This window comes from Nycticebus coucang, chromosome 5 (genome assembly GCF_027406575.1).
Source record: "Nycticebus coucang isolate mNycCou1 chromosome 5, mNycCou1.pri, whole genome shotgun sequence".
Classification (NCBI taxonomy): domain Eukaryota; kingdom Metazoa; phylum Chordata; class Mammalia; order Primates; family Lorisidae; genus Nycticebus; species Nycticebus coucang.
In genome coordinates, this window is record NC_069784.1 from 94738004 (window position 1) to 94882182 (window position 144179).

The 144179-nt window shown below is 38.4% G+C and overlaps 2 protein-coding genes, 2 non-coding genes and 1 pseudogene across 6 annotated transcripts; 3 read left to right on the top strand and 2 right to left on the bottom strand.

Annotated features, from left to right (window-relative positions):
- The first annotated feature begins 505 nt into the window (after positions 1–505).
- Positions 506–15000, top strand: LOC128585829 (nephrocan-like). The gene is made up of 3 exons (XM_053591163.1): positions 506–694; positions 6631–7532; positions 14553–15000. The coding sequence occupies exons 1-3, from the start codon at positions 506–508 to the stop codon at positions 14998–15000; spliced, it is 1539 nt and encodes a 512-aa protein (XP_053447138.1).
- Positions 15001–35627: 20627 nt separating this feature from the next.
- On the top strand, positions 35628–112698 carry NUS1 (NUS1 dehydrodolichyl diphosphate synthase subunit). Of its 3 annotated transcripts, XM_053591165.1 has the most exons (7): positions 35628–36239; positions 51251–51376; positions 52000–52149; positions 60502–60601; positions 111814–111922; positions 112322–112384; positions 112515–112698. In XM_053591165.1, the coding sequence occupies exons 1-7, from the start codon at positions 35825–35827 to the stop codon at positions 112644–112646; spliced, it is 1095 nt and encodes a 364-aa protein (XP_053447140.1). In that variant the 5' UTR covers positions 35628–35824; the 3' UTR covers positions 112647–112698. The 3 variants fall into 3 exon arrangements, with proteins under 3 accessions (XP_053447140.1, XP_053447142.1, XP_053447141.1); XM_053591166.1 differs by lacking the exon at positions 112322–112384 and having other exon boundaries at positions 35648–36239; XM_053591167.1 differs by lacking the exons at positions 111814–111922; positions 112322–112384; positions 112515–112698 and adding an exon at positions 62831–65658.
- LOC128586949 (U6 spliceosomal RNA) lies at positions 45959–46065 on the bottom strand. Its single transcript, XR_008380403.1, has one exon. It is a non-coding gene; the product is annotated as a U6 spliceosomal RNA (small nuclear RNA).
- Positions 91598–91701, bottom strand: LOC128586951 (U6 spliceosomal RNA). The gene has a single exon (XR_008380404.1). It is a non-coding gene; the product is annotated as a U6 spliceosomal RNA (small nuclear RNA).
- A 12307-nt stretch (positions 112699–125005) lies between the features above and the next one.
- On the top strand, positions 125006–125496 carry LOC128585833 (40S ribosomal protein S10-like; annotated as a pseudogene).
- The last annotated feature ends 18683 nt before the right edge of the window (positions 125497–144179 follow it).

Below are 144179 nucleotides of genomic sequence, written 5' to 3' on the forward strand. Positions count from 1 at the left end.
TTTCCTTTAGCAATAAAACATTACTGAAACAACCATAATAAACAGAAAACCTACTTATTTTCCCTTCCACTTAATGTGAGAAGAAAACACCTGCATGTTTCAGTCCTGCAAAAATGGTTTTAATACAGGGTCACAGAAAATTCAAAGGTTTTATGGCCCACTATAAAACAGCTCTTTGTCTTTTCCCACTAATTCCCTAGTGTCACATTTAACAAAACAAGGAAACCACAGATAATACAGGTGTTTGCAGATTAGCCTTCCAGGCCATAAATAACAGAGTTTTGCTCACCTACAAATATTAAGGCAGCTTATCAATGTTTAAGCCCTTTCTTCTTTGTAATGAGTTGCTAACATTTTAACCCAGGCAAATTGGGAATTTTTTCTTTCCTGTCGCCTTACATTGACAGAGTACACATTCATAAGATTCTATTATCAGATTTCATGGTATAAAGAGCGAGACATCACCTAAACACCTGTCTGCTACCTGAGCCCCCTGTTTTGGAAGATGCGTCTGCTTTATGTTTTCCTCGTTTTGCTGCCTCTTAGCAATGGTTTCCATCCTAATTGTCCTGGACGGTGTAGCTGTGATTCTGCGCAGTTGGTGCAATGCTACAGACTGATGGAGGTACCATCAGGCATTCCTTCCACCACCAAGAAGCTCTACATTAGCCACAGCAAAATTCAACACCTCCAGGTAATTATGTCTTCCTGCACTCAAGTTGCTGCATTCTTATTGTGGGAGATAGGGTGGGATTGTTAAACTTACTTTAAATAATCATAGCTTAAAAGAGCTAGTTATCAAGTAGTGTAATTGCACCATCTCTCCTCTTGCTCTTTACTGGTGAGATGCGCAGAAGCTTCTGGATGTTTATTTTTAGGGAAGCAGAAAAGAAAGTCAGAATCTATAGTTAAGGATATTTTTATTTTTATGAAAAAATTTAGAAAACTATGTTGTTGCAGAGTGGCTCTTGCTTAAACAAGAAGCATACCTTGCCACTTTATGTCCCCAGAATTAAGAATATTCCTCTCAGGGTAAAAAGTAGTTTTACTTATGCCATAGAGGGCAGAAGATACTTAGAGCATCATAAGACTACCAAAATGAACCTAGCATATCAGAATAATTCATACGCACTTTATCTGCCAGCCAGGGGGAAACCTGTACAGAGGAAGTGCATGTGTTTTGTTTCGCTGCGTTAACTGCAGACCTCATTCAACATGCTCTTAAATATTCCTTTTATTTTTATGCTCACCTACACAGAGGGGACTGGAGTGAGTGCTATAGAGTTGTCTGACTTTCATAACTTGAAGGAAAATTCAAGTTATATTATCTTTGGTATGTTCCACACCTTTATTTTGAAATAAAGTTATATTCAAGTTATATTATCTTTGGTATATTCGATACCTTTATTTCGAAACACATCGAGGAACTAACATTCTCATTCTAATTTTCTCACTAACTTGACATCCATGTTAGGCAAGTTGTTAAAAAGTCTGTAGGCTTCCCTTTTTACTTTCATGAAATGACAACGAAAGCTGGATGAGATAGACAATTCCAGGCCCTTTCTTGATGGAAAATTAGATGCCTCTCTCATTTTCCCTTCACTGTTCACTGCTTCTGTCTTAATAGATTCAAATTCCAAGCTAAGAACATGCTAGCTTCAGAAAGGCAGCAGGTGAACGTACCTTTCCTTCAAATAGCGACATTCTGTCCCTTCATCTGGTTAAGAAATGTCCATTTAGGTGTGACATAAACCCAGAGTTTAAAATATGTGGTCTGGTATTTATATCCAGGCTCACTAAGCACAGTTGTCTTGTCTCCATCTGTTTACTTTCTTCTTCAAACTCTGCAGTGCCTAATGCCAGATAGCAAGTCTGACCCTGCTAGGTCTGAGCATTCAAGCAAGACACTCGGTTAAAGGGTCAGACGCTTCAATATTTGCTCTGGGGACGTGAGAGGCCTAGTGAGCTGGAGTGTCAACTAATCCTAGTATTGATCTTACACTGCTACTTTGTAGTCAATAAGAGAAAATTATACCTCTTATCAAATTTAGTTATTAAATGAGTTAATTTGTCATTGGTTTAGGTGCACTGCACAGCGCTATTGCCGTTTCCTTGACTTTAACCTAGTTAATTGTCTCTTGAAAGGACAGTTCCTAACAGGAAGGTGATGAAAGACAGGAACTGTTTTGCCAAGGAGCTAAAAAGTTTTGGCCAATAATACTTTTCTTTTAAAAAAACTGGTTTTAAACAACCATGTTGCATTTATACTGGGTGAATACAATGTATACTTTGCTTATTTGGTTTGAATCAATAGAATCAAGTGCCTATATTTAAAGAAAAAAATGCCTTAAAATGGATCCTTAGATTAATAGTAATAAAAATTACACATAACAATATAAATATGTATTAATGAACATAATATATGCCACAATTTAAAATGTTTATATTACTTGTTCATATATTGTGTTTGGGACTGTGAATGCTGGGTTTGAGGCTGAAAATAAAAGATGAAAAATTCACAGTTCCTACCCTCCAGAAAAGAGGGTCCTTTTGTATTTATCTGTAAAAAGTCCCACTTCTTTGAGGATCGTGCCAGGCGACTGTAAGACTCTTTGCTCCTACGTTATAGTCTTCCTCTCCATCCTAAGTCCTGCAACTTGTTTGGGGATATGACTCCCCCATGGTCATATCATAGTCTCACACTTCCTTGAGCTCATAAAAAAACAACTACCTTTATTTCCACTTTACCTCAATTATCTTTATCATATCTTTTAGTTATGTAAGAATCGTGTATCATAATACTTAGTGTCACCTGGAACTTCTTCAGTGAGAAAATCTTGAATATGGATCATCATCTCCTTTCCTTTCAGCTACCATACTTCATCCTTATCTCTCCACCTCATGAAGACTTCAAACCCTGGACTAACTCATGTTCTCCCAGGGGATCAGTTTATGTAATCTCTACCTTCTTTCCCTACCGTTTCCCTCTCTGTGTCTCACAATTAACTATGTCAACACCTGTCCAGCAAAGCCTCAGTATTAAATGAGGGGGATAACTTTCCTTTGTTTCTCCCATACCTGGACAGCTGGGCGCTGGTGGACAAGATCACAGAACTGGATGATTTGGAACCACCACTCCAAGTCTCCAACCTCATCCGGGTCTGCAATGTTACCCATCTATTCTGTCACATCTTCTTGGTCAGGTTCTCCCTCACTCCCTCAGCATCTCCCAAAACTCAAACATCATTTTACAAACTCCCAGCTGGCTTGGTTCACATGGGCCTCAAACTGTCACGTTGCACACTTGTCAGTGTTCGTGCATTTGACTGATAAGGAGCCTGAGAAGGGGATGCGGCTCGCTCTCTGCTACAGGACTGAAACCAGAAACAAACTGGAAAGCCTCTCATGGGGAAGCCCGCAGGAGCTATCAATGCCCTACTTCCCCTTCCCCTGCCTTGCTTTTTAAGCAACATTGGAAGAAGCTGCCGGAAGCCCCAAGGTATCTCTAGGGCAAAAGCACCTCTTTCCACACCCCTTAACCACACCTCTGCTTAGGACACGGAAATGGAAAAACACATCTGGCAGAATTGTTTTTTCCCTTTGTCAGCTCTGTAAACCCATCTGAAAAGCTGAAAATCAGCAGGAGTTTTCCTCACTCTATTTTCTTTAGCTAAATAGATGTGATAGCAGTAAGGTTAAAAATACAGGGTGTCCATAAAGTGCTTTGACTATTTTAAATTGCACACGAAATTTATGGACACACTGAGGTATGATGAAGGTGGGATGGTAGCCTGCCTTTTCTCCTTGCTAGAAGGATGTACTTGGACAGTATGTCACCTTTTTGAGCCTTAGTTCCTTTTTGAAAAGGCACTAATCATGCTTGTGCATAGGGCTTTGCAAAGATTAAACATAGTCAATACAGAGGAAATGGTAGCCATTTTAATTAATAGTAATCAAATGTAGAAAAAAGAAAATGCTTTCAGTTCTTAATAAAGGAAAATAGCTATCCATTGGATTCAGTTAAGAGTATGAAGTTTATTCATGATTTATCTCAGTCTGTACACATTGTAAATAGAATTCAAGACAAATTAAGGCTGGGTGTCATGGCTCATACCTGTAATCCTAGCACTTTGGGAGGCCAAGGTGGGAGGATCACTTGAGCCCAGGAGCTGGAGGCTGCAGTGAGTTATTATGACACCATGGCACTCTAGCCTGGACAATGGAGAGAGACCCTGTCTCAAAAACAAAAACAAACAAAAAACCCTGCAAACAAACAAAATGACAAATACATGGGTGCACATTATACATGGGAGCATATTATACATAGCAAAATACAGTATCTATAATAAATATGTGATGCAAAATCAACTGACTTTATAAAAGGGCACAACTGCATAATTAAGTTAAATATTTAGAAACTGAAGGTGGTAAGATACATAAAATTATACACTAATAATTACAGCTTAATTGAATTCTAAAGCAGGTTGAATATTTTGTGAAGATTTATAGATCCATATGGATGATTACATTATTGAGAAAGAGTGGTGGGTATCAGTGGGAAGGTTGGCAGACACGTGGAGAGATAGGAGAATTTGCAAAACATGAAGAAAGTATGTCAGCTCACAATTTAGAATTACCTAAATTCTAGGAGAAGAGTAGCATCAGGTCTGAGATGTATGTATGAATGAACTCTTTGCTCTACAGAGATAGAGGGAGACACATGTATACTTTTTTTACATAAATTGTTTTATTGGTGAAGTGCAAACTGGGGATAGGGAACAGGTAGGCTCATTTCCAAAACATTATATAGTTGGAAATATTTCTCAGATAAGTGCATCCTAGTGATAGCAGACTCTAGGGCATTTAAAATTTTTTATTTTTATTTTTTCTACAAATGTCTGATTTAATAAGGACTTGTTTATTTTGAGAGAAAAAAAAAGATCCCAAATATGAAGCTGTTCACAAAAATGACCCACAGTATTAACTTTAGAAAACAAATCTTGTGGCTCAATGAGTAGGGCGCTGGCCCCATATGCCAAGGGTGGCCGGTTCAAACCCAGCCCAGGCTGAACTGCAACCAAAAAATAGCTGGGCGTTGTGGTGGGCGCCTGTAGTCCCAGCTGTTCGGGAGGCTGAGGCAGGAGAATCGCAGAAGCCCAAGAGCTAGAGGTTGCTGTGAGTCCTGTGACATCATGGCACCCTACTGAAGGCAGTAAAGTGAGACCCTGTCTCTACAAAAAGCAAACAAACAAAAAAAAAACACAAAGACTATTATACTAATTATACACTTAAGACTATTATACTAATTATTTTTCTGCCAATTCTTATTCACAAAAATACATTGTTGCATTTGTGTTGAACTGTGTCATCTTAGCTCTCTCACGTGGTGTACAACACACCTAATTCTAACTCAAAGCTGCTCTCGGGTGCCACTTTCACTAAAGGAGATCGCCTTTGCAGCTAGGGGAGCAACTACTGAACTCATGTACGAATGGAAAGAACTATACTCCCTGCATAACAAGAGATTATTTTGGAGACAGCTAAACTATACATCCTTTTTATAAAGTCAAAAAGAAGTTAGAATTAAAAGCAAAACATTACAGGGTAAGACTTAACAAAAGTACTAGGAGTGTCAAAGCAAGTGAAAATTGGACAGGGTGCAGATGACTCTTAAGCACATAGGGGAGATTAGAAATCGTATCCCATTATTTCTTTACCTAGGCACTTGTTTAGATCAAAAATTTTACCAGTCCTTTCCCCATCCTTGTCCTTCCCAGGTGCAAAATGTTTTACTTTTAAAGCTTTTTGAAAAGTGCAAACATTTTTTAAAAGGTAATTCATAACTTTAAAAATCCAGACAATGCAAAATGTAGCTACATAAGGAAAATCCCTTGTAATCTTGCCCCCTAGAGTTAGAACTGAAAGATTACCAGTGTTTCAATTTTTGGTTATTATTATACGATGATACAACAAAGAACATCCTAGTGAGTGAATTGCTGTACAATTTGTAAGCACTTTGCCTAGAAGTGAATTTTCTGGGTCAGAGAATATGCAGTAAAAGTTGGCGATTATTATATATTCATCAAGTGTGTGAAAGTAGGCCGGGTGCTGTGGCTCATGCCTGTAATTCTAGCACTCTGAAGGCCAAGGAGGGAGGTTTGCTTGCCCTCAGGAGTTTAAGACCAGCCTGAGCAAGGCAAGACCCTGCCCATCTCCAGTAAAACAGAAAAATTAGCCAGGCATTAAGACGAGCACCTGTAGTCCCACCTACTTAGGAAGCTGAGGCATGAAGATTGCTTGAGCCCAAGGGTCAGGTTGCTGTGAGCTATGATGACACCACTGCACTCAACCCCAGAGAGACAGAGTGAAACTCTGTCTCAAAAAAAAAAAAAAAAAGTGTGTGTGAAAGTGCTTAGAGTATATTTGGTATCTTACACTGGTGACAGCAATCATAAACAAAAATAGTCAGGACTTGGGTTTCAATCTTTTTCAAGAGATAATTTTAAATAGAACCTGAGGGGAAATCTGAAGTATCATTAGTATTTTAATGATAATGTATATGGTATTTTTTCCACAGCAATCTTAATTTATTGCTTTTCTTTTTCTCACCTGCCCCGACCTTTTTCGTAGCTCTCTCACTTCACCAGAGTGCTGGCTCTAGAAGATTTTATTCTTCTGGCCAGTGGAACTGAGTCAGTAGAAAATGATGCCTTTAAAACTATGAGTACCTTGAAGACCTTGGAACTCTGGAAAAATAAGTTAAGACGAATCCCCGGTGCTCTCCCAGCCAGTCTCGAAGTGTTAAATCTAAATGATAATTCAATAACAGTCCTACATGGATCAGATTTTGAAGGACTGAAGAAACTAAAAGTCCTTGAACTTAAAAACAACCTGATCTCTTCGCTCTCTCCCAGCATGTTCTCCCCCCTGGTCAGTTTGCAAAGTTTAATGTTGGATGGCAACAACATGGAGTCTGTAGCTGGGCCCCTGACACTTCCCCATCTGAAACACATGAGCATGGAGAATAATAAGCTGGATCTTATACCGGATAACTTCTTTAATTCTCTACAGTCTTTGCAATTTCTCAGTTTCAGTGGTAATTTTCTCACTAAAATTCCTATTAATCTACCCAAATCCTTGCTATCTTTAAAGATGGAGAGAAACCAGCTTAAGGTGGTAAGTTTTCGAGATATGAAACACTTGGAGAATCTTTCTCACCTTTACCTGTCAGAAAACTTACTCTCTTCCATTGATGGGGCACAGCTCCTTGCCAATTTAACCACACTCGAGTTATCCCAAAACCGGCTTCCGATGTTGCCCCTGAGACTACCATCCAGGTTACAAAAACTTGACTGTAGCAACAATCTGATTCAGAGAGTTACAGCACAAGACTTCCAAGACCTCAGAGACTTGAAGCATTTGTTCCTAGACAACAACATTGTCAGCTGGTTCGAAGCTGGAGCCCTTGAGAGGTCTTCTCAACTCTCCAACCTGGCCCTGGAGCAGAATCTGCTGTTGTCCATACCGCTAAGGTAAGTGCGGGTTGTTATTATAACTACCATAAAAATTGTCCCAAGATTGAGACAATGAAGAAATTATACAAGCAAGAAAATTAGAGCACACATAAATGATATGACCAGGTATATAAAGAGTATAGGGATAAAAGTTTTAAACAAGAGTTTTGGAATCTGCAGCCCTCAAACAGAGCTCTCTGCTAACTCAATTTATCTTGCCTGTGGGATGAGACACTAGCAGGTGATGTCTATATTAACAAACATAGTATGAAGACACTGTAAAAAGTACATCTTGGTTTCTAAATATGCAGATGGCCTAGGTACCCAATAAGCAAATGAGGCATGAGCTTAGCCGCTAGCAGGCCAAGGACACTGGGCAAAATGAAGGGGAAAATACAGTAAGGCATTTGTATTTTAAAAGCATTGAAGTAGTAATTTTGGAGGAAAACTTACAGCTTTACAATGTAATATTTTATTTATTTTGGATTACTTATTGAAGGTGCCTCAGATTCTTCTCAGTGCTGTGAGTTTTAAAGGGCTTCAGAGATGGCTGTGTTCACTTGTCTGTGTGAGTATCCTGTGTCTCTGTCTGTATGAGATGGTGAGTCTATGTTGGTCTGACCTTCTGTTTTTGACTGCCACTCCAGTTCTCTCTCTCTCTCTCTCACACATTCTGACAATTACTCTTTCCAAATATCCTTCTCTCTATGCCCAGCCCACTGTACCTATTCCCCCCTAACTACTCATAATCTATAACTTAATGTACGTTTATTTCTTATCTACATTTTAAAGTACCAAATGGTAGATGAAACACTATTATTCTCTTTAAGGAGATGGTATATTATTTATTATGCGTGTCTGTAAATGGAGTCTTTTTCCTTTCAGCACTTCTTGCCCTATTACAATTACCAAATTTCTCATGATTAATATATCTACTTCTGGCTTCTGGAAAATCCTATCATACTCTATTTGTCTAAGCTTATTGTTTGTTACAATAATTTTTTATCAATGGGAAACAGAAGAATTTTCTTTGATATGTACAGATGTTCTTTATTTTCTAGTTAAAAGGGATTTTTTTCATTATATAGTATAATAACTGTACACAGTCACCAAAATCAAAAAGTGATTTTTCTGACATAAATCAGTATTTTAAATGTACATGCTGAAGGTGATTTGAAAGTAATTTTTAATACATAAGCAGATATAATTAATTTAATTTAAAAAATCTGTTTTCAGCACTTAGACTTGCCATATGCCAGGTACTTTACCAGGCACTTGGGATATGTAAATGTAATAAAAGAGATAAAACTTCCTGTACTATGCAGCTTTAATTCTAGCAGGGGAAAAGTGATGATAAACATCATACCCGAGAAAAATATATAATCTTTAGACTGTGTTAGGTGTTATAGTTAACAAAAAGAGGCATGATTACCAGGTTCAAGAGCATGGAGGGTAGAGTGGCTAGCTGCAGTTTTAAATACAGTAAACATGAAACCCATGAAAAGGTAAGCTTTGAGCAAAGACTTAAAGGAGGTGAAGGATTTAACTATGATAATATTTTCAAGAAAACATTTTCTAGACCGAAGAACAGACCATATAAAGGCCTTTAGGCAAGAAGAACATGCCTGAAGTGTTTCAAGACTTTAATCCTTGTTACTTAAATAACTTCTCCATGTTGCAAGCCTTGTAATCTATTACTGAACACCCCTATTCCATGAAGAAAAAAACAGTGTATAAAACAAAAACTTATAAAACAAGTTAGTGAGTGACTATATCATATAAGGATATGATGTAGGTTATGACAGCCACAGACACAATTGTGAATTCAGTGGACTTTTCCACTAATGTGACTTTTATAAAGCATTTGTTGAAATAATCTTGCTAGGTTTGTTGAGTGAAACGTTGATTATTTGCTCCTGCCAGAGTATTTGTGTACAGGTGACTACAGAAAGCACAATGTTTTTACCCCCTGGAATGTATAATGGAATTGCAAGCATGAGCCAGCTAGCCATAGTTATCAAATCTAGCTTCACATTATAATTATCTGCAGAAATAGAAAAACGCACACTCATGCCCAGGCCTCATTTCAAGCTAATTACATGGGATGCCCCAGGGTTGGGGCCCAGGTATCAGCATTTTTGAGAAGCTTCCCAGATTAATTGAATGTGAGAATACTGGGTAAAGGCAAGGCAAATAATACAGGGTGGGAGTAGACTTTTCCTATGAGGCTTAACTTATGCAACACATCATCTGCTCTGTTGAAATACTTGGCCAGTTCTGACAGCAAAGCTCTTGTCATTTTTAAGTATTTCTTTTTTGTACTAGAAAGTGGAAATGACCCAGAAAAGTTTCTCTGGTTTTCCTCTGATAAAGAATTAAAACCTATCTATCTATTCTTTACATTTGGATTTTTAAACTTTTCATTATGAGCTTTAAAATGTATACCTTTTTATGTGCATGTTTCTTATTCATACATAATATCTACACTATAAAATTTAGTTTTCTATAAAAACACTGTGAACACAGGCAACATGCTCCTATCACGAATGGAATCTCCACAATTCCCTTCTTTCTCTTGTACATCTTTTGTATACTTCATCAAGAGAATAATGTATATGGTTTTAGGTACACATATATTCAATACTTATTACATCTGCCTTGTTACACTAAAGAGTTAGAAAATAATTCCTAACATTTATTAAGTGCTTACTAAGATCAACAGTTAACTTAGATATATTCATGATTCCTTATTACTCCACACAACAATCCTATGAAGGTAGGTACATTGTTTTACCTACCTTGTTTTACAGACTAGGACATTAAGGCTTAGAGGTATTCAGAAACTTGGTCAAAGTCATATCATCATTAAATGGTGGAATTAGGATGTAAGCACAGCAGTCTAAGTCCGGAGCCAGGGAACGTTAGCCTCTGCAAGATTCTGCCTTTGCGATTTATTCTATAGGGTGCCATACATAGGAAACATTAACAAACTCATACAGTATATTACATTTAATATTTTTAATATTTTTACATCAACACATAGAGAAATATTTTGTAAAATTTTGTAATGAATATTTTATAAATAAATGTATATTTAACTATAATTTTCCATTTTCCCTATGAAGTCAGTTTGTGAACTCATTCTGAATAAAGTGCTGCACACCTCACTGCTGAATATCAATCACTGTGGTCACCTTCTAGTGTTCCCCTTGGCCATCTGATGACCAGATGATACGCAGCAATCAAGACTTTTTCTAGGATGAGTTCACAAACTTGATCGTCAGAACTCATATGATGACAACTCTGATGGCCATTCCAGAAAAAGAGTTCCAAGATTGCTTGAAGAGTACACTAGGCCCTGGCATTAGCACATAGTCTCCCAAGGGGAGTACCTTGAAAGTGATCATAGTGATATTCAGCAATGATGTATATAGCACTTTTTCTAGAATGAGTTTGTGAACTTAATTTTTCTACCTTGTATGTATGGTGGGTGACCTTTGGAACATCCTGTATTGTCAATCAAACACTATACTGCTTAGAACATTAGAAGGCTTAAAAGCTAGGCCTCCCTCGTTTCTGCTTTATATTTCACCAGTCTGCAGTTTAGTGAACAAATATAAGTTAGATCATCTCTTCTTTATCTACTCTGGATAATTCAAATCCAGAATAGCTTTCTACAGCCTAATGCAGTTAGCATCTCATCTGACATGCAAGGGCCATCTACTGGCAAAATGAGCTATACTATACCCTTTTTACTTTAATCGGTGATAACCATTCAAAGAACATGGTAGCATTTCTTGAAACATATTTGGGTTAAAACCAGGGCTACCCTTTTATATAAATCAGACACATAAAGACAAGTTATATCCAAATCATATCAGGGACTGACAAAAGGGCACAAAACTAGGATAATTAGTGATTTCTCTTACCATGTCATTAGGTTTTAACTTCCACAGAAAAAAGAAAGGAAAAAACCAAAAGGTATACCTAAGAACAGGCACAATTTTTAGATCCTCAGCCCAGAACTGAATAACTATACTTGTTTAGAAGAAAAATACTTTTTGTTCATTTTCATTAGCTAATATTTGCTATGTGACTTCTGTGTACTGAACACTTTCAACCACAGGGTGGAAAATCAGAAGATTTAAGAAGTGAAAGCAATTACCTGAGGTCACATACTGGTAAATAGAACAGCCCAAGAATGCAAGATTTGCTGACTTTTCAGTTACACTATGAAACCTCTCCCTGGTTAGGCTCTGTCGTCCTCTGCAACGGGAACTGAGTCTTGCTTGCTGCTACACAGTCTATTAATAGCCGGGTGGAGAAGGGGACTATACATAAGAGATTTTCTGTATACTGTTTAGAAATTCACCTTAGATAAGCTGGTAGATGCATAAAATTATATTTTCTTGGAGACTAACTTCAAATTGAATTTAATTATTAAGCTGTTAAAATGTATGAAGTGATTTTTCCTAGTAAATTATCTACTTTGTTAGGTAAATTTTACCCTATCTAAGAAGAAGACACTTTAAATGGTTCATGCTTTAAAATACTCAAAAAGTACAAGTACTCATGTATTGTTGCCAATCTTTTGCTCTTATAGGTGTAATAACACCATTAGAAAAGCCACATGTTGGTATTGGGAGAGTCATACCAGGGTTATGTCTAAAAGTGGGATTGCTGGGCTAAAGGGACACATACTGTTAGTTTGTTAGGGGGCTTTGCTAAATTCTCCCAGACAGGGGCGGTGCCAATGTATCCCACTAGTAATGTATGAGAACATCTGTTTTTCACAGCTTTGCCCACAGAATGAATTGCCAGGGCTTTGGATTTTTACTGATCTGATATGGGAGAAATAGCATCTCTATGTAATTTTTTTTTAATTTCTGTATTCTGAGTAAGATTAAAAGCTTAAAGGTTCTTTTCATGCTTTTTGACCACTGTTTTATTTTCAAATCTTTTCTTCTTAATTTTTAAGGGCTCTTTATGTCTTAGAAAGTTTAGCTCTTTATGATAGAAGATTCAGATACTCTATGTCCCCACAGTTTATTATTTGTCTTTTGACTTTGCATACGTTTTTTGCCAAACACAATTTCTTCTTTTATTGTTTTCTAAAATAGTTGATATATCAATCTTCTACAGCTTCTGGACTTTTGAGTCATATTTAAAAAAACTTTTACAGGCCGGGCACAATGGCTCACGCCTGTAATCCTACCACTCTGAGAGGCCACGGCAGGTGGATTGACTGAGTTCACCGGTTTGAGACCAGTCTGAGCAAGAGCAAGAAACCATCTCTAAAAACGGCCAGGAGTTATGGCGGGCACCTGTAGTCTTAACTACTCAGGAGGCTGAGGCAAGAGAATCGCTTGAGTCCAAGAGTGGAAGGTTGCTGTGAACTATGATACCCCAGCACTCTAAGTGAGACTCTGCCTTGAAAAGAAAAAAAAAAAAACCAGCGGTGCCTATGGCTCAAAGGAGTAGGGCGCTGGCCCCCTATACTGGAGATGGTGGGTTCAAACCCAGCCCCAGCCAAAAAAAAAAAAAAAACAAAAACAAAAAACCCACAACTTTTTCATGGAATTAGTATTTTAAAAACTATTCAAAAACCTCATTTTTATAATCACATAAAATAGTTCACTTTTCCTATTAGTTAGGTCAAAAAGCATGATATTATTAAAATTTTATACAACTTATCAAAATATTTCCAAAATGGTACCAATATATGTTCCTACCAACAGTTGTTACTCCCCTCAGCAGTGGTAAGTTCTAAAATTTAAAACCAAACATGTAATCCCAGCACTCTGGGAGACGGAGGTGGGTAGATTGCCTGAGCTCACAGGTTCAAGACCAGCTTGACCTACAGCGAGACCCTACCTCTAAAAATAGCTGGGTGTTGGGCGGTGCCTGTGGCTCAGTGAGTAGGGCGCCGGCCCCATATGCCGAGGGTGGCGGGTTCAAACCCAGCCCCGGCCAAACTGCAACAAAAAAAAAAATAGCCAGGTGCTGTGGCGGGCACCTGTAGTCCCAGCTACTCAGGAGACTGAGGCAAGAGAATCGCTTAAGCCCAGGAGCTGGAGGTTGCTGTGAGCTGTGTGATGCCACGGCACTCTACCAAGGGCCATAAAGTGAGACTCTGTCTCTACAAAAAAAAAAAAAAAAAGAAAAAAAAATAGCTGGGTGTTGTGGTAGGCACCTATAATTCCAGCTACTCGGGATCCTTGAGCCCACGAGTCTGAGGTTGCTGTGAGCTGTGACACCACAGCACTCTACTCAAGGCAACAAAGTGAGACTCTGTCTCAAAAAAGTAAGTAAATAAATAAAACCAAACATGTTTTAATTCGATACATTAAAACATTCCATTATTTTTTCATTTGCTTTTATATTCCTGAAGAACACTTTTTCATATTTTCATCTCAATCCGTGAAGTACTGATTTTTCTTTTTCTTTATTATTAAAGAAATAGGATCTTACTCTGTTGTCCAGGCTGGAGAGCTAGCAGTAGTATGATCATAGCTCAATGCAGCCTTGAACTCCTGGGCTCAAGTGATCCTCCTGCCTCAGCTTCCTAAATAGCTGGGACAACAAGCATGTGCCATCATGACCAACTAATGTTTTATTATTTTTTATCTTGCTATATGGCCTAGACTGAGTTTAAACTCCTGGCCCCAAATGATCCTCCTGCCTTGACCTCCCAAAGTGCTGGGATTATAGGCATGAGCCACCGTGCCCAGCATAGTGTTTTTCTTATCAATTTGAGTGACTAATAACATTTCACAAGAAAAAAATTAAAGAGCTTTATGAATAGGAACCAGAAAAATCAGAAGGTTAGAAAATAAGGCTTATAAGAAAGAGTTAAAGACCTAAAGACTAAGATTGAGATTTGTGCTTCTAATTAATTTTCTCAAATTAACCTTGTTTCTTAGGCTGAGGAGGGACAGAACTGTACAGAAAAGGTGGTGCTGCTCAGTTTCTGTTGCCCTAGCATTTGAGAAACAATGGACCTGACCTTTGTTTATTTCCTGTTCTCATGTTTTGTAGGCTCCCAGGGACCTTAGCCAGACTGGATCTGAAAGGCAATGCCATCGAGGATATTGCTGAGAGAGAACTCAGGGATCTCAAGCAGCTTCAGGTCCTAAACCTTAGGAACAACAAGATCTCTGCCTTAGATCTCAAAGCCTTGGAGGGTCTGCCTCGCCTCAGGTACCTATACCTGGATGGAAATCCATGGAATTGCACCTGCAGTCTCCTAAGAGCGAGGGAGGTCTTGAAGGCCAAGGGCACAGACGTGAGGGGAGGACAGTGTGCAGCCCCAGCTGAACGACAAGGGGAGAGCTGGATGTCTTCCAAGAAGATCATGAGGCAATGTGAGCATCACTTACGCCTGACAGAGAAAAGCAAAGAGACCAAAAAGAAATCAAAACCGGAGGACCCCTCCAGTATCAGAATGAACATGGATGACGATTATGATGATTATGAAATAGATTAACTATGAGCTTTGTTTATAGTTTAGAAAATGTTTTTATAATGTTTAGTCTCTTAAGCAGACATATACCACATGTTTAGATAAGCAAAACTCTCTCTGTAAGTGGTTTTTGATTTTGTTTTTTGTTTTAAGAATGAAATGAGGGTTTAGATAAGTTGAAGTGGGTGAGGAAAGCAGAAAAGAACACTGGTAAGAAGATGTCAGATTCCTTCCATTTTAAAGGTTATTTGTGCTTTATACTGAAACCTAAGTAATGCCAAATAAAAATCACTATATGACTAACTTCATGCAAATAGTGTAGTTCATTTTAACAAAAAAGAAGTGATGAATTACATACATGAAGCTGGCATCATTGGCTCACACTATAGGTTCTGGGCTGCAAACAATAAAAACAGACTAACTGGCTTAAGCATGAAAGAACTTACTATAAGGAATTAGACTCACTCACAGGATCAAAAGAAAAGACGAACCTAGAAAAAACAGGGATCAGAAGAGCTCCAGGGCCCCAGGCAGAAGGACATAATGGAGAGACCCTCAGCTTCATCAGACCCTCTTCCCAGAATGAAAACACCTCACTCCATTTTCACTGTCAAGATTCATATACTTGGAGGGAGAGGTCAACTGGCTTAGGTTAAGTCACGTGTTTAATGGGTGACTGAGGCAAACAGCAGGTCTTATTTGACAGTCTTACCTAGATTAAAGGGAAACAAGAAAGGGAAATGTAAACTAGAACCCTTAATATTACAGATGTCTCTAAAATATCTTACTGAAGAGTTGGGCTTTGACTGTATTCAGTTCTCCCTGAGCTGACCACAATCACCATATTGCCTTCTTTTTGATTAACTGTATCTAGGCTTTCGAGAGTTGCTTGTTTGAGGCTAGCAGAGTGGTTATAGAATAACTTTTCTCTGTAATTCCACTTGTGAATATAATGTACTTGCAAATCAATCAGAAACCCTATTTAAATTAGGTCTTGTTTCAACTAGTAAGATTTATCCGTTGCAGTAGTTCATAACATTTTTCATCAAAATATCTACAATGAGAGAGAAAGTAAATAATAGAGACTGAGTGGATGAGCAAATATGCCCATCAGAAAGCTAGAATTTTCTCCAGAGTGTTGTATTTTAACTACAAGTTTTACATAAATTTTGCATTGTTTGCCTTATGTCCACATTTTTCTCTTTTGAGATCTTTATAAAATCCATACTCCTTGGAAAAGAGCCGTATTTATGCTGTGGTTTCTTGTACTTCCTAGCACACTGACACATATGCCAAGTACATAAAGCACACAAGTACAGGAATATGGGAACTCTTACATGGCTTTTCTTGTTATTGGGTGGAGCTTCGACTCTTCCAATGTAGGCAGCTAGACATACACTCCTTTCGAAGGGAGACTAATGATGCATGATGTGTAAAAATTTATATTCACTGACATTGTATTCATAATCAGAATTTTGAAGCCTTGAGACAGAATCTAGTCTTTTACAGATGTGGGAGCTAAGACTCATGGGGTGAAGTCACTGTCAGGTTCATATGTACTGGAAGAGGTGGAACCCGATTGCACCTGAGGTTTTTGACATCTGTCTGGTACCCTTTTGAGTACAGCATTTGCACCAATGTGAGATTCACTCAGTACATTCTACTCACAAACAATGTCTAGAACAGTGAAAAGTTCAATAAAGTATCTGTAGTCATCTGCTCCAGCACCAGTAACTACATCTCATTTAGTTTTTCACAGGTTGGGAGGCTGGACATTGAAGATCAAGGTGCTTACAGGGTTGGTTTCTAGTGAGGCTTTTCTCCCCAGTCTCTTCTCTGGGTACACAGGGAAAGAGAGTAAAAAAATGATAAAAAGAGAGCACATAGGTGCTCTTTGGTTTCCCTTTCCCTTCTATAAGGACAACAGTCCCGTAAAATTAGGGCCTCACTCTTATAACATCATTTAATTTTAATTACTGCTCTTAAGGCCCTATCTCTATACATTGGGGGTAAAGGCTTAACACGTGGATTTTGAAGGAAGACATTTAGTTCTTGACAGAATCTATTTATCTGCCCATTCATTTATCTGCTTATTGATTGGGTTTTTGATTAATTTGTGGAAAAAGAAAAAGAAAAATTGGAGGAAAGGACAAGGAATTTTTGAAAGCCTAATTATCATTCACTGGTACTTTTGGAGACACTTTTTCTGAATTAGAGAATTAGCTTTCAATCTTGGAAAACAATTAGAGAACAGGATTGGCATGTTGGGCAGGTGAAATTTGGAAGGAAAAATGAAACAAAAATCTGAGATAATGTTTTAAGACCCAGGATGGTGGGTGCAGGTTGAGTGTCTCTTTGGAGATAGAGAAGGGACAGTTATCTTGGGCTGAGAAAAGGAATCACTTAGGGATAGATAGGTAAAGGGAGATAAACTTCCAGAGGCTAGTTTTTCTTGATACCTTGTAGTGCTTCCTCATCTGTAAAATGGGGATTATAGTATTACCTCATAGAGTTAAGAGTACGCAAAAGAGTAAGGCCTTATCTCAATAGTAAGAATAATTATAATTATTATTATTCTTACTATTAAGAATTCTTAATAGTTTATCAATTCTTAATTCTTAATAATAATTATAATTATTATTATTCTTACTATTTGAGATAAGGCCTTACTCTTTTGCCTAGGCTAGAGTGTAGTGGCATCATCATAGCTCACCGCTACCTCAAACTTCTGGGCTCTAGTGATCCTTATGTGTCAGCCCTCCAAAGTGATGAGACTACAGGCATGTTCCACCATGCTGGGCTACTTTTGTTACTGGATGAAGAGGGTGTGGCCAACTATCACTGTCAGCCAATATGCAGAGACAGGAATAGGTCCACCAAACTTTATTTGTCAGAAGCCAGGGATTCTGGAGAACAGTGAGAGTAGCCTCTCTGCAAGACTGTTCTGTTCTTCTATTTCTAACTTTACAGTTTTATACATTTGAGTTCAAAGTGAACACCATGGTTACCCTTATCTTAAACAATAATTGGCCAAACCTATGATCCATAGTAAACAATAATCAGTATAACTTGTGATCCAAAATAATATTTCAATTCTAAAGTTAGTCTCCTAAATCAATGCACCTAATGGGCATCTTTAGAGTGGGAGCTAAATTTACAAAACGGTAAGAATGGGAGACTGGGGGTGAAGGTCAGGCCGGACTTAAACTGACCAGACAGACCAGCTGTGTCATGTCTACCCTGGTTTAACAGACTCCATCTTATTTTTAATACATGTGCCATCAGTTTTTCTTATTTTTTGTAGAGATGGGGGTCTCTATACATTGTTCTCAAATTTCTGGGCTCAAGTGATTTTCTCGCTTTAGCCTCCCAAACTGCCAGGATTATAGGCATAAGTCAACTATGCCCACTTTATAGTTAATTCTTTTGTACTAAACCTACATGAAAGAGAAACATTTTTCTATCTTCCCCCATAACTTGCAAATCTGACATTGCTTGATACGCTACACCCCAGTCATATGGTGGTCTAGGTAAATGGTGCCCCTAGGTGACTCAGTGGACAGTGTATGTCCAGGCTGAAAGCCCATGGACCAACCCCCTACTCCAGCTTGTCCAGTTGTGTCCGCTTAGGCCTGCCAAGAGTTAGAACTGAGCACTGCCTGGTCATAGCCGCTTACTGACTGCTCCTTTAGTCATACAAATCCTGGCTGAAGGCTTTAAAGTGCCCCCACTAAGGGTTTGCTTGTTCTTGGATGAAGAAATAGTCTCTCATTCAGCCTTGGGTTAGAGTGGGACGGTCATCCTGGTTTGGAACCTGATAAGCAAGAACTCATGAATGAATTGAAAAGAAGGAAGTGGTGATCCTTTCTGGCACACATACACAGTTTTACCTGAAATTACTGTTCTTATCAGAGCTGATATTTTCATCAAAAGTTGTTCTTTGTTTCTACTCAGAATGGCTCAGAATTTGTGAACTTTAAAGGGTTTCCTCACAGACTTTATACATTTCTGTTATATAATAGCTGGGAATGCTGTAGACTTGTCTAGGCTTTCTGCTAATGCCTTTGCAAAGGGGTTCACAATTCTTCTCAAAATCTGCTTGGTTGCATTTGTGAACATTCTCCTTTACTTCAGAGGAACGAGGTCCATGAATATCTTGGCTTTAGAAAGGAAGAAAACTCCAAGGCTGATGCTCAGAAAACTCTCCTTCCTCATGACGTTGAGGCTGTAGCCAAAATTTCTGGTCTCATTATAAAACAGTCATTGATGTGAAAGTAGTAGGGGGTGGGGAGATTCTCATGGTGGTTAACTCTTACCATGGTGATTAATACTTGCATGGGCTCCATCAGTGCTAAGAAACTGAATAATGACTATACATATATATATATATATATATATATATATATATATATATATGTATAATTGTTAAGGATTCCCTGAGGTATAAACCAGGTTACACTGATTGTATTTGTTAGGTAAAGACCCTCTTGCAATCATGTCTTGCCCCCAAAAGGTGTGGCGCACACCAAGGCCCCACCCCCCTCCCTCCTTCCCTTTCTCTGCTCTTACTTTCCCCACACCTCCCTCCTTCTTTCTCTCTGCTCTCCCCTTCCCCCAACCCAACTGTGAACTTAATTGTCATTAATTGTCTTCATATAAAAATTGAGTACATAGGATTCTTGCTTCTCCATTCTTGTGATGCTTTACTAAAAATAATGTCTTCCACTTCCATCCAGGTTAATATGAAGGATGTAAAGTCTCTATTTTTTTTAATGGCTGAATAGTATTCCATGGTGTACATATACCACAGCTTGTTAATCTATTCCTGGGTTGGTGGGCATTTAGGTTGTTTCCACATTTTGGCGATTGTAAATTGAGCTGCAATAAACAGTCTAGTACAAGTGTCCTTATGATAAAAGGATTTTTTTCCTTCTGGGTAGATGCCCAGTAATGGGATTGCAGGATCAAATGGGAGGTCTAGCTTGAGTGCTTTGAGGTTTCTCCATACTTCCTTCCAGAAAGGTTGTACTAGTTTGCAGTCCCACCAGCAGTGTAAAAGTGTTCCCTTCTCTCCACATCCACGCCAATATCTGCAGTTTTGAGATTTTGTGATGTGGGCCATTCTCACTGGGGTTAGATGGTATCTCAGGGTGGTTTCAATTTGCATTTCTCTAAAAGATAGGGATGATGAACATTTTTTCATATGTTTGTTAGCCATTTGTTTGTCTTCTTTAGAGAAAGTTCTATTCATGTCTCTTGCCCATTGATATATGGGATTGTTGGCTTTTTTCATGTGGATTAATTTGAGTTCTCTATAGATCCTAGTTATCAAGCTTTTGTTTGATTCAAAATATGCAAATATCCTTTCCCATTGTGTAGGTTGTCTCTTTGCTTTGGTTGTTGTCTCCTTAGCTGTACAGAAGCTTTTCAGTTTAATGAAGTCCCATTTGTTTATTTTTGTTGTTGCAATTGCCATGGCAGTCTTCTTCATGAAGTCTTTCCCCAGGCCAATATCTTCCAGTGTTTTTCCTATGCTTTCTATGAGGATTTTTATTGTTTCATACCTTAAATTTAAGTCCTTTATCCATCTTGAATCAATTTTTGTGAGTGGGGAAAGGTGTGGGTCCAATTTCAGTCTTTTACCTGTGGATATCCAGTTCTCCCAACACCATTTATTGAAAAGGGAGTCTTTCCCCCAAGGTATGTTCTTGTTTGGTTTATCAAAAAGTTGGTGGTTGTAAGATGTTAGTTTCATTTCTTGGTTTTCTATTCAATTCCAAGTGTCTATGTCTCTGTTTTTTGCCAGTACCATGCTGTCTTGAGCACTATGGCTTTGTAGTACAGACTAAAATCTGGTATGGTGATGCCCCCAGCTTTATTTTTATTAATAAGAACTGCCTTAGGTATATAGGGTTTTTTCTGGTTCCATACAAAATGTACAATCATTTTTTCCAAATCTTGAAAGTACCATGTTGGTATTTTAATAGGAATGGCATTGATTAGGTAGACTGCTTTGGGAAGTATAGACATTTTAACAATGTTGATTCTTCCCAGCCATGAGCATGGTATGTTTTTCCATTTGTTAATATCCTCTGCTATTTCCTTTCTGAGGATTTCATAATTTTCTTTATCTAGGTCCTTCACCTCCTTTGTTAGGTATATTCCTAGGTATATAATTTTCTTTGAAACTATGGTGAAGGGAGTGTGTCCTCAATTAGCTTCTCATCTTGACTGTTATTGGCGTATACAAAGGCTACTGACTTCTGGACATTGATTTTATATCTTGAAACATTACTGTATTTTTTGATGACTTCTAGGAGTCTTGTGGTTGAGTCTTTGGGACTCTCTAAGTATAAGATCATGTCGTCAGCAAAGAGGGAGAGTTTGACCTCCTCTGCTCCTATTTGGATTCCCTTTATTTCCTTGTCTTGCCTAACTGTATTGGCTAGAACTTCCAGCACTATGTTGAATAGTAAAGGTGACAGAGGACAACCTTGTCTGGTTCCAGTTCTAAGAGGAAAAGCTTTCAGTTTTACTCCATTCAGTAAAATATTAGCTGTGGGTTTGTCATAGATAGCTTTGATCAGTTTTAGAAATGTGCCACCTATGCCTATACTCTTCAGTGTTCTAATTAGAAAGGATGCTGGATTTTATCCAATGCTTTTTCTGGATCTATTGAGAGGATAGTATGATCTTTATTTTTGCCTCTGTTAATATGGTGCATAACGTTTATGGACTTCTGTATGTTAAACCAGCCTTGCATCCCTCGGATGAAACCTACTTGATCATGATGTCTAATTTTTTTGATGATAAGCTGTAATCTATTGGTTAGGATTTTGTTGAGAATTTTTGCATCTATATTCATGAGTGAAATTGGTCTGAAATTCTCCTGTTTGGTTGGGTCTTTTCCTGGTTTTGGTATCAGGGTGATGTTTGTTTCATAGAACATGTTGGGGAAGATTCCTTCGTCCTCAATTTTTTGGAACAATTTCTGCAATACAGGAATAAACTCTTCCTTGAAGGTTTGATAGAATTCTGGTGTGAAGGCATCAGGACCAGGGCCTTTTTTGGTTGGAAGCTTTTTTATTGTTTCTTTAATCTCAGTGCTTGAAATTGGTCTGTTCAGGAGCTCTATTTCTTCCTGGCTAATTCTAGGGAGAGGGTGTGATTCCAGATATTGATCCATTTCCTTCACATTGTCAAATTTCTGGGCATAGAGTTTCTCGTAGTATTCAGAGATGATCTCTTGTATCTCTGTGGGATCAGTTGTTATTTCCCCTTTATCACTTCTGATTGAGGTTACTAGAGATTTTACTTTTCTATTTTTAGTTAGTCTGGCCAATGGTTTATCTATTTTATCTATTTATTTTTTTTCAAAAAACCAACTCCTTGTTTCATTAATTTACTGAATGATTCTTTTGTTTTCAATTTCATTGATCTCTGATTTGATTTTGGATATTACTTTTCTTCTACTGTGGTTAGGCTTAGATTGTTCTTCTTTTTCCAATTCCATATGATGGCTTGTGAGTTTGTTGTTGGGCTCTCTCTCTGTTTTTCGAATGCAGGCATCTAAAGCGATAAATTTTCCTCTCAAAACTGCTTTTGCAGTATCCCACAGGTTTTGGTAGCTGTGTCTTCATTATGCTCAAGGAAGTTAATGATTTCCTGTTTTATTTCTTCCTGCACCCATCTGTCATTCAACAGAAAGTTGTTTAATTTCCATGCCTTTGTGTGGGGTCAAACGTTTTTGTTAGAGTTGAGTTCCACCCTTAGTGCCTTATGGTCTGAGAAGATACAAGGTAAAATTTCAATTCTTTTTATTCTGTTGATATTTGTTTGTGTCCCAGGATATGATCAATTTTGGAGAATGTTCCATGGGGTAATGAGAAGAATGTATATTCTTTATCTTTGGGATGGAGTGTTCTAGATGCGTCTATCAAGTACAGTTATTCTAGGGTCTCATTTAAATCTCTTATATCTTTGTTTAATTTCTGTTTAATGTCCTGCTCTGTAAGAGAGTGTTAAAGTTCCCTGTTATGATGGTATTATTGGATATCATATTGCTCAGACTGAGTAAGGTCTGTTTCAAGAATCTGGGAGCATTTCAATTGGGTGCATAAATACTTAGAATTGAAATATCTTCTTGTTGTATTTTTCCCTTGACCAATATAAAGTGACCATCTTTGTCTTTTTTGACTTTAGTTGCTTTAAATCCACAAGTATCTGAAAATAAGATTGCAACTCCTCTTTTCTTCTGAATTCCATTTGCCTGAAAAATTGTCTTCCAACCCTTGACTTGGAGCTTTAATTTGTCTTTTGAAGCCAGGTGTGTTTCTTGCAGACAGCAAATGGATGGTTTGTGTTTTTTAATCCAGTCAGCCAATCAATGTCTCTTCAGTGGGGAATTCAAGCCATTAACATTTATTGAGATAATTGATAAGTGTGGTAGTGTTCTATTCATCTTATTTTGTGAAAGTCCATTGCTTAGTTTTATCTTTTGCATCAGTGTGGAAGTTAGGTTCTGTCCTTTAATTTCTGAGTTCTTACCTTGCTGCTGCTCCATTGTGATGGTCAGTAGAACAGGTTGAAGTATTTCCTGTAGAGCTGGTCTTGTTGTGGCAAATTTCCTCAGTGTTTGTATAACCATAAATGATTTGATTTCTCCGTCAATTTTAAAGCTTAGCTTAGCAGGATATAGAATTCTGGGCTGGGAATTGTTCTGTTAAAGTAGATTAAAGGTAGATGACCATTGTCTTCTTGCTTGGAAAGTTTCATTAGAGAAGTCTGCAGTCACTCTGATGGATTTGACCCTGTAGGTCAACTGGCGCTTACTCCTGGCAGCTTGCAGAATCTTTTCTTTTGTCTTGACTTTGGACAGGTTCATCACAATGTGTCTTGGAGAAGCTCGGTTAGAGTTGAGGCGACCTGGGGTCTGATATCCCTCTGAAAGCAGTGTGTCAGAATTTTTGGTGATATTTGGGAAATTTTCATTTATAATATTCACTAGTATGGCTTCCATTCCTCTGGGGGCATTCTTCTTCCCCTTCTGGGATTCCTATAACTCATATGTTGGAACACTTCATAAAGTCCCATAATTCTGACAGTGAATGTTCTGCTTTCTCTCTCTTCTTTTCTATCTGAGTTATCTCAAGAACTTTGTCCTCTACCTCCGAAATTCTTTCTTCTGCATGGTCTAACCTGTTGCTGATACTGTCCATTGCATCTTTAAGTTCCCTAATTGACTGCTTCAGTTCCTTCAGCTCCGCTATATCTTTTCTATATTCTTCATATCATTCATCTCTTATTTAATTCTGTTTTTGGATTCCCTTTTGGTTATTTTCCACTTCATTAGCAGTTTCCTTCATTGTTTCCATCATTTCCTTCATTGTTTTCATCATTTGTATTCTAAATTCCCCTTCTGTTATTCCTAACCTTTCTTTATAGGTGGAATCCTCTGCAGTAGCTACCTCATGGTCCCTTGGAAGGGTTGCTCTGGACTGGTTCTTCATGTTGCCTGGTGTTTTCTGCTGATTCTTCCTCATGAGTGATTTCCTTTATCTGTTTCATTGCCCTAATTTTCCTTTCACTTCCTCTTGCTCTTTCAGTTCCCATGGCTGTGGACTAAGTTTTCGATGATGATGAGTCCTTTTGGTACAGGACCAGAAGGATGAGAAGGTTGAAAAGCAAGAAGGGATGAAAGAAAGAAAAGCAAAGAAATAAAGAAAGAAAGGAAAGAAAATAGAGAAATTAGAGGAGGTGAGTAAAAGGGAATATTGACAAAAAGAAGAGAGGCACAGAAAGAGGGAGACAGAGCAATATAGGTGTACAGTAGTGTACTTTGACACAACCTTAAAAAAACCCCAACCTCTGGGGGTGCCTGGTTGGGTGGTTCCCTTGAGGTCAGCAGCTCTTTGCTAACCTGATTTGACACAGTACCCCACCTCCACCAAGTAGAGAGGAAAGACAAAAATGCTATAAATCAAACCAAAACAAGCAAAGAGAAAACCTGTCGGGATAAAATTTGGTGAAAAACCAAATAATAGGGGTAGAAACACTAGCAAAAATGAAGTTCTAATTATTAAAAAAGGCAGCAATGGGAAATTGTATTTAAACCAGAAAAATGGATAAAGAAAAGAAAAAATCCGTACGGAAAAGGTTGAAATTAAAAAACAAAACAACAGCAACAAAATAAAACAAACAAACAAAGAAGCACAAAAACGAACCAAAAACAAAGCAGTATATATATATATCTTGCTGAATATTGTCTGGGCATGCTGAATATTGTCTGGGCAACAGGTGGTCTGGGCAACAGACATATGAGATGTTAATCACAATGCTGATACGACTGGAGACCTCCGTTGATTTCTCAAACCCCACAGGGTGGAGACCCTAAATCTCTCTTCAGCCCTCTTAAAAGGCACTTTAAACTTCTAAACTTGGCTAAGGAGAAGCTTTCCCAGGAAAGTGCTTATCACTGCTGAAGTGGCTATCCACTTACCCAGGGTGCCAAAACCCTGCCCCTGAGGTTTAAGGCTGTAAGGCGGCTCAGTCCCCACCTTTAGGCTGCTTAGTCACTAGATTATGAGCTCCCACCTGATCATTGCTCTGCGACCCTGAGGGCAGAGCTTGCTGGGGCAGCTCTCTCACAATGCTCCCTGCGGCCTACAGCCGAACACTATTAGCTCTGTCCGGCTCAGCGGCTCAGTCTGGGGCCCTAGACAATGCTCAAAGTTCTCCGCACTCCTGCTCAAGCTATCCCCAAGGCAGTTCAACTGAGTGCTAAGTCCAAAAACAACAAAACAGTTCACAGGTAAGGCCTTTCCAGTTTGCAGTCTTGCTGCTGCTGTACTTACAGCTGCCGGCGGGATTAGACCAATCAAACCCCCGCAACCACTTGCCAGTTTTCACTATTTTTGTCCTCCTCTTGGGGTCCAGAAGTCTCTCACTGACTCCCTGTATCCTCAAAGGGATGATTATAGGCAGATCCCACCAGCCAGTTATGCCTGGAGCCTTATCTCACCAGACTCACCATGCCCATTTGCAGGGAAGCTGTTACTTGGCCGCCATCTTGCTCTCCCATGATGATTATATTTTTGAAGCTATATTTTATCAGGGGTCATGGCTTAGTCATGTCATTCATCATTTAGTTAATTTCATATTTTTCTCTTAGCTAAACTTGCATAGCCAAATATGCACACAAATGGAATAATTACTATCTTTATAAGTCACCCAGAAACTCAATGTTTTCTATCACATAATCATAATTGTACGTGAATGTTGAACATGAGAGTCCTGCCAGCTTATCAGTCTAAAACCCCAGGGATTGGTAAAAGCATTCCAAAGCACAGTTTTGTGAGAATAAACCTCATGGAATTGTGTCATCCCCATTATAAAAATGGATTATCTTAGCAGTTTGATCCAGGAATCTTACTAGTATGGTCTCTGAGCCCTAGGCTTGCCTTTATTATAGATAGTATCTATTTTTGACAGTACAGAGCTGCTATGATAGATTCCCCTATCTTTTTCTCATTAAGGAAAGATATTGTTTTAATACTCTCTACAGGTTTCAATAAAACACTGTTTTCAGATATCCAATGTAAAAAATTTCATTTAATAACCATTATCCAGCTTTCAAAACAGTCACTGACGATTGCCTTTAGATTAGGTGCGCTCTTAACCCAACCTATCTTGATTTCAGAAAAATACTTAGTCATTCTGCTCCACATATTCACTTCCCCATCACCAACCCCCTACCCTGCCCCAACAACTTTCCTACCTTATATTGGATCACCATTGTTCAGGCTTACAGCACTCATTTTTTTGCTTAGCATTTATCAACTACTTTTTGTTTTTTTATAAAAATTACAAATGCTACTGTGAACCTACTGTCTGAAGAGGCAATAGATTTTCATGTACTATATGAAAAATATCTCATGATAATGATTTAGTTGGAAATGTATTGAAATTCCAAAGTGGGATCCCTGTGTTCAGTATGTATATTTTTTACTTTAATAGATCTTACTGAATAATTTTACAAAGATTATTATCTGTAAATGTCTATCAATTCATACTCTCATCAGCAGTGTTTTTAGGTTCCTGTTTCCATGAAGTCATCAGCATTATCCTCAGTCCTTAGTTTTTGCCAATCTGATGAGAGAAAAAATCGTATCTCATTGACTTGATTTCACTTTCCTGAATACTAGTAAGATTCAGCATGTCTTTATATATTGGTGGCCTTTACATCTTCTCTTATGTTAATTATCTATTTATATACATTACCCATTTAAAATATTGAGTTCTTTGTTTTTTCTAAACATCAATTTGTAGGGTGTCTTTATACAGTAAGGATATTATCTCTATTTTGTCAGACACATTACTAGTATTTTATCTCAAACCATCATTTTTCTTTTGGCTTCCTTTATGGTGTCTTTTGTCTTACAGAAAATTTTATCCTTTAGAAAGTCAAATCAGTCAATCCTAATCTAGAGTGAATACAAAAAACAATTTAAAAAGTATAACTGGTATGCTAAGACAAAAGAAAACATGGAACGATAAAAAATGCTGAATTAAAACCACAAAAGGCAGGGAACAAGTGATAGACACTTATAGTAACAAAGAAAAAGCATGGTAAATAGAAAAAAGTGAATGGTGCCCCATGATCATATTGATGCACACAGCTATGATTTAATAAAAAAAAAAAAGAAAAAAGCAAGAAACATGGTAAATATTAATGTAACTGTATCAATAATAATTTTAAACATTAATTGTATAAATACATCAATGACAAGAGATTATCAAAGTGTATTGAGAATTACAATCCAAATATATGCTGTCTATAAGAAACCAACTTTAAATAAAACTACACGTATGGATTCAAAGTAAAGGGATGGAGAAAGATGTACCATGCTAACAGTAATCAAAAAGAAGTAAGTCTAGTTATATTAGTTTCACATTGAGCAGTCTTCTGAGCAAGGAGAATTCTCAGGGATAAAGAGAAGTATTGCATGATGATAAGGTCAATTCTCCAGGATAAAAATCTGTAATATGTACATATCTACTAGCACAGTGTCAAAATATGTGAAGCAAAAATCATGTCCTGATAGAAATGCAAGGAAAAATAGATGGATCTGCTAGTATAATTGGAGACTTCAACACCCCTCTAACAGAAATAGACAGATTCAGTAGGCAGAAAATTGGTAAGGACAGAGTTGAACTCAATAACATCATCAATCAGCTGGATACTATGACATCTATCAAGTACTTCACCCAACAACAGAACACACATTCTTTTTAAATACACATGAAATATTCACAAAGAAAAATCACTTTCTTGGCCATAAAACACACATTAACAAATATAAAGAAACAGGGGTGGTGCCTGTGGCTCAGTGAGTAGGGTGCCGGCCTCATATACAGAGGGTGGCAGTTTGGCCCCGGCCAAACTTCAACAAAAAATAGATGGGTGTTGTGGTGAGCATCTGTAGTCCCAGCTACTAGGAAGGCTGAGGCAAGAGAATCGCCTAAGCCCAAGAGCTAGGGGTTGCTGTGAGCTGTGACATCAAGGCACTCTATTGAGGGCAATAAAGTGAGACTCTGTCTCTAAAAAAAAACAAAAAAACAAAAACAAATACAAAGAACCAGAAATCATACCATGTCTGCTTTCAGACCACAAAGGAATTAAGCTAGGTATCAATAACAGAAAGATATGAATATCTTGAAACACTTCAAGATTAAACAGCATGTTGGTTAAAGAAGAAATTTCAAGAGAAAACAAAAAATGCTTTGAACTAAATAAAAATAAAAATACAACTTGTCAAAATTTGTGGAATGCAATGAAAATGATGGTTAGATGAAATTTATATCATTTAATGTATATATTAAAAAGAAGAAAGATTAAAATCAATAATCTGTACCTTCACCTTAGGAACCAGAAAAAGAAGTACTTTAAATCCAAAGTAAACATAAGAAATAATAGATATTAAAGCAGAAGTCAATGAAATCAATGACAGGAAATCAATAGGAAAAAAAATTTGCAAAATCAAAAGCTGGTTCTTTGAAAAAAAAATCAATAAAAATTGATAGGCTTCCAACCAGGCTAAGAAAAAAAAGAGAACATACAAATTATTAATACCAGAAATGGAAAAGAGGACATCACTGTAGATCTCATGAATGTTAAGACTATGATAAAGAAATACTATGAACAAACATATGCCAACAAATTTGATAACTTAGATAAAATGGACTAACTTCTTAGGGGAAAAACAATCTGCCAAAACTCATACAAGATGGAATAAACAATTTAAACAGGCCTATATCTATTAAAGAAATTGAACCAATAATTAATAACTTTCCAAAACTAAAAATAGCAGGCCAAGATGGGTTCACTACCAGAATTCTGCCAAACACTTAAGGAAGAAATTATACGTATTCTTTACGATCTCTTTTGGAAGAAAGAGGCAGACAAAATACTTTTTAACTCATTCTGTAAGGCTAGCATGCCCTTAGTACCAAAATCAAACAATGCATTACAAGAAAAGAAAACTGCAGACTAATATATCTCAAGAGCAGTTTCAAAAAAACTTAACAAAATATTAGCAAATTTAATCGAACAATGTGTAAAAAGAATTATACATCATGACTAAGTGAGATTTATCCTAGGTGTGCAAGGCTGGTTTAACATTTGAAAATAAATTAATGCAGTCATATCAACAGTCTAAAAAAGAAAAGTCACATAATTATATCAATAGACACTGAAAAAGCATTTGAAAAAAGCCAACATTCATTTATAATTAAAAATTCTGAACAAACTAAGAATAAAAGGGAACTTCTTCAACTTGATGAAGAATATTGACAAAAAGTCTATAAGTGATATCATGTTTAACAGTGAGAAACTAAAAGCTTTCCTGTTAACATCAGAAACAAGGCAAGGAAGTCCTCTCTCACAACTCTTTTTCAACATTATATTGAAAGTCCTAGCTAATGCAATAAGACAAGAAAAGGAAATAAAAGATATGTTGATTGAAAAGGAAGAAATAAAACTGTCCTTATTTTTATGTAGACAATCCAAAAGAATCAACAAAAAACTACTAGGACTATTAAGCCATTACAGCAAGTTGTAGGATATAAGGTTAATATACAGAAGTCAGTCTCTTTCCTATATATCAGAAATGAACAAGTAAAATTTGAAATTAAAAACAGAACACCACTTACGTTAGAACTACAAATGGGTATAAAGCTAACAAAATATGCCCAATGTCTATATGAGGAAAACTATAAAACTCTGATGAAGGGAATTCAAGAACTAAATAAATGAAGAGATATTGCATGATTTTGGAAAGGAAAATTCAATATTGTCAAGATGTCAGTTATTCCCACTTCATCTATAGATTCAATGTAATCCCAATGAAAATTCCACCAAGTTATTTTGTAGCTATTAAGAAGCTGATTCTAAAGTTTATACAAAGAAGCAAAATACCCAGAATAGTCAACTTGATATTGAAGGAGAAGAACAGCTAGAGGATTGACACTATCCAACTTAAAAGCTTACTATACAGTTACAGTAATCAAGACAGAGTGATATTGGCAAAAGAATAGGCAAATCAATCAAGGAAACAAAAGATAGAGCATAGAAATATACCTCAATACACAGTCAACTGATCTTTGACAAAGGAACAAAGCCAACACAATGCAGTAAAGATGGTCTTTTTTTTTTTTTTTTTTTAATTTTTTCAGTTTTTGGCCAGGGCCAGGTTTGAACCCACCACCTCTGGTATATGGGGCCAGCACCCTACTCCTTTGAGCCACAGGTACCGCCCCAAAGATGGTCTTTTTAACTATTGGTCTGGAACAACTAAACATCCATATGTGAAAAATTAATCTAGATATAGAATTTATACTTCTCACAAAAATAACTCAAAAGGGATCAAAGACCTAAATGTAAAATGCAAAACTATCAAAGTCATATAAGATAACATAAGAGAAAACATAGACGACCTTGGGTATGGTAATGACATTTTAACTACAATACCAAAGGTACATTCCATGAAAAAAATTGTTAAGTTGGATCACTAAATTTCAAACTTTTGCCCTTCACAAGACACTTTCAAGAGAATGAGAAGACAAGCAGAGGAGAGAAAATAGTTGCAATGAAGTATTTTCTAAAACATACAGAGAACTTTTAAAATTCAACAATAAGAAAACAAGCAACCAATTTTTAAAAAATGAACAAAAGACCTGAATAGATACCTCACTAAAGATAGTAAGACAGATGGCCAATCAGTATATGAAAAGATGTCAACATCATAGTCATTAGGAAATTGCAAATTAAAATAAGATACCACTACACACCTACTATCTAAAACACTAACTACATCAAATGCTGACAAGGATGTGGAGCAAGAGGAACACTTATTCATTACTAGTGGAAATGCAAGATAGTATAGCAACATTGGAAGATGGTTTGGCAGTTTCTTACAAAACTAAACATATGCTTACCATATGATTCAGCAATTATTCTTCTTGATATTTACCCAATGAGTTGAAAACCTATGTTCACACAAAAACCTGCACACAGATGTTTATAGCAGCTCTAGTTACAAGTGCCCAAACTTGGAAACCACCAAATTGTTCTTCAGCAGGTGAACAGATAAACTGTGGCACATCTGATACACTTTCATTCTGCACTAAAATAAATGAGGCACGAAACCATGAAAAGACATGGACAACCTTAAATGCAAATTATTGGATGTGTATTTCATATTGCTAATAAGGCAATACGAAAAGGCTATGTATTATGTAATTCCAACTGTGTAACATTCTGGGAAAAGCAAAACTATGGAGAGAATAAAAGGATCAGTGTTTACCAGGGGTGGGCAAGAAGAGAGAGATGAATGGGTGGAGCAGAGAGGATTTTTAGGGCGGTAATACTACAATAATTCTACAATGGTAGATACATTTCATTATACATTTTTTAAAAACTCAATAAATGTATAACATCAAGAGTCAACTCTGATGTAAACTATGGACTTCAGGAGATAACGATGTGCCAATATAGTTACCACTTTGTCAAGATGTTGATAGCTGGGGAGGCTGTACATACATGGAGGAAGGGGAGTATATGGGAACTATCTGAATTACATTTCTTTTTTCTTTTTCTTTCTTTTTGAGAAGATGATTGACAAGTTCAGCGTGTTGTGTTTCCAAGCATCTCTTTCTACCTTCCCTTTTTTTCCCTCAGTTTGAAGTTTCTACGTATTCATTTACAAGGATATCATTACAAATATTAATTATAAATTACAGTCTTCTTCTTTGGGATCGCAAATTTTACAAGACTAGTCTTGTAATTTTAAATAGTCTTCATTTTAAATTCTTGCACTGAGTCCTATTCTTCTTGGAGTGTGGCTTACTTAATACCAAAGTTCGCTGAGTCAATTTTTTTCCTCAATATTGCTATCCTTTATGCTTCAAGATCCAGCAGTTGAAGCTGAGAAGATTTTAGAGGATTTTACCTTTTAATGAAAAAATGATCCATTTAAGGAGCTATTTGTACTACTTCAACCACAAGGTCACAACTGTCAAGAATGAAAAATGTGCTGTACGTCCTTCTTAAAAAACTGTCTAGAAATTTTGCCTCATTTTTTTCTACGGTAGATTAAATTACGGAGCACTCACTACTAACCAGAGACAATGAGATAAGCACATTGATAGTTATCACCTCGATCCTTACCATAGTCAAATGAAGCCACAAATGTCATTATCTCCATGGCACCATCTCCACTTTACAGTTGAGGATTCAGGGAAGAGAGTAAAAGGATTAGCAGGCTGAATTGGTTCTGTTTAATCAGAGCCCACCCCCTTCCTCACTACCCTTAATTGTCTGATCAAGATGAGTCCACCTGTCCTACATAGTGCATATACTGGTTATGAAAATTAAGTTAAGGTAATGTAAAGCAATTTGTAAATTGAAATAGAATACTGTAAATCAAATACTGTCCCCATGTTTGGGATTTAACAACTTTCTGAGGCTGCACAACTCTTTCTGCATTTTTCTGTCTATGGTAGAGTCTTGGGGGGGGTGGAGGGTTGAGTACGTTTAAAAAATACAAATCTTATACATATTCTAACCCCCATTCCTAAAAGCGTCATATTTACTCCTTTTTTGAAATGACAAAATAAGAAAAATCTTTAGAAGAAAGAGACCTCCATAGCTTTGGATTGATGTACACAGCAAGAAATCCAGGGAGGTTTTCCTGTTGTATCAGAACTGAGACTGACAACAAAAAGGCAATGAATTTACCTCTTTCTTAAGTGCAGAGAAGTTGGGAGTAATCATTAGGTGCAAAGCAGGTTCACTGTGCACTGGTTACTACTTGAGCCCTGCATATTGGACTGCAGCTTTAGAAAGTCTGAGCCCAGTGAGATAGAACACACATACACAACAAATTACGTCGAGTGGGTTTATTACTTACAAACAGGCAGCAAGGGACAACAGAAGCACAGGATTCATGATGAGCCCATCCCCCAAGGCCGAGGGAAGCTGTTCAGGGAGGTTGGAGTCTCATCTGCCTTTGCCTCACTTGCACTGTAGCTGAGGGACCCTAGAAAGTACTAGGTTCATATCCTAGGGCAATGAGACAGGCTAAAGTGAAGACCATCCTATTTCTAGGAGGGAACAGAGCCCTGCTGTTCTGACTAGTTCCTCCTTCTTGTCTCAGAATGATGATACATTCTAACACATTCCATGTATACTACAAGCAAGAAAAATCCAAGGCCACTTGGAGAACTGTTCTGTACAAGACACTTCAGTTCCTAGCCCACTGAAAGGTATCAAAGAGGAAAAGTAGCCCCTGTGGCCCCACACTTCTTTAAGAGGCTCGACATTCTTAAGCTAAGAGATCTGCTACTAAGTGGAAAATCTAGAAGGAAAACAAACAATTGGGGAGTGATACCAGGATGCTGGTGAGGACCGTCACGTGGAGGTGTGGCCAGAACCTTTTGCTGAAGTTTGCAATTCCCAGAAGTACAAAAGATAACAGCCTGCCTATGCTTGCAGACCTGAGAGAACTGGCCAAGAGGGCGTGAGATTGATGGTGCCATTCTCATCAGAAATGGCAGACACTACAGCAAGGAAGTGAGTACATCAGAGAAATGTAGCAGGGTGTTGGTGTAGGGGAGGGACAGTGTGTACAGAATATATGGCCAAATCTCAGCGGGACACTTGCTTTCTTAGCAGAGCATCCTGGAGCTGCATGAGTGGCAGCAATGGCCAGGGAGGAAGAAGACTGCAGGCTTTCCTGATGGTGGCTTTTCCCTTTTCTCTGTCCACCATCATAGGAGCCGTTACAAAGAAGACGAGGAGAGAGAGAAGTGTGTGAAGGGTGTGACAGGTGCCCAGCCTTCCTTTCCTCAGGCTGAGATGCCAAAGGGAGGAAAATTTTCAGATGAATATGAAATTCAAGTTTTAAAGTACAGTGAGACACCAACCTGGGTGATACAGAAACACCCTGTCTCAAAAAAAAAAGAGAAGTACAATAAAATAAAGTGAAGTGAGTCTTGAGTCTTAGAATCTGAAATGAGACTAGTTGAAAAAAAGTGATAAAAAAAAAATTAAGGCATGTAGCCAAGACGTTAACAGATGTTTCCCAATGGGGAAATGGGACTTTAGAGAACAAAGATTAGGTAGGTATTACAAAACTGCAGCCATATATATATATATATATATGTATATGTATATGTAAAATTTATATAAGAAAAATAAAGTAGAATCCCTGTAAGTTGACCACCTAAGAGACTGTAACAAACAGAAGTGGTCACTGTAAAGAACTGGGCCTACTGTACTGATATGTACATGTGGTGCATGTCCAGTCTATGAAAATGAGGTCAACTTAAGGAGGGGTCAATGTAGGGAGGTAATCAACTATGGCAGTTCCACTGTATTCGTATTATTATTTCTATTATTATTTTTTGTTGCTGGGACTACAGGCACGCGCCACTACTCCTGGCATACTGTATTATTATTATTGCACACACATATACTACGTATGATGATCGACGATGTGGCACATAGGATGAACCGTGAGAAGTGGGTTGGAGCTGGTCGATAACTAGTTGAGAAACAGGAATTCAGGAGCCTTAGCGGAAGGGGCAAAAATAGTACAGAACTTCTGCGGGGAAGTTCAGAACTGGCCTGGAAGTCCAGTTTGAGGTCTATATGGGCCAGATCATTTGGGGTATGTTTGCGCCATCATAAGGTTGGATGGATGGGCAGTTTGCATCAAATAGTGGTGGTGATTGAGGTCAGGCACAATGTCTATTTACCTCTCCACTGTAAATCTAACTGAAGCGGGTGGTCAATAATCACTTCCTGAATTAATGAATAAAAGACAGTATAAGATGCCCAGGACCAGAGAGACTCTGGGTCACCGGAACCGCCCATTCCATCCAGGACCACACGTACCCAGCTGGCCTCTGTCTCTGACAGGCCGGAGGCAGCCGCTCTTCGCCCTCCACACTGCCAGGGGGCGCCCTTGGCCTCAGGCCCTCCTACCTCGCAGGCGCGCTCCTTCCCTAGCAGAGCCGGGATAGACTGTATCCTCGGACCCAGAAGCCTCGTCAGAGTTCCACGCCGGCCAATCAGAACAGTCCATGTACTATCGGGGGCGGGGCTGCCAGGGGAGGAGGAAGATGGCGGCGGGGGCGAGGTGAGGTGTTGGCAGTGAAAAGGGGTTCGGGCGCGGGGGGCGGGGGGACGCGGAGCTATGGCCCGCGCCGGCTGCAGGGGCGGATAGAAAGACTTCGCGCCGCGGGTGTGGGCAGGAGGGAGGTGAGGGCGCCCGAGCGCCACAAGAGTATGACGGGGCTGTACGAGCTGGTGTGGCGGGTGCTGCACGCGCTGCTCTGCCTGCACCGCACGCTCACCTCCTGGCTCCGCGTTCGGTTCGGTACCTGGAACTGGATCTGGCGGCGCTGCTGCCGCGCTGCCTCTGCTGCGGTCCTAGCGCCGCTCGGCTTCACGCTCCGCAAGCCCCCGGCCGTCGGCAAAAACCGCCGTCACCACCGGCACCCGCGCGGGGGTCTGGTCCCGGTCGCCGCCCACCCCCGGCTGCGCTGGCGCGCGGACGGCCGTTCCTTGGAGAAGCTGCCTGTGCACATGGGCCTGGTGATCACCGAGGAGGAGCAGGAACCCAGCTTCTCAGACATCGCGAGCCTAGTGGTGTGGTGTATGGCCGTGGGCATCTCCTACATTAGTGTCTACGACCACCAAGGTGAGGCCCGGTGCAGGGGTGGGGGATGGCCAAGGCGTCTCTGACCGTGAGGACCGCACATCTGGCAGGTGTGCCCGGGACGCGCGCGCTGCACACTGCCGTCCTTCCGGCTCCGCGAGTTGCCGTGTCCTGTGGCCACTACGTGCAAATCACAGTGCTGGCGCTTTCGAGGAAGGGAGATTAACTTTATTGAACACCTACTAGGTCTTTGGATTTGATTGATTCGCTTTTCAACATTTTACAAGTATTTCTTACTCATTATAATAACCCAGTAATGTAGATGGTGTTTGTATATCCTCGTTTCACAAAAGAGGGAGCTGAAGTTCAAAGACACTAGCTGATTTGACCAAGGTCACAAAGGTAGTAATGGGGGAATTGGAATTTTTGGCCAGTCTGTGCTTTTTCAGTCTTTGCCCTTTGGGTACACCATAGTATTTATTTGAAGAGATTCAAGGCCCTGTTCGTAAGTCGCAGTGCATCAGCTCTGTGGTTGGTACTATGAGTGGGAGTGCTGTGGGCCAGGAAGTATTTGAACTGAGTTTATGAAAAGTATGTGAGAGATTGGATAGGCAGAAAAGGAAAATGGTCCCCTTCTGTCTTTGGAAGTCTGGAATGATGCATGATCCTTGATCATCAGTGGCCAACTCAGTGCTTGACACAGTTGTCCCTCCCATGAGTATTTATTGAGGGAATGAATTTCACCATAGGTAATAAAAAAATTCAGTATTTGTTGGGAGGCTGCAAGCCTAAAGCACTGTGCTAGGCCATCTTCCTTGGGATCTTGCGTTTAATTCTTTTACTCCTAGGCTTGTGGAAGGTAGGCCTACACTCATATAGGTGACCTGGTTAATAACAAGAAGTGTGGGAATTAAAGTAACTGCTGTGAGAAGGGAGAAGAGAAATTCTGAATGGAAGAACTTGAGAAGTTTATGCAGAGGAGATAGGACTTAAAGGACATTGAGACATAGGTAAGAGATAAAGTTGAGGAAGGTTCTAAATATCAAGTTCAGGTTTCAGTCAAATCTTTGGAATTTCTTTAAAGATAAAGATGTGATAAGAATAATTTATGAGTATTGGCATAAAGAAAAGGAAAGAATGGTTTTATTCTCCTTTCAATAACTTAAATTACCAGTATGCTCTGGAGAAGCCACACTTGATTTTTACATTTCACTCTTTATGAGATAGTTATATTTAAGGGTATGGTTTTGTCAGAAAGTAAGTATAGGTCAGACAGTAACTTAACCAGATAAGAGTAATCTCTGCTTGCCCTGTCTTCTTCCTTGCAGCCAGAAGGGAATTTGGTGACTCAGTAGCCCGTCACCATCAAATGATGATTTTCCCTGTAACTTTTGATATATTCAGGGAGAGACATTTTTTGGAATTTGCCAAAGAATTCTACAGACCAGTAGAAACCATGAGACTATTAGAGGCTACAAAAATCAGTGACTAAACCAGTGCAACCAGTGTGGGAGAAAAAATAAGTGAAGCAGAAATGGAAATTAAAGACGTTAAGCAGTGTGGTAGATTGACTTTTATCCAGGCTGTTAACTTTTAGAGCAAGTACTTTTATCTTCCAGTAGGGAAGGAAAATATGTAGCTAAAATTATTTGAGGGAATGAACATAGACTGTATATAATATTACAACACTTCCTTGTTCCGGTAATTCCTATTCTTGAATTGCTGATGTGATTCAGAAGTATCCTGTGTCATATTTGCAAAAGAAAAATGATTGGTAATGACAAGGAAGAAGTCCAGCTAAAATTAAGTTTTGAGTGAGAACTGAGAGATCGTTTAAGGAGCATTTTGGTGAATGAACTTAGAGGATTTTGTGTCCAACTGTAAAAGCATTTTTTTAAATGGATAAGCCATAATTTCCTTCTTGAAGTAAGAGACCTTCTATTTACCCATTCTTGTTTTTGATTGATTCAATCATTTTACAAGTGATAGTTGGGTGTCTATTACGTACCAGATACTCTTCCAGACATAGACATATAAACATGGAAGTATACCTAATAAACAAAAATCCCTGTGCTCATGAGATTTAGATTTTAGTGGAGTCTGACAAGTAATTTAAATGGGAAAAATATGTGGTGTTGTAAGTGCAATGAGGAAAAATAAAACAGGAACGGAAGGATAGTGTTGAAAGTCAGTGGAGTAGAAAAGGGTGCAGTTTTAAACAGAGTGGCCAAGAAAGCCTTGGTAACTTGAATAAAGACCTAAAAAGGGGTGAGGGACCTAACCATGTGTATGTGTGAGAACAATTGGCCATTTTCAGGAGATGTAGATATTTATTCATGTTGTCTGAATAAACTTCTAACTAAGTCCACTTGTGTATAGATACTTATAAAAATCATATTGACATACTCATAAGTGCCACTATTGAGTACCTGCTGTGTGGTGCAGTGGCAGCATGCTATTAGACTAACTTGAACAATAGCACTGAGTAATGTTGAGAATAGTGAGTGTAATAGGTTAAGTTCACGTGATGAAAAGTTGGGAAATGAGGCCAGGTGAAGGCTTGGACAGCTGTTCTGGTTATCGGTTACTTTGTTGAAACCTAACCAAAGTATGATGTTTTAAAAGAACAATTTATATGTTAACTCAGCTCAGCCAGGCAGTTTTTCCTTCAGGTCACTCATAAGGTTGCAGTTAAATAGCATCTGAGACATAAAGGTTTCTGGTCAGATGTCTGGTGACAGTTTGTGGTAGCTAGAATAGATGAGGACAGGTTGGTCATCTGTCTTCACATGATCTGGAGATCCTAGCTAATTTGGGCTTCCTCGTTTAATAATTTACCTTCAGGATAATCAGACTTGTTGCTTTGCGGCTGACTTCCTCTACAGCCAGTGTTCCCAGAGACTTAGCTAAAGGCCCAAGCTGCAGGGTGTCTTATGACCTAGGTTAGGAAATCATGCAGTGTTACCTTTGCTGTATTCTCTTGGTCAGAGAAGTCACATATCTTTCCTGAATCAAGAAAATGGAGAAATAGACTTTACCTCTTCATGGGAAAATGACTTGTGCCCACGGTGGGGTTTGATAGCCATTTTGGAGACAGTTTATCATTTACATTTTTCTCTGATATTCACCTTCAAATTGGTATTTAAATAAGTATTCATTCTAATTATGGTTGGACCTTATGGTTTTTTTAACCCTTAGACTAAAAAATCCATTGATATTTACCTTGATTTGACTCTGTCTACAAACTGAGCTTTTTTTTTTTTTTTACCTGCAATATTTCTTCATTATAATACTTTCAGCCAGTAATTCTTTCATCTATCAGAAATTGGATTTATTTCCTCAGGGGAGTAATCAGGATTTTTTATTTTTTTTTTTGACCTCAGAATTGTAGTAAGAAAATTTGATTTTTTTTTAAAATATGATTATAATTTGAAAAATGGTACAAAAAGCGAGGTTTGGGGCATGACTCTGACTTTCATAGCTTTTGGTGTTTCAGCCTTAGGGTTGTTAAGTTTTCCTGTATCTCACTTGGAAGTATACCTAGCTCCATGTTTTTGTTGCCTGGTTATATTGTGCCATGCTGGGAACCTCGTCTATAGACTATTTGTGAATGATTCACTGGGAATGCTTATAAAAATACAAATTAAGCATGCTTAGTGATCAGTCTGGATGAGGGGAGTGGGACCTGGGCATCTCTTTTTTTATCACGCTACCTCTATGATATTTCTTGCACACTGAAGTTTGACCCTAACTTCTAATTAAGCCCATTTCTGTATAGATATTAACTTATTAACTTATAAAAATCATATTGACATGCTCATAAATGCCACATTTATTGAGTACCTGCTATGGTGGGTGCAATGGCAGCATTTCACTAGACTAATTTGAACAATAGCATTGAGTAATGTTGGGAATAGTGAATGTAATAGGTTAAGTTCATGTAATGAAAACTTGGGAAATGAGGCCAGATGAAGGCCTGAACCAGTTGTTCAGGTTACCTGTTACTTTGTAGAAACCTAACCAAAGTATAATGTTTTATACAATTTATATTGACTCAGTTCATTCAGCAAGGCAGTTTTTTCTCTGGGTCACTCATAAGGTTGCAGTTAAATAGTATCTGAGACATGAAGATTTCCTGGAGATTAAAGGATACTCTGCTACTTGCCTTACATCTGATTCTTCATCTTTCATGTTCCTTTTCATGAGTGAGGATAATTGGGAGGGGGGGTGGCTTATTATTTATCATAAATTGAAATGATCCAGAATAGAGCATTGCCTTCTATATGAGAATTAAGCAATAAGCCAACAAAAATTTTCTGTGTTGCTCTAGTTAGTGTTATTTCCTTAGTTTAAATCTGTACTAGGTGTCTTTTGAAGTGGTTTGGGGATACAGGTTTCTCACCCTATCATTTAAAAACTCTGCCTGTGTGATCCCAGTCTTTTCAATGTAATTGTCAATATTCTGTATAGCTTCTGCTTCTTCCATATTAGGTTCTTAATGTTTCCTCCTCCTGGAATGTGCCCTTCTCCTTTTTATGGCCAAGAGCAACATACCTGCCATAAGACTAGCGTCGACTCTTTTAAATCTTTCCTAACTATCACCACTTATGTAGCCTTTTTTGACTCTTCATTTCATTGCCTCTCTTGCTCTGAATCTCCTCAAAATGTTGTACATCTCTAAAGGTACTTCTGTCTCTGCTTTATACAGTAATGTTTGTATGTATATGTGAATGAATTTTCTTGCTAGATCATACACTCCACAGATGGTAACCATCCCTCTCATTTTTCTTCTCTTACAGAATATAGTGTGTAATGAGTAGTTCATATGTACTCCTTGAAATCAAAGAGGGCTTCATTTCCTGTAGATAAGAATAATGAACTCAGTTGCAATTTGTTTCTCAACACTAATACCCAGAATTCTTAAAGTAAATGAAAATGGTTTGCTCAGTTACTTATTTGGCATACTGACACAGATGCTATTGGGAAATATGATTTTATAATGATTTATTATTTTCCAATGTCACGTTCTTACATTGAAACAGAGAACTGTGTAGAAGTATCGAAGGTCCAGATGCAAGTATGATTATTACACTTGCTGTACTGAACAGTACAACCTAGAGTGCTTGTCTTCTTTCCTGTGGAGACCCACATAAGGAAATACTCGATTCCTAATCTCATCTTTGAAGTATACTTTTTGTACAGAATTTCACATTTATGTCAGTGTCCTAAACGTCCTTTTCTCCTTTGCTAGCTACCTGTGAAAAGACTCATTGATTCTTGTAAGTCTATCCTAAGACCTCCTCAGTAGCCTCTCTTGGCTGATCTGTCCTCACTCTTGTTCTAATTTTGAAAAACTCTGTCTCACTTTCGTCAACTTTTGAAATGACTTATTCTCTACATACCCTTTAATGTAGTACTGGATCTTCATATTAAAGTAAGCCTTTATCCTAATAGTAGTAATTATCCTTTGTTGAGCTCTTACACTATACCAGAATACCAGAAAACTATACAAAAGTTTTAAACCTTTAGCCTTTTTGCACATCAAGAAACAGAATTAAAAAGCAAAAAAAAAAAACAAAACAAAAAAACCCATATCTAGTAAGGAGCAGATCTAGAATTTGTACTAGATTTTATTCCATAGCTTCTGTACTTAATCATTATGCTATATTGATTTCCACTGGTAAGAGAATATGACCACAATAGTCACTTTTAGTACTATTCCTGATTATATTGAGTCATCTTAAAGCCTTGGTAAAGTGGTATTTATCTATAGATAGTAGAAATTTATTTGTAAAAGATATTTAAAGGCAAATAGAATTTTCTTCATCCCACCAATATAAATATCCATCCTATGCTTCATAGGACACACTTTTATAATCAACTAAATTTAATTTTATGGAGCTCCTGCTTTGTGTTAAGCTATTACTTTGTCAGGTGAGCAGTCTATGAAGATTTTCTCATCTCTTAAATGTGTAAGCAAAGGCTGAACAATCCCACATGGTTTGTTCATTTTACACATCTCTTGGGCTGAAGAGCTAAGATTTATGACCCAGCACTCATTCCATTATACTTTGTCACCATTACACATATCTGTTCCCCTACAATAGCACGTTAATTCCAGTATAATTGTTCTGTGAGGTATCCCAGGGCTCACTCTTGAAATAAGATAATTTAATGGCTTATTTTGTTATGACTACTTCAGTCATGTAAAATTTTAATGGTAGTTCGTTTTTTTTCATTTTAAATAATTGCTCCATAAGTGTATGTTTTCTTCTCTGAAGATTGCTCTCTAATAGTTTTATAATTGAGTTGCTAAAGGTAACTTAAGTGTCTAGTTTGAAAAGAAAAGAGGTAGGCCAAATGAAGAACTGGCATTATTTATAAATATTACTTTACTGCCACAGCTGGTAAGGTGCTTTTTAATGAAAAAAGATCATTTCAGTATTTACTTCATTTCAGTGTTTACCTTATTTTTCTCCCTTCTTCTATTCTTATAAATACTATAAGATATTTCTTTTAAAAATATGTTTCTATAGAAAAGGATGATTATAACAGTAAAAATTCTAGTTTCAGTTTTGAGAGATATTAAATACATATTTATTTATTTATTTATTTATTTTTTTGTAGAGACAGAGTCTCACTTTATGGCCCTTGGTAGAGTGCCGTGGCGTCACACGGCTCACAGCAACCTCCAGCTCCTGGGCTTAAGTGATTCTCTTGCCTCAGCCTCCCGAGTAGCTGGGACTACAGGCGCCCGCCACAACGCCCAGCTATTTTTTTTTTTGATTGCAGTTCAGCTGGGGCCGGGTTTGAACCCGCCACCCTCAGTATATGGGGCCGGCGCCTTACCGACTGAGCCACAGGCGCCGCCCCTTATTTATTTATTTTTTTTGGAGACAGAGTTTCACTTTGTCACCCTCGGTAGAGTGCCGTGGCATCACAGCCCACAGCAACCTCCAGCTCTTGGACTTAGGCGATTCTCTTGCCTCAGCCTCATGAGTAGCTGGGACTACAGGTGCCTATCACAACGCCAGGCTATTTTTTTTGTTGCAGTCTGGCCAGGGCCTGGTTGGAACACGCCACCCTCAGTCTACGGGGCCGGCGTCCTACCCATTGAGCCACAGGTGCCATCCTAAATATGTATTTTTTAAAGTCTCATTTTATAGGCTTGATTATACATTTCACAGAATTTTAAAAAGAATCTGTATTTAAGGAATACAGACAAAAATCTGCTGGTGGAATACTCATCCACTTAAACTTCTTGTTACTTGGTTACTCCTTAATTTGAAAAAAGTGTGTGTGTCGTGGCTTTATTACTCAGTACATGTTTAAGTGCAAGGGTTGACCACATATTGAAATCTGTAAATAATTCCAAAATGTTGCAACTTGTAGAGATTTTAAGACTCCAATGAGGTAATCTGAATACAGTATGCCGTCTAATAGGTCATTTAGGCATATGTAATTCTACTCTTCCTGAAATAGCTTCTGCTCTTGGCTTCCATGACATCGCATATGCTTGTATCTTTATTTCTCACTGCCTGTCCGGCCCTTATGTCTGATTTCTCCTTTGTTCCAGCTTCCAAATGTTGTTGTATCCCAGAGTTTTGAGCATATGTATGCCCTTATTTTTCTGTCCATTACAACTCATCAACTCTGCTAAAGTAGCAAAAAAGCAGCCATAAATAAATGGATGTGGCCAGACTGCTCCATCACTGCAGCAGTTTGCTGACCCCTGTCCCATATGACCTCTCCAATCCATGGCTTTAAATGTCATCTGTGTACTGACATGCAGATTTGTATCTCCATCTCTGACCTCTCCCATAAGTCCACCTCCTGCATTTACCTCCTTACCTAACAGATCTACTTTTTAAATTTTGTTAGGCAATCCATATGCCTGACACATCTGAAACAGTACTTTTGCATTTTTTCCCCAAAGCTCACCTCACAATGTTTCCCCATCTTAGAATATATACTACCTTCCTTATCCAGTTCCTGAAGCTAAAAATTGAGGTATCATACGTGAGTCTTTTCTTACATATTGTTCTACCTGCGATCTGATCCATCAAAGGCTTCCTTGGTCTTCTAGAATATGTCTCACATCTGGCACTTGTTTTGGTCTCCATTTCAACTACCCAAGTTTGAGTTATCATCATCTTTCACTAGATTGGTGTTCTCTTCTGGCCCATGTGTAATCCATCCATCAGCAAAGTGTTCTTTTTTATAACATCATTCAGAGTCTGAATAAAATCCTCCAGGACCTTACCATTGCCCTAGGAATGCTTAATTTCCTTACCAAGGCCCACAGGCCCCTTCATTTTTTGCCCCTGCCAATAGCCTTTCCCTTTTTTTTTTTTTTAAAGATAGTCTTGGTCTTTTGCCCAGATTAGCTCATGATAGGTCTCTGCAACTTAAAACTCCTGGGCTCAAGCAGTTTTCCTGCCTCAGCCTTCCATGTTGTTGAGACTATACGCATGCGCCACTGTGCCTATTTTTTTGCAGAGACAGGGTCTCACTCCTGCTCAGGATGGTCTTCTGGCCTCAAGCAATCCACTTGCTTTTTATTGTCATAGGTACCTTTTGCTTTTCTTTGAATATGATGAGAAACCTGGACGCTGAGAGATATGAAATAGTGTATATGAAATAGTGTGACCCCTACAATAGTAATCAGTTGGAGAATTATTTTTATATTTTAAGACCTGAACATAATCAGCAAAGAACTATTTTTTAAAATAATGTGATTATTAAAATAATCATGAGACTAGTCCCAAGGAAGGATGATACTAGTCCTTTAAACTTCTTGTTACTTGGTTACTTCTTAATTTGAAAAATAGAGACTATAGTCCATGCGCCACAGTGCCTTGCTAACTTATGGGGAAAAAAACAGGAGACAGTATTGTATAAGCACATACAGGATTACATATGTAGGTAGATAAAGATTAGGGAATATCAATAAATGGAAAATACTTGTGTTATGATGGTAAGGTTAGGGAGATTCCAGTAGTTTGTTATGATTGAAGATTAGGGAATGTTCTCTTATTATCTAAACTTTAAATCTCTTAAATAGCTTTTAATACTAGAATTTAAAACAAATGTTTTTTAGAATGGAAAAAAAAGCCTACATTTGGCCCTCAAAATGCATAGCTAGTAGTCATCAAGAAATACCAAAAATGTAGTCTTTCTGAAGTGTAACTTTGCTAGAGTACAGTTCTGTTTTTTCATGGAAATTGAAGATTTTCTTCTGTGCAAGATATTTTCAAAAAAATGTCTCTTTCATACACATATATATATATATATAATATAGTTTATAGTTGGGAAATTGAGAGTACATGAGATGGTTGTAGAGCAACAAAACATAATGTAAAATTCTTTATCATTGCACAAACTTAAGATTCCCAGGTTATACTTAAAGAATTCAAATATCTGTTTGTCCTTTGAAACCTCCCTAAAGTCCTTTTAAAAAAGAGCTCTGGTCTTGTTTTTTGAAAAAATACTACTCATTTGTTAAGAGATAAGTTTTATTTATTTAATAAAGTTTAACTTTTTTGGAGAGGGTATTCAAAATTTAATAGTAAAGTAAGTTTAGCATTGTTCATTGATCAGAGTTTGAAATACATAGTTATTCAACTGAAATAATTAGAAAAGAGACCTGGATGTCAGGCCATATCCTTAGATACTTAGCCAAAGGCTATTGCTTGCACTTTCTAGGTCTATTTCCCCATCTGTAAAAGGATAGGGTACAATAATTATTTTTTTCCTTCTTTTTTTAATATGGACACTTCATGAATTAAACTGTCATCCTTGTGCAGGGGCCATGCTACTATTCTCTGTATTCTTTCAATTTTCATATATGCGCTGCCAAAGTGAGCACTATAAAATAATTTTTGAAGCTTAATCCTATATAATTCTGTAAAAGTTTTCTTAAACATTTGAGTATTTTCAGGTGTTTTCCCCATAAGTCAGTTATTTCTGAATGAAATGTGGCCTCAATTTCCTTTGACATGAAATAACTTTTGTTATAGTTTCTAAAGGACTTTTGTTATAGTTTCTTTACTTTTAATTATCATTTTGATTCAAGTTTAAATTCTAGAAGGGAAATAAGATGACTCGCCAGAAAAAGAATCTTTACATATGTTATTACTGGAGAAATTGACTATCTCAGCCAAAGCCACCCTTCTATCTTACTGTATTTCTTGTGTATCATGTGACATATGTTTACAGATTTTGAATCCTGAAGAAAATTGTAAGCTGATAATATTGCCTATGGGTAAGTAAGATAAATATCCTAGAGTATAATTAGATTCCTAAATGGAAGTCAAGCTACCAGTTATCAGGAATCATCTTGTTTATAATTTGTCTTATCTATGTACTTAGAACTTCTAGCACCATGCTTTATAATTTCATTTCTTTGTCCAGATCAACCAAGACAAAGGTTCTGTTCAATTTTACTTTATGAAGGTGTTTATGAAAGATACTTTGTAATTGTGTCTCTCTGTAATATTCTTTTTAACTGAATTTCTGCCTATGTGTGTGCAATAAGGAAGTGTCTGCTTTTATTATGAGAGGTTCCTGGAATCTTTAAAAAGAATTCCATTCAGTGATATGTTCCTTGATGTTTTTTTTTCTTTTTCTTTTTTTCTTTTTTTTTGGGGGGGGGTGTTAGGTGGTGCTTTGTGCTCTGGTAATTCTGTTTATTAAATAAACATTGGACTCCTGCTATGTTGAAAGGTGCCTTAAAGGAAAAGAGATAAGATGAAAGTTCACAAGAAAGACTACAGTGTAGTGTGTATGTGGGGGGAGGGTGGGATTAAGCTATAATTGTAATAAAAAGCAACAAAATGTATGTATGTGAAGGGGTAAGGGTAAGTCAGAGGAGGAATAGGGTACATCAGGTTGGGGAACTGGGAAAGACCTCTTGAAGATAGGTGGCATTTTAGCTGACCTCAAGAATTAGGAGAATTTATAGGTGTGGGCTTGAGAAGGTAATATGAAGAAGGATGGAGTCTGGAATCACTCCATGTGTTTTTGAGGAACACAGTCAATTCTGATTTGCTAGGGATAGAATATTAGAAAGATAGATTCATTTAGTTCATAAACATAAATTATTTCCACCAACCAAGCATGGAGGCATAGGTTAATGTTGAGCTGAGCAGCTTGTTCTCAGTACGCAAAGTATTTTAGGAGTCACTAAAGGCACTGAAGCTGGAGTGTGCCAGAACTGAATATGCACCCTAAGAAGATTAATCTGATAGGCTGCAATTCTTTGCCGGAAAGGACAGGAAGACCCATAGAAGGCAGTGGAGCTTGGAACAATGGGGACTGGACAAAAGGAATATGGATACAGGAAATATTGATGTAGAGGAGCATATGGGGAGTGATAATGCTGGAGAGTAGAAAAGATGCCTGGGTGACTGGGCAGATAGTAATGTCTTTATTAGAAATAGAACATCAAAAACAAAGGCTGTATTGTTTCTTTTAAAAAATGTATATAAACAGCTTTATAGCAGTTAACGATTTTAAATTACCTGTTGTCCCACTGCCCGTGTATATTTACTATTCTCATTTTGCCTGTTTTCTTTCAGGCCTTGTCCTTCAGTGCATATAAGTCTTATTGCTTATAGTTTTCCCTTTTTTTTTTTTATATACTTTTTTTTTTTTTTGGCAGTTTTTGGCTGGGACTGGGTTCAAACCCACCACCTCCAGCATAATGGGGTTGGCACCCTATTCCTTTGAGCCACAGGCACCACCCTACATTTTTATGATTTATAACTACTCATGTCTATTATCAAGATAAAGCTGATAATGATAAGTTGAAAATGCCCTTCAAGTTTGTTTGTTTGTTTTGAGACAGAGCCTCAAGCTGTCACCCTGGGTAGAGTGCAGTGGCATCACAGCTCACAGCAACCTCCAACTCCTGGGCTCAAGCGATTCTCCTGCCTCTGCCTCCCAAGTAGCTGGGACACAGACACCTGTCACAATGCCTGGCTATGTTTTTTTTTTTTTTTTGGTTCCGGCCAGCATTGTTGTTGGCGGGCCTGGGCTGGATTCAAACCTGCCAGCTCAGGTGTATGTGGCTGGTGCCTTAGCCGCTTGAGCTACAGGCACCGAGCCTAGTTTTCCTTTTTTAATTTATTTTTTATTATTTATTTTTTAGATCCCCTTTAAAAAAAAAGTCACATAATTGTTTTCAGAGCTAACCACCAAGTTATTGCTCTGTTTATTCTCAGATACTTACAAAACTTTGAGATAGAATTGATGTTTGAATGAGCTGGAAATGTTAGGAAGCAAATAATGATCCTATTTCTACCTAAAATTTTAATGTTTTGTTATCATGGATGCTTGTGCATTAATTTTAATTTTTCTAGCTACCGCGTTATGTATCTTAATTACTGAATTTTTTGGCACTCTGTTAAATTTTGCACTCCAAATTTTGCCTCCCTCATTTTATCCTTGGCCTGCTTTAAAGCCTTGTAAAGAACTAGAATCAGAAGAAAGGGCACATGGATAAAAGTGGGTGCCGACAGGAACCCTGAGCAATAATCTCCATTTAAAAATGGAAAGGGGTAAAGGATTCAGTGGAAAGTGAGAAGGGGCCCTTCCATTCCGGAGCAGATTGACAGTTGACCCAGGAGAGGACATTTAGACAAGGTGGGATGAGGGTAGAATTTTAAGAAGAAACCAGGGTGGTCATTAATGGTCAAGCTTCAGAAAGCCAAGAAAGGAAGAATAAAACTTGAGAAGAGGTAGTGACTATTTTGGTGATTAAGAATTCATCAATTGTTTTGAAGGGAACAAGAGTTCCTGAAAAAAATGTTTCACTTTAATCTGGAGACTAAGGTAAAGGTGGTGGAATTTTATTAACTCATGTCCTGGATGGAATGTTAAGGAGATTTTGCATTGTTTTTAAATTAAGAAATTTTTGAAATTCAAATGACTTCCATAATTTATACGTATAATGTAGACGAAAGTGTGGCAACTTGTATATTCTGTACCTGCATAGATAATTGGAAGTCTTGTAATATTTATATGCCTGTATCATATATGCTGTTTTGTAGTTTATGCTTTTTGTATTGTACATGTGAATTTTATGATTGATTTGAAGATAATGATTTATCCTTGCCATTCACGTAGCTCCTGATATTAACCACCTTCCTTTAAAAATTTTGTTAGTGCTTAGTAATATAATGTTTGTTTAATTTTGCTCTTCACATGGGTATTTCAGAATGTTCCCTTTTATAATTCCAAACTTAAGAGTCTTAAATTTATGAGCATTCATACTATCTGTGAACATTCATAGACATATCTTAGCCTTCTGCATTTCTCCATACATACCCACTTATCTTTGAAATTGAAAGCAGTATTGCTTTCTCATTTTAGGGAGGACGACTCCCAGATATATATCTACATCTCAGTCTCTGAGTTTTTGTCTTCTTTCAGCAGACATTTATTTGTCGAGTTTTTGTCATATGTCAGGCAGTGTCCTAGGCCCTGCTGAGCAAAACAGATACCCACGTGGTATCTGTTTTGGGGTTATACAGCCCATTTTGTCTCATTTCTCTTAATCACTTTTATAGTAACTCCCGCCTAAATATTCTACCATTAATGGTCCAAAATTGAACTTATCTTTTCCTTCAAACCATTTTTTTTGCAGAATTAATCCACTTTTTAAAAATGTTACCAATTTTTTTTTCTCCCCAAAGATAAAAGCCAGGAAATTTTCTACGTTCACCTTTGGGTCAATCATGTGCTGTTTTCTGTCAGTTCTTCCCTTGTGGCTAGTACTTTTCCATTGCCTCTACTAATTATGTGTGTACTACTGCAGTAGTCTACTGCTTGGCCTTTGCTATGGCCAGGTTAATTCTACTAAAGATACACATTTCCACATTGGTCAGAAAATACTGGTTATCCATTTGGTACCCAGAATGAAAGAAAAATTAGGACTATTCCCTTGTCCCCCTTCTCAGATTTTTGTTATCAGAAGCATTTGTCTTTTGAACGTTCTTACTTTTTCTTATCATTTTCCCCAGCTAGTGTCCTGTTTCTTCTCTTTAATTTTTTGAGTTAGCACAACTAAATTCTTGCATATTTTACAAGACTTCCCCCATCAAAGGAGACTGCTTTTATAAATGCTATTACATATACATGCATGTATGTATATATATACACACACACACACACATGCACACACAAATATATATATATATATATAAAATCTTTTTATTTAAAAGAATTTTTTACTATGTTTTCTCTCCCAGTTAATCATTGAACTGCTATAAAGTCAGGCCTGACAGAGTACAGAGTAGGAACACCAGATAAAGATCAAAGAGGCAGTGGCCACTAGAAAGCTGCCTCTTTGAAAATAGTCAAAAACTTGGTGCTTTTTTTGTATTTGGAGCTCTGTATTAGTTTTATATTAAAGGTGTGTAATGTAGTTCCTTGGTCTTTCTCAATAACAGGGTAATTATAAAGTGTTAACTTTTCTCTGTATAGTTGGAGAATATTAAATACTATTTTATATCGTTTAGTTTTCTGCTTTGTTTGAATTGATCAAACTTTGATTTTGTTACTTTTGTCTGTTATTCACTTTTTCTATAATTCATATTAATTCCTCTTGAGAGTTAAAAAAAAAAAACTAAGCAAATGAGGCAGTAGTAAACACACTTGGTAAATCTGTGAGCTCAACACCACTGCTACAATTTATAAGTTCTCGAACAAGGTCCCTTAAGGACATTGGGTCTCAATTTTTTAATCTGTAAATAAAAGTTTCGAGTGATCTTTTAAAACTCCAAAGTCAAATTTTTTTAATATTCATATTGCCACTAAGTATTTGCCCCTTTCTTTCTTTTTCTTTGGCTTGAAGCCAGAGTTTTATAAAAATAAAGTTTTGTTATCATGTTTTCATTTTAGATTCCTTTTAGGATTAGTTATTACTGCTTTATTTGGAGTTTTTTCAGTTCTGGGTCTAGTAAATGTTTTCACAACAAGCGTCCACTATTCATTGATGAGGATAAATTAACCTAATCACAATTTACTTATTTTATTTTTTTCTTTTTAAGGTATTTTCAAAAGAAATAATTCCAGATTAATGGATGAAATTTTAAAACAACAGCAGGAACTTCTGGGCCTAGATTGTTCAAAATACTCACCAGAGTTTGCAAATAGTAATGACAAAGATGATCAAGGTAAGTGTGAGTGTAAAATTGAATATGTAACATAGGAAAATGTGTAGTTTGTGTTTCACTGCAATTTTTGTCAGTCATTTATTCATTCCCTTTGCTCTGTTAGTGTTTATTGCTCTGTTAGTGTTTATTTAGTGTTTTTAACCATCAGATTTAGACTCTTTGCTCCTCATCTTTTTAAAAGGTAATTTTCAGGAAAGGATAAAATAATGACTTTTATATCAATATTAAAAATTGAACTTGTGTTCAAGATTTTATTTAACCTGTCAGATTTTATATCTGGTTGCTCTTTTTTTTTTTTCTTTTTCCTTTTTTCTTCTATAGATAGAATTTTAGATGTGTGAAAATTAACTAGTCTATAGGTAAAACTCCTATTTTGTAGAAGATTTAATCAAAATACAACATCATTCTGAAGACTTTGAGAAGTTAGTATTTAAATGTAATTGGGGGATGAATGGATCCTTTCAGAGGAGAATAGCTAAGTCTATTTTGATATTGAAATTAAATGGCGTAACTAATTCTTGTTTACTTTAAATTCTTGCCTTTATTTTGGACTGAATTTAATACTTCTTAATACAGGTAAAGGAGAATGCTTTTAAAAATTTCTTATTTGTTTTTTCCTCCAGTTTTAAATTGCCATTCAGCAGTCAAGGTGCTGTCCCCAGAAGATGGAAAAGCAGATATTGTGAGAGCTGCTAAGGACTTTTGCCAGTTAGTAGCCCAGCAGCAAAAGAGACCCACAGATTTGGATGTAGCTATGCTAGACAGTTTACTTAGTAAGTCATATATATATATATACACATATATATGCGTGTGTGTGTGTGTGTGTGTGTGTGTGTGTGTTTAGTTTTGTTCCACAAGGGTGCAGTCTGGAAGCAAACATGTTTCTTTCACACTATAAAGCCTGATTTTGTTGTTGTACCTATTATACATGTAGTTCTGAAATTTAAAGACCTACGTGTAAAAATGGTTTTGAGATAATGAACAACTCACTTGCATAAGGACTTAGTGGTAAAAAAGAGGACTTTTGAGGATTTTTTTACAGTGAGGAATATGCTTGAAATTAGGGCTTCTGCTTGTCAGCCTTCCTCTTCTCCCCGTGGTTTTTTTTTTTATTTCTTTTGATCTTTCTATTAAGTTCAAACTTAACAGCTTTTGATGAGGTGCTGCCAAGATATTAAGAGAATCTTACTATCATCCATGACTCCTTTTTTAGTATTCTTAACCATTATGCTGTACCTAATAGGCCACTATATTTATGATGCCATACAATATATGTAGAACATTTCCCCCCACTATTTATCAAAGCTTTTGTTTTACTTAGTCTCTCTAATGCCCCTTTAGGAACCTTTTGTCTTAACTTCTTGGTCCTTTTGCTTACTAACATTATCCTTGATCTTTTTAAAGAAAGACAATCTCTCTAACAAATTCTTGTCCATTAATAGCTTCTATAGATAAACAGTTCCAGACATTCATTTGTCATTCATTCATAGAGTATCCATTTACTTTATTAATCATGAATTTTCTAACTCCTTTGTTTACATTCTTTGTTTCTTCTGCTTTGACACGTGTCCATCACAGAGCACAGTCCCCTCTGCCCTCTCACTACTCCTACTTTAATTGACCACTCACTTTTTACCCTACTCTTTTTTTTTTACTTTTTTCTTTTCTTTTTTTTATTGTTAAATCATAGCTGTGTACATTAGTGCAATCGCCTGTACCCATTTTAAGATGCACCATAGATGTGGCCCCACCCATTATCCTCCCTCCACCAAAACCTCCCCCCTCCCTTCCCCTTCCTTGGCCCTTTCCCCATAGTCTTGTGCTATAGTTGGGTTATAGTCTTCATGTGAAAGCTATAATTTAGCTTCATAGTAGGGCTGAGTACACTGGATACTTTTTCTTCCATTCCTGAGATACTTTGCTAAGAAGAATATGTTCCAGCGCCATCCATGTAAACATGAAAGAGGTAAAGTCTCCATCTTTCTTTAAGGCTGCATAATATTCCATGGTATACATGTACCACAATTTGCTAGTCCATTCGTGGGTCGATGGGCACTTGGGCTTCTTCCATGACTTAGCAATTATGAATTGGGCTGCAATAAACATTCTGGTACAGATGTCTTTGTTATATTGTGACTTTTGGTCTTCTGGGTATAAACCTAGTAAAGGAATTATAGGATCGAATGGCAGGTCTATTTTTAGGTCTCTAAATGTTCTCCAAACGTCCTTCCAGAAGGAACGTATTAGTGGGCATTCCCACCAGCAGTGTAGAAGTGTGCCCTTTCCTCCACATCCACGCCAACATTTCTGGTTTTGGGATTTTTTTATGTGGGCTACTCTTACTGGGGTTAAGTGATATCTCAGAGTAGTTTTGATTTGCATTTCTCTGATGATTAAGGATGATGAGCTTTTTTTCATGTTTTTGTAAATCTTGAGTCGGTCTTCTTTAGAGAAGTTTCTCTTCAAGTCCCTTGCTCACCCTGAGGTGGGGTCACATGTTCTTTTCTCGTTAATACGTTTGAGTTCTCTGTGGATTCTGGTTATTAGATCTTTATCAGAGATATAACCTGCAAATATTTTCTCCCATTCTGAGGGCTGTCTGCTTTTACTCACTATGTTCTTGACTGTGCAGAAGCTTTTTAGTTTGATCAGGTCCCAGTAGTGTATTTTTGATACTGCTTCAATTGCCTGGGGAGTCCTCCTCATAAAATATTCACCCAGGCCGATTCCTTCAAGAGTTTTCCCTGCACTTTCTTCAAGTATTTTTATAGTTTCATGTCTTAAGTTTAAATCTTTTATCCAGTGAGAGTCTATTTTAGTTAATGGTGAAAGGTGTCGGTCCAGTTTCAATCTTCTACAGGTTGCCAGCCAGTTCACCCAGCACCATTTGTTAAATAGGGAATCTTTTCCCATCTGAATGTTTTTAATTGGCTTGTCAAAGATCAGATAACGATAAGTAGCTGGATCCATCTCTTGGTTCTCTATTCTGTTCCAGACATCTACTTCTCTGCTTTTGTGCCAGTACTATGCTGTTTTGATCACTATGGATTTATCATACAGTCTCAGGTCTGATAGCATGATTCCTCCTGCTTTGTTTTTATTGCTGAGTAATGTTTTGGCTATTCGAGGTTTTTTCTGATTCCATATAAAACGAAGTATTATTTTTTCAAAATCTTTAAAGTATGACAGTGGAGCTTTAATAGGAATTGCATTAAAATTATATATTGCTTTGGGCAGTGTGGACATTTTAACAATGTTGATTCTTCCCAGCCATGAGCATGGTATGATTTTCCATCTGTTAACATCTTTGGCTATTTCTTTTCTTAGAGTTTCATAGTTCTCTTTGTAGAGATCTTTCACGTCCTTTGTTAGGTATACTCCCTCCCAAATATTTCATCTTCTTTGGCACTACTGTGAAAGGAATAGAGTCCTTGACTGTTTGTTCGGCTTGGTTATTGTTGGTATATATAAAGGCTACAGATTTATGGGTGTTGATTTTGTAGCCTGAGACATTGCTATATTCCTTGATCACTTCTAAAAGTTTTGTAGTAGAATCCCTAGTGTTTTCCAGATATACAATCATATCATCTGCGAAGAGTGAAAGTTTGATCTCTTCTGACCCTATGTGGATACCCGTGATCACCTTTTCTTCCCTAATTGCAATGGCTAAAACTTCCATTACAATGTTAAAGAGCAATGGAGACAATGGACAACCTTGCCTGGTTCCTGATCTGAGTGGAAATGATTTCAATGTAACTCCATTCAATACGATATTGGCTGTGGGTTTGCTGTAGATGACCTCTATTAGTTTAAGAAATGTCCCTTCTATACCAATTTTCTTAAGTGTTCTGATCATGAAGGGATGCTGGATATTATCAAAAGCTTTTTCTGCATCAATTGAAAGAATCATATGGTCGTTATTTTTAAGTTTGTTTATGTGTTGAATTACATTTATAGATTTACGTATATTGAACCAGCCTTGAGACCCTGGGATAAATCCGACTTGGTAATGGTGTCTAATTTTTTTGATGTGTTGTTGGATTCTGTTTGTTAGGATCTTATTGAGTATTTTAGCATCTATATTCATTAGTGATATTGGTCTATAATTTTCTTTTCTTGTTGGGTCTTTCCCTGGTTTGGGGATCAAGGTGATGTTTGCTTCGTAGAATGTGCTGGGTAATATTCCTTCTTTTTCTATATTTTGGAAGAGGTTTAGTAGTATAAGGTACTAGCTCTTTAAAGGTTTGGTAGAATTCCGATGTAAAGCCATCTGGTCCTGGGCTTTTCTTTTTAGGGAGATTTTGTATAGTTGATGCTATTTCAGAACTTGATATAGGCCTGTTCAACATTTCCACTTCGTTCTGGGGGGGTAGGTGGCGTGCTGCCAGGTATTGGTTGATTTCTTTCAGATTTTCATATTTGTGAGAGTAGAGTTTTTACCCTACTCTTGTATTCTCTCCCTTATCACTGCCTACGATAGTAGGCAGAGTAGTAGACCATTGTGGAGGCCCTATAGTCAGAGATTACTGAGATTCTGCCTGTTTCCTAGGCTCTTTGAGGGCTTAACTACAGTGTAATTAATGAGAATATCCTGAAGGTTGCTGTGGGGCCCACAAGTGGCCTTCAAATAGTCCATAGAAAAATGCTAAAGTGTTAAGCCCAGGCATTGCCTAAATTAACTCATTAATTTAACAGAAGCAAACACTCTGACAAAGCAAACATTGTCACCGCTAAAAGTTCCCTTGTAAGTGTATACAGTCCTCATTACTTCCCCACCAAACCAGTAGCCATGGTCTACTTTCTGACTATACTTTTGCCTTTTCTAGAAAGTTTATATAAAAGGAATTGTATAAGATGTGTAGTTTTTATGTTTTGCTTTGTTGTTTACTCCAGATAATATTTTTGAGGTTTATTTATCTTGAATACATTGGTAGTTCATTAGTTTTTATTGGTGGATAATATTGTTTTTTATGGATACTACACATTTTTGTGTGGACATGTTTTCCTTTCTCTTGGGTAAATATCTAATACTGGAATTGTTATGTTGAGTGGTAAGTAGGTATTTGTAAGAAAACTCTGTAAGACACTGCCACACCTTTTTCCAAGTAGGCCATGTATCTCACATCACTAAAGCAATGCAGAGGGTTGTAGTTTTTCCACATCCTTGCTAAGACATCGTATTGTCAGGTTGTTTTTTAAAAAATTTTAGCCATTCATTATGGTTTTAATTCACATTTTCCTAATGACTAATTATGTTGGGCATTTTTCTGTGCTGATTTGTCATCTACATCTTCTTTGAGCCACAGGTACTGCCTTTTTGTTGTTGTTGTTTTTTGAGACAGAGTTTCACTGTGTCACCCTCCGTAAGGTTCCATGGCGTCGCAGCTCACAGCAACCTCCAATTCTTGGTCTTAAGTGATTCTCTTGCCTCAGCCTCCCAAGTAGCTGGGACTACAGGCACCCGCCACAAACACTGAGCTATTTTTTTGTTGTTGTAGTTGTCATTGTTGTTTAGCAGGTCAGGGCTGGTTCGAACTGGCCAGCCCCACTGAATGTGGCTGGCACCCTAACCACTGAGCTAGGGGCCCAAGCCAGTATTTTCATATAAATTTTCAGATCAGGGTTTTCTTTTCTTTTTTTTTTTTTGAGACAGAGTCTTACTTTTTCGCCCTCAGTAGTTACTGTCGTGTTTTAATTCACAGCAGCCTCAAACTTGGGCACAAGTGATCCTCTTGCCTCAGTTTTTCATTTTTGGTAGAGATGGGGTCTCACTTTTGCTCAGGCTGGTCTGCTCCCGGCCAGATCAGGTTTTTCAATTTCCAAAAAATCCTACTGGGGTTTTTTTTTTGAGACAGAGTCTCACTGTGTTGCCCTGTGTAGAGTGCTGTCGCATCACAGCTCACAGCAACCTTCAACTCTTGGGCTTAAGCGATTCGCTTGCCTCAGCCTCCCAAGTAGCTGGGATTACAGGTGCCTGCCACCTGTAATGCCTGGCTGGGTTTTTTTTGTTGTTGTTGTTGTTTGTTTTTTTGTAGTTGTCGTTGTTTAGCTGGGCCGTGTTCAAACCCTCTGCCCTCAGTGCATGTGGCCTGCATCGTAACGACTGTGCTATGGGCACCGAGCCCCTACTGGGATTTTGATGTGGATTGAGTTGAATCTGTGGATTGAATTGAATGTTTAGCTCATTTAGGGGAGAATTGCCATCCATCTTAATAATATTGAATCTTCCGATCATGAATGTATCTCTCCATTTACTTGGGTCCTAATTTTTCTCAAAAAAAATGTTTTGTAATTTCAGGGTATAGAGTTTCTACTTCTTTTGTTGAATTTATTCCTAAGTATTTTGTTTTTTTCTGATACTATTGTTAATGGAATTATTTTCTTAATTTTATTTTCTGATTGTTGATAGTATTTAGAAAAACACATATACTTGTTTTTAATATCAATTTTGTGTCTTGCAGCCTTGCTATAGTTCACCTAATAGTTCTAATAGTTCTTCTTTAGAGACTTAGGATTTTCTGAATACTAGATCATGTTGTCTGTGAATAAAGGTAACTACTGCTGTCTCTGCTTAGTTTTGTTTTTTCTTTTTTTTTATTAAATCATAGCTATGTACATTAATGCGATCATGGGGTATAATGTGCTGGTTTTATATACACTTTGAAATATTTTCATCAAACTGGTTAACACAGCCTTCATAGCATTTTCTTAGTTACTGTGTTAAGACATTTATGTTCTACATTTAGTAAATTTCACGAGTACCCTTGTAAGATGCACCGTAGGTGTGGTCCCACCAATTATCCTCCCTCCACCCATCCTCCCCTCTCCCCTCCGCTCCCTATCCCCTTTCCCCATATTCTTGGGCTATAATTGAGTTATAGCTTTCATAATGAAAGCTATAAATTAGTTTCATAGTAGGGCTGAGTACATTGGATACTTTTTCTTCCATTCTTGAGATAATTTGCTAAGAAGAATATGTTCCAGCTCTATCCATGTAAACATGAAAGAGGTAAAGTTTCCATCTTTCTTTAATGCTGCATAATATTCCATGGTGTACGTATACCACAATTTATTAATCCATTCGTGGGTCTATGGGCACTTGGGCTTCTTCCTCAGTTTTGTTTTTTATTTTATTTTTTAATCTGCTTAGTAGTCGGCACATGATTTACACGTTTATGCTCAGACACTCAATCTCTATGTGGTATTTGAAAGTGTATTCCAAGTTGCTACCAGTTCTCAAGTCTCCTTGGCTCTTGCTTTTCACTGGGCTTACTTCCTGCCCTGTCTCCTGTGTTTCTTCCCCTTTTGTGTGTACGTGTTTCCTGTCAGCCATGGATGTATGAGGATTCATCTGAGCCCTTGTTTCCAGGATCTCCCTGATAAATTTCTTGCCATTGTATAATATAATAATAGCTGGGGCTGCAACCTCAAGCTGAGAAAGCTGTAGGTTTTCCTCATTCATTCCTTTTTTGAGTTTCCCACTTTTAACTGGCAAGCAGTGGGTTTTTGTCGTGCTCTCTCCCTTCTGTGTACAACTTCTAGTTCCAAATTGAGTTCATATCTTTGGCAGCAGGTGGCAAATCTGCTAGTTTTTGCTGTTAACCCACATGCTACTAAACCTACAGTTCCCTTCAATTGATGGGGGTAGAGGTGTGGTGTTGGAGTAGTCTCAGGCAGGCAGGCAGGCCAGAGACAATTGCCATTCTTACCTGAGCTCTAGCTGATTTTGTTTTTATAAAGAATAATTGTTGGCTTTTGGGCAATATCTAGTTCTCTCTCACTATCTCAAATGATGGTTTTGATCCAATTTGGTACACATTTTTAAAGAGAGAATTTGTTACCCTCTTCATATCACTATTAGAAGCTCCTTCTGGTCATTTTTTACTAAAGAGAATTAATTGCTTTTAGATGATGGGAAGAATATGTGTCGTCTTGCTTAGTTCATTCACTTTACCAACAGAGACTTCCAAAGGATTTTGTTATGGAAATAATTCTTTAGTATTAACTGCTAGACAGGCTTTCCTAATACAGTCTCCTTACTTGACAAATGAAGAAACTGAGCCTTGGCGAGACTATGTGACAAGAAAGTTAGTGACAGCTGAGGATATTAGAAACTCTTACAATCTGAGTCTGTTGGATTATAGTATCTTCTCTTATCCCAGTGGTTCTTTAAACTTGGTTTATAAGGGCTGGGCGCAGTGGCTCATGCCTGTAATCCTAGCAATCTGGGAGGCTGAGGTGGGTGGATCACCTGAGCTCACAAGTTCGAGACCAGCCTGAGCAAGAGTGAGACCCCATCTCTACTAAAAATAGAAAAACTGAGGCAGGAGGAACGCTTGAGCCCAAGAGTTGGAGGTTGCTATGAGCAGTGACTCCACAGCACGCTACTCAGGGTGATGGCTTGAGACTCTTTTTGTTTATAAGTGCTTGAAATATCCCTATCCCTCCCCCCCTCCCCGGCCTCCCCTTGTTACCATATGAGACAAGTATATACATAGAAGAGATAAAAAGTCTCATATGGTAACAAGTATATACATAGAAGAGATAAAAAGTGACCATAGCCTTGTTGAGGCAGGTGCTTGGTCTCCTTCTCCCCTCTGAGGTTGCTCAGGCTCTGGGCAGCACTGAAAATATTTGTACTGTGCAGCTAGGAATTAGTCTTTCTGGGTCCTTACTTGTAAAATGAGGGGCATGGGGGAAGGAAGGAGAATAGATAATTAAGTTCCTTCTCATCTTATATGTTATTTGATTCCATGGCTAGAATCAAACTATTGTGCCCTTAAAGCAGTACCTTTCCCAGGATTCCACGAGAATACTAAATAGGGTTTTGGAAGATGGATGAATTTACGGGATATCTATTGGGTTTAGAGTGGGAATTGGGTTACCCCTTTTTTCTTATCAAGTAATCAATCCACTTTAATGGACTTTTGAAAAAACTTCCACACTCAGAAGAACATGGATATTAAAGTATATGCTGGTAAGTAGGTTGGGGGGGTATGGAGATTCATATAGTAGATGAAGCTTTTAAGAAAAACAGTTAAGCTAGTTGGATTTACCCCATCCTTTTTTTTTTTTTTTTAATAAACAATGAATGTTTAGTTCATGTGTATTTCTTTATTTCCAAGGTTCACATGGTTTCCCTGATCCTGATTTAGTATTGAAGTTTGGTCCTGTGGACAGCACGTTAGGCTATCTTCCCTGGCACATCAGATTGACCGAGATTATGTAAGTAATTATAAGTGTATTGACTTCGTTTCAATTTAGCAAATGTTTCCTGAGCCTAGCACTGTACTAGAGCTAGTAAGAATTCTCAAAGAATTATAATTTTTTCCTCAGATATTTTATAGTATCACTGGTAAAATAAAGGCATACTTAAACACAAGAGGCTATATGGTTGTACAGATGTTGGGTATTGACACTAAATTTTCTTAGGAAATCAGGAGTGAGAAATATTTCTGTAGGGCAGAGTTGTTGATTCTACAGAAGAGGTATACTTGATCTGGGGTACATAAAATGAATAAAATTTTTGTATTTAGAGAAAAGGTGGGAAGGAGAAGAAAAAGAAAACCTGGGGTATGTGCTTTTTGTTTTTTGAGACAGTCTCACTCTGGTGTTACAGCTCACAGCAACTTCAAACTCTTGGGCTCAAGCGATCCTCTTGCCTCAGCCTCCTGAATAGCTGAGACTACAGGCTCCCACCACAGTGTCTGGCTAGTTTTTCTATTTTTAGTAGAGATGGGCTCGCCCTTGCTCAGGGTGGTTTTGAACACCTGAGCTGAAGCAATCTCCTCCTCTTAGCCTCCCAAAGTGGTAGGATTACAGGCTCACACCCAGCTTGGCCTGCGCTTTAAAGACGGTAAAACTTTGTTTGTAAAAACAGTTATTGGGCTCATGGGCTGTATTTGCTGATCTTGGATTTAGAATTAAAGAGAGACTTAGTAGCCTTGAAGTTATTTAAATTCTGGGTCTTAGGAGGAAAATATTACAAATTCTATCTATCATGAGGAGTTACTGGGGATGATTGCAGGCCTTGATTTTACTAATTGTGGTAAGGTTAGAGAAGAACTGAAATGACTCATAAGTTTTTAAATCTAAGCGGCTGGGTTATTATGGTGTTATTGAGAAGAAGCCAGAAAGAAGGGAGTACTGACTTTTGAAGGGAAGATATAAGTGATTTAGAGGCCATAGACTGTTTAGAGGCAAACATTTAGTAGGACAGATGAGGATATATAGTTGGTACGTGGGTGAGAAGTCAAGGCTAAAGATGTATATTTGGGGATTGTCAGTACCCAGAAAGTAGGTAAACCTTTGAGAATGGAGGATCTCTCCATAGTTTATGAGGAGTCTTTTAAGAAATGCTTCAAGCTTGTGGGGACAAGAGGACAAAAAGTGTCAGAGAGGTGGAAGAGGACACATAAGATGTTGGAGCCAGAAAAGACTTAAATCATATGTTCCTCCCTGTAAGGAAAATGGGGAAGAGACATTGTTCAAGGTTATAACAAAGAAGAGTCAGAATTCAGGTCTCCAGACTCTGGGTTTCCTTCCTTAGGGCAGCATGTTTCTCTGATCGGTTTTTTCCAGGGGTTTTCAAGTCATTTCCAGCGCCTTTTAGTGGGCATTTTAGTAAAATGAATAAGACAAGGCTAATTAGAGATTACTAAAAGACGATAAAGAATTGGGAGAAGTAGAGGACTTGTTTCAGAATTTTGGGCAGTTGGAGGAAAGATAAAAAAGCATCGCTACAGAGAACCACAGGGTCCAGTCAGGCAGTTCTTTAATGGCAGATTTGTTCAATCTTCTGTGCGTGTGGTGCACTGAATTTAGAGACTGTGCATGTGACTCTTTTGACCAGGTGTTTGACTGTGATACTATTTAGAATTTCTAAGCATCATTATAAAGTTGTGTAAATTAGAGATTTTTATGGTAATTATTGAAAATTAGTAAGTACTTAAAATACATAAAGGGGAATCTTCTGGTTGTTATGTTCACTCTGTCTTCAAAATACTGTAATTGCTCCCTAGAGAAGTGGTAACAGTGGCGATAAATGTTCATTTATAGTACATCATCACATGGGGGTGCTATGCAGCTCGGCCCAACATTAAGCCTGACTTTCCTGAACCATCTTAAGCAGCACTGGCATTACTCTTAAGAGGAGTTCTTTAAGTGGATTTGATTGAGAGCCGTTATGCGTACATCTCAAGCTTTGTAGACTTATGCTTTAACAGGTTATGAGTCTCTATAACTCACTTCACATTGCTTTTCTCTTCCTGTGAGAAAAAGAGCAGGTGAATTTTTACTTGAATTGCTTCACAATGAGTTTATATAATCTTTTAGTAAAAATGGTTTGGCATACTTGCTTCTGTCCTTAGCCTTTTTGGGTCATTATTCTCTGGTTTCTCTCACCAAATTACAGTGTATATCTAATGGGTTTTTCTTCCCTGTGATTCTTTTCAGCTCTTTGCCTTCCCACCTAAACATCAGTTATGAGGACTTTTTCTCTGCCCTTCGTCAGTATGCAGCCTGTGAACAGCGTGTGGGAAAGTAGTGGATTCTTGGTTGTATAATTTGATTTTAGGCTTTGGAGAAAAGGACCCAAGTGACTCTGATGTTTACAAAGCACCTATGAAACCCGTATATACCTAGTTCATAATCATAATTTATCAACAAACACAAAAAAGTGTCTTACTTGAGAGTGCGTGTGTGCGTGCTTGTGTGTGTGCATGAGTGTATGTATGGAAATGAACTTATAAATGGGGGAAATATTGGAGAAGGAAATATAAAGATGCACAGCCTTGAGCAAATAGCATTGTTTTAGGAGCTGACATTTCATATTTAAAATCTTCAGCCCCAACTACTTCCCTGTTTTTGTGGGGAGAAGAAGGGCTGATTAGAGCTGTTCTGGTTGGTGGGGAACAGGAATAAATTTTGTTCAGTCCTTCTTAGGTACAAAACTTTAATTTTTAAGACTAATATATTGACTTATTAAATGGAAGCATTCTGAGTTTGAGGGGGCTCCTGAGGAATGGAGTTCTGTGTTGCTTATATGTTAAAAGTTTGCTCTCACCTTAAGAGCAGAGGGAATACTTATATTCAGATATCCGTCCATTTTCATATTTTACTTCATTATAGTCAAACAGTGTGACTTGAGAATGTTCTGGTGTCAGTGTTCTGGGTTGTAAAGATCATTTGAAAAAGAACTCTTACTATATTGAAATGCAGAATTTTAGAAATTTAAATATAGAATTAGTAAAAGAAAAAAAAAAAAAAACCCCACAAAAGTGAATAAGATGTAATTTTAAAAGTAAAGGTGGAAAATTTCCAATAAAAGGAAAGGATGTTTTCATTTCCTTTTTTGTTTGGTGGGCAGCATGCTATATAATACCCAAAGTTGCTTTAACAAATATTTTCATTAGCTATTTTTATTTAAAATAAGCATTTGAGGAAAGTTACCATGGCAGCTCTTTTCCTCAAAGTCACCTGTTCCTCTGTGGAATAGCACATTTAGGGCCATGTTAATACCTGGGATTTTTACTGAGTAAATCCTGATGGTTACTTTGCATAAAAGATCATTAAGTGGGGCTGAGGCCTGTGTAGGGAGTAAAATATTACCAAAGTCTATAAAAATAATTTTACATGTTCTCTTTTATGACAGAGAACAGCACTGGTTCTGTTATTTTTTAAATGAATAAATGATTTCTTGGTATGTGTTTAATATTTCTTCCCTCACTGCTGATTCTTGGGGTAGAAACCATTCTTTATATTTTGTAGATTGTTTTCAGAAAACTCTTGTCAGCAAGTGTATGATAGATCTAAAATTACATGTTTAGACTGGAGTAGTTCAAATACCAGGTTTTTCAGAAGTCTGAAAGCAAAGAAGGCTGGATTTGGAAAGCATGTTCTAGAATTGCATGTGAAATTCTGAAGCTATGAAGAGTAAATGTTTCAACTTGGATTATAAAACCCCATTTATGATTTTAAAAATACATTTGAAATAAAAATGATTAAATTTAAGTTTTGGTCTAGTGATATTACTTTGTATTTAATAATCCTTTGTATGTTTTAAAACTTGGCTTTTTTGTTTATGGGGAAGAAAATACTTATGTTTTTTGTTTTTGTTTTTTTTTTTTTGTCTTAATTTATTGCTAAAAGTTTTATGTGAGACATATCTTTATCTGAGAATTTCTGGTTTATGTTTTCCTTGACTGTAATTTATGTTATATTGAGGCTTTTTTTGGTTTAAGTCTGAATTTATACCTTTTATAAACATGATAGGTATGAATGTCTTTTACATTCCAGAATATGTATACTTTAATGAATTAAATTTAATGTGCCCAACTGAAGAGAAGACATTTAATATTTGTTAAAATGAAGTTAGTCAAATTACCCACTAGAATGTAACCCATCACTAAAGGTTTACTATTTGGATTTTTGTACTTTTATTTTTTCCTTTCATTTCGTAAGTGTATACATTAAAAGTACATCTGTAGCCTATGACCTGAATCTCTTGAAGTCCTAAGAAGAGACTCTTAAAACAAATTGCTAAGGGTTTTGTATTCAGATATAGGCATTCCAGAACCTTCTATACATGAGCTCAACTGCTAGTACAGTCTCTACAACTTGAATGCATTGGTGCGCTAGAATTCCTGCCAAAATTATCACAGTTTGTGCATCTCCAGGGCTCCCTTTGACCTCCCAAGAAAGAACTGATAATTTTAAAGAAAAGTGTGTGTCTTAATGTTTATTGAAGAATATTGTCTTTAAATTGTTGTTGTTTTTTTTTTGATACTCCTCAAAATGGAAAAATTACCAGGTTATACCTACTTTCTAGATGGCAGCTTGGAGCATAGCAAGAAACTAGAGGATTTGAATTCCATTCCCAGTTCTCATATTTTGTTTTTTAAAACTGATTGATGACTGTTAAAAAGTTTAAAATCTGGTTTTAATGTGAATAGCAGGTATATTGTAGCTAAGGCTGAAGGATGCCATTTTTTACGAGGAAGGTGTACCAATATGAATGAACAGTGCCAAACACACTGTGCTTATCTACAGTTTAATCTTTGAATGTATGTTACTTGATTAGCTAGCCCCTCCTTCAGTGTGACGGTACCACGCAGAGTCAATCGGATCCTTGTGATGTTTTGTATGGACTTTGGCAACATGTAAATAATATGTAAAGCAAGTTTTTATGATTAAGGAATCAAATTTATTGAATTTTATTAAAAGTTGAAACTTAACATGTATGAACAAAAACCAATAAAAGAATATACTCTTTTCATGGACTATACTATGTGAATGCCACATTTATCCTGAACCTTTAGGGGTTGTAAAAACGTAATGAGAAACATATGACCTGATAGTAATACTATATTTTTTAGATGGTTTGTTGATTGAAATAGATTCTCATTTTACCAGGTTAAACCTATTTAAAATCTTAGAATGTTTCTTTCTTTTCGTTGGATGGTAGATAAAATTTAGCTTTACCATTGCCGGAATTGTCAAAATTCCACAATAATTAAAATAAACTTGCCAAATTAAAAACATTTATGTTTACCCTTTCAAAAAGGAATTTGATAGGAAATTAAAAGGTAAGAGCTGTAGTTTGTCTCACACTGCATAGAGTATTCACCACATAACTTGAAGATCTAATCATAAGACAGTTGGATTTTTATGCATAGTTTTCATCTAAAATCAGATTTACCAAGTTACCACATTTTAACTCTGGTTAAGGGAAAATGTTTCGGACAAAAATTAGTATAGTAAAAATTCAGGATAGTTTGAAATAAAATCCAGGTAACAAGATTAATGTTAGCAGTCGCCCAACAATCTGGCTAATTAGGGTATAAACTGTGATCAAATTGATAGGAAAAACTAGTGAAAAATAATTTGCTTACAATTTTAAAAATGTACAATTCATTATAGAAAAAAATTTCAAGCATTCAGAGAAGCAAAAATAAAGCAAAAGTAAAATCATTGATTACATTTTAGTGATAATCCTCCTAGAATTTTTTGTACTAGTATTTTGAAAAAATGTATCCTACTGTAACAATTTAATAAAGAGATTCTTTTTAAACTATAAACTAGACATTGAGAGTCTTGCATTCTGTTTTGTATTTGCTTATTGTGTCTGGATTTAAACAATTGCATTAACACATGAAAATGTTTAGAAAAAAGTATAGTCCACTTTCAGTTAACGCTTAATGTTTAATGTGGGTCCAAATCCTTTTTATATAATTTTATGCTCATCTCTGCTGTTCATCTTACAGTGATTCAGGGACTATAAATTAATTTTAGCAATCATATTTAGACAATTGCTAAAAGCAAAAAAACATACTCCCAGATCAGACTTTTTAGAATGAGTACTGTGAACCATGTTTATATTCCTCTTAATTTCTGTTAAGAAAAATTCAGACTAAATGCAAAACAATGTAGTTGTATACTTGTATAGAGTATCTAATATTTCCATACTGCTGAAGACTCATTTCAATTGCTGTATCTTACGGATTTGGATCTGTGAACACTTATTTTAGCATGTATTTCACAATGTCAATTATCAGTAACAGCTGTACATAACCGTCCTTCAATTTCTTATTTTTTACATGTAATGGCAAAGTTGGTAGGTAATGATAATAGTAACCATTTTCTCCAGAGTAACCTCTGTTTTAGTTAGATTTCAGACAATTAGAAAATGATGAGATGTTGAGAAAAATGTGGCAGCTACTTACACAGAGATGTTTGAGATACCAGTTGGCTAATGCAGTGGTTCTCAATTGGAGCAATACCCCCCCCCCACACACACACACACAAAGGGCCCTATACCAGTGGACATTTGACAATGTCTCGAAACATTTTTGTCAACTCGGTACAAGGAGGAATACTACTGATGACCAATGGGAAGAGGCCAAGGATGCTAAACATGCTGCATTGCACAGAACAGTCCTTGCAGCAGAGAATTATCCCACTCAGATGTCAGTAGTGCCAAGGCTCAGAATCTTTGGTGTGATTTCTGTAGCTTTGTGGTGTGGCGATGCTAGATGTTGCCTAAATACCGTGTAGTGTAATTTTAAAAGACGAATCAAGTTTGTTTAGATTTCAATCTGTAGATCCTAGTGTAGAGATGAAACATTCTTATATATGCATGTTTTAATTACATGGAATGATGTACTAACTTTTTTCCACTCGTGGATTTTATTCATTATATTTACGTTTATCTCACATTTTGCATCTACCGGTTTTCTGAAGTCTGTTGTCTTAAGTTTATTTGAAAGAAAATAATGGGGTTTTTTTAGACATTATATACATGTTTGACCCATGTATATAATTTTATAAGAAATGCTGTTTCAGATTTCCCATTATAGAAACATTAAATTAGCAGCTTCTGTCATTCATCCTGTAGTTTAATCACTTGCATTGTTCTTAAAAAGGATCTTTAAAATGTTTGTTTATAACACATCCTGTGCTTATTTTTCCGGTCACATGTCCAAGAATAAGGACTAAAGTATTATTAAACTTCTTTGCCTCTTGTTCTTAAATAATTCGTCTTCAGCTTTCTCAAAGTCATTGATTGAGGCAGTTCTACAATAACGTGATTTCTTCTTATATAACTGCAGTTCAAATGAGTAGAGTGTGCTTTATAAAGAGATTGTTCTTGGCCTAGAGAAGGACAACTTTTCTGAGGGCTTATTATAGAGAAATAAACCTGCATTTGTTGAGGTACATGTGGGGTATAAATGTGTGTGAGAAAGTAGTCCTGATAATTTTGTTACTGACTTTAGTGTGTTCAGTGCAACACCAAACATAAAGCATTCAGGAGATTAACGGGAGTGCACAGAAATTCTCAAGGCAAACAATTTCATTAAGAAAGGCCTAATAACTAGAATCTGCAAAGAACTCAAGCAAATCAGCAAGAGAAAAAAAGACATCAACAGAAGCTTTTCAAAATAAGACAAATGGCGTTCAGCTTTTTATTTTTTAAAAACCTTTAAATGATTTTATTTTTTTCTTATTTTTTATTAAATCATAACTTTGTACATTGATGCATTTATGGGGTTCAGGGTACTGCTTCAGTATACAATGTGAAATGTTTAAATTGAACTAAGTAACACATCCATCACAATTATTTCTTAATAGTTTTGAAATGTACCACTGCATCATGCACATTAGGTGAGGTCCCCCCAAAGACCCTCTCCAACCTTTCTAATTCCTTCAGTTATATATGGCTTCCCTCCTTTTCCCTTCACTATTAAATATTCTAAAAACCTTTACTACTGCCAACATACTTTTTTCTTCAAAATTCCTGATCCTCTCCATTTTCCTGTATCATTTATCACTTAACATATATTTACTTAATTATTTAGCTTTTTTTTTTAATAGCCTGCCTTCCATTAGATCATAAGCTCAATCAGGGTGTTCGGGATAGGAATTTGAAAACAAAACTTTATATATTTTGATTGCATAAAACTTGTATATGTTGTGTTTGGTATGTGTATACATGTGGGATGGCTAAATGGAGTAATTGACATTCATTACCTCACATACTTTTGTGTGGTTAAGAATACTTAAAATCTCTCATATTTTTATTTTGGAATGTTATGGGGGATACCAATGTTTTTGGTTTCATGAATTGCTTTTGTACAGTTCAAGTAGAAGTTGTAAGTGCCAGTCACCTGGATAGTGTGCATTGTATCCATTAGGTATCAATTTATCTCCTCTCTAACCCCCTTCCCCTTGCTTTCCATTGGGCTTCCCTATCATATGTGTACATGGGTTGATCGGTTAGTTCCAATTTAATAGTAGGTACATGTAGTGTTTTGTTTTTCCATTCTTGGAATACTTGGAAGTCTCCATTTCATCCAGATTGTTGCTAAAGGTATTAATTCATTTTTTAATTAATCCATTCATGTGTGATGGGCACTAGGGTTGTTTCACATCTTTGTGATTGTGAATTGTGCTGCTAGAAACATTGAATACATGTGTCTTTTTTGTAAAATGGCTTTTTCCTTTGGGTAAATACCCATCAGTGGGATCACCGGGTGAAATGGTAGGTCTACTTGTAGTTCTTTGAGGTATCTTCTTAGTACTTTCCATATTGGCTGTACTAGTTTGCAGTCCCATCAGCGGTGTATATGTGTTCCCTTTCTCCCCATCCACACCACCATTTGTGTTAGGACTTTTTGATAAAAGATATTCTCACTGGATTAGGTGATTATCTCATTGTGATTTTGATTTGCATGTCTGTGACGATTAGAGACATTGAGCATTTTTTCATGTGTTTATTGGCCATTAGTCTCTATTCTTTTGAAAAGTTTATATCTTATCTCCATTTTTTTTTTTTTTTTTTTTTTGCAGTTTTTGGCTGGGGCTGGGTTTGAACCCACCATCTCCGGCATATGGGGCCAGCGCCCTACTCCTTTGAGCCACAGGCACCGCCCTTCTCCATGTTTTTTAATGGGGCTGATTTTTTTCTTGGTGATTTGATGGAGCTCTTTGTAGATTCTGATTATTAGCCCCTCCTTGGATGTATAGCATGCAAACATTTTCTTCCATTCGGTAGGTTGTCTATTCACACTATGATTGTTTCCTTGGCTATACAGAAACTTTTTAATTTAATCATGTCTCATATTAATTTTTGTTGTTTCTGTAATTGCCTTTGGGGTCTTTTTCATAAATTATTTGCCTTGGCCATGTCTATAAGAGTTTTCCCTATGTTTTCTTCTTCTAGTTTCATGCGTTAGGTTTAAGTCTGCTATCCGCTGTGAATTAATTTGGGGGAGTGGTGAGAAGTGTGGATCTCCCAGGAGTCTGTTGAGTTTCTAGTACCTAGATGTTTAGGTTTCTAGCAGCCCTGGGAAGTTCTCCTAAGTAGGTGTATTCTCCAACCTTGTGTATTTTCTTATTCACCCTCAGGGATGCCTGTGACTCTTATATTAGGCCTCTTCACATAATCCCATTTTTCTTCTAGGTTTTGTTTCTTCCTTTTCTTTCTCTTTGATTGGTTTGTTTAATTCAAGCTCTGAGATTCTTTCTTCTTCCTGAACCAGCTTATTTTAAGCCTTTTCACTATGTTTTGTATTTCCTTGTGTGAATTTTTCACTTCCAGAAATTCTGCTGGACTTTTTAAAATAATTTGATTTCTTTAGTGAACTTTTCATTTATTTCCTGCATTGTTCTTGTGGTTTCTTTGTGGTGAGTTTCCATTTTCTTTTGAATTTCATTGACCTTTCTTATGGTTCATATTCAAAATTCTTCGTAAGTCATTACAATATTCTTATTTTGGTTGGTTTCCGTTGGTTCAGGGTTATTGTTTTCTTTTGGGGGTGTCTTTTTGCTCTGATTTTTCATGTTTCTTGAGTTTTTTGCTGATTCCTTCTCATCTGGGCTCTGGATTAGGACCTGGGGATGCTAGCTAGCCCTGGCTTGTGGACCTTTCTCCAAGTCTCTGAAGATCAGTCTCTGACATTGCCAGGAGAGGAGTGCTGGTCTTGAGTTGATAGGCCTCTTCGGTTACCTCTGAGCTTCCGTATTCACCTCTTCCAAACAGAATGTAATGAGTTATGTCCCCCTTAATATCTTGAGTTGGTGGGGGATACTTGTTTTGATGTTGTTTTGAAACAGAGCCTCATTCTGTTGCCCTGGACAGAGTACCCTGGTGTTGCAGCTCACAGCAACCTCAAACTATTGGGCTCAAGAGATCCTCTTGCCTCAGTTTCCTGAGTAGCTGAGACTACAGGCACCCAGCATGATGCCCAGCTAGATTTTCTGAATTTGGTAGAGATGTGGTCTTGCTTTTGCTCTGGCTGCTCTGGAACTCCTGAGCTCAGGTCGTCTAGCTGCCTCTGTCTCCCAGAGTGCTAGGATTACAGGCGTGAGCCACACTCCCGCTGAGTATTAAACAGCCACTTGTTATTTGTTGATTTGGAAAGCTCTGTGGTGTTATTCCTGCTGTCATTGATTCATTGATTCAAGTTGGTGTGAAGAGTGGGCTGCTGAAATGTTCTTTAGTGCTTGTGGTAAGCTCTGGCCCTCCAGATGGGGCTCATGAATGCCCTAAACTTTGGGGCTCTTGATGGCCCTGCTCTCCATGGCAGGCTTGGCTGGGAACATGTGTCCACTGTAGAGAAGCAGCCACCTGAGAGCTCCTCAATTTAGAGTACTCTCCTGCTTGCAGTGTGGGAAGGGGTAGGTTGCTACCAGCTGGCCCCAGTGTCAACCATGAATAGAGGGAATATAGCCATGACTAGAGGGAATATAGAAGAGGAGGCACGAGGTGTGAGAAGCAGCACTGTGATCTCTGTGGGCTGCCCCTCGTGGATGCCCAAACTCCCGGGGCTTACTGCTTCACCTCACTATTCTATTTAGTCATCACACCTGGGCTTGTGGATGGTGGTAGCGCCTTCAGTGTAACCGGTGTCTGCTAATCACTGAAGGCACTTAGGTAGAGGAGGGGAAAAACCCCTTACCTTTCACTGGATTCTGAGCCTTTCTGGGTTTGGTCCCTGCTGAAAACTTCTATCTTCTTTGTCAGCTTCCATAGTTTTTCTCATTGTGGTCCCCAGATGTCTCTGTTGTCCCTGCAATCCACACCTGAGCTGCACCTGCTCTCTGCCCTCCTCAGTCCAATATTCTACTTTCCAGCCAGAACTTTTTGATAAGTGATGTTTCTAATTGGCCATCTTGCCTCCTATCTCTTACCTCCAACCTGTTGAAGAGGGGTACATTCAGAGATTTTCCTTTTTTTTTTCGTTGTTAAATCATAGCTGTGTACATTAGTGCAATCAAGGGGTACAATGTGTGGGTTTCATATACAATCTGAAATATTCTCATCAAACTGTTCGACATAGCCTTCATGGCATTTTCTTAGTTACTGTATGTAGGCATTTGTATTCTGCATTTAGTAAGATTCGCCTGTACCCATTCTAAAATGCACCGTAGATGTGGCTCCACCCATTACCCTCCCTCCACCAAAACCTCCCAACTCCCTTCCCCTTCCTTGGCCCTTTCCCCATAGTCTTGTGCTATAGTTGGGTTATAGCCTTCATGTGAAAGCTATAATTTAGCTTCATAGCAGAGCTGAGTACAAAGGATACTTTTTCTTCCATTCCTGAGATACTTTGCTAAGAAGAATATGTTCCAGCTCCATCCATGTAAACATGAAAGAGGTAAAGTCTCCATCTTTCTTTAAGGCTGCATAATATTCCATGGTATACATGTACCACAATCTGCTAGTCCATTCATGGGTCTATAGTAATAATGCCTGTATCAAGGTGTCCACTTCTCCCTAAGACACAGGAGCAAGTGATGTGTACTTGTCTGGGCTCCAGTTTCAGCAGTGCTGTTATATCCAAAGATGAGTAGTAAATAATATCTGTTCCCTGCTTGAATACCTTCCAGAATTTTGGATAGTACACATCTATAATTGTGATATTTAAATTTTTAATGGATTAATTTTAAGTAACATTGACATTCTAACTTTGTGCGTTCATACATAATGAAGCTTGCCTTCATCAGAAAAAAAAGTTCCTTTTTTCTGTGAATATGCATGCCTTCTGCATGTTTTTCTTTTGCTTTCCAGTATATATTTTCATCATTTATATGAGCTAGCACTGGGCATTTTATTCTGAAAGAAGGATATTTGGATTGTTGGATTTCTAAGTTGCATGACTAAGTAATGTGAAACCAATATTTAAACAACTACACACCCACATGAGAGAAAAACACAATGAAATTCAAGTGGGGGGAAGGGAGGAAGAAAAGGGAAGGGAGCAGAAGGGCAGGGCAGTGGTAAGCTCTCACCCAATGTGCAGAATGTAAGGGGGTACAGCACACCCCCATTGAAGGGCTCAGCTTCATCTTGAACTTTACCTAATAAATGCAAACAATATAACCCAATCATTTGTCCCCTCCTATTAATCTGAAATAAAATGAAAAAAAGAAAGCATGTGTTTCCTGCTGGTGTTATGGGGCTGGGGGAAACCTGGCCCTAGCCTGCCTGGTAGCTCAGGCTTTGTGGCTAAGGTGCATGTTTATTGGGGAGGAGTGTTGAGTAACCTGGGGCCTGCTTCCAAGTGATATTGGAAGACAATAATAACAGGATTCACCTGGTTGCAGGTTGACAAGGAATAATTGCCTTAAGTAATACTAAGGCACAGCCTGTTTCCATGGAATTTTACAAGTTTCAACTCCTCCCTCTGTGAGAAACTGCCTTAAGCAAATTAATACTAAACTCTAAATTTCCATTATAGAAAGATGGTTATGTTATTGATTACATTTAATCTCAGAAGGCAATGTATATTTATAAAATCCCTTAAATATTTGACATGGTTTTCATTTGATAGGTCAACATACCATGATTTGAATCTGGTCAATTGTAAGAAAGTTACTTTTGATTGTGTTATTTACATTCGGATGTTACTATGGGAAAAGAGAAATATACAAATTCAGGAAGTAAGTGGCTTATATATGAAACTATTTCCCTTTAAGGGAAAACAGATTAGTGCAAATAATTTTTAGTATATAATATGTCTCTGTAAAGTTGTTCTATCTAGTTTTTATTGTACTTCAATTTCCCTAAGAAATGGCAGCATGAGTATTTTTGATCTATTGTTAAACTGTAAACTGATTCAGAAATGAAAAAGAGAAATAAACTTTGGTTGGGGTATGAGACAGTTAGATGCTTAATTTTTTTTCATGTATTTGAAAGTAAAATATGAATAACTAAAAGAAGAAACCTTAATAATTCTCTTTATGTTCTATTTTGTACTTCCTATGTTTTCAATAATTTATATTACTTATATAAAAAAATACTTGTATAATAAATTTATATCCAAAAATCCAGGGTTCTATACTTCACACATATGATATACATTTCATTTTACCTACAGAATGTTTACATATTTTTAAAATTTTAAAATATTCTGTGAGTTTTCTATTTTTATTTGATGAATATTAAAAGGTCAAAGGCATTTTCATTGGCATTTTCTTTAGGCCTTTTTTTATTGCACCATCTTTCACTCCCATAATAATGACATGCTTCCGGTGGATGCTTGATGAATGGTAAGTAAATAAATGGCCACAATACATCTTCTCAGAGGCAACTTTAATTCCTGTTTGAATGTGCTTACTGGAATCAAATTTGTGATCTAATAGAGAGTATCAATACTGTGCAACTCAGCATGACCTAGTGTGATGGTTAATTTTATGTGTCAACTTGACTGGGCCAAGGGATACCCAGATATTTGGTCAAATGTTCTGGATGTGTCTGTGAGCACATTTTTGGAAAAGATTAACATCAAAATGCTGGCTGTGCACTCTCCAAACTTTCCCTCCTGTTTGGGATAATACACCACTGGAATAGTCTTGATGGAAGACAGGTTACTACTCCTAACTGTAGTAGCCAAAATGGGTGTATCTTCCCTCTCCTTCTCTCCTAGGTTTCAGGATTTGGGATCTCCCTGGGAGTAAGGCTTAGTTAATTAAACCTTCCTACCCAGAACATTGTACCTGTAGTGACAGCAGGGGCAGCTGTTCCCCTCCAAAGCTTCTTGCTTCTTCCCTTCAATACTGCCTTTGGTGTGGGCTCACATTCAAAGTTTGGTCTGCTAGCATCCCACCAGTGATGTGAACTCTCAATAGCTTTCCTATAAATTCTCTCTATACTTGAAAGAACCAGTGTTGGTTTCTCTTACTTTCAATTTAAATATTTTTAAAAGATATTATGTAATGGTTCTTTTTAGTACCTTAGTACTTATCTTGATTCTTAATATTTTCTTAGCAGTTCAGGCTTTATTAATTAAATGGGATTTCTGACTCAGAGACAATGAAAGTAAGCCATCATATGCAGTATTAAGCTTAGCAGTGTTGATTATCTTTTCAAACCATACCAAATTATATAAAGTAATTGAAACATGTAAGCAGGCCTTTTTTTTTTTTCAAGTTAGCTAGTGTCTTTTGCACCATCATATCATCCAAAGTAACTGGAATTCTGCCTGATACTCAACATAACATAAAATGATAAGGTGCTTTTGTTGAATAAGTGAATGGATAATATGGGGCACATAGGAATTACATGATAGAAAAACTTATTATTGAGAGCTCACTTCATGCCAGTCATTATTTTAAATATTTTACATACTTATTTAATCCTCATAATAATCTTATAATGAAGGCACCATTAAAATTATTATTTTGCAGGTAAGGGAATGAAGGCAATGACAAAAGAAAAAAAAAAAAGGCAGCTAGTGCTTACAACTTCAACTATGGTTAGTAAGTCAGTCAGTTCTGGAAGACTTTTTGGCTTCTTAAGAGCAGCCAGGTCCAGACAACTCAGCCACTGCAAGCTTCATGTGTCTTTCATTTGCCGCTGAAGTGTGGGTCTCAAAATAGCACCACATACAGATGGTACAGCTGGCCTAGCAGATGTAGATTGGAGCCATTTGCAGAATTTCACAGACGAAGCTACAGCTTAATTTGTTTCAGGTATATAAAAGTAATAGTAGTGCGCTATCTTAATGTATAATCTTTTTTTAAAGAACACCTTCCTCATCTAGAAAATCATTTGGGACCACTTAAAGCAATCGCAATTTTATAACCTCAGCTGAAAAGCATAAGGAGAATCCCAATACAGAAGTGTAGGCTAAAAGTAACTTTTAAAGAAGTCACTATGCCTTAGCTTTCATCAAACTGGCAGAAACAGCTTTTAAGGCTGTTCTAGTGCCCTACTCTGACCCAGCGATATTATCCCTCATTAGAATAGTGGGCTAAAGGCATCATATGGGTGAAGCAGGTCATCTGCAGCACAGTTCTATGCTTCTGGCGTCCTCGTGTTTCCTCAGCATGATGCATCTGCCTCCATCTCCTCTGCTCTTTCTCATTTTGTCTCCTACCTGTTTCTCCTGGCCCTAGCTTCCCTCTAGAGCTTATTAGGTGTCTTTCAGTGATCTAATGCTATATAATAGAGTACCCCCAAATTTACTGGCTTAAACAACAATTCTTTTATTATTTCTTACTATTCTGTGAGTTGGAATCATATTAAGGAGAATCATATTCTTTTCCTTAGATGGGGAACAGCAGAGATGACTCCTGTCTTCTCTGCTCCACATCACGTCTGCCAGAGCTTGAATGTCCATGACAGTTTCCTTACTTTCATGTCTGCTGCCTCCACTAGGGAGTCTCCTATGGTGGGAGCTGTTCTAGTGACTCTGCTGGGGTCATTGCTCTTCCTGTTGTTTGGATTCTTCCATTCCTCTCCATGTCACTCATGACATCTCCCTCCCCAGATGGTGTCTCCCCAAGGCCTCTACATGTGGTGTCTCCAACAGGGCAGCCAGATGTCTTGGTTGGCAGCTCAGGGCTTTCAAGAGTGCAAAAGCAGAAGCTGCCATGGCTGCTTCTATTCTATTGGTCAAAATTGGCCACGGGGCCAGCTCAGATTCAAGAGGAGGAGATCACACAGGACTTCTTTGGGAGTCACCAAAGAACCAGGGCGCCACATAGTGTAATGACAGCATCTCAACAGTGTCTGAACACAGACACTGTGTATGCACATGCTGGACATTTGATGAAAGCATTTTCTCCATCCTTCTTTATTTCAGTCACTTATACACAGATGTAAAAATAATGATCTCACACACCATTTTTGTCATGCTATTATTGCTTTGGGTTGAGTCAGTTTTGTAATAATTTTGGTGAGAGGTTAATGGAGAATTTGGAGAACAATGAGTTATGCCTTATCTTCAAAGTCAAAGGAAGATCAGAACAAAATGAGAACAAACTTCTGAGTAAAAAATAGAGACATCCTATGGGTTTTTTTAAAATTAACATTCTTAAACTATAACATGTAATTTATAAACTGTAATATAATTTAAGGTATAATTAACATAAACAATGCATAGATATTAAGTATTCTTTCGCTAAGTTGTGACAATTTCATATACTATATAAACACTATTCAAAACAAGATATAAATCATTTCTATCTTCCCAGAATATGTTCTCATGGCTCCTTGCCAGGCAATTCTTTCTCACACCAAGAAACAACCATTGTTCTCATTTTTACCACCATAGATGAGCTTTTGTGGTTCTTGAATTTCGTGTAAATGATGTACACCATGCAGCCTCCTATGTCTAGATTTGTTCATTTGATGGTTTTGAAATTCATTGTGTTCCGTTTGGTGCATTAGTAGTTTGTTCCTTTTACTAATGAGTAGTTTTCAATTGTATGAATGTACTATGCTTCTCCGTGCTCCTGTTAATGGACATTTTTTTTTTCAGTTTTTTTTTTTATTGTTAAATCATAGCTGTGTACATTGCTGCAATCAGGGGGTACAATGTGCGGGTTTGATATACAATCTGAAATATTCTCATCAAACTGTTCAACATAGCCTTCATGGCATTTTCTTAGTTACTGTATGTAGGCATTTGTATTCTGCATTTAGTAAGTTTTGCCTGTACTCATTCTAAGATGCACCATAGGTGTGGCCCCACCCATGACCCTCCCTCCACCCTAACCTCCCCCCTCCCTTCCCCTTCCTTGGCCCTTGTAGTCTTGTGCTATAGTTGGGTTATAGCCTTCATGTGAAAGCTATAATTTAGCTTCATAGTAGGGCTGAGTACATTGGATACTTTTTCTTCCATTCCTGAGACACTTTGCTAAGAAGAATATGTTCCAGCTCCATCCATGTAAACATGAAAGGGTAAAGTCTCCATCTTTCTTTAAGGCTGCATAATATTCCATGGTATACATGTACCACAATTTGCTAGTCCATTCGTGGGTCGATGGGCACTTGGGCTTCTTCCATGACTTAACAATTATCAACTGGGCTACAATAAACATTCTGGTACATGTCTTTGTTATATTGTGATTTTTGGTCTTCTGGGTATAAACCTAGTAAAGGAATTATAGGATCGAATGGCAGGTCTATTTTTAGGTCTCTAAGTATTCTCCAAACATCCTTCCAGAAGGAACATATTAGTGTGCATTCCCACCAGCAGTGTAGAAGTGTGCCCTTTTCTCCACATCCACGCCAACATCTCTGGTTTTGGGATTTTGTTATGTGGGCTACTCTTACTGGGGTTAAGTGATATCTCAGAGTAGTTTTGATTTGCATTTCTCTGATGATTAAGGATGATGAGCTTTTTTTCATGTGTTTGTAGATCATGCATCTGTCTTCTTTAGAGAAGGTTTTCTTCAAGTCCCTTGCCCACCCTGAGATGGGATCACGTGTTCTTTTCTTGCTAATACGTTTGAGTCCTCTGTGGATTCTGGTTATTAGACCTTTATCGGAGGTATAACCTGCAAATATTTTCTCCCATGCTGAGCGCTGTCTGCTTGCTTTACTTACTATGTTCTTGGCTGTGCAGAAGCTTTTTAGTTTGATCAGGTCCCAGTAGTATATTTTTATTTATTTATTATTATTTTCTTTTTTGTAGAGACCGAGTCTCACTGTACCGCCCTCGGGTAGAGTGCCGTGGCATCACACGGCTCACAGCAACCTCCAACTCCTGGGCTTATGCGATTTTCTTGCCTCAGCCTCCCGAGCAGCTGGGACCACAGGCGCCCGCTACAACACCTGGCTATTTTTTTGTTGCAGTTCGGCCGAGGCTGGGTTTGAACCTGCCACCCTCAGCATATGGGGCCAGTGCCCTACTCACTGAGCCACAGGTGCCGCCAGTAGTATATTTTTGATACTGCTTCAATGGCCTGGGGCGTCCTCCTCATAAAATATTCACCCAGGCTGATTCCTTTAAGTTTTCCCTGCACTTTCTTCAAGTATTTTTATAGTTCATGTTTTAAGTTTAAATCTTTTATCAAATGAGACTCTATCTTAGTTAATGGTGAAAGGTGTGGGTCCAGTTTCAATCTTCTACAGCTTGCCAACCAGTTGACCTAGCACCATTTGTTAAATAGGGAATCTTTTCCCCACTGAATGTTTTTAATTGGCTTGTCAAATATTAAATAACAGTAAGTAGCTGGATTCATCACTTGGTTCTCTATTCTGTTCCAGACATCTACTTCTCTGTTTTTGTACCAGTACCATGCTGTTTTGATCACTATCGATTTATTGTACAGTCTCAGGTCTGGTAGCGTGATTCCTCCTGCTATGTTTTTATTGCTGAGTAATGTTTAGGCTATTCGAGGATTTTTCTGATTCCACATAAAACGAAGTATTATTTTTTTCAAGATCTTTAAAATATGACAATGGAGCTTTAATAGGAATTGCATTAAAATTATATATTGCTTTGGGTAGTATAGACATTTTAACAATGTTGATTCTTCCCCGCCATGAGCATGGTATGTTTTTCCATTTGTTAACATCTTCAGCTATTTCTTTTCTTAAAGTTTCATAGTTCTCTTTATAGAGATCTTTCACGTCCTTTATTAGGTATACTCCCAAATATTTCATCTTCTTTGGCACTACTGTGAAAGGAATAGAGTCCTTGAGTGTTTTTTGTTTATTGTTTATTGTTGGTATATATAAAGGCTACAGATTTATGAGTGTTGATTTTGTAGCCTGAGACATTGCTGTATTCCTTGATCACTTCTAAAAGTTTTGTAGTAGAATCCCTAGTGTTTTACAGATATATGATCATATCATCTACAAAGAGTGAAAGTTTGATCTTTTCTGACCCTATGTGGATACCCTTAATCGCCTTTTCTTCCCTAATTGCAATGGCTAAAACTTCCATTACAATGTTAAAGAGCAATGGAGACAATGGGCAACCTTGCCTGGTTCCTGATCTGAGTGGAAATGATTTCAATGTAACTCCATTCAATACGATATTAGCTGTGGGTTTACTGTAGATGGCCTCTATTAGTTTAAGAAATGTCCCTTCTATACCAATTTTCTTAAGTGTTCTGATCATGAAGGGATGCTGGATATTATCAAAAGCTTTTTCTGCATCAATTGAAATATCATATGGTCCTTATTTTTTAGTTTGTTTATGTGCTGAATTACATTTATAGATTTATGTATATTTATGTATGAGCCAGCCTTGAGACCCTGGGATAAATCCCACTTGGTTGTGGTGTGTAATTTTTTTGATGTGTTGTTGGGTTCTGTTTGTTAGGATCTTATTGAGCATTTTAGCATCTATATTCATTAGTGATATTGGTCTATAATTTTCATGGTGGGTCTTTCCCTGGTTTGGGGATCAAGGTGATGTTTGCTTTGTAGAATGTGTTGGGTAATATTCCTTCTTTTTCTATATTTTGGAAAAGGTTTAGTAATATAGGTTCTAGTTCTTCTTTAAAGGTTTGGTAGAATTCTGACGTAAAGCCATTTGGTTCTGGGCTTTTCTTTTTAGGGAGATTTTGTATAGTTGATGCTATTTCAGAACTTGGTATAGGCCTGTTCAACATTTCCACTTCATTCTGGCTAAGTCTTGGTAGGTGGCGTACTTCCAGGTATTGGTCAATTTCTTTCAGATTTTCATATCTGTGAGAGTAGAGTTTCTTGTAGTATTCGTTAAGGATTTTTTGAATTTCTGAGGGGTCTGTTGTTATTTCATTGTTACCATTTCTGATTGATGAAATTAGAGATTTTACTCTTTTTTTCCTGGTTAGGTTGGCCAAAGGTTTATCTATTTTATTGATCTTTTCAAAAAACCAACTTTTAGATTTATTGATCTGTTGTATGATTCTTTTGTTTTCAATTTCATTTAATTCTGATCTGATTTTGCTTATTTCTTTTCTTTTGCTGGGTTTGGGGTTGGAGTGTTCTTACTTCTCCAGTGGCTTGAGATGTCCCATTAAGTTATTCACTTCCTCTCTTTCCGTTTTCTTGAGGAAGGCTTGTAGTGCTATAAATTTCCCTCTTAGGACTGCCTTTGTAGTATCGTAGAGGTTCTGACAATTGATGTCTTAATTGTTGTTTTGTTCCAAAAATTTGGTGATTTCTTTCTTAATCTCATCTATAACCCATCTATCCTTCAGCATAAGGTTTTTAGCTTCCATGTTTTTGTATGGGTATGCAGGTTCCTGTTGTTATTGAGTTCAACTTTTATTCCATGATGGTCTGAGAATGTGCAAGGAATAATTTCTGTTTTTTAATTTGCTGAGGTTAGATTTGTGGCCTAGGATGTGGTCGATTTTGGAGTATGTTCTGTGCGCTGATGAGAAGAATGTGTATTCAGTTTTTTGGGGATGAAATGTTCTGTAGATGTCTGTTATGTCCACATGTGGAATGGTTAAGGTTAAATCTAAAATTTCTTTGCTTAGCTTCTTTTTGGAGGATCTATCCAGCACTGCTAAAAGGGCGTTAAAATCTCCAACTACTATGGAACTGGAGGAAATCAAGTTGCTCATGTCTGTTAGAGTTTCTCTTATACATTGAGGTGCGTTCTGGATGGGTGCATATATATTAATGATTGAGATCTCATCATATTGAGTATTACCTTTAACAAATATGAACTGTCCATCCTTATCCTTCCTTATTTTGGTTGGTTTAAAGCCTATTGCATCTGTGAATAGGATTGCAATACCTGCTTTTTTATGCTTTGCATTTGCCTGGAGTATAGATGACCATCCCTTCACCTTGAGTCTATATTTGTCTTTTAATGTAAGATGCAATTCTTGTATGCAGCAGATATCTGACTTGAGTTTTTGTATCCAGTCAGCCAACCTGTGCCTCTTTAGAGGACAATATAAACCATTCACATTAGTTGAGAATATTGATAAGCCTTTCGAGAGTCCGGTGGACATTTTTAATCCTTTTGTGACTGTGGAAGTTGGAATTTGATTAAAATTTTCTGGGTGGGTTTACTTTTGTGGTGGAGGATTACACTGGTCTTTATGGAGGATAGGTCTGAGAATATCCTGGAGAGCTGGTTTAGTTATGGCAAATTTCTTCAACATGTGAATGTCATTGAAGTATTTAATTTCTACATCATAAATGAAACTCAGTTTAGCTGGATACAGGATCCTGGGTTGAAAGTTATTTTGTTTTAGGAGATTAAAAGTTGATGACCATCCTCTTCTAGCTTGAAAGGTTTCAGGAGAAAGATCTGCAGTTATTCTAATATTCTTGCACTTATAGGTGATGGTTTTCTTTTGTCTGGCTACTTTCAGAATTTTCTCCTTCATATTGACTTTAGTAAAATTGATTATGATGTGTCCAGGGGATGTTTTATTTGGGTTGAGTCATGCTGGAGTTCTGAAACTGTCTGCTATCTGAATTTCAGGATCTCTTGGCATGTCTGGAAAGAGATCTTCCATAATCTTATGGAAAAGAGACTCTGTGCCTTGTGAAGCCACTTCGTCGCTTTTGGGGATTCCTATAAGAGGAATATTGGTTTTCTTCAAATCATCCCAGAACTCTCTGAGAGAGTGATCTGTTTTTGCCCTCCATTTCTCTTCCTCTTTGAGAGTTTGGGAGCATTCGAGAGCTTTGTCTTCAATGTCAGAAATCCTTTCTTTTGCTTGCTCCATTCTGTTACTGAGGGATTCTACTGTGTTTCTCAGATCTTTGAGGACTGCAACTTCTTGTTTTAATGTGTAAAAATCTTTGGTCATTTGGTCTTTGAATGCATTGAATTCTTGAGATATCTTTTGAGTTACTGCTTGGAATTCTAATTTGATCTCATTTGCTATCCAGATTCTAAATTCCATTTCTGACATCTCAGCTATTTGTCTGTGCATGGGATCTTGTGCTGAGTCTGCCCCATTGATCCTTGGGGGAGTTGATCTACTCTAATTATTCACATTGCCAGAGTTTTTGTGTTGATTTCACCTCATGATTGTTTTTCACCATTGCCTCTGGCTGTCCTCAGAGTTGGGGAGGTGTCTCTCCAAGATTAGACCCCAGTGGGATCACTCTCTTGTTGCTGGATCTTTGTAGGGAGTGACCCTGTGTAGTTCCTCTGGGGCTGCCCCAGCTAGGGAGTTCTGGTTGTGGAAGCAGCTCTGGAGTGTGACACACCTGGATCCAGCAACAGGGCGGGAGGTGGTGCACATGGTTCTAGGAGTGCCTGGTGCCCAGTGACTTTGGCACAGAGAGCCCAAGGCTCCATCAGTCTCTGGCCAGGAGAACGGCTCTGCGCAGAGGCAGGGAGGGCTCTGGAGGGCACACACGTACCAGTGTCCTTGGCCAGACAAGTGGGCCGGTGTGGAGGCATGGAGGGTACAGGAGGGAAGATGCAGGGTTGCACGGCTCCCGCAGTTCCTGATCAGAACATGTGGAGGCCTGGCGGGCGTGGGTCATGTGTTGGGGGTCACGGCGCAGCTCTTATGGAGGTCTGGGCAGTGCCAAGCCCAGGAGTTTGAGGTTGCTATGAGCTGTGACACCATAGCACTCTACCCAGGGCAACAGCCTGAGGCTCCAGTGTGCCAAAACCGGTCTCACTCTGCCCCTGAGGGTTAAGGCTATAAGGCAACTCAGTCCCTGCCTTTAGGCTACTCAGTCACTAGGTTACTATCTCCCGCCTAATCCTTGCTCTTCGACCCTGAGGGCGGAGCTTGCGGGGGCAGTTCTCTCACAATGGCTCTCTGCGGTCCACAGCCGAATACTATTAGCTCCGTCTGGCTCAGCAGCTCAGTCTGGGGCCCTAGACAATGCCCAAAGTTCTCCGCACTCCTGCTCAAGCTCTCCCCAAGGCAGTTTAACTGAGTGCCAAGTCCAAAAACATCAAAACAGTTCACAGGTAGGGCATTTCCAGTTTGCAGTCTCACTGCTGTTTGTACTTACGGTTGCCGTCGGGATTAGGTCGATCGAACACATGCAGCCACTTGCCAGTTTTCCACTGTTTTATCCTCCTCTTGGGGTCCAGAAGTCCCTTGCTGACTCCCTGTATCCTCAAAGGGATGATTATAGGCAGATTCCACCAGCCAGAGATGCCTGGAGTCTTATCTCCTCAGACTCACCATGCCCAGTTGCAGGGAAGCTGCTACTCGGATGCCATCTTGCTCTTCTTTTTCCCTTTTTTTCAGTTTTTGACAACTAGGAAAGGATGCTCGCTATAAACACATCTCTCTCTCTCTCTCTCTCTCCCTTCTTTCATTCCTGAGTCAAAGAGTAAATTTATATTTAAATTAACATTTCTCCAGAGTGGTTTAACTTAAGAGTTCTCCAAAGTGGTGGTATACCATGTTACAGCGCCAATACCAATGTATGAGGGTTCTAATTGCTCCGTATAACTCTCTTTAGCTTTGTAATTAGTATATAATGGTGTCTCATTGTGGTTTTATTTTGCATTTCTCTTATAACTAAGGATGTTGGGACCCTTCTCCCGCAATTACTGGCCATTCATATACCTGTTCTGTCAGGTGTCTTCAAACTATTTCCCCATTTGTATAGTTAATATATTCTTGATTTTAGAAATTCTTAATTATTTTGATACATGTCTTTTGTCAGATAAATTATTTTATTAAAATTATTTTTACCCTCAGTCCATGGCTTACATATTCATATTAAGGATATTCTTTTGCTGGGCAAAAATGTTTAATTTTGTTTCATTTATTTATTTATTTATTATTTTATTTTATTTTTATTTTTATTAAATCATAGCTGTGTACATTGATATGATCATGGGGCATCATTCACTAGCTTCACAGACCGTTTACCAAGTTTCACATATACCCTTGTAAGATGCACCACTGGTGTAATCCCACCAACCCCCTTCCCTCTACCCACCTCCCTCCTCCCTCCCCTCCCTTTCCCCCTTCCCCCTATTCTTAGGTTGTAACTGGGTTATAGCTTTCATGTGAAAACCCTAAATTAGTCTCATAGTAGGGCTGAGTACATTGGGTACTTTCTCTTCCATTCTTGAGATACTTTACTAAGAAGAATATGTTCCAGCTCCATCCATGTAAACATGAAAGAGGTAAAGTCTCCGTCTTTTTTTAAGGCTGCATAATATTCCATGGTGTACATATACCACAATTTATTAATCCATTCGTGGATAGATGGGCACCTGGGCTTCTTCCATGACTTAGCAATTATGAATTGGGCTGCAATAAACATTCTGGTACACATATCCTTGTTATGACGTGATTTTTGGTCTTCTGGGTATATGCCCAGTAGAGGAATTACAGGATTGAATGGCAGATCTATTTTTAGATCTCTAAGTGTTCTCCATATCTTTTTCTAAAAGGAATGTATTAATTTGCATTCCCACCAGCAGTGCAAAAGTGTTCCCTTTTCTTCACATCAGCGCCAACATCTCTGGTCTTGGGATTTTGTGATATAGGCTAATCTCACTGGAGTTAGATGATATCTCAAAGTAGTTTTGATTTGCATTTCTCTGATGATTAAAGATAATGAGCATTTTTTCATATGTCTGAAGGCCGTGTGCCTGTCTTCTTCAGAGAAGTTTCTCTTCAAATCCCTTGCCCAGCCTGTGATGGGATCCCTTGTTCTATTCTTGCTAATGCGTTTGATTTCTCTGTGGATTCTGGTTATTAAACCTTTGTCGGAGCCATAACCTGCAAATATCTTCTCCCATTCTGAGGGCTGTCTGCTTGCTTTACTTACTGTGTTCTTGGCTGTGCAGAAGCTTTTTAGTTTGATCAAGTCCCAGGAGGGTATTTTTGAAGCTGCTTCAATTGCCCGGGGAGTCCTCCTCATAAAATACTCGCCCATCCCAATTTCTTCAAGGGTTTTCCCTGCACTCTCCTCTAGTATTTTTATAGTTTCCTGTCTTAAGTTTAAATCTTTGATCCAGTGAGAGTCTATCTTAGTTAATGGTGAAAAGTGTGGGTCCACTTTCAGTCTTTTACAGGTTGCCAGCCAGTTCACCCAGCACCATTTGTTAAATAGGGAATCTTTTCCCCACTGAATGTTTTTAATTGGCTTGTCAAAGATTAAATAACGGTAAGTAACTGGATTCATCTCTTGATTCTCTATTCTATTCCAGACATCTACCTCTCTGTTTTTGTGCCAATACCATGCTGTTTTGATCACTATTGATTTGTAGTATAGCCTGAGGTCTGGTAGTGTGATTCCTCCTACTTTGTTTTTATTTCTGAGTAATGTCTTGGCTATTTGAGGTTTTTTCTGATTCCATATAAAACGAAGTATTGTTTTTTCCAGATCTTTAAAGTATGACAGTGGAGCTTTAATAGGGATTGTATTGAAATTATATATTGCTTTGAGTAGTATAGACATTTTAACTATGTAAATTCTTCCCAGGCATGAGCATGGTATGTTTTTCCATTTGTTAATATTTTCAGCTATTTCTTTTCTTAGAGTTTCATAGTTCTCTTTATAGAGATCTTTCACGTCCTTTGTTAGATAAATTCCCAAATATTTCATCTTCTTTGGCACTACTGTGAATGGGATAGAGTCCTTAACTGTTTTTTCAACTTGACTGTTGTTGGTATATATAAAGGCTACCGATTTATGAAGGTTCATTTTGTAACCTGAGATGCTGCTGTATTCCTTGATCACTTCTAAGAATTTTGTAGTAGAGTCCCTAGTGTTTTCCAGATATACTATCATATCATCTGCGAAGAGTGAAAGTTTGATCTCTTCAGACCCTATATGGATACCCTTGATTGCCTTTTCTTCCCTAATTGCAGTGGCTAAAACTTCCATTACAATGTTAAAAAGCAATGGAGACAATGGGCAGCCTTGTCTGGTTCCTGATCTGAGTGGAAATGATTCCAATTTAACTCCATTCAATATGATATTGGCTGTGGGTTTGCTGTAGATGGTCTCTATCAGTTTAAGCAATGTCCCTTCTATTCCGATTTTCTTAAGTGTTCTGATCATGAAGGGATGCTGGATATTATCAAAAGCTTTTTCTGCATCGATTGAGAGAATCATATGGTCTTTGTTTTTTAATTTGTTTATGTGCTGGATTACATTTATAGATTTACGTATATTGATCCAGCCTTGAGATCCTGGGATAAAACCGACTTGGTCATGATGTATAATTTGTGTGATGTGCTGCTGGATTCTGTTTGTTAGGATTATGTTGAATATTTTTGCATCTATATTCATTAGTGATATCGGTCTATAATTTTCTTTTCTTGTTGGGTCTTTCCCTGGTTTGGGGATCAGGGTGATGTTTGCTTCATAGAACGTGTTGGGTAGTCTTCCTTCTTTTTCTACCTTTTGGAACAGGTTAAGTAATATAGGTACTAATTCCTCTTTAAAGGTTTGGTAGAATTCAGACGTGAAACCATCTGGTCCCGGGCTTTTCTTTTTAGGGAGGTTTTGTATGGTTGATTCTATTTCCGAACTTGATATGGGCCTGTTCAACATTTCCACTTGATTCTGGCTAAGTCTTGGAAGGTGACGTGCTTCCAAGTATTGGTCAATTTCCTTCAGATTTTCATGTTTCTGAGAGTATAGTTTCTTGTAATATTCATTAAGGATTTTTTGGATTTCTGAGGAGTCTGTTGTTATTTCGTCTTTGTTTTTTCTGATTGATGAGATTAGAGATTTTACTCTTTTTTTCCTGATTAGGTTGGCCAAATGTTTATCTATTTTATTGACCTTTTCGAAAAACCAGCTTTTTAATTTATTGATCTGTTGTATTATTCTTTTGTTTTCAATTTCATTTAATTCTGATCTAATTTTGGTTATTTCTTTTCTTCTACTGGGTTTGGGGTTGGAATATTCTTCCTTTTCCAGTTGCTTGAGATGTCCCATTAAGTTGTTAACTTCCTCTCTTTCCGTTCTCTTGAGGAAGGCTTGCAGTTGTATAAATTTCCCTCTTAGAACTGCCTTTGCGATCTCCCAGAGGTTCTGATAGTTCATGTCTTCATTGTCGTTTTGTTCCAAAAAATTGGCGATTTCTTTCTTAATCTCATCTCTGACCCCGCTATCATTCAGCATAAGGTTATTTAACTTCCATGTTTTTGTCTGAGTATGCAGATTCCTGTTGTTACTCAGCTCAAGTTTTATTCCATGGTGGTCCGAGAAGATGCATGGAATAATTTCTATTCCTTTAAATTTACTGAGGTTAGACTTGTGACCTCAGATGTGATTGAATTTGGAGTAAGTTCCATGGGCTGATGAGAAGTATGTGTATTTAGTTTTGTTGGGATGAAATGTTCTGTAGATGTCTGCTAAATCCAAATGTTGGATGGTTAGGTTTAAATCTAAGATTTCTTTGCTCAGCTTCTTGTTGGAGGATCGATCCAACACTGCCAGAGGAGTGTTGAAATCTCCGACGATTATGGAGCTGGAGGAAATCAAGTTGCTCATGTCTGTTAGAGTTTCTCTTATAAATTGAGGTGCATTCTGGTTGGGTGCATAGATATTAATAATTGAGATCTCATCATATTGAGTATTACCCTTAACAAATATGAAGTGACTGTTCTTGTCCTTCCTTACTTTTGTTGGTTTAAAGCCTATTGTATCTGCAAATAAAATTGCAACACCTGCTTTTTTCTGATTACCATTTGCCTGAAAAATGGATGACCATCCTTTCACCCTGAGTCTGCATTTGTCTTTTAGGTTAAGATGTGACTCTTGTATGCAACAGATATCTGGCCTGAGTTTTTGTATCCAGTCAGCTAACTTATGCCTCTTTAGAGGACAGTTTAAGCCGTTCACATTAATGGAGAATATTGATAAGTCTGGTGAAGTTTTGGGTATCGAGTTTTTCAAAAGTCCAGTGGGCATTTTTAATCGTTTCGCCAGTGTGGAAATTGGAGTTTGATCCGAAGTTTCTGAGTGAGTTTACTTTTGTGGTATAGGATTGGTTTGGTCATTATGGAGGATAGGTCTGAGAATATCCTGAAGAGCTGGTTTGGTTATTGCAAATTTCTTCAACATATGAATGTCATTAAAGTATTTAATTTCTCTATCATAAATGAAACTCAGTTTAGCTGGATACAAGATCCGGGGTTGAAAGTTATTTTGCTTTAGGAGATTAAAAGTCGGTAACCACCCTCTTCTGGCTTGAAAAGTTTCAGCAGAGAGATCTGCAGTCATTCTAATATTCTTCCCTTTGAAGGTAATGGTTTTCTTTCTCCTGGCAGCTTTGAGGATTTTCTTCTTCATATTAACTTTAGTGAAGTTAATTATGCTATGCCTTGGGGATGTCTTATTGGGGTTGAGTCGTGCTGGGGTTCTGAAGCTGTCCGCTATCTGAATTTCAGAATCTCTAGGTATGTCTGGAAAATTCTTTTTCATAATTTCATGCAGAAGGGCCTCTGTGCCCAGCGAGGCCACTTCATCTGTTTCTGGAACTCCTATGATTCAGATATTCGCCTTCTTCGAATTATCCCAGAGCTCTCTGAGTGAGTGATCCGTTTTTGCTCTCCATTTCTCTTCCTCTTTGAGAGTTTGGGAGCGTTCAAAGGCTTTATCTTCGATGTCAGAAATCCTTTCTTCTGCTTGCTCCATTTTGTTACTGATGGATTCTACTGTATTTTTCATATCTTTGAGGGCTGCAAATTCTTGCTTCAGTGTGTCTAAATCTTTGGTGGTTTTGTCTTTAAATTCGTTAAATTCTTGAGACAACTTTTGAATTTCTCCTCGAATTCCTAATTCCACTTTGTTAATCTTGTCTACAATCCAAATTCTGAATTCGATTTCTGACATCTCAGCCAGTTGTTTATGAATGGGATCTTCAATTGCATCTGCCATATCTTTCCTTGGGGGGGTTGATCTATTCTGTTATTCATGTTACCAGAGTTTTTCCGCTGATTCTGCCCCATGGTTGTTTTACTCCCTCTGATTTTTTTCCCCGGGGCTTTGTTGAGGGCCCGTACAGTGTTGTGGCCTGAGAAACTGGGGCCCTGTCTGGTGCGGTGGGGCTAAATGGTTCTGCCTTGTTTTCAGCTGGTTTCTGCTCCACCCTTTTGTTTGTATCCTTGTGGTCGCAGCTTGCCTCAGCAGGGTTGACGTGAGTTCTACAACCTTCTCTCTTAGTGCAGCTCAAATCCACCAGGTTACTTGCTGAATTTTTGTCCTTTAACTCTCCTTCTGAACGAGAGCCTCTGTGGAAAGCTGGCTTCAGTCAGCCATCTTGTCTCCTCCCCCTCCACCTGCAAAATGTTTAATTTTGAGTAAGCCTAAATTATCAGTTTTTTTCTTTCATGGTTAGTGCTTTTCATCTTGTTTAAAATATTTTCACAACCCAAGTCACAAAGATCTTGTTCTATGTTTTTAACAGATATTCTAATTGTTTTAGCTTTTATATTTAGGTCATCTTCCATTTTGAGCTAATGTTTACGTACAATGTGAGATAAGAGTACTCCATTTGTTTACGTATGAATATTCAGGACTATTTTCATAACCCAAGTTACAAAGATCTTGTTCTATGTTTTTTGTTTTTTTTTTTTAAGAGACAGACCTCACTTTTTTGCCCTTAGTACAGTGCTGTGGCATCACAGCTCACAGCAACCTCCAACTCCTGGGCTTAGGTGATTCTCTTGCCTCAGCCTCCCGAGTAGCTGGGACTAGAGGCACCCACCATAACATCCAGCTACTTTTTTGTTGCATTTTGGCCGGGGCCAGGTTTGAACCCACCACCCTCAGTATATGGGGCTGGTGCCCTACCTCCTGAGCCACAGGCGCCACCCCTTGTTCTGTGTTTTTAACAGATATTCTAATGGTTTTAGCTTTTGTATTTAGGCCATCTTCCATTTTGAGTTAATTTTTATGTACAATGTGAGATAAGAGTAGTCCATTTGTTTATATATGAATATTCAGGACCAGTGTGCTACGATTATAGGTGTGAGCCACCATGCCTGGCCTGTGGTAAGTATTTTGATTATAAACTTAGTTTCTTTCATGGGTAAAATATTTATTAAAGACATTTGACTTTTTGTGAACAAGCTTTGGTTGTTTGTATTTTTCAAGGAATTTTTCCACTTGATCTAGCTTGTTGAATTTTTTTTTTGGTATTGACTTTGTTTATTTATTTATTTATTGTTAAATCATAGCTGTGTACATTTGTGCAATGAAGGGGTACAATGTGCTGGTTTCATATATAATCTGAAATATTCTCATCAAAGTGTTCAACGTAGCCTTCATGGCATTTTCTTAGTTATTGTATGTAGACATTTGTATTCTGCATTTAGATGCACCATAGGTATGGCTCCACCCATTACTCTTCCTCCACCCTGACTTCCCCCTCCCTTCTCTTCCCTTGGCCCTTTGTTGGTAGAAAATTGTATAATATCTGTAAGATGGGTAGTGATGTCTTCTCTTTTATTTGTGATATTGATGATTCTATCTTCTCTCTTTTCTGATCAATCTTTAAATGGGTTTATTAACTTTACTAATATTTTAAAGGAATCAACTTTCAATTGATTGGTTACATGTGATTTTTTTTTAATATGGAATGCTTCACAAATTTGTGTGTCATCCTTGCATAGAGGACATGCTAATCTCTGTATCGTTCCAATTTTAGTATGTGTGCTGCTGAAGCAAGCACCATTTTGACTTTTTGTGTTATTTGTCTCCCTTTTGTTGATTTCCTTTTTTATATTTGTCTTATTTTTATATTTTTAATCTTGGTTTTAGTCTGCTCTTTTTTTCCCTAGCTTAAAATAGAAGCATAGACCATTGTTTAGCCATCTATATGTCTTATAATATAGCCATTTAAACTTTTAAATTGCACTCTAAGACCTACTGTAGAGGCATTTCACACATTTACATTATTATTTTATTCAGATTATGTTCTAACTTTCTTTGTTATATGATCTTTGGCCCTTTTGTTAGAACTATGTGGCTTAATTTCCAAATATTTGAGATTTTTTTAAGTTTTTTATTGTTATATATTTTTCTTTTTTGCTGTCAATATAATTTTCATTTTATTTAAAAACCATTTGAGTGCTTCTTATATGTCAGATTCTATGTTTATTTTTCATTTGTTTATTTATTTTTCAATTATTTATTTTTTTATTAAATTATAAACACATAGATCTGTATAACACATGGTGCTGGGAGAATTGGCGGTGACTTGTAGAAGATTGAAACTGAATCCATACCTTTCATCATTAACAAAAATTGACTTTCACTGTATAAAAGATTTAAACTTAAGACATGAAACTATAAAGATTCTTGGAGAGAGTGCAGGAGAAACATTTGAAGAAATTGGCCTGGGAGAATACTTTATGAGGAGGACCCTCCGGGCAATTGAAGCAACACCAAAAATACATTACTGGGATCTGATCAAACTAAAAAGTTTCTGCACAGCCAACAACACAGTATGTTATATATTTCTAATTTCATTCTTTTGCAGTCAAAAAATTACTCTGCATGGTTTTTATCATTTAAAATTTATTGAAACTTTTTAGCTTGACACATTGTGTATTGTGGTATTTTATCCATGTATATACGAACAGAATGTATATTCTGCATTTATTTGGTACAGTGATCTTCAAGTAACAGTTAAATCCAATGCTTTTGCTCAAATCTATGTGTTTACTGATTTTTTGTCTACTTGTTCTTCAAGTAGTGAGAGGGGGGTATTCAAATTTCCAACTGCAGTTGTGTATTTGTTGATTTTTTTTTTTTTTTTACTTTTGACAATTTTGATTCATGTACATATTTGAGGTTCTGTTACTAGGTGATTACATGTATAGTATTGTTGATTCTTGTTGATGAATTGTCCTTATCATTACTGAATCGCTTTATCTATAGTGGTACTTCTTGTCTTAAGGTCTGTGTGGTTTGATATGACATAGTCATATTATACTTAATGTTTACATGGTATACCTTTTCTACCTTTTGCATCTGTTTATTTAACTACTACATACTTAGCTTTGTTTATTTATCTAATCTAATAAACTCTGTCTTTTAATTGGAGTGTTCAGTCCATTTTTACTTAATGTAATTATTGATATGGTTGCGTTTCAGGTTAGCTTCTTTTATTGAGTAATATGCATTTAAGTTTCTTCCAGGTCTTTCATGGCTTCATAGCTTATTTCTTTTTAAGACTACATAATATTCTATTGTCTGACGTCCCATAGTCTATTTACCCATTCACCTACTGTCTTAGTTGGCTAGGGTTGCCATAACAAAATACCACAGGCTGAGTGGCTTAAACGATGGATATTTATTTTCTCACAGTTAAAAAAACTAGAAGTTCAGGATCAAGGTAAAAGCCAGCTGGGTTCAATTTCTGGTAAAGACTCCTTCTTGGCTTCCAGATAGCCACTTTCTCACTGTGGCCTTGCATGGCCTTCTCTCTACATGCAAGCCACCGATCTTTGAAGATTGGGTGCCCATCCTGGTGCCTCATTTAACTTTAATTACCCCTTAATGCCTTTAATTCCAATCACAGTCGCATTTGGGATTAGGCTTCCACTGTGTAAATTTAGGGGTGGTGGTGGTAGTGGTAGAGGTAACGTAGTCCATAGCATCTATTGAAGGACATTTTGGTTGCTACCAAGTTTTTGACAATGCTGTAAACATCTGTATGCAGGGTTTTTTTGCAGACATAACTTTTCAACTTCATTGGGTAAATATCATGGAGTGTGATTACTGGATTGTGTGGTAGGAATATGTTTAATTTTGTAAGAAACTGCCAAACTGTCACCCAAAGTGACTATATAATTTTGCTTTCTCACTGGCAGTAAGAGTTCCTATTGCCCTACTTCCTCTCCCTCAGTATTGTAGTCAATGGTCTAGATTCTGCCCATTCTCAGAGGGGTATAGTGGTATCTCAGTGCTTTGATTTCCATTTCCCTAAAGAGATGTGATGTGGAAGGACTTTTCATATGCTCACTTGCCATCTGTCTATCTTTTGGTGAGAAGTCTGTCCAGTCTGAGAAGTCTTTTGCCTGTTTTTAAATCAGGAAATGATATTCTCTTGCAAGATTTAATTTTGTAGATTAGTGAAGCTTCGAAAATAACCTGTGAGTCTGTAAAAATTTTTAAAATGTTGAAGCAATTGTGAAATATATAAATATAATTCTTACAGTTCTGAAGAATTTGACACATTTTTCTTCTGGGAAAATTTTACTTTTTAGGTAGTTATTCAAAACCACATCAACATAAACTTTGGCTGAGTAAATCCTCACTCTACATAAAAATGAGATTGAGAGTTTTTTGTTGGTTTTTTTTTTTGCAATTTTTGGCCAGGGCCAGGTTTAAACCCGCCACCTCCGGCATATGGGGCTGGTGCCCTACTCCTTTGAGCCACAGGTACCACCTGTGTGGTGGTATGTTTGTTTTTAAGGAACAGTAACACACATATTGAAGAAAAACAAGAGGGCATCTTTTTCTTATATTTCTTTTTTTTTTTTTCTTATATTTCTAAGAACAAGGCAATGTTTCTCAGACCCCAGCCCCACCCTGAACACTCTGTCCCACCACTCACATTCTCTGGCTTGGACTGTGCTACACATCTTCTTAAAGCAGTTCCTGGGCCAGAGAGATTTTGTTTTGCTGAACCTATGGCTTGAATCACCCCAAAAGCAGTGACAAGGGAGTTTCCAAACTCCAAGATGGGGCCAGTTGAGATTCAAAAGAAAGAAGCACCAAACACCAGGTGATCAATCCAAAGTGCTTATGAGGGAAAATTACAGGGTGCTGTAGCAATCTCTGCAGCAGACAGTAAGAGAAAAAGGGGTGTTCTTTCTAAATACGTCATCAGTGAGGGGGTCAGGGTATGGAGTTTATATGAAGGTTTAAGGAATTTGTCTCAGTTACTTAGTATTTTGGACAATAGCCTAGATACTTAGAAATGTTCGGGGCTCCAGTTTGGGTTCAAGCATGGTGGCAAAATCTTGTAGTTGACTGGGTCAGAAAGCAAGTAAGACACTCTCCTGATCTTTGGTCAGGACATAGAAAGAAAGCAGGGTGAACTGAAGGACTCTGCAGGAGAACAAAGTCTCATGATGGGCTTAGCTCAATTAGGACCGAACCTGAGGCTTTGGGATGAAGCCAGCCTCCTCTGAATTATTTGGCTATATGGAAGAGGTGGGCATCTGAACAAAATCAATGTATTATTGTTAGGAAGAGATGTTGGAGGCAAACAAATAAGTTTATTTACTGTGACCTAAAATATCTGGCACACAAGGGACAAATGCTAATGTGGGGGAGAGGGTCATGCAGCAGAAAAATGGGGTGGAGAGCACAAACGTAGTGAACCCATGCAGCAGTAGGCTGGGGAAGAGTTTTAGGTAGACATAGATGTCATAAGCTGATTCTAGAGGGAGGAAAGCAAACTTCAAAGGCCTGCTTGGCTGACTGCAAATGTTGCCTTGGGCCATCAAGCACAGATGTTTGTATAGCTCATAAATAAACCAGCAGCTCTAGGAAACTGTTGTAACTTGTAAGTAGAGGGTCAGGTCTATGAGCTGTTTCTTAAAATAATGAAGTCAGAGGGGATCTTGACTCTCTGTTTTGGAGTCTTATTTACTGCACAAAGGGGTTGCATAAGTGTGTGGGGGTGAAGAGCAGGATGAGCTACGTAATTTGCAGGGCCCGGTGAAAAATGAAAATTCAGGGCCCCTTGCTAAAAAATTATGACAGATTTCAAGATGTTGACAGCAGAACATTATACAAAATGTGGTGCCTTTCTATGCATAGGGGCCCTGTACCACTGCCAAATCACACACCCACAAAGCCATTTGTGGGGAGGAATGTTGCTCTCTGTATAAGAGTCTCCAAGTTGCTTCCATGCAGCACTTTAATGAACCCCTATATTTTGATACAGCAACACTGCTGCTGCCCTATAACATCAACTGGAAAGTGGTGTCAGAATACAGTATGGGGAATTGTGAGAAGAAGTTCCTAGCTCCAACTCTGCAACTGAGTACAAGCTATTTAGCTTATTCACATCTTAGTTGGGCTTATTTGTTAGAGTTGGTCTAGATCAGCAGTTTTCAAACCTTTTATTTGGAGTTGGCTATGGTCTGAATGTTTGTGTTTCCTGAAAACTCACTTTGAAATCTAATTCCCAGTGTGATGGTATTAGGAGAAGTATCTATTTGGATCAAGGTTGCAAACTATAGCCTTTGGGTCAAATCCAACTGCTGCCTATTTTTGTATATACAGTTTTATAGGAACACAGCCATAATCAGTTATCTATATATCACCTATGGCTGTTGTGCTCTACAATGTTAGAATTGAGTAGTTTTAACAGAGCCTGCATTTCTGACAAAGGTAAAATATTTACTATTTGACCCTTAACCAAAGAAGTTCACCGCTTCCTGATCTAGATTATTTACTTTGACGATGCTGGGAAGATGGCAAGAACAAGGCACAAAAGTTCATATACTTGGGGAAATGAGCAGGCTAATAAGGCAGGAAGTTAGAGATCAACTAATAAGCTAGAGACCTAATTAGTGGAACTAGTGTGTGGCATATGGATCTAGACTCTAAAATAAGGCAGAAACCCAGTTATCAAGACAGAGATACAAGGCTGGAATGAGAAAAGCAGCAAGTTTACCTAGATGGCAACTTACCTGAAGTATGACTCAGTCCTGAAATTTCTCCCAAGAGTGGTCTAGATCCCAGAGCCATGCAGGGAAATAGAGTTGAGAAGAGAGAAGTACTGGGGCAGGAACCAAGTGGGTCCTCATCAAAGTTACAGAGATGAGAAGATAATGGTCCCTGGATCAGTATGAGAGTGTGAAACAAAACACTCATGTCAATAATAAATAGAATATAGAGAATAAATAGAAGGGAAAAAACAAGAGAGTAGAGAGTAATAATTAGGAGCAAACAAAATAGACTGTCTCCTAAGCATCTGTGCTAAGTACCATAAAATGAATGGATTACACAGATGCATTAAGTCAGACTCTCACTTCAATGACTGTACATAGAAATCAGAAAATACAGTACCCTGGAATATAATCCAGTGCATTTGAGTTTCCCTGTGGTAGTTTTAAAAGTAGAGATTCCAGAGTACTTTCTCAGGTCTACTGACTCTGAGTCCCTGTGATTGAGAATTGGGCAAACGTGATGAGCTGTTTGCCTCATCAAATTCATGTATTGAAGCCCCAACCCCCAGTACCTCAGGATGTGACTGAGATAGGGAGGGCCTTGAAACAGGTGACTGAGTTAACATGAGACCATTAGGATAGATCCTAATCAGGTCTGACCCTAGCCCTGTCCTTATTTGAAGAGGAAATTTGGATGCAGGGAGATGCCAGTGGTGCCCATGTGCAGAGAATGACTATATTAGGGCGGAGCAAGGCGGGAAACACCAAGGAAAAAGGCATAAGAAGAAATAAAACTTATCAAAACTTTAATCATGGACTTTTAGCTTCCAGAACTGTGAGCTTTATTTCTTGTGAAAAAATGAATTTCTGTTCTTTAAACTATCCAGATGTAAGCTGGTTAACGTAGCCCTGGCAAATGAATACATTATGTGTGATAATTAAAAATCTGCATAAGTAAATCTGTTACTCATACGGGGTTATAACCACTTTATTAGAGTGAAGATGAGGACCCAGGTAGAAGATAAGGAAGAAGTGTCAAAGAATGTGCAGAAAAAAATGTTTCCTTATAGAAAAAAAATAGTCATGAGCTTTGTGTTTCCTGCAGGGGTTCTCCATACCTGTTATTTTGCATTGCACCCCCAAAGCAGCTGTGTTTGTGCAAAGCCCTCTGATGTTCACATGAAGCCCTTCATTTGCTATCATGGTGCTATTGTTCTGAATTGAGTTAGGTCAGCTCTCTTTTTGTTCTTGGGAATTCTTGCCCCCCACCTCCCCCAACCAATGGGAGCTAGCCATTTTCCTGTTACGTGTTTTTTACTGTTTCCAATATCCTGTTGTCATATTGGAAACTGTGCAAAGGACAGAAGCCAAAGAAGCAAAGGTTTTCTTATCATTAAATAAACTATTTTTAAACTAGACAAAATAAGGACCATTTTTGATGGTGTGATCTTCCAGCTATCTAAGGCTTGTTGTTATGAATCCCATTTCTCAAAAGAGTTCCAGCATTAGCAGATTTTAATGAAGCACTATTAAGCATTTTTGGCTCTGATGAAGGCAGATTCATTTTCTAATGATCTTTATTTGATGAAATAGCAAGTCTTGAGTAGGTTAGTCTTTGTGCAGAGAATATTAATGTTTTCTGTTTTTTTCAGTAATAGCGAATCAAAACAGCTTTTGACAATTCAGTCAACTGAAATGAAAGCTAAGGTCACTCCTTATATTATTTAACATGACACATCTTAGACCAAAATTCCAGTAGTCCATTTTCTTAGTGGTTGTAGTGGGAAAGATCCTGAATGTAACCATTTGATTAAACACTTCTAGCTTCTTTTAAAAGAAGATATCATCTTCTGTTAAAGACTAGTTTTCAAGGAATGATGTCAGCAAGATGGTGGAGTAAAGAGATCCCTGGCTTCATTCTCCCACAAAAACTAACAATTAGACAGTTATCCACAAATAAAAATAGCTCTGGAGAGCATCCATTTGAGAAGTTGCAGCAACATGGTGGAACAAGAAACCCAAGAATAACTGCACAAAAGCGGTAGGAAGAATAATTTCATTTTGCCTGCATTATCCCAACTCCAGGTTGGCACTGCTCAATGCCAAGAGGGAACTGGGCACACAAGTTCCTCTCACGTGGGAAAGGAGAGCAGGGTGATTTCCTCAGACTTTGGGGGAATTGCCCTAAGGACCTACTTTGATTTCAGGTCTCTGGGGAGACCAAAAATGCTGAAACATCTGGAGTTGACTAAAAACAAAGAAAGGTGAAAACTATCATTGTCAGCCATGTGGTGGATGCTACTGTGACTCCCACATGGGAGACCTTCATAGCCTATGCCGACTGCCCCTCCCAAAGATGACCTAATTGGTGTTTGCCATCATGGACCTCAGAAGTCTGCTCCACAAGGCTGCCAGCAACTTTCACCTCCGGGAGTCACAGATTTTTGCCTTTGCAGACTCCTACTGCTTAACCTGCTATCCTTCTCTTTCTCCCCTCCCCAGAGTTTTCCCAGCTGGTGCCACTGTGGGTTCCCTATTCCCAGACCCAGCATGCCTATTGTGTACACATGCTTGGAAATTACCCGGGCCTCTGCAGCAAGCCCGAGTTTCTTGTGCTGCATGTACATCCATGGCTGATCCTGCAAGGGTGTGTGTACACAGCGGATGCTGATGCCACTGCCAGGCCCCACTACCATGCAGGCACCTACTGCTTGTTCACATCAGTGTGCATGTACACAGTCAGCCTTGACTTCCAACACTGGCCCTCATCACATGCTTATGCCTGTAGTTGCTTATGCCTCTGAAGTTGAGATTATGCTCATTATGGGATATTCAGAAGGAGAAGGCAGAGACAGAAAGTTTATGTAAAGAAATTACAGCTGACAGCTCCTCAAGTCTGGGAAGAGATTTAGACATTCAGATACATGAAGCTCAAATATTCTCAAAGACTTCCCTGAGACATATTTTAATCAAACTGTTAAAAATCAAAGACAAAAATTTTCAGAGCAGCAAGAGAAAAGACGCTTGACATGTACACGGGAATTTCTATAAATCTATCAGCAGATTTCTCAGCAAAAACCTTGCAGTCCAGAAGAGTAGAAGATGACACATTCAAAGAGCTGAACAAACCCCCTGCCAAACAAGAAGCGTTTACCTGGCAAAGTTGTCTTTTATAAATGAAGCATAGACAGAGACTTTCTATAACAAAAGTGAAAAAAAAGCTGAGGGAGTTCATGACCACTAGACCTGCCTTACAAAAAATGAAAAGGGAATTTTTTAAACTGAAGTGAAGGGATGCTAATTAGTAACATGAAAACATATGAAAGTATAACTCACTGGTAAAAACAAATATATAATCAAATTTATACTCTAATACTGTGATGGTAGTGTGTAAATACTTATTAATCTAGTATAAGGTTAAAAGACAAAGGTACTAAAACTAATTATATCCACAAGAATTTGCTAATGGATCCATAAAATAGAAAGTTGTAAATTGTGACATTAAAAGCATAAAATTAGGAGTGGGGAAGTAGAGCAGAGCTTTTGAATGCAATCAAAATTGTTATTAGATTAAAATAGCTTGTTATAACGATAAGCTGTTTTTTGTTTCTTGTTTTTTTTTGAGTCTCACTATGTCACCCTTGGTAGAGTGCTCTGGTATCACGGCTTATAGCAACCTCAAACTCCTGGGCTTAAGCGATTCTTTTGCTTCAGCCTCCCAAGTAGCTGGGACTAATAGGTGCCCACCATAATGTCCAAGTATTTTGTTATTGTTGTTTTGTCATTGTTGTTTAGCAGGCCCGGGCTGGATTCAAACACACCAGGCCCGGTGCATGTGGCTGGTGCCCTAACCAGTAAGCGACAGGTGCTGAGCCATGATAAGCTGTTTTATAGAAGCCTTCTAAACACAATAAATATGTACAGTAGATATGTGAAAGATAAAGATAAAGGAATCAAATCAAATACTAAAAAAACTAGACATAAGACAATACATTACAACTGGTACTACAGAAATAAAGGATTATAAGAGACCACTGTGAACAATTACACACCCCCAAAATTAGATCACCTAGAAAAAAATGGGTAAATTTTTAAAAAAATACAACTTAATAAGTTGTACTTTCTATTTCTTCATGAAATAGAAATGAAGAAATAGAAAAATCTGAACTGGCCAATAACAAGGAAGAAGACTCATCAGCAATCAAAAGTCTCCCAGCAAAAAAAAGAGCAGGACCAGATGGCTTCACTTGTAAATTCTACTAGAATTTTAAAGAAGCACTCATAGAAATCACTTCCCAAGTCTTCTAAAAACTTAAGAGGAGAGAAAACCACCAAATTCATTTTATGAGGCCAGCATTACCAATGCCAGTCAAGAGCATTACCAAACAATAAAATTATAAGCCAATATTCTTTATGAACACAGATACAAAAATCCTCAACAAAACACTACCAAAGGCTCAGCGCCTGTAGCTCAGTGGCTAGGGCACCAGCCACATACACTGGAGCTGGCAGGTTTGAATCCAGCCCAGGCCTGCCCAACAACAATGAAAACTACAACCAATAAATAGCTGGGTGTTATGGCGGGTGCCTGTAGTCTCAACTTCTTGGGAGGCTGAGGCAAGAGAATCACTTAAGCCCAAGAGTTTGAGGTTGCTCTGAGCTGTGATATTACAGCACTCCACACAGGGCAACAGCTTGAGAGTCTGTCTCAAACAAAACAAAACAAACAAACAAAAACACTAGCAAAGTGAATTTAATAGTACATTAAATGGATTATAAACCACAATCAAATGAGATTTATCTGTGCGATACAAGGATAAATATGCAAATCAATAAATGTGGTATACCACATTAAAAAAATGAAAGAAATGATATCATCTCACTAGATGCAGAAAAAGCATTTGATAAAATTGAACATCCTTTTTATAATAAAAACTCTCAACAAATTACTGTATTTTGCTGTATATAGTGTGCACTTTTTTGCCCAAAGTTTTGAGGGAAAAGTAAGGATGCACCTTATACCTGGGTAGTACTATTTGTTACCTGTACATAAAATTTTTTCTACTTTGTATACGTTCTTGTGTTTTGTAATTATTTGTTACATAAAATTTCTTGTACTGTAATATGTTAAAAATAAATGCTAAAATTCCTTTATAATACAAAACAAGTACCTAAATATAAACAAATAAAAATTTGAATTAAAAAATTAGAAATAAGTTTTTCCCCAATAGTTTGGCCAAAAATTTGGGTGTGCATTATATACAGAAAAATATGGTACGTATAGAAGGAATGTACCTCAGCATAACAGAGGCCATATATTACAGACCCGAAGCTAACATTATACCCAACGCTGAAAAGCTGAATGCTTTTTTTTTTTTTAAAGTCACATAGCCAAGGTTAGTTAACCTTTCTTTTTTGGGGGGGGATTCATTGAGGGTACAATAAGCCAGGTTACACTGATTGCAATTGTTAGGTAAAGTCCCTCTTGCAATCATGTCTTGCCCCCATAAAGTGTGACACACACCAAGGCCCCACCCACCTCCCTCCTTCCCTCTTTCTGTTCCCCCCCCATAACCATAATTGTCATTAATTGTCCTCATATCAAAATTGAGTACATAGGATTCATGCTTCTCCATTCTTGTGATGCTTTACTAAGAATAATGTCTTCCACGTCTATCCAGGTTAATACGAAGGATGTAAAGTCTCCATTTTTTTTAATGGCTGAATAGTATTCCATGGTATACATATACCACAGCTTGTTAATCCATTCCTGGGTTGGTGGGCATTTCGGCTGTTTCCACATTTTGGCGATTGTAAATTGAGCTGCAATAAACAGTCTAGTACAAGTGTCCTTATGATAAAAGGATTTCTTTCCTTCTGCGTAGATGCCCAGTAATGGGATTGCAGGATCAAATGGGAGGTCTAGCTTGAGTGCTTTTAGGTTTCTCCATACTTCCTTCCAGAAAGGTTGTACTAGTTTGCAGTCCCACCAGCAGTGTAAAAGTGTTCCCTTCTCTCCACATCCATGCCAGCATCTGCAGTTTTGAGATTTTGTGATGTGGGCCATTCTCACTGGGGTTAGATGATATTTCAGGGTTGTTTTGATTTGCATTTCTCTAATATATAGAGATGATGAACATTTTTTCATGTGTTTATTAGCCATTCGTCTGTCATCTTTAGAGAAAGTTCTATTCATGTCTCTTGCCCATTGATATAAGGGATTGTTGGCTTTTTTCATGTGGATTAATTTGAGTTCTTTATAGATCCTAGTTATCAAGCTTTTGTCTGATTGAAAATACGCAAATATCCTTTCCCATTGTGTAGGTTGTCTCTTTGCTTTGGTTATTGTCTCCTTAGCTGTACAGAAGCTTTTCAGTTTAATGAAGTCCCATTTGTTTATTTTTGTTGTTGTTGCAATTGCCATGGCAGTCTTCTTCATGAAGTCTTTCCCCAGGCCAATATCTTCCAGTGTTTTTCCTATGCTTTCTTGGAGGATTTTTGTTGTTTCATGCCTTAAGTTTAAGTCCTTTATCCATCTTGAATCAATTTTTGTGAGTGGAGAAAGGTGTGGGTCCAGTTTCAGTCTTTTACATGTACACATCCAGTTCTCCCAACACCATTTATTGAATAGGGAGTCTTTCCCCCAAGGTAAGTTCTTGTTTGGTTTATCGAAGATTAGGTGGTTGTATGATGGCAGTTTCAGTTCTTGGTTTTCAATTCGATTCCAAGTGTCTATGTCTCTGTTTTTGTGCCAGTACCATGCTGTCTTGAGCACTATGGCTTTGTAGTACAGACTAAAATCTGGTATGCTGATGCCCCCAGCTTTATTTTTGTTACAGAGAACTGCCTTAGCTATACGGGGTTTTTTCCGGTTCCATACAAAACGCAGAATCATTTTTTCCAAATCTTGAAAGTACGATATTGGTATTTTGATAGGAATGGCATTGAATAGGTAGATTGCTTTGGGAAGTATAGACATTTTAACAATGTTGATTCATCCCATCCATGAGCATGGTATGTTCTTCCATTTGTTAATATCCTCTGCTATTTCCTTTCTGAGGATTTCATAGTTTTCTTTATAGAGGCCGTTCACCTCCTTCGTTAGGTATATTCCTAGGTATTTCATTTTCTTTGAGACTATGGTGAAGAGAGTTGTGTCCTTAATTAGCTTCTCATCTTGACTGTTATTGGTGTACACAAAGGTTACTGACTTGTGGACATTGATTTTATATCCTGAAACATTACTGTATTTTTTGATGACTTCTAGGAGTCTTGTGGTTGAGTCTTTGGGGTTCTCTAAGTATAAGATCATGTCATCCGCAAAGAGGGAGAGTTTGACCTCCTCTGCTCCCATTTGGATTCCCTTTATTTCCTTGTCTTGCCTAATTGTATTGGCTAGAACTTCCAGCACTATGTTGAATAGTAAAGGTGATAGAGGACAACCTTGTCTGGTTCCAGTTCTAAGAGGAAAAGCTTTGAGTTTGACTCCATTCAGTAAAATATTGGCTGTGGGTTTGTCATAGATAGCTTCAATCAGTTTTAGAAATGTGCCACCTATGCCTATACTCTTCAGTGTTCTAATTAGAAAAGGATGCTGGATTTTATCAAATGCTTTTTCTGCATCTATTGAGAGGATCATGTGATCTTTATTTTTGCCTCTGTTAATATGGTGGATAACGTTTATAGACTTGCATATGTTAAACCAGCCTTGCATCCCTGGGATGAAGCCTACTTGATCATGATGAATGACTTTTTTGATGATAAGCTGTAATCTATTGGCTAGGATTTTGTTGAGAATTTTTGTGTCTATGTTCATGAGTGAGATTGGTCTGAAATTCTCCTTTTTGTTTGGGTCTTTTCCTGGTTTTGGTATCAGGGTGATGTTTGCTTCATAGAATGTGTTGGGGAAGATTCCTTCTTCCTCAATTTTTTGGAATAATTTCTGCAGTACAGGAATAAGCTCTTCCTTGAAGGTTTGATAGAATTCTGCAGTGAAGCCATCTGGACCAGGGCATTTTTTGGTTGGAAGCTTTTTTATTGTTTCTTTGATCGCAGTGCTTGAAATTGGTCTGTTCAGGAGCTCTATTTCTTCCTGGCTGAGTCTAGGGAGAGGGTGTGATTCCAAATATTGATCCATTTCTTTCACATTGTCAAATTTCTGGGCATAGAGTTTCTGGTAGTATTCAGAGATGATCTCTCGTGTCTCTGTGGGATCAGTTGTTATTTCCCCTTTATCATTTCTGATTGAGGTTACTAGAGATTTTACTTTTCTATTTTTAGTTAGTCTGGCCAATGGTTTATCTATTTTATTTATTTTTTCAAAAAACCAACTCCTTGTTTCATTAATTTTCTGAATGATTCTTTTGTTTTCAATTTCATTCATCTCTGATTTGATTTTGGATATTTCTTTTCTTCTACTGAGTTTAGGCTTAGATTGTTCTTCTTTTTCCAATTCCATAAGATCTCTTGTGAGATTGTTGATGTGCTCTCTTTCTGTTTTTCGAATGTAGGCATCTAAAGCGATGAATTTTCCTCTCAAAACTGCTTTTGCAGTATCCCACAGGTTTTGGTAGCTTGTGTCTTCATTGTTGTTATGCTCAAGGAAGTTAATGATTTCCTGTTTTATTTCTTCCTGCACCCATCTGTTATTCAACAGAAGATTGTTTAATTTCCATGGCTTTGGGTGGGGTTGAGCATTTTTGAGTTGAGTTCCACCTTTAGTGCCTTATTGTCTGAAAAGATACAAGGTAAAATTTCAATTCTTTTGATTCTGTTGATATTTGTTTTGTGTCCCAGGATATGATCAATTTTGGAGAATGTTCCATGGGGTGATGAGAAGAATGTATATTCTTTATCTTTGGGATGGAGTGTTGTATATGCGTCTATCAAGCACATTTGTTCTAGGGTCTCATTTAAGTCTCTTATATCCTTGTTTAATTTCTGTTTAGAGGATCTGTCCAGCTCTGTAAGAGGAGTTTTAAGGTCCCCTGTTATTATGGTATTATCAGATATCATATTGCTCAGACTGAGTAAGGTCTGTTTCAAGAATCTGGGAGCATATAAATTGGGTGCATAGATATTTAGAATTGAAATGTCTTCTTGTTGTATTTTTCCCTTGACCAATATAAAGTGACCATCTTTGTCTTTTTTGACTTTAGTTGCTTTAAATCCACATGTATGTGAAAATAAGATTGCAACTCCTCTTTTCTTCTGAATTCCATTTGCCTGAAAAATTGTCTTCCAACCCTTGACTCGGAGCTTTAATTTGTCTTTTGAAGCCAGGTGTGTTTCTTGCAGACAGCAAATGGATGGCTTGTGTTTTTTAATCCAGTCAACCAATCTATGTCTCTTCAGTGGGGAATTCAAGCCATTAACATTTATTGAGATAATTGATAAGTGTGGTAGTATTCTATTCGTCTTATTTTGTGAGAGTCCATTGCTTAGTTTTATCTTTTCCATCAATGTGGAGGTTAGGTTCTGTCCTTTAATTTCTGAGTTCTTTCTTTGCTGCTGATCCATTGTGGTGGTCAGTGTGCAGAACAGGTTGAAGTATTTTCTGTAGAGCTGGTCTTGTTGTGGTGAATTTCCTCAATGTTTGTATATCCGTAAATGATTTGATTTCTCCATCAATTTTGAATTTTAGCTTAGCAGGGTACAGAATTCTGGGCTGGAAATTGTTCTGTTTAAGTAGATTAAAGGTAGATGACCATTGTCTTCTTGCTTGGAAAGTTTCATTAGAGAAGTCTGTGGTCACTCTGATGGATTTGCCCCTGTAGGTCAACTGGCGCTTACTCCTGGCAGCTTGCAGAATCTTTTCTTTTGTCTTGACTTTGGACAGGTTCATCACAATGTGTCTTGGAGAAGCTCGGTTAGAGTTGAGGCGACCTGGGGTCCGATATCCCTCTGAAAGCAGTGTGTCAGAATCTTTGGTGATATTTGGGAAATTTTCTTTTATAATATTCTCTAGTATGGCTTCCATTCCTCTGGGGCATTCTTCTTCCCCTTCTGGAATTCCTATAACTCGTATGTTGGTACGCTTCATAAAGTCCCATAATTCTGACAGTGAATGTTCTGCTTTCTCTCTCTTCTTTTCTGCCTCTTTTACTATCTGAGTTATCTCAAAAACTTTGTCTTCTACCTCTGAAATTCTTTCTTCTGCATGGTCTAACCTGTTGCTGATACTTTCCATTGCATCTTTAAGTTCCCTGATTGACTGTTTCATTTCCTTCAGCTCTGCTATATCCTTTTTATATTCTTCATATTGTTCATCTCTGATTTGATTCTGTTTTTGGATTTCCTTTTGGTTGTTTTCCACTTTATTAGCAGTTTCCTTCATTGTTTCCATCATTTCTTTCATTGTTTTCAACATGTGTATTCTAAATTCCCTTTCTGTCATTCCTAACATTTCTGTATAGGTGGAATCCTCTGCAGTAGCTTCCTCATGGTCCCTTGGTGGGGTTGTTCTGGACTGGTTCTTCATGTTGCCTGGAGTTTTCTGCTGATTCTTCCTCATGGGTGATTTCTTCTATCTGTTTCCTTGCCCTAATTTTCCTTTCACTTCCTCTTGCTCTTTAAGTTCTCCTGCCTGTGGACTTTGGCACACAGGTATGAGAGGTGACCAGCAAAATGCAGAACTCTTCAAAAAGATTAATTTTTCAGCTGATCACACCTCTGAAGTTACAAAGCTACAGGAATTCTCCAAATTCTCAAATCCAGCTCAAACCTCAGCAGAGAATTATAATCGGGGACATCACTCCTACGAGAGGAACACATGAAATCTCGCCGTGGGCCGCCAGCCGAGGCTGGAGGGTAGCAGCGCGGGTCCCGGGCGGCGGCCATTCTGCGCCCGCCCAGGCGCTGCTCTTTGTCTGCACCGCTCCCTCCTCCCGCCGCAGAGCGGATGCTGCTGGCCCGGGCACCTGAGCCTCCCCGCTGCCGAGCCCTCCCCGCCGCTCGGCGCCCGCCGCCGCCACCCGCTCGGCTGCGCCGCTCCGGCTTGAAAAGCTGAATGCTTTTACTCTATGAGCAAGAACAAGACAATGATACCTACTCTTGCCTCTTCCATTCAGCATAATATTAGAAGTCCTAGTCAGAGCAATTAGGCAAGAAAAGGAAATAAAAGATGTTTGAGTCAAAAAGGAAGAAATAAAACTGTCTGTGTTTGTAGATAAAACAAAAACATTGTCCTGTATCTATAAAACCTAGAAGATTCACTGCAAACTGTAAGAAGTAATAAACAAATTCAATAAAGTAATGAGATACAAAATCAATATACAAAAGTCAGTTGTGTTTCTATACACTAAGAATGAATTAGTTAAAAAGATATTGAGAAAATAATCCCATTTATAATACTATCAAAAAGAAATTTAAAGAGGTGAAAAATCTAGAATTACCCTTGGTACAGTGCCATGATGTCACAGCTCACAACAACCTCAAATTCTTGGGCTTAAGCGATTCTCTTGCCTCAGCCTCTCTAGTAGCTGGGACAACAGGTGCCTGCAAAAACGCCCAGCTGTTTTTTTGTCACAGTTGTCATTGTTGTTTAGCTGGCCCAGGGCCAGGTTTAAACCTGCTAGCCTCAGCTATGTGGCCAGCACCCTACCCACTGAGCTACAGGTGCTCCCTGGATTAAAAGAGTTAATATTCTTAAAATATACATACCACTCAAAGTGACCTACAGATGCAATGCAATTACTATCAAAATGCCATTGGCATTTTTCAAAGAAATAGAAAAAATAATCCTAAAATTCAGAGGGAACCACAAAAGATCCTGAATAAACAGGATGTAGAGTAATCTTGAGCAAGAAAAACAAATCTGGATGTATCACACTTCTCAATTTCAAATTACTTTACAAAGTAATATAATCAAAACAATATGGTATTGGCAGAAAACTAGTATTAATCTGTAGTATGGGAGATACTATCTGCAATTAGGTAAATCATAGTAAGGGACTTGAATACCCCACTTTAAGCAATGGACAGATCATCCAGACAGAAAATCAAAAAAGAAACATCAGAATCAAACTGCACTGTAGACAAAATGGCCGTAAAAGACATTTATAAGACATTCCCTCCACCACCTGCAGAGTATACATTTTTCTCAACAATACGTGAAACATTCTTTAGACAATGTGTTAGTTTACTAAACAAATCTTAACAAATTAAGAAAAAATTGAAATTACATCAAGTATCCAAAAATAAAATTAAAATGGATTAAAAACTTAAATGACAGGCCCCAGACTATGAAACTACTAGAAGACAACATTGGAAATGCTTCAGAACATTAGTCTGAGAAAATGTTTTTTTTAGTAAGACCTCAAAAGCAAAAATAGACAAACTGTATCACTTTAAGCTGCAAAGCTTCTGCTCAGCAAAGGAAATAATTAACAGAGTGCCGAGACAACATACGGAATGGGAGAAAGTATTTGAAACTATCCATCTAACAAGAGATTAATAACCTGAAATATATAAAGCGATAGCAAAAAAAAATACAATTAAAAAATGGGCAAATGATCTGAACAGACATTTCACAAAAGACATACATACAAATGGCTAACAAATATGTGAAAAAATACTCAATCAAATCTACTACTCAATTAGTAGATACTCAATATAATTTACTACTATTTTTAGTAGTAAAAATACTACTAATCACAAGTGAAATGTAAGTGGCGATGAGATGCCCCAGTTAAAATAGCTTTTAGCGAAACAACAAATGTGGATGAGGATGTGGAGAAAGGGAAACACTAGTCCACGGTTGGTGGGAGTGGCCATTAGTACAGCTACTGTAGAAAACAGCATGGATGTTTCTTTAAAAAGCAAAAATAGATCTACCTTATGATCCAGCAGTCCTACCAGTGTAGGACACCAGTATAGTTGGGGTATATATCCAAAAGAAAGCAAGTCAGTACATAGTTATGATAAAAATCTGAGGTGATGGACATCTTAATTACCTTGATATGATTCTTGCACATTGTATGCCTGTATCAAAATACCACAAGTACCCCATAAATACGTAAATTAGTATGTATTAATAACACAAAAGACTAGATTTCAAATAAATTTTGGTGCCCTAATCCAAGATAGGAAGTTCTGGCTCTCCATATAAGCATGATGTTCATTATTTTAGTATTTGTGCATGAAGGACTTTTCAGTTACGAGATGAAGTTTCTCTTATTGACATTGTACACCTTCAGATTCTCTTTCTCCCTTTGCATTGGCTGCTAGAATGCTCAGAACCAAATAAATAATCCACTGCCATTGAGCATTAACATCAGTTCTTCCTTCATGTTATAAGTTTTAGCTTTATTTTTCATTAAACACAATTTCCTTGCTTGCTTATTTTAGTTTATGAAAAGCTTAACTGGACATATTTCAGTTGTCCTAAAAAAGTAGATTTTGCCTCTGCCTACACTAAATTGAAGAGTAGCCAGGATGGGTGGGCGTGTTACCCAGGTTTAGAAGCTTGAGAAGTTATTCCAATAGCAAGTGTAACTCAAGTCTAGCTGGTTATAGCACTTTCCAGCAGGCTGTGACACCTGTTTGCGTGGTGCCAGACGTGGCTTCCCTGCCTGGCCGCCTCTCCCTCTTCCTATGCACCTGAGCACGGGCTTCTACAGGCAGATTTTTCCCCTCCATTCAAATCAACTCATGCAAATGGATGTTACAGGCTTGCAAACTACACTTCATTAAAATTCCTGAAAGCCTTTTAGCTGAACCCAGATCCACATAGCGTGTTAATTCCACTTGTGAACCCTGGGGAATGTACCTCCACAGAGCACAGGGGAGTGGCCAGACTTGGTCTACTTTCTCCACTCTTGTTTGTTTCTCTTCTGCCCCAGGGCTGTGTTCCCACTTCAGGTACTCTGAACACTTTCACCGTTCTCCCCTTTCCCCATTGCCCAGGATGAGGGTGTCTCCGTGGTGCTGGTGTTCTCCTCTGTGCTCTTCTTCCCTCTGACACACATGACATTTTTGGAAACAGGCCAATTGATCTCCCAACACTTGAACAATATGTGCATCTTGAGAAAACATTGTGTGGTGATACGTCCTTGGGAAAAGTACAGGATCCTATGCCCTTTACCGATTCAAACAAAAGAGCATTAATTAATACTCTTTTTTTATTTGAATCTTTCTAAGTTATGTAATAAAAATGTGGTTTTATAATTTTTCCCATTCATGAATTATCTCCATTAACTATTCAATCAAGTTAGCTCAATTAAATATCAAAATACATGTAAAGGTTATGAACTATAAAATAAATAAGATATTGCTCCTGTTCATAAGAAATTTTAAAGTAATACATTTGTTCTCACCTCTGAAAGCATAAAAAAATTACTTAGGGAGGACGTAAAAACATTGACATCACAGCCCCATTCCCAGGAGTTTAAATGGCTTGAGATGCAAGCCAGGAATATTTTTAAAGGGAATAATAATATGCAGCCAAAGTTGAGGACCATTTGATAGGGGTATGAGTTATGCAAACAGCGGGTGAACTACAAAGCAGACATAATTTAACTGTTATAAGACAGATGCCAAATGCTAAGATAAAATCCCCCAGGGCTTCCTCACACCATCCCCTCACGGTGTTGTAAGTTAATTGCTCCTTTCATAACTCCCAAGTTAGTTCAGCCATAGCATTTGTAGGTAACCATTTTTTTTTCTTCACTTACACATCAGTAACTAGTACATTTTACATTAGGCTATGAGCTGCCTGAGGCCAGGGACCAAAGTCTGTTACTGTCATTTCAGATCTGGGCAGCTCATGTTATAAGCAAGTCACTGAACCTCTGTGCACCTCAGTTCTTTATGTGCAAGACGTCAATAATAATAGTGCCTAACTCTTAGGGTTGGCATGAGGATGCGATAAAACAGTGCCTAGAAAGCACTTAGCTCCCTGCCCAGAACAAAACGGTGACCACACATGTTGACGATTGTTATTAGTCTTTCTCAACCCAGAATGTAGCACACTGCTTCATACTTAAGTACTTAGTAAATACAAATATGACTACGCTTGACTACACAGACCAGGTTTACTGAACTCTGATGGGTAAGCAACTCTTTAACAAAAACGAAGCTGCTGCTAGTGCAAACAGCGCTTCTGCGCATAGTAGGAAAAGGACCTGTACCATTTCTGCTGTTTATTCCAGGACCCGTGTGACCTGCTGCCCTAGTCCCTGCCTCAGGATGCTAGGATCCTGTGCCTGGACTGGAGTTCTGTCCGTGGGAGACCTTGGAAGGAGAGTAAAAGGCTGGAAGGTGAGATGGGCACTTCCTCCCTGCTCCCCCCGCCTGGGCCAGCATCTGGGGTCGTGGCTGCACCTGTCAAGAGGGAGACCTATCCACCTGCAGCTCCGCCTTCAATATTTTCTTTTTTTTTTTCCTTTTTAGAAAACATCAATAGAATTAGGGGGTACACGTCCAGTTCTGTCACATGTGTATGTGGTGAAATCTGGGCTTTTGTACCATCATCTGCTCAGTGTACGTTGTACCCTATAGGTCTGCGAGCACTACTTCTTTCCTTTGCTCCCTCAGGTTGGTGGTGGCTTCCTGCTCTCGCTAGTGTCTGACTGTAACATCCCTGTCCAGCCTTGGGAGGGTTAGGAAGGGAGGCCTTTCTCTGGTCTTGGAACTGAGTTGGAGTCGGTTTCCGCCCAGGTGCCTGGCTGCTACCCGCCCCCTTCTCAGAGACCCTCGACTGCCCTCTACTGGGAACTCGAGGTAAGCGATGCGGACACCTGTTCGGTCCCCAGAAACGCTGGCGCCGCTGACTCGCGCATTGTACTGAACAATCCAGATCACAGCCTCCGAGGCACTCAGCTTTTAACTTACCTAATTCACTCTCTTATAGTTCGTGAGGAAACACCGACGCCGCCTACTGAGGTCTTCAGTGTCGCCGCGGATATCTGCCTGCTCTCTGCGTCCCCTGCGTTTCTCTCCCCAGGCTTCTGTTCTCCCTCAGCAACTTCTTTTAGCTCACTGAGTCTGTTCTTCTTTTGAGAAACTCCGCCCTTCCCCACCAAGTAAAGTTCCTGGCCCGGTCTTTTCAAGTGTCTGGTATGTTTTAACCTCTGAGTTAGCTAGAAGGAAATGTTAATGATCGTTTGTCTTCAGAGAATCTGCTAACTCTGAAGAGAAGAGAGTTGAGTTCTGATCCCTGGGGCCTGGGGGGTGGAGTTGCAGGTGGGGTGGACAAGGAATGCCTCTATTCTAGTTTGGTTTCCCACAAAGTATGGCTCTGGCTAGTTGCTCCTCAATTACACAAACAGGGCGTCATGAAGAAAATTAATGTTCTTTTGGAGAGAACATTGTCTCACCCAAGGAATAAATAGTATTTTGATCTTATTCCTTACACACACAGACATATGCACAAACCCACCTTCCAATTATTGTGTTAAAGAAGTATTATTTCCTTCTGGGCCTGTTTTCATCATCTGGAATCCTGCCTTAGCTGAGACTGCCAAAACATCTGGGCTGGGTGGTACCTTGCCCAAATCATTTCTTCCTGAGTGCCAATTGCAGATGCCCACCTAGTAATACAAACCCAGGTGGTACTTGAGTGCGAAATCCTCTCAAAATAGTATCTTGAGAAAGAGAGACTCACTTGGTGGTTCTCAACTGGGGAAAATTTTGCTTCACAGATGATATTTGGTGATGTCTGGAAACATTTTTTTTATTATTAAATCATAGCTGTGTACATTAATGCAATCATGGGGTACAATGTGCTGGTTTTATATACCATTTGAAATATTTTCATTAAACTGGTTAACATAGCCTTCACCACATGTTCTTAGTTATCGTGTTAAGACATTTATACTCTACACTTAGTAAATTTAACATGTATCCTTGTAAAATGCACCTGGAAACATTTTTGAAGTCACTATGAGAGGGAGGGGTTGCTATTGGAGGCAGAGGCCAAGAACGTCACTAAATATCCTGCAGTGCACAGGATAGCCCCACACAACAAAGAATTATCCAGTTCAAAATCTCCCCCAGGCAGCATTCATTCATGTTTTGATTAGGGAGGTAAAATCACTAAGCGTTACCTCTGGACATGGCCTCATGGGATTGTGCTTTGATCACCTTCTGTGGATAAAAGGCTGATGTCATCTCATTTTCCAAATTTCTTCCTTCCACTCACTCAGAGAAAATTAAAGTATATCTCAAAAACCTTCAAAAGCACAGTCTGAGGAAAGGTGTGTCTTGAAGGGTAGGGGTCAACGTTACCCATCCGTCCTTGAGCGGGGGAGGCACGTTTGGACAGTAGAGGAGATGGAGAGAATGAATTTCTTCCTTCTCCTCCACCTTCTTCACTCAAGTCTGGCCTCCCTGCCAGAATTGCCAGACACACTGTAGGATGTTCTGTGGTCTTAGCAAAAGGCCACAGACTGGGTGGCTTAAACAACATTGTATATTTTTCACAGATGTGGAGGCTGGGAAGTCCAAGGCCAAGGTGTTGGCAGGTTAGCTCCTGGTGAGGGCTCCTTTCCTGGCTTCCAGGTGTGTACTGTTTCACAGTGTCCTTGCATGGTCTTTCCTCAGTGGATGCCTGAGAATCTCTCCCTCTTCTTATAAGGCCACAAATCCTATTAGATTAGGAGTGTGCCCTTATAATGTCATTTAACTTTTTTTTTTTTTTTGAGTCAGAGGGGATGCAGGGTGATCTCTCCTTATCCCCCAGGCTAGTCTCAACTCTTGGGCTCAAGGGATCCTCTTGTCTCAGCCTTCAGTAGACATTTAACTTTACTTACCATCTAAAAGCTCTGTCTTTAAGTACAGTCACACCAGGAGATAGGATTCCAACATAGGAGTTTTTTCAGGAACACAATTCAGTCCACAGTACCAATTAAATTTGAATTCCAGATAGACAACAAATAATTTGTTAGGGCGTATTTCTATTGGAAATTATTCATTGTTAGGCCAGGCATGGTGGCTCATGCCTATAATCCTAGCACTCTGGGAGGCCGAGGCAGGTATATTGCTTGAGCTCAGGAGTTCAAGACCAGCCTCAGCAAGAATGAAACTTTGTCTCTACTAAAAATAGAAAAACGTAGACAGACATGTAGTCCTACCTACTCAGGGAGGCTAAGGTAAGTGGATCACTTGAGCCCAGGAGTTTGAGGTTGCTGTGAGCTATGAGACCAGAGCCCTCTAGCCTCTGTCTCAAAAAACAAAACAAAACAAAACAAAACAAAACAAACAAACAAAAAAAGAAAGAAAAAGTATTTATTGTTAATCCAAAATTTAAAATTCAATTGGACAACCTGTATTTTTATTTGATAAATCTGGCAACACTATCTTCCTCCATTGGCCATTAGTTGGCAACATAACCCTATTCTAGGATCAAAAACCCAAGAGGAATGTGTTTGATTCCAGAGACATATTTCCATATTTCTACAGAGTAGTTCTGATTTGTCCTAAAAATCATATCCACTTTCTAGAGCTTGTCTGTCACTTGAAGATACACCTCTTAATTAACACTAGTGTGTTTGTTCCAAGTATAACTATTCTCTTTCCAGAATGTGAAAAGAATAAATGTTGCCACTTATAGTTGAAATGCTAAATTTATTTAGTTCTATATAATACAGATACTAAAACATTTAGAAAATAAAAAGGGTCGATGGAAAAGAAGCCATACTCAGTAAAATAATTTGAGGAGTTTTATTCTGAGCCAAATTTGAAGACCATGAACCAAGCCAAGAAGCCTTGACAAGTGGACTTGTGGTGGGAGGGTTTACAGTTTGGTTTTATACATTTTAGGGAGATAGAATTACAGGTGAGCTCATAAGTCAATACATGGAAAACATACATTAGTTTGGCCCAAAAAGGTTGGACATTGGGAAGTGGGGGGGCTTACAGGTGATAGATGGGTTTAAAGATTCCTTAGCTGACGATTGGCTGAAATAGTTAGGCTCTGTCTAAAAGACCAGCAGTCAGTGAAAAAAGAATGCTTAAGATAAAGGGTCTGTTAATTAGAGGCAAAGTACTGAACAGACTCAAGCGGTTTGTTAGGTATATTGAGGACCTGCAGGTAGGTTTTGCATAGCTTAGGCTTATTAGTGAGTCACAGAGGACATCTCTAAGAAGGGCAAGGGGCATGATGAGACATGTCTGATCTCCTTTCTCATGGCTAGCAACTGAGTCGCTTAGGGGGAGCCTTAAGATTTCATTTTAGTTCACAAAGGGAAATTTTTGTTGTGGTTTGTGCAATTTTCAGTTTTAGCCTTAATATATTAATATTATTTATTGATGATGAATAATAAACCATCATTTAATTATCTCATTTTAATATGGCATATTGCTGATACTCTGCTATAAATTTTTAAATATCATCATTTACTGCAAGGACCTTATTAAAACACTACCAATTATTCAGTTATTTACCAATTCAAAAAATTGCAAAAATACCAAAAAAACTACTCAAGGTCTTAGTGTATGGAGTGTCTGTTTCTTTGTTTTTCTTAGTTTCTCATTCATTCATCAACAAAATTTTTTTAATACATATAGTGAACAGGACGTTTGATAGGCACACTGTATAAACAGCTAAGATACTCTCACTGGCTTTCTGAACTTCGTATTTTGGCAAGTTACCACAATTGCTTGGCAGTTTGTATTAGTTAGATATTGCTATATAACAAATTAATCCAGGTCTTAGTGGCTTGAAACAGGAGCATTTGTATCACACAGTTTCTTCAAGTTGACTGCCTGGGTAAATCTTCTCTGGATCCTTTGCTCTAGAGTCTCTCATAGGCTGCAATCAGGATCAGTGTTGGGCAGGGCTGTGGTCCTACCTAAGGCTTGAGTGAAGGAGGACCCCTTCTAAGCTCACTCATGTTGTTGTCGCGGGACCCGTTTCCTCAGGTGTTCTTGGACTGAGGACCTCAGTTCCTCACTGGCTGTTGGACAGAAGCTGCTCTCAGTTTCTTTCCATAAAAATGACAATTAAGGTTATGGGAGGGGGAAGCAGAAAGAGGGATGGAGGGAGGAGGGTGGGGCCTTGGTGTGTGTCACACTTTATGGGGGCAAGACATGATTGCAAGAGGGACTTTACCTAACAATTGCAATCAGTGTAACTGGCTTATTGTACCCTCAATGAATCCCCAACAATAAAAAAAAAAAAAAAATGGTGCAGACATAATGGCTAGTTTCTATCTGAGAAATCAGCGAGAGGACCAGCGAGAGAAAGAGAATGAGAGAGAGAGAGTGCGAGTGAGCATGCTCGATGGAAACTCACTCAGCAATCTAACCATGGAAATGACTCCTAACACTTTTGCTATGTTCTCTTTGTTAGAAGGAAGTCTCTAGGTCCAGACCTTAGGGAAACTTAACATTAAGGACAAAAGCTGGAGTCATTTTTAATAAACTACTTTAATTTCTAAGCTTAGTTTTCCAAGAAGTTTGACTCATTAAATGTGGGGAGCAGGCTGTGGGTGGCAGGGCCCCTGCAGCCTGGGAAATGCTCAGGGAGTGACCCCCAACCACTTCTCCTCCTTTAACAACATTCTTTTCACCTGCCAAAAGTCACATAGCCCATGCATACTTTCCTTAGTATCAATAAGCACACAGTTTTTCCTCTTTAAGGTTAATCTCTACCTCATGTGCTAAGATTTATGCAACCTTGTTAAGATACTGTATAAATAAAGCTGTTCCCATGGTTCAGGTCCCGGCTGTAGCCATCAACTGTGCCAGTCCTCCTGACGCCATCCTATCTCTTGTCTCATGTCTGTCTCTGTCTTTATTTCTTCATTTGCCACCATTTCCACTCAGGTCAACTCTCCCTCCTTGCACTGAGTAGTGAGAATTGAGGTAATTAATGTAAGTTTCCTTGAGGGACAGAGGAAAATAAAGGGGAATGCTTTTAAAGTTAGAGAGGGTTGGAAAGATTTCTGGTATCCTCGTGGGAGGCCCCATGCAGATTATTTGAGGCCTGTTTTGCTTATCTGTGATGTGGGATATGGGAGATGCATCCTTGGGCTGGACCTTTTTTATGTCTACCTGCTGTTGTTAGTATTTTTGTATTTAATGTGTGGCTCAAGAACAACCTTTTCTCTTCTAATGTGTGGCAGAAAATAAAAAAGAAGTAAAGGAAAATAAAAAAGGAGCAAAAAGTTGAAAGTCAGAAAATCTGTTGACAGCTATTGCCCTCGATTTGAGTGGGGTGAGAAGCCAGAGTTGAGTCTAACTGGATTTAAATGATTTAAAGGTAATAAGTGGATATTTCTTACACACCTGTGTAAATTTGTAGATTGAGAGTTATTGTCATTTATGATATTTGTTGGTATTTGTTCACTTTAAGGGTTGATATGTGATTGAGAAGGGACTAACTGCAGAGTCATTTTATAGATTTAAATCTTACTGTGTCTAATTAAAATTGTTGTTTGTAAGATTCTGTAAAACTCATTAAATCATGTTAGATAGAATTTGTAACAGAATGATTATCAATCCTTCCACTAGAGATGTAATATTCCTTTTCATAGTTATTTTCCAATACATGAAATGCTATAAAAATGCCTTAACAATCGAGTTTTTGCTCATTTAACTTGCTATTTTTAGTGATCAGAATATGCTATGTATTGGGCTTGGGAGATGAAAATACTATGTTTTCAAATTTGAGAGAAAATTATAGTAAAGTGCACAAAAATAACATTATCTCCCACCTCTTTCTTATTGCTTTCCATTTGAAAGAAATGCCAAACATTTAGCATTGTCTCTTGTTTCCTCTCAGCCTCAGACCTCTCAGCAATCCTTCCCTTTCCACTGCAGCTGTTCCAGTGGGAGCATGTTCTACCTCTGCTGCTCTCCTGCTAGAGCTTTCCAACAGCTTCCTCCACCACTTCTGCCCCTCAAACCCATCTTTCTACAGAGTAGGAAAATGATCTAAAGACAAACAAATGAACTCACATCACATCACTCCATTCTCAAAACCCACCCACATCTTCTCATACAACTTTGAATAATATGTTTGCCAGCTCCTAGATCTCCCCAATCTGTCTGTCCGATATCACCTACAGTCCCCTCTCACTCTACTTTTGTGCTGGTCCTCCTATTTATTAAACTATAAAGCCTAATTCAGGTGAGTCAAGCACACCAATAAACAAAAACATACAAATAAAGAAACCAAATCTGCTTGACAAAATCAAAGTGATCTACTGATTATTTTTAATAGATAAGTCTCCCGCTAGCTATTGCCTTGATCAAGCCAGATTCTCTCTCAGGTATTTACTTTTAGTTTATTCTGTCGATGACTGATGATAATTGAAGAATTCTTGGGGCGAGGGGAAGCAGATTAATGTAGTCGTTTCTGCCATTGCTCTCCGAGGCAAGGAAAGATGACCTATTTGACTGTTTATGCTAAACACTCATAACTTTATCTGGTAAAGTTTAGCAGCAATATCTGTGCACCAGAAATTGCATGACATTTAGAGACCAGACAGTGGATATGTGAATTTGAGGCAAATTTATTCGTTATTAACTTCTCTGTCCTCTAGCTCATCAGTGCTCATGAGCAGACATATCCTACTTGTCAAAAATGGCAGGTGTCAACAACTCTGGAAGCCCCAGTTGGCTAAATCTTTAGAAAGGAGATACATTTTCTTGATCAGACAATACACCATCACACTGTAGGTGTGAGAAAGTTGGAAGATAGAGTGATCGTTCTTAATGCTCTTCAGAAACTTAATCCTCTGCAGTCTCTATTTCCGTGAAGCAAATCATGTCTGGTTAAAAAAAAAAGTGAACTCTAGAAGCTCCTCATCTTCGGTTCATGCCTGAGCCTAAGTCTATTCCTTAGGACCCAATTCCTTCTATATGGCATTCCTCCTTCCAGTTGTCTCTATCCCCTAGACAGAGTTGAGGGCAAGCTTAGGTCACTTTTCCTGCAGATTTTATGTTATTTCCAGAGCACACATTGACTAAAGAACTTCAAGGTCTCAGAAGAAGATTAAATGTAAGCCATAGAAATATATATGAAGAGATGAAGGAAACAAGCAAGAAATGGTACAGTAAAGGCTTTCATCACTTTCTTCAGTGAGTCAAAGAAATGCCTGTTAAGTACCAACTGTGTACTCAGCGCCTCACTAGGTTGAACACATTATTTATTTGGGGATTCAGTAATGACCAATATAGCACAATGAAGATCATGAGTAATATATAGCATAACAGAGGACAAAATCAGAGACTGTAGGGAGAAGAAGGTTGGACTCACGAGGATGACGGTAACAGTCTTCAAGGGTCTTCAATAATGATGATGACTGGCCTCGGGGCCAAAGCCTTCACCACCTCCTTAGGAAGCTTATGTGAAGGCTTTCCTTTTTAGTTTTCCCCAGATGACATTCCACCCCCTCAGAAGTGTGATCATTTAGACCGCTGAGGGCTCCTTGTAGAGAGGCTTAAGTCCTGAGTCCCATTTACCTGGGGACTTCAGATGCTTGCAATGTAAGGTCAGGCTACTGTGGCTTCCAACTGCTTTTAGGATAAAATTCAAACTCCTTAGGGAATACAAAGCTCTTAGGGTTTGGTCTCTGTCTACCTATTTGATTTGACCCTTCAACACTTCCCTTGCTACCCTTAACCCTTGTGCCTTCCCCACATGCTGGATGGAACTCCAGATACCACCCCCTGAATGTCACGCTGGAGGCTCAGTTCTGCCTGTGCCTTTCCACAGCATCTCTCCACTGCCTGGCCCTTCATTATCATCACCCACTCATTTCATCCTTTTTGTTACAATAGCCCCTACTTGTCTTTAAAAACTTAGGCAGATAGGTCATTTCTTTTTTTCTTTTGGGACACACTCTCACTTTGCCCAACATAGCTTACAGCAACTTCAACTTTTTTTTTTTTTTTAGTAACTTCAACTCTTGGGCTCAAGAGATCCTCTTGCCTCAGCCTCCCCAATAGCTGGAACTACTGGTACCCACCACAACGCCTGGTTGGTTTTTCTACTTTCAGTTGCCTCAGCCTCCCAGACTACTAGTATTATAGGTATGAGCTCGGGTGACTCCTTTTCCTAGGACTTATCTGAGCTCCCCATAGTCTGTTTTAAGAGCACTCCCCTGTTCACATTGCCCCATGACTACTTGTTCCGTTGCTTTTACCAGAAATAATTGGGTCTGTCTTTTCCCTCTCTAGTGCTTCACTACAGTGTGAAATCTTGAGGGCAGAGACTGTGTGTCTCCAGCCAAATGAGTGCTTTGCATACAGTAAGAGCTCAACAGGAGTTTATGGATCAAAGTTCCAACTACATTGAATAGGAAGATTATAGAGGATGAACATGTGCACGTTGGGTCTGTTCACTGTTGGTATGTAAGTTTCGTTTATCATTTGAAAAAGCTTGAAATTAATAATGCTTGGCCTTTGTTCAGTGTTTGGAGGGACTGTCAAGATGCACAGTGAATGTCCCTCAGGAGTCTCTGAGAATCTACAACTGATTACAGGGCTCAGAGCATCTGCCACCTTCCCCTGGGTACCCAGGCTGTGTAATGAATCTCAACAACTTAAATTTTTGAGAAAATGTAAGTTCAAGCCTATTAGATCATCTTATTCCGGTGCAAATACTGTTGGTGGTAACTTAATTTTGCTTAATTGAAATACAAGTAACTCTTCTTCCATCTGTGTTCCTTGTTGTGGTTTCCTGAACTTATTACCTGCCTCTGACCATTCTCATCCTATTTGTTTCTATAGTTAGGCCTGGTGTTATGTTGTAAATGCCCAAGTGGCAAGGCCAGTGATCAGGAATTTCATACCATCCATATGGAATGAAAGGGAATTAGCACCTGTTGATCACACATGATGTGCAAGATGATAGGGTGCCAGGCACTTTCCATGTGCAATTTCACTTAATTCTTGCCGTATTCGGGGATGAAGAGATTATTTCCCCCATTTTAGATGAATACACTGGAGCTCAGTGTATTCTGAGAAAACTTAAATAATTTGACCAAAAGAGCACAGAACCTGGAAGAGCCTGGATATAAATCCAACTATGGTTAATTCATTCTTATTCTACCCCAAGCTACATCCTAGTGTGAATAGGGAGTACCATAAAATTTGGTATTTAATTTCTTTTACTTCTTGTTGATATTTTTCTTTTAAGAATTTCCCTCTGTTGGCTAGGGTCCCATAGCACAGTGGTTACAGTGCCAGCCACATACACCAAGGATGGCCGGTTCAAACCCAGCCCGGGCCAGCTAAACAACTGCAACAAAAAAATAGCCAGGCATTGTGGTGGGCACCTGTAGTCCCAGCTACTTGGGAGGCTGAGGCAAGAGAATCACTTAAGACCAAGAGTTTGAGGTGGCTGTGAGCTGTGATGCCACGGCACTCTACCGAGGGTAACACAATGAGACTTTATCTCAAAAATAGAATTTCCCTGTGTTTCCTGATTCTCCTTGTCAGTTGTAAATGGCTTTGGATGGTCTTGTGTGTTCACATAGATATCTGTTAGGAATTCAAAAGAGTTTTGTTTAGGCGAAAGTGTTTTCTATTGCAAATTTTTCCCCTTACTCCCTCCCAATTTGGGTGGTTTTATTAAATAATCTATAATCTCCAAAACAAAAGTGTGCAGCAACAAATGACTTCTCTGTACAAACTTTGGAGTGGTTCACGTGGTACAAATTCTTTTGCTTTTTTGTTATCTGGTCTCAACCTTCTTCCAACTTATTTTCCTGTGTTCCTCATTGCGTTTCTCTGCATCTTGCTCTCAATTAATGCTGATTCCTGACAGCTAACTGCTGCTTTCTCTTTTTCTAGGCCAGTTTGTCTCCTTTTCACAAAACCTTCCTCTATTGGCTCTTCTCTGGTTTTCTTTTAGTCGGAACCACACAACTGAATCAGAGAAATGAAGGTTAAGTACTGTTAGCAGTCACTGCACAACTAAATTAAAAGAGCAGGGTCATTTGCTTATACACGTTTCTTTTTTAAAATTCATCCACAGAGGTTGGACAATGCTGGGTATGGTAAACCCCCAACAAATATTTCTAAGTTGTTGGTGAGGGCTGCCCAAAAAGCTGTACTAACATAGGGTTATACAGAAAGAATAGCCTGTTTTAACTGTGGTTATACACTTTGAAAGTGGCACCAACCCAGGAAATAGGGGGGGGCTGCCCAGCTTCCAGACACATTTAGAGTACGGTTCTTTGGTAAGGAAAAGATACTCAACGAAAGAAATAGTTTGGGACTATTTAGTGCCAAGTTAATTAGAGGATGGGATAGAAAGCATATGCAGGGACTTGGATTATTCAACAATGCTTTTTAACCTATTGTTCTTCCTTTTGAAACAAATCCGCCCCTTGGCCTCTTAACATCTGCTTTGTGTCATCCTTCCCAGTCACAATGTCTTTCTCCATTTTCTTGCTGAAATTTTTTAATTTTAAATTTTATGTGTGCTTTGGAGCATCCCATATGCCAATTTAAATTATGTGTGTGGCTGGATATGTATCAGAGCCTCCCTGGTAGGCTAGTACCTGCTCATTGCTTCAGAGAACTATGAAGACAAAACATGCCAAGAGCAGAAAGCAAAAGTCGTCTCGTTTTGACTTTGTCTTCCAGGTTTCTAATCCTTGGAGGCAGGGGAGAAAGAACTTCTTGGTTTAGCTAAGATTTTGTGGGGACCCTGTGACAGAGTCTGCTTCTTTTTGTCTTGAACACACAGCTAGAGGCAGCCTCCCTTGTAGTCATATGAGACATAACCAAGTCTGACCCGAGCAGTACTAACAGAAGCCATGTGTGACTCTCCCATGCCTGGCCTGTAAAACCCTCCAAGCAGTTCCCCACTCTCCATCTTTCCTCCTGTGCTGGCTGCATGGAGCAGACTCTAAGGACCTAGAGGAAAGTGGAGCCACACAATGGAAGGAAAGGACCCCTGAATCATCACATGGAGTGTGTCCTGCTGAATACTTCCAGAGAACTGTTTGGTGAGGGTGTGGGTGAGGGAGGAGGCAGAAAGATCTGACAGAGGTTTGTGGAATCTGAGAACAGAGAGGCAACTCCAGGTTGGCGGCAGAACTTTACCAAAGGAAGAGGTATGTAGTGAGGCTAGGCCCCTGAGTACCGCACTGCAGAATAATTCTCACCTCCATAAACTCAGTAAACACAGTATACAGAAACGCTGAACGCAAACACCTGCACGGATGAGTTGGGCTATTTCTCAGAGGTGACCTCATGGACTGATACTGAGCGTCATATGGAGTGCTGGATGTCTCAGCAGATGCAGAGCGGACTGGTGGCCTCAAGGGCAGTGTTGCTCTTCCTCTTCCCTCCCTTCCTGTTCCCATTCCTCAAGGCTTTGTAGGACCCAATTCCAATGTTACATGCAACTCAAGGAAAGAAGATGCCTCCAGTGGACTGAAGGAAGGTTTCTGCTACTTTAGGAGAATGGCTGCTTGAAATAGAAAGTAGGTTGATGCATAGAAAACATTAATTAGAGGTAAGCATTCCTAATTGTATAAAAAATCAACACATTGTACCCCACAAATGCATAAATGTATTCATGATCTATGTGTATATGACTTAAGGAAAGGAGATAAAAAGGAAAACTTAAGAGATGTGTGTATGTTTCACCACTGAGGTGAACACTGAGATCCATCTTCACTTCCTGTCCCCCCTCCCCCCTGCTTGTCTGTCCTTCCTGTACTGTGACCTCCATGAGGCGGGGCCTGACCAGGTCACCAGGGAGTCCCCCACGGCCAGCATATGGTAGCCACCTAGTGACTATTTATGAATCTATGAACTAGTGAACAGTTCCATTTCTGTTTATCATTGTCATGGGAAATAATTTGCATAAACAAGAACAGAGAACCAGGTTGAGTGAGCCTTCTGTTGAAGATTTTGTTCTTTTCTTAAGGTCAAAAAGCTAAATGTCACTGAATCCATTTCTTGGGAGACAACATCAGCTGTTGGATCTTAAAATAAAATTTACCAGTGATAGAACACTGTCACCTTTGTGAAAGGCTTTCTGTTATCCGTGTTTAACTTGGAGAGGGCTAAGCTTAGAAGACAATAAGCAGACGTTCACTGGCAGCCTTCTATTGTAGCATTTGTTTATATGGAAAAACAGGCTTATACCTGTCACCACTGTGCCTCTATTCTTTCAGTTCAGTTGTAATGAGCACAAGCAAGGATCAATTGCATTTTTATATGAGCTGGAAATGCCACATTTGTTAATGACCTGAGAGTGGTTACCATTGATGTGCTATGTAAGGTAATTTAATTACTGCGGTTTTATTTTCATGATAATTATCATAAACACAAAAATAATTATCAATGCTGTCATGGAGGAGACTGTTTATTGAGTGCTTACTTGAAGCGTCAGTTGTTTTCCGGACCCTGCAGCTGCTGCTACACATCGCCATGCTGATGCCCAAGAAGAACCGGATTACCGTTTACGAACTTCCTTTTAAGGAGGGAGAGAGGTGGCAAAGAAGACTGTCCATATGCTTATGCACCCAGGATTGGCAGTCAAGAATGTGCCCACCTTTTACTCCATGAAGGCCATGCAGGCTCTCCAATCATGAGGCTATGTGAAGGAACAGTTTGCATGGAGACATTTCTGCTGGTATCTCACCAGTGAAGGTATCCTGTACTTCTACGATTACCTCCACTTGCCCCCTGAGATCAGGCCTGCCACCCTGTGCCACAGTCATCAGAGATGGGCAGACCTCAACGGAAAGGTCTGGAAGGCCAGCCAACTGCAAGACTCACAGAGGGGAAGCTGACAGAGACACCTAAAGGTGGAGTGCTGTGCCCCCTGCCAACAAGAAGCCCAAGGCTGGGCTGGGGCAGCCACCACATTCCAGTTTAGAGGTGGATTTGGTTGGGGACGTGATCAGTCACCTCCGTAAAATTGGAGGGGATTATTTTCTATTGTTTAACCTATAGCTAGAAAAAAAAAAAAAAACCTACTTTTGGTTTTGGACCTAGGTTTAGAGAAGCAGAAGGTATTACTCCCCCATATCCCTCTTGGGATCACATCTTGGGAGGTAGGTGTAGGGGGGCAGCAGAACCCCTCAGTGTGATCGAAAGGAATCCGGAGTGGAGGCTTGCACACACGGCACAGGCTTTCCTGAGCGCAGGCTGGGGAGGAACCAAGACTAAGAGAATTCTGAATTTAGAATAGTGGGTTGAATTGTGTCCCGCAAAGGATGTGTCCACCCAGCACCCCAGAAGGAGACCTTATTGGAAGAAGGTCTTTGCACACTAAGGGATGAGACCATGCTGGATCAGGCTGAGCCCTAAATCCAGTCCTAACAAGAGACAGAAGGGGAGAGAGAGAGATCCAGAGAGAAGAAGACTGCGTGAAGATAGGAACAGAAGCTGGAGTTTCACAGCCCTGTGCTGAGGAACACCAAGGGCACTGGTCACTACTAGAAGCTGGGACAGTAGCATGAGCAGATTTTTCTGCATAGCCTGCAGAAGGAATCAACTTTGCCAGCACCTTGATTTCAGATTTCTGGCCTCCAGGACTGGAAAGAATACATATCTGTTGTTTTAAGCCATCTGGTTTGTTACAGCAGCCCTAGAAACTGATACAAGAATGGAGTCAGACAAGAGCCACCAGAGCTGGGTTATGATACCATGCGAGGAGCCTTGGGCAGCCTCACAGAGCTGCACCCTGCAGATCAGTGTACAGAAACCAGTGAGGTTCCCCAGCCCAAGGCGTGCAGAGAGCTGCAGTGGCCCAGAAGGGACCTCAGGCCAGGACACGGGAGGTCAGAATGTGGAACCCCCTGTCCTGGGGCAACAACTTGGACTCCTCCATTGTCAGTGACAGGTGTAAGAGCAACTCAACCACTCCACAGGGAAAGTGGGAGGGGCCCATGTTCAGCAGGTGGACACCAGAGGCTAGGAGGGGTGGGGATGTCACAGGGGCAATCACTGTGCCCATGGTACACAGCACGCAGCCCCAGGAACCTCTCTGCTGCTGCCAAGGATGGGTGAGAGCTGCCTCTAGTGATTTGTTATCCAGGAAGAAGAGAAAAAATAGGGAGAAGGAAGAAAACCTGAAAGCATGAATATTTACCCAAAAGAGACCAAGCATTTACCTAAATGACACTATCTTGTACTGGAATAGAAAGTTACTTTTGACTGGCATGTTTAACTTTTCCTCCAGTATTAGTTACATAGGAGACTCAAGGAAAAGGGGAAGCATAGGAAATAATCTAGTGTTCTGTACTTCTTAGTCATTTGTGTGAATGTACAAGTTCTATGCTTCCTCTCCCTCTGGGACAAGGTCTTTCTCAGGAGACTCCTATGTCTCTCATGATGAGATTCCCTGGTGGTTCCAAACACCTGGTCCTACATCTTCCAGAGCTCAGGGACTGCAGAATCCTGGAGGGAACCCACTGCAAACTCCAGGCGAGATCTTGTCTAACATGTAGGATTGCTCAATAGGTGTGAGGTTGTTTGTTTTTTTTTTTTTGAGATAGAGTCTCACTTTGTTGCCCTCGGTAGAGTGCCGTGGCATCACAGCTCACAGCAACCTCCAGCTCTTGGGCTTAGGCGATTCTCTGGCCTCAGCCTCCTAAGTTAGCTGGGACCACAGGTGCCTGCCACAATGCCCAGCCATTTTTTGTTGTTGTTGTTGTTGTTGTTGCAGTTTGGTGGGGACTGGGTTTGAACCTGCCACCCTCCGTATATGGGGCCGGCACCCTACTGACTGAGCCACAGGTGCTGGCAGTTTCTGGCCAGGGCTGAGTTTGAACCCGCCACCTCCAGCATATGGGGCCGGCACCCTACTCCTCTGACCCACAGGCACTGCCCAGGTGTTTTTTCTTTTCCTTCCTCAACATCATTTTATCATGAAAACATTTAAGACTCGGCACCCATAGCCCAGTGGTCAGGGTACCAGCCACATACACCAACTAAGGTGGGTTTGAACCCAGCCCAGGCCTGCTAAGCAACAATGATAACTACAATAAAAAAATAGCTGGGCATTGTGGCGGGCGCCTGTAGTCCCAGCTACTTGGGAGGGTGAGGCAAGAGAATTGCTTGAGCCCAGGAGTTTGAGGTTGCTGTGAGCTGTGATGCCACGACACTCTACCAAAGGCGACATAATGAGACTCTGTCTCAAAACAAACAAACAAACATTAAAATACACAAACTAGTTGAGTGAAGAGTTCTTATACTTCTCATTCATTTAGATTCCTCAATAGCTAACAGTTCACTATTCTCTCACTATCTGTACTTCACCTGTCTAGATATATCTGTGTAGATAGATGTAGGTATGTTCTTTAACCCACAATAGACATCATATATTTAAAGTACAGAATTTGATAACTTTTGACATTTGTTAGGCTCCCACGGAACCATCAGCATAGTCTAAATAATAAACGTAGGCACGACTTTACCCCAAAGTTTCTCTCTTGCCCTCCCCTTCTTCCCTCTCTTCTCCCCATTCATCCCTAGGCAACCTCTGATCTGCTTTCTGTCACTACAGATTAACTTGCATTTTCTAGAAGTTTATTTTTATTTTATTAACCGTCAATGGAGCAGTGTAAATAGATGCATACAGTACACACTTTGGGGGGGGGAGGGGTACTTCTTTCATTTAACACAATTTTAAGATTTATCCAGGTTACTGCTGTTATTGTTTATTTCTTTTATTGCTGAGTTGTGTTCTATTATATGCAAACCATAATCGTTTATTTGTTACCTATTAATTGAAATGTTGGTTGTTTCCAAAAGGTCAAGGTACAGTGCACATTTCTGTACAGATCTTTGTGTGATCATATGCTTTCATTTCTTTTTGTACATATCCAGGAGTAGAAGAGCTGGGTTATGATACCATATGTGCATGTTTAGCATTTGAAGAAACTGCCAGGCTGTTTTCTAAAGTGGTCATACCAAGTTAGATTTCCACCAGTACTGTGTGACAGTTCCAGTGGTTTCAAGTCCTTGCTAACACTTATGTTCAATACTTATAATTTTAGCCATGCTAGGGAGTATGTAGGAGGTTCTTCTCGTGGTTTTTGTTTGCATTTCCCTAATGTCTAATAATACTGAGCATCTTTTCGTGTGTGTACTTACCCCCATGTGTCTTCTTTGGCAAAGCATCTGTTCAAATATTATTCTCCCTTTTAAAAATTGAATTGATTATATTATTACTGAGTTATCAAAGTTCTTTACATGCTCTAGAAAAACATCTTTACATCCTTCGTATTAACCTGGATGGACGTGGAAGACATTATTCTTAGTAAAGCATCACAAGAATGGAGAAGCATGAATCCTATGTACTCAATTTTGATATGAGGACAATTAATGACAATTAAGGTTATGGGGGGGGAAGCAGAAAGAGGGACGGAGGGAGGGGGATGGGGCCTTGGTGTGTGTCACACTTTATGGGGTCAAGACATGATTGCAAGAGGGACTTTACCTAACAATTGCAATCAGTGTAACCTGGCTTATTGTACCCTCAATGAATCCCCAACAATAAAAAAAAAAAAAAAAAAGAAAAACATCTTCTATTGGATACATGTTTTTCATACATTCTAAGTGTGTGGCTTGCCCTTTCATTTTTTATAATAGTGTCTTTTAAAGAACAAATTATGTAATTTTTATGATGGTGAGGTATTAAATTTTTGCCTGCTTTTGTCTAATTTGCACATATTGGCAATAAAAGAAAGTGAAGTGTCATTACATAGGCACATATGTTTTAGAGTTAGACATCTGAATGAACCTTTGAGACTGGCGTATATATGGTAAATATTCAAACTTTAAAAAAAAAGCTATTGACTCAGTGCCCGTAGCACAGTGGTTATGGCACCAGCCACATACACCAAGGGTGGTGGGTTTGAACCCAGCCTGGGCCAACTGAACAACAACAAAAAAAATAGCCAGGCATTGTAGTGGATGCCTGTAGTCCCAGCTACTTGGGAGGCTGAGGCAAGAGAATCACTTAAGCCCAAGTGTTTGAGGTTGCTGTGGGCTGTGATGCCATGGCACTCTACCGAGTGCGATGTAGTAAGACTCAGAAAATAAAAAAAACGACAACAACAACAAAAAAAAAAGGGAAAAGAAAGGCTATCATTTGGGCCAGATGTGGTGGCTCACACCTGTAATCCTAGCACTCTGGAAGGCAGAGGCAGGTGGATTGGTTGCGCTCAGGAGTTAGGGTCTTGCTCTTGCTCAGGCTGGTTTCTATCTCTACTAAAAATAGAAAAACTGAGGCAAGACGATCACGTGAGCCTAGAGCTTGAGGTTGCTGTGAGCTATGGTGCCATGGGGCTCTATTTAGGGTGTGGGGGTGCTAAAAAAGAACAAACAAAAGCTACTATGTTCCTAAATTTATTTCACAGTTTTGCTGGCACATATACTTTTTTTAAGAACATAGAGGTACAAATTAGCAATTTAACAAAGACTATCAAACTTGGATAAAGCTGCCTGGGTTGGGGAAGGGGCCAGTCTGGGTCACTGGATGCTATGCCTTCTTCTCCCAACACACAAACCCAGAGGTGTGCTTTAAGGACTAGTTAAGGAAGGAGGTGCTCACTCCCGAGAGTCACAGTGATGGCTATTGGTTCAGGAGAGCACATGAGAGAAGCACATTAGATTAATGTGGTTAATTAATCTAATTAACCGCACTCTGGTTATGTGCATGGGACTTCCACCACAGGTGAAGGTGGTCACCACCATTTTATAGATGGCTATGAAAGGCTGATGATAAGTGAGTTTTACTTTCTCAGCAGTAATTGGGAGCAATTTTTTGGGAAGTGTTTCCCTGAACCCTGGGGATGTTTCTGGAAATATGTGTAGAGACTTACTAATGAATTTTACGTTGGAACCTATAGAGAAAGTTTTGAACCTGCCACCTCTGGCATATCGGGCCGGCACCCTACCCCTTTGAGCCACAGGCACTGCCTATAGAGAAAGTTTTGAACACCTGAAGGGTCAAAGGGCTGGTTAGTGTAATCATATGGGAATCTTACCCTCTATGTCATGTGTTGCTGATAGCCTGCTCAGTGGTTGTCTTCGCCTCCTCCTTGTTAACAAAATCCAAATTTATCTGGATATCAGCTTGCTCAGCCCCAGGGCGTGAATCTTGACTAAACTAAGTTATTTACAGCAATCCTGTTCATGCCAGTGATTGGTTTAGAAGTTTAGCCAATGAGATATAAGAAATCAGTTGGGGAATTCTAGGAAAGCTCTTCCTTTCTGCTGTTAGGGGAGGAGTCAGGCAGGAAATGCCCTTTTTTGTTCCAACCCAACCCTCCTGCTTTGGACCTTTTCATGTGAAGTTATAATGCTTGGAGCTGCCGTAGCCATCTTGCAACCATAATGCTAAGAGAGTTGCAGAGGTGCACACAGAGTTCTTACATCATTGAGCCAATGGCCCTACCTAAAGGTGCCTTTTGTAAAGCAAGATTAAAATTATAGGGTTATTCTGCTGTTCTGTTTTGATTCTGATTTAGTCCAGGTGAAGTTTGAGAGTCAGTGTTTGAGAAGATTGTTTAGTAGCTAAGTGTTGCTTTCAGATTCTTCTGGTTACTGGTTTAGGGGATGGTGCTTTACAACATTCAGCAGAGGAATCTGACTCCACTGATGGATATCTCTGTCTCTCAGTCAGGGCGTGGAGTTTGGCTGCTCCCGATCATGGCATGGCTCTCATATAAAAGCTCACTTACGCAGCCGTGTTGGGCCGCACGGATTTCCTTACTGAAGGAGTCTCCAGTGATAATATTGGTATTTGGTTATAGACAGGGTCATGTTTGCTGTTGTAGCCTGAGTAACTAGTTCCACAAAAACAAACCAATTACCAAACAAAAAATTCAAACAATATTTTCCCGATGGCTATGTTTCTTTAGTTTTTCTATTTGCTCTTTGCAATGTTTGTTTGCCAGCATTTTTTTTTAAGTTGTTGAAACCTGCTTCATGCTTGACACAAAAAATGTGTTTTGCTTGTCCTAACGTTTACTTGAAGTGGAAAAATTCTCAAATACGAACAACATAAGCTTTGAAGTTACCACCCACACATGGAGCCAGTCTTCTGCAATGAAAAATTTTTGTCGAATTACGTGGAACCTAAAAGATTCTTAAACCATATCTGTTGAGAGAAGTGGGCTTCCTGTAGGAAGACCCTAGTGACCCCCATTTAACCCCCATAAAGGCCTTTTTACATGTTTTATAGCTCTGGCATACTTTAAAGTCAGAAATGAGCTATAAAACTTATGGCATTTTTTCACAAATAACTTAACTAGATATATGTATTTAGTAAGTTTTAGAAAAAGTTCTAAGCCGGTAATATCCCATACAATGTAAAACATGCAATACCATTTCAATAGCACCCTACAAACTTGTAAAGGAACCCCTCCTTTTAGAAACAGATGTCTTGGTTTTGTTTTGACTATAAAAATGACATATGCTCCATGACAAAAATTCAAACTACACATTCAAATGTTTGAATGTTTAATGTGGAAGCCCCCATATAAGCTCATCCTCCCGAAGAGAGTCACTGCTAACTATTTAGTGCACAAACTTTCAGCTTCTTCTGTATACATAATATACACAGTATTTATATAAATGGGATCTTACTCAACATATTGTTTTACCTTCTTTGTCACTTAAAATGTATATATCTTCAATATCTTTCCAAGCCAAAAGTTATATACTTCATCTTTTAAAACAGGTGCATAATAGTCCAGTGGGTGGATACACCATATTTTGTTTAAATAAATGAATTAAGAAAACTTTTTTTTTTTTACTGTTTTAAATAATTCCACTGGGAACATTCTTGTGTTCTTTTCTGATTACTTTGCTTTATTTTATTATAAATTCTAAATGGAATTACTTTATTGAAGGATAGTGTTTTAAAATTTTGATACATATTGGAAGACTCCTCTAGAAAGTTTCTATCAATTTGTATCCTTGTACAAAATGAATGAGGGGACCCACCCTTCCTAATCTCCTCACTATTGCTAAGCAGTAAGAAGCTTGTGAATATTTCTCAGTCTGAAAGATAAAAATAGTATCACTCATGTTTTGTCCTGCATTTAATAATTACTGAGGCTGAACACCATTTCACTGGATTGTTGGCCACTTGTATTTCATACTTCATTCATTTCCTGTGCATACCCTTTACCCATTTCAACAGGAGTGTTAATTTTTACATACTCTGTTAGTTCATGCAAGATCTGGCTATTTACGAGAGTGCGGGCACCCCCTCTCACTCTCTTGCTCCTTCTCTCGCCATGTGACACACCTGCTTCCCCTTTGCCTTCAGCCTTGGTGGGAAGATCTCTGAAGCTCTCACCAAAGCAGATGCCAGCACCGTGCTTCTTGGACAACACAAAGAAACATCTTTTCTTTATAAATTACCAGCCTCAGTGCAAAATGGACTAAGACACATATTGATTTGAAAAGAGCTTCTATATGTGAAGGAGGTCCATTGTTTATTTGCAGAAAGTACTTGCTTTCTGAAGATTACTTTTCTAGTTTATTAAGGTTAGTTACTCCCAGTCTTCCTGAGGAGAACGAGTCGCGTTAGGTGGCCCCTCCCATTGGTTTCTCCAGCACTTTGGATGTGCATCTCCTGGAAGGCTTGTCCCTCAGCACTGTGAGTGGTTTTCACACTGGCTCCTCCATCAGATTGGCAGGTCTTGGAAGACAAAGGCAATGCTTGTTCATCTTTGTAGCCTGGTACCTAGGGTGATACTCCTAAAAAGCAGGCATTAAAAGTAGTAACAAAAGCAAGGCTATTTAGCTTTCTTTTCTCTCTCTTCTAAAGTGTAGCCCAGGCTGACTCTGCCTAATAGTAGAACATGAAGTTTTGCTCCCTTTGGTCCAGTTGTGAATGCTTGCAGTGCGTCAACTTATATTGGAGGCAGGTGTTGCAGTCCGTTTGGGCTGCTATAGGAAAATTCATCAACAGCAAGCATTTATCTCTCATGGATCTGGAGGCTGAAAGTTCAAGATCAAGGTGCTGGCAGATCGGGTGCCTGGTGAGGGCCCAGTCCTGGTTTATAGGGGGCTGTCTTTTTACTGTGACCTCTCGTGGTGTAAGCAGCTAGAGAACTCTCTTGGGGCTCATTTACAAGGCCACTAATGCCATTTGTAAGGACTCCACTCTTATGACCTAATTACACCCTACCCACCATCCGTTACCTTGGGGATCAGACTTTCAACATATACATTTCTGGGGGGGATACAAACATTAAGACAATAGTAGCAGATGATGCCCAGAAATGAAAGACTGGAATCCCCTGGTCATGTGCCTATTTTTCAATTCAACAAAACAGGATGTATCCCCAAATTTTATAAAGTAAGGGCCAAAACATTAAAGCCATTGTCTGCATATGTAGTGCTGTATATCAAAAAGTACATTTCAAAAAACAATTGACATGCTGAGAAGATTCAGCATTACAATGTCTCAAAAATGATTGATATAGGAAGGACAATGTCTATGTAAACACAATGATATTTACTTATTTATTTCTAGATGCCAATATATCTAGCTCATGTAAGTTAATTTTGTAGCTTGATTCTCTTTTTAGTGATCATGCTGATAACTGAAATTTTTGAAGAGCTGTTGCTGTGCAATGTAACGTGAAGCATGTAAGGACAGTTTCCTGTAACTACTTAAATGTAAAAAAAAGCATCTTTCACTCCTTTATTATTAACTGAGCTACTGAGTTGTTACAACCTTCCTGCTTACTTAATTAAAATTTTTTTACAATCCTTTAAATAATCTCACAGAAGACTATGGCGGAAATCTCCTTGAGAGAAAAGTATTTCTATAATGACAAGGAGACAAGATTTTGATATTCAGCCTTGGGTTATCTGTCATTATCTAGCTGCATGACTTTGAGCATGTCCCTCTCTCTGCCAGAGTCCAAGACTGCTCTGGAAGTCTCAGTCAATATGACAAGACACATAGAAGAAATGAAGTATAAGCACATAACAAAGACATGTGCTACAAAGACTTACTCTATTATACATGTTGAAAATTCAATGACATTACAGAAAATTTATTAGACATAATAAAATATGCAGTATAAAAGACAAACATAGAAAAGTCATCTGTATTGCCATATCACCAGCAAGCAAATAATTGAAAGAGAAAAGATGCCATGCCAAGAGCAACAAAAAACCCAAAGGTAACCTAGAAATGAAAGTGTGGGCTCGGTGCTTGTGGCACAGTGGTTATGGCACCAGCCACATACATCCAGGGTGGTGGGTTCGAACCTGGCCTGGGCCAGCTAAACAATGACAACTGCAACAAAAAAAATAGCCGGGCATTGTGGCGGACACCTGTAGTCCCAGCTCCTTGGGAGGCTGATGCAGGAGAATTGCTTAAGCCCAAGAGTTTGAGGTTGCTATGAGCTGTGACGCCACGGTACTCTACTGAGGGTGACATAGTAAGACGCTATCTCAACAACAACAAACAAAAAAATGTGTAAGTTATCCATGAGAATATTAAAACACATTACTGCACATCTGTGCACATTTGTTCACAAAACTGAACAAATAGTGGCATACACTATGTTAATAAGTGAAAAGAATTGCTTTGTAATTGGTATTATTTTTTCCCAGAGAAAAATGTTTATGAATGGAATAACATTACAATAAAATCCCATAGAGTTTTCTGTGCAACATGACAAACTGATCCTGAAATTCATATGAAATAGGCCCTGAGTTCTCTCCTATAAAGACCAAGTGGACCTACCACATAAAACAGTTTTGAGGAAGACAAGGGATGAGAGGCTTATCCTTCAGATATGAAGATGTTTTACAAAGTTATGGTAATGCAAGGTGGTGCTTTTTTCCAGCAATAAACAAAAAGATTAACCGACCAGATTAACAAAATAGAATTAAGCAAAATCCCATATTCATAAGAGCACTTGAGACATGATAGAGTTGCCACTATAAATTAGTAAAGAGTGGACCTTATTAAATTGTGTCAGTATGATTTTATAATATTGATAAATTCAAAGATAAATTCCAAATAGGTTAAAGAATTAAATAGGAATGAAAATTTTAAAATCTTAGAATATACATGCATATCTTTATCGTCCCTGCATAGGGAAGAATTTCTTTTTTTTGGCCGGGGCTGGGTTTGAACCCACCACCTCCGGCATATGGGACCGGCGCCCTACTCCTTGAGCCACAGGCGCTGCCCAGGGAAGAATTTCTTAAAAATGAAGACATGAAAACACAATTGATAAATTTGATTATATTAGTACTGAAAAGCCTTTTCCTTATAAGAGGTATTTAAAATGCTCAAATACAAACTACAGACTGAAGAAAATATTTGCAAGAAATATAATTGACAAGGAATATCTGGGATATGTAGAAAACACCTATGAATCAACAAGAAAAAGGCGATCAACCTAATGTAAAAGTGGACAACAGATGTGTATGAAGAGAAAAGCTGAATGGCCAATGAACATACAAAACAGCTCAACTTCTAGCAATGAAAGAGAAAATAAAAACAAGAATGAAATATCTCACATTGTATGTGCATAAGATTTGCAAAAATGGAAAAGCTTGATAACAGGAAGTGTTGGAAGTCTTTGGAGACATGGGAACTCTCCTCTGGCTCTTGGGGCCCAGCAGATGAAAAACTGAGCGTTCCGGAGCATGGTCTCTGAGGGAAGCCTTCCTCCTCTGCTAGCCGTGTGATACTAACCAAGCTGTTCAGATACTCATGCTGTGGCTTCCTCACCTGGGAAACACAAAGGATACTAACAGCCAAAATACACATACAGCTTACTTGATACCCAAGCCAGCCCTGTTCTAAGGTATTTCACTGGCTTTGTTTGAGGATTAAATGAAAAACTTTAAACAGGCCTTCTCGCAGAGTTAACACTACACAGTGTTAGGTGCTTTTATTCGGCAATGTCTGGTCAAGCTAAAGCTGTCTGTATGCTCCAATATGATGATTTCCTTTTGAAATGCAAGCCCTTGAAAAACTCTTGCACTTGTGTGCAAGGGTCCTGTGCAAGCGTATGTATTGTGGTATTGCTTATTACAGCAAATATTAAAAATACCCAAATGACCATCAGTAGGAAAATAGATAAATGAATTGTGGTGCATTCATCCAGTCTTGTAAGAACCAACATGCAGCAACATGGATAAATGCCAAAAACATAATGCTAACAGAAAAGCCACATACAGACTGACATATATGTAAGATTCCTTTTATTTGAAGCTTAAGCAAAAGGGTATGATGTGTTTATGGATAAATGTAAATGTGGAGAAATATAAAAACAAGTGCAAGGGATCTCACCAACCTCCAGATAATGGCTACATGTGGGTAAGGTTGGGGGAGGGGGGGCGCATCAGGAATGAGGAGAATCAGGGATCCAGGCTGATGGAAGCATAGCCACGCTGTGGCTACACCATCCGGAGTGCACAACCTCTTTTCCTACTGCAAAAGCAGACAAACAAAACCAGAGAAGCATGAACAAGCTTCTACCACCTCAGCTCAGGGCTGACACCGGCCATTTCTGCTCAAATTTCATTGGCTAGAACTAGTCATTTGGCCCATCTGAAGGGCATTCTTTTGGTGAACACCAGTAATGTCTCTCATACTGGGCTGTGGTCTAATAAGAGAGCACATCCAGCTCTAGAATAAATAACCTCGCCTTGTCTCTTTTGCTGTTGATCTGAAACTCCTCAGTGATTTCAGTTTCTCTGGGTCCCTCAATCTTTGGAATTTCAATGACAGAATTACCATCAAATGCCTCAGAGGCCTTGATGGAGACCAACAGCTAGCTTCATAGAAGGATCAGATGGGAGTAGAGGTTACCAGGATTTTATCCAACAGTGACTCACACAGAAAGTCTGGAGTAGGTCCGCATCTTTTGAAGGTTTCATACAAATATCTAGAAAATTTTGGATTTTCCGATATAAATATTAAATAGTAAGTCATTGTAGATACTCTTTTAAAGCAATTCAAGGTTTACCCCTTAGCAACATAATAAAGCTCTTTGATTAAAGAGTCTTTGAATGAGGTACGTGCCGATTGGTAGATCAGCCACAAGCTCAGGAGGCTTTGAAAGGCTCATTCATTAGAGCCAGCAGTTTTGGCAAACTCTGAGCTACAGCTTGAATTAGCATCATGTTGCTTTCTTCGGTTTGGATTTTGCATAAGTTAAAGCAGCTAGGGAAATATTTTCCTAAGATCCACCTGCTCACTCAGCATCACCTACCCCTTTAGTTTTCCATAAATAGCTCAGGGTAAAGAGTTGACAGTGTATTTGTTTCCATACTCACAGCTTGGGTGACTCAACTGAACATATGGAAACACAGAGGTTGGGGGCTTTGTGACTCTTCTTGAGCCAGGAAAGTGGGTACCTGAGGTTTTCTCTTAATACCTTCTTTGATGCATTTCCATCTGGCTCTCAGGTTTGGAGCTGGTCTTGGAATGAAGTCAGAGCTCTAGCTGGCTTTAAAGTTGTCCTGGCATGAATTTTTACTTTTTTCTGGATACCCTTGGAAACCAACAGTCACATAAACCTCCCTTAGAACTGCCTAAGTTCTTTACTGAAGCACCTGTGTCAATTTGTCTTTTAATTAAGTATAGGTGTTAAATAATTTGTCTCTATCATTAAATCAATTTCTGTTTTTAAAATAGGACAAAAACTGTTATGATAACATAGCATCTAGCTGTATTTTATAGTTAGTTTTCCCTGTTACTGCTGCACTTTTTTTTTTTTTGTAGAGACAGAGTCTCACTGTACCGCCCTTGGTAGAGTGCCGTGGCGTCACACGGCTCACAGCAACCTCTAACTCTTGGGCTTACGCGATTCTCTTGCCTCAGCCTCCCGAGTAGCTGGGACTACAGGCGCCCGCCACAACGCCCGGCTATTTTTTGGTTGCAGTTTGGCCGGGGCTGGGTCCGAACCCGCCATCCTCGGCATATGGGGCCGGCGCCCTACTCACTGAGCCACAGGTGCCGCCCCACTGCTGCACTCTTTACTCACTTCTGAAATAGTGTCTGAGATTTGAGGAGGGAGGAATGTGCATGAGGTGTGCCAGTGTGATGGTTCCTGCCATTCACCACGACAGGAAATAGCTTCAGGATCATATTATGGCACCTTGCGTGGATTCCTTTCTTCCTCCATTGGTTCTGGAGATGGGTATCTTACTAAAGAGAGACTCCATATCTCACAGAGCTTCTTGACCCTTGCTTTCAGCCAATTGAACACTTTTAATGCTTTCCAGGATAAAAAGGAAAACAGATCCTTTCTTTTCACATTCCATTTTGTTTCTTCCAGTAGAACTGGAGCAGACTGAGCATGGATGTGTCTGCCTTACCTACATAGAATGTGCTGGACCCCGGACGTACCTCCCAGCTGCCTTTCAGTGAAGGACTTACTGCCTCACTATCCAAAGAGAGCCTCCCTCTGCTGCCTTATGGATTCCCTCAGCCGCCAGGAGCGCATACATGGGAATACAAAGGCCTGGGCATTTTGGTGTGATGTGGGTCAAGTCTGATGGGCAATATTTGCTCTCAAGTTCCCCATGGGGTCGACTGGAGCTTTGTCCCTGCTGCACCAGTGACTTTTTCTTTCTCTCAGTACTGCTTTTTGTCCTTCCCTTATGTGTTGATCCTTAGTAAGGCCTTGTATGCCAAACTCTGTCTCAGCATCTGCTTTTGGAAAACCCAACCTGCAACAGAAAGCAAGGCTCTTTTCTGCCAGTCAACCACATATGCCAAGAACAACTGTGGCTTCTCCATAGGCAAGAGATGTGGCCCAGGTGGGTGAGGGAACAGAGCATGGGAGGCCATAAAATCGTTAGTTCCAAAGATACTGAAAACCAAGGACGCAGGAACTGGGAGAGTCCTTTGAATTCATCCAGTCCAGCTCCAGGGAGGCTGGAGAGGCTATAGGAGCAGTGGCTTGAGAGAGTGGTTGCTAGGCTGACCCAGCAACAGGAGGACACGAGGGGTTTGACAATACTGAGAAAGAAAAAGCTGGTGAATCCAGGAGAACAGCCCTGTGGTTAATAGTACTGATGATGGAACTAGATCACTGTTCACACCCTACACTTAACTTGACCTCGGTCAAGTTACTCACTTCTCTGTCTTTGTTCTTTGTCTGTAAAGTGGGGATAATAATAAAACCTACCCCATATGGTTATTGTAAGAATAAAGTGGTTAACACATAACAAACTCATAGAATTGTGCCAGACACAAATGCTTTTAAGAACATTTGAACATTGTGAACATGGGCGGTTATGGGTGCATCTCTTTAGTTGTCTGGTATTTCCATTTCATCTTTTCTTTTTTCTTTTCTTTTTGGCCGGGGCTGGGTTTGAACCCGCCACCTCCGGCATATGGGACCGGCGCCCTACTCCTTGAGCCACAGGCGCTGCCCGCTCCATTTCAAATTTTCATTACCCAATTCCCCTCTTGATCATTTGCGGGGTCTTTTGGATAGCTACAGTGCAGCAAGAAGTTGCGGTTACAGACTCCATGTAAATCGGCGGTTCTCATCCTGTGGTTTGTGACCCACAGGAGCTGTATTAAAGGCTTGCAGCATTAGGAAGGTTGAGAACTATTGAATTGTAAATACTATGGTTGCCATACAATTCGATTTACAATACATTGCTGGGATTTACTTGGCATTTTTAGAGGGTCCTCTAGCATTTTTGCTTAACTACTAATAGACAGCAAAGCAGTAAAAATTCTGAGTCATGGCATATGTGTAGAGATAATTACAAAAGTGAGAAAGATTTATTCCCTAACACTTTAAAGTAGTTTAATTTTAATTATAGCTACTTATATATATATATATATATATATTTTTTTTTTTTTTTCCTGAGACAGAGTCTCACTCTGTCGCCCTGAGTGCAGTACTGTGGCATCATCACAGCTCATAGCAACTTCAAACTCTTGGCTCAAATGATCCTCTTGCCTCAGCCTTCCAAGTAGCTGAGACTACAGGTACCTGTTATTATGCTGGGTGTTTCTTTCTATTTTTAGTAGAGACAGGGGCTTGCTCTTGCTCAGACTGGTCTCAAATTTCTGAGCTCAAGCAATCCACCGACCTCAGCCCCCTAGAGTGCTAGGATCATAGGGGTGCAACTCTTAACGAGTTCTCATTTGAAATTAGTTGTTGGCATCTCTTTAACAACTCACTTGAAGGCATTAAAAAGTACCTGTGTTCAAAAATATACTCACCTTATTTCACTTGAATTAAGCTAAAAATACCCATGCAGTTTTGGTGAAATCTCCATTATTTTGTGATGTCTTCAGATCGTCCCGGAATGCAGTAAAGATACATTTATCTAGTTAATTCAAGCTGTACAAATGGTAAAAAGAGGACTATTGTGTGTATATCAGAAGTGCCATCCTGGGGTAGACTAGGCATTGGGCTGTACAGGTGCCTAACAGGCTAGAGCAATTGAACCTAGAGCTGTTCTGTGAACAGCCTCATGAAGGAGGGAGCGTGACAGAAGTGAAAAAACTCCAGACATCTTGGAAAAAACTCCAAAGCCATTGAGATTTTATGAATAAGGGCCTGAGTTAGAGTTGGAGAAATGGTACAAGGCATGTCATTAGCCCAGGCTTAACTCTCTTCATATAAAGGATTTCTATTTTTTTAATTTTAATATTTTTATGACAAAATCTTGCTCTGTCAACCAGGCTGGAGTGCAGTGGTGCTATTATAGCTCACTCAGGCCTTAGACTCCTAGACTCAAATTATCTTGCCTCAGATTCCCAAGTGGCTGATATTAGAAATGATTAGATTAGAAGTTTTAAAATTGTTTCTAGAGATGGGGTCTGGCTAAATTGTGCAGGGTGGTCTCAAACTCCTGGCTTATAGCAATCCTCCTGCCTCAGCCTCCAGACTATTTCAGATTTTGAAGTCATCTCCACGTCAGGCTGCTTAACTATCAGAAGGATATAGTAACAGCATTGATAGGAGAAGGCATTTATCATCAACTCCAACCTGCATCTCCTTCTCAGACCACACTGACTACAGTGGATGATGAATTAATATTTTACATACATTGAATATAATACTTTATTAAATGTAAGCATTGAAAATGCACATAAAATTTGTAATCTCATCATTTTAATAGAATAGTAACCTTGAAAAGAAGTAGGTTGTATTCTGTTATAGTGTATATAATTTGTGGTTTACTTAAAAGCAGTTACTAATTGAAAAATGCTAATTACAAGTCTATACTCTAGAGGCAGCTATTTAAATATTGCTATCTAAATATGCATCAGAGAGTCTGTTGTTTAACCAAACAGATGCTACAAATTATTCTTCACGAGCCAAATGAGCATATAGGCATATATATGTGTGTGTGACAATATTTTCATGACTAAAGGTAGTCCTAGAGCTCAGGCATCACTGCAAACGTGTTATGATGCTGCACTTGCTGGAAGTTTATTGGATCCTTTTTTTTTCCGGAAAAAAGGACCATTAACCTTTTTGTCAATGATCTTACAAATAAATTCTTTGAGTTTCTTCATATATTTAGGATAAATTTCATAAAAATCTTTACCTTACTTTCTCCTATCTTTGGATTTGATCTGGAATATCAGTGTGTTTGTTATTATTTAATACAGTATCTTTGGCCTATTCGCTTCAAGGTGATTTGAAAGTGGAAATCTTCTTTTTCCAAAGTAAAGTCCAGAAAGGATATCAAGTGGACATTTTTTAAGTAAAGTGCTTTTCATGTTCAAGGCACTGTGCTAAGTGCCCTAAACAACAACAAAAGACACCTTACTCTTTGCTTTCTAATCTGTTGCTTGTACTTTTTGCTTATGAAATATTTCTTTAGAATATGAACTTGGTTATCTCTCTTTGAAATTAAAAAAAAATAAACTATCTTTCCTTTTTTGAGGTTGTCCTTGAATAGTTTTCTTTCGGTTTTTGCATGATTTCTGGTTTAATCTTCATTTCTAGTTTGAATTTTCTATTTTCCTGTTTTTAGCCATCTTTCCATTTTAAAAGGATGTACTTTTATCTGTATAGCATTCTTCCACCCCCACCCCAGGTCTCATTATTTTGTTCCTTAGCTCATATTTATTCCAGGACATTGAGAAGTTTTATTAAGTCATCTTCAGGCTTCTTGGAGCCTCAAAAGGCTTCTGTTTGAAATGACAAGTCTTTGTCCTTTACTAATATTGTATCTTGTAATATTTTAAGATGAATAAAAAATTCCCCGTCATTATTATCTGAGCTATTATTTCTTCTTCACTCTCACGTCACTTTTTCAAATCAGTTATATTTTCTAGACTGAGTTAATTTTGTGAAGTACAGGACCACCCATGGAGATTCTCTACTTCCAACATTTCTGGTTTTTTCTTGGATACTGCTCAACATTATTCCTCTTTTGAGATGTATCTGTGTCATTCCTTTAAATTTCTGACACTACCAAATTTATTGGCTATCCATCTTTTCTTCAAAGTGTTATGATGCTTATTATATCAAATACCTTGCTTTTTTCTCTCCACAGAAAACCTTACACACACACACACACGTGCACACTTTTTCAAAGAAAAAGCATATTAAGAAAAACAATAATAAATAATGTGGGACAAAACCACATACTGGAGAAAATGATTTTAAAAGATGAGTAGATTTTAGAAAGGAAAGAGATTATTGCAGTATATGTCTATCTGCTAATTCTATGAGGATCACTCTATATAGAAATTTAATCAAAATTGTTATGACTAGTTCATGGAGTAAATTATTTTTTCCCTTGTGGATAGAGTTATAAAGAATTACAGACTCTTAGCTGTGATGCTCACAGCAGAGTAATAGGCAGGTCAGAAGTTGTTGGTGCATTTACATACTGCTGCTGGATTTATTTCCTAAGGGAAAATAATATCTTAGAGGAAAAAAACAGAAAGAAGCAACATTTCTATTCTCCTCTAAGCATTGCCAAATACAATGCCTTTATTTTTTCAAAGGCTTATGTGTTTGTGCTTGATGTTATGAAGTTATGCGGAACATTGAGCCTTTTTCTAAAAATGTAAGAAATGGTACAAAACAATATTTTTTGATGTTGACTTCTATAAACCTTTAGAAAAATACTTAAACAAGAAGGAAAAACTTCTCTGTGGTGGTATTTCTAACACCATATATTCTAGTTTGAAATACGATATTTCAGGTTTATAAGGAATAATAATACATATAAATAACCAAAATATACGAGGAAATTAATCTTCAAGTGAACTGGAGAAATTTTTATTTCATAACATAGAAGCTGACCCCTTCAGCGAATGGCTCTGTCTCCCGGTTCCTGGTATTAAGACTTGTAACATCCTATAACATTATGGTAGTATTTTAATACTGACATTCAACATTTAATGGTTGAAAAGCAAACTTTTTTTTTAGCTAAGGTTTGTAAATTCTTAATTTCTGTGTTTTTTTTTTTTTTTGTCTACAAAGTCCTGCCAACAAATAAATTCAATCACTATCAATAAAATCAGCAAAAATAAATGAAATTAATTTTTGAGTTCATATTCATTCATTCAAAATAATTTTATTCCCTTCTGCTACATGCTAGATACTGTTTTAATAACAGTCAACTGCACAAACTATCCTGACCTTATGAAGCT

Excerpts from the sequence above, each read along its gene's own strand:
- NUS1 (XM_053591165.1), top strand. The coding sequence starts at position 35,825 with ATGACGGGGCTGTACGAGCTGGTGTGGCGGGTGCTGCACGCGCTGCTC. Across the intron at positions 36,240-51,250 it reads TAGTGTCTACGACCACCAAG|GTATTTTCAAAAGAAATAAT; the intron begins GTGAGGCCCGGT and ends TTTCTTTTTAAG. Across the intron at positions 111,923-112,321 it reads GGAGAGTAAAAGGCTGGAAG|GTGCCTGGCTGCTACCCGCC; the intron begins GTGAGATGGGCA and ends GTTTCCGCCCAG.
- LOC128585829 (XM_053591163.1), top strand. The coding sequence starts at position 506 with ATGCGTCTGCTTTATGTTTTCCTCGTTTTGCTGCCTCTTAGCAATGGT. Across the intron at positions 695-6,630 it reads GCAAAATTCAACACCTCCAG|CTCTCTCACTTCACCAGAGT; the intron begins GTAATTATGTCT and ends CCTTTTTCGTAG. Across the intron at positions 7,533-14,552 it reads CTGTTGTCCATACCGCTAAG|GCTCCCAGGGACCTTAGCCA; the intron begins GTAAGTGCGGGT and ends CATGTTTTGTAG.